We start from the raw sequence: 144,179 nt of genomic DNA on the forward strand, positions 1-144,179 counted from the left end.
TTGTCTCTTAGCTTTGTTGGTGGTTTCTCTTGCAGTGCAGAAGCTTTTTAATAAGATGAGATCCCAGTTGTTGATTCTTTGTGCTAGTTCCCATGCTACTGAGGTTTTGTTCATAAAGTCTTTTTGTATGCCAATGTCTTCAAGAGTTCCACCTGACCTATCTTCCAGCCAGTTTAGTGTTTCTGTTTTAATATTTAGATCGTTGATCTTCTTCAATTTTCATTTAGTGGATGGTGAAAGATATAGGTCTAGTTTTAATCTTTGGCAGGTTGAAACCTAGTTTATTCAGCACCATTTATTAAAGAGGCTGTCTTTCCTCCTGTGAGGATGGTTGGCTCCTTTGTCAAAGATGAGGTGGCTGATTATGTGTGAAGTTGTTTTTGCATCTTCTAATCTATCCTACTGATTCTCAGGTCAATTTCTTTGCCACTACCATGCTGCTTTTATCACAGTGGCTTTTAGTATAGTTTCAAGTTGGGGATTGTGATACCCCCTACCTTGTCTTTCTTGCCTAGAATTGCTTTTGCTATTCAAGGTCTCTTGTGGTTTTAAATGAATTTTTGGATTATTTTCTCTAATTCTGTGAAATATACTGTTGGGATTTCAATTGGGTTTGCATTGAATCAATATAGCAGATTTGGAAGTATGAACTTTTTCACTATATTAGTTCTTCCAACTCAGATACAAGGGATGTCTTTCCATTTTCTTATATTCTCTTCAATCTTTTTTTTCAGAGTTCTGTAGTTTTCAAGGTAGAGAACCTTTACTTCCCTCTAGATTGATTCCAGATATTTCACTTTTTGGATGCTATTGTGAGAGGAATCGTTTTCTCAATTTCTCTCTCAGTGAGTCTGTTACTTGTGTACAAGAAGACTATTGATTTTAAGTGTATCCAGCTACTCTAATGAATCTGTCAATTAAGTCTATACATCTCTTGGCAGAATTGTTGGTGTCTTCTATGTAGAGTATCATATCATCAGCAAATAGTGACAGTTTCACTTCTTCCTTTCCTGTCTGTCTTCCTTTTATTTCTTTCTCTTGTCGAATTGCTGTGGCTAATGTTTCCAGAACTATGTTGAACAGGAGTGGTGATAGTGGACATCCTTATCTTTTTCCTGATTTTATTATGACAATTTATAGTTTTTGGCCATTTTTTAAAAAATTAAATTCTTTTATTGGTGCATTGCAGGCATACAACACAATTACATTTCTCATTGGGAATTGTACCTTTACATAATGCATCTTGGTTCTTATTTTTTCCCCATTCCTAGCCCTCCCTTCACCCCTTCCACCCTTCCCTATTTACAAAGACTTTATTTCCATTTTTTCCATTTCTCATCATTTTTCCTCTCCCTTCTTTCCTTTCCCCTGCCCCTCCCACTACCCCTACCCCTTTGGACCTTTTCTTCCTATTTTTCATTATCTATTATTCATTCTAATCATTGGTGCATTTTAGATATACAATATAATGACATTCATCATTGAAAATTTGCATGCTTACCTAGTCTCTCTTGGTTCTTATTTTTCACCCTTGCCCAGAACTCCTTTCAACCCCTCCATTCCTATTTACAAAGATTTTGTACCTATTTTTGCATATTTTCTCATATTAATCCCATTCCCTTCTATCTTTTCCCCTAGCCCTCCTACTTCCTTCCCCTTTGCCCCTTTTCTTCCTATTTCAGATTACCTATTTTACATTTAGTCCTCATTTACACTTTCAGTTTCTCACACCAGAGAAACTATTTGGTATTTACACATGTGTGTCCTATTTATTTCACTTAAGAGTATTGCCTCAATCTGGATCCACTTAGCTATAAATGTCTCTAATTTCTCTTTTTTTATGGCTGAGTAGTACTCCATTTTATAAGAAAAACATATTTTCTTTATCCAGTCCCCAGTTGATGGGCATTTGGGCTGCTTCCAAGTTTTAGCTATTACAAACTGTGCTGCTATGAACATGGGCGCACATATATCACTGTGGTATGATTCTTTTAATTCTTTGGGGAAGATCCCCAGCAGTGGAATAGCAGGGTCAAATGGGACTTCCAGTCCTAGTTCTTTGAGGTATCTCCATACTGATTTCCACAGTGGTTCCACCAGTCTACACTCCCACCAGCAGTGGAGCAGGGTTCCTCTTTCCCCACAGCCCTGCCAGCATTTCTTATTGGTTGATTTCAGGATAGCAGCCATTCTTTCTGGAGTGAGGTCGAATCTCAGTGTTTTTATTTGCATCTCTCAAATGACCAGTGATGTTGAACATTTTTTTCATGTATTTATTTGCTATTTCTACTTCTTTGTGTGAGAAATGTCTGTTCATTTCAGATGCCCATTTTCAGATTGGGTCTTTAAATTTGGGAGGTCTGATCTTTTTAAGTTCTTTATAGATTTGAGATAGTAGACCTTTGCCTGAGGAAGAGCAGGTGAAGATTTTTTCCTACATTCTGGGTTGTCTCTTCACACTGCTGGTGGTTCTTCTTGCTGTGCAGAAGCCTTTTAATAAAAAGAGATCCCACTTGTTGATTGTTTGTGCTAGTTCACGGGCAACTGAGGTTTTGTTCATAAAATCTTTTCCTACACCGATGTCTTCAAGGGTTCTACCTAACCTCTATTCCAACTGGTTCAGAGTTTCTATTTTGATATTTAGATCTTGAATCCATTTTGATTTTAGTTTAGTGCATGGTGAGAGATACCAGTCTAGTTTTAATCTTTGGCCAAGTTGAAGCCTAATTTTTCCAGCACCATTTCTTAAAGAGGCTATCTTTCCTCCAGTGAGGGTGTTTGGCTCCTTTGTCAAAGATGAGATGGCTGAGTGTGTCTGGTGTTGTTTCTGCATCTTCTAATCTGTTCCACTGGTCCTCAGGTCTGTTTCTTTGCCAGTATCATGCTGTTTTTATCACAGTAGCATTGTAGTATAGTTGCAATTTGGGGATTGTGATACCCCCTGCCATGTCTCTGTTACCTAGAATTGCTTTTGTTATTCTGGGTCACTTCTTGTTCCAAATGAATTTTTGGATTGTTTTCTCAAGGTCCATGAAGTATGCTGCTGGGATCTCAATTGGAATTGCATTAAATCTATATAGCAGTTTTGGAAGTATGGCCATTTTCACTATATTAATTCTTCCTACCCAGGAGCAGGGGATGTTTGTCCATTTTCTGACATTATCTTCAATCTCTCTTTTCAGAGTGCTATCATTTTCAGAGAATAGGTCTTTGATTTCTTTCCTTAGGCTGATTCCTAGGTATTTCAGTTTTTTGGATGCTATTGTGAAAGGAATTATTTGCCCTATTTCTCTCTCAGTGAGTCTCTCATTGGTGTAGAGGAAAGCTATTGATTTTTGTGTGTTGACATTGCAAACAGCTACTTGACTGAATTTGGTTATTAAGTCTAGAAGACTTTTGGTGGAGTTCTTGGGTTCTTCTATATACAGTATCATGTCATCTGCAAATAATGACAATTTGACTTCTTCATACTTATCTTTATTCCTTTTATTTCTTTCTCTTGTCTAATTGCCGTGGATAATGTTTCCAGAACTACATTGAACAAGAGTGATGGTAGTAGACATCCTTGTCTTGTTCCTGATTTTAGTGTGAAGGATTTCAGTTTTTGACCATTTAGTATGATATTGGCTGTTGGTTTTTCATAGATGGCTTCTATCAGTTTGAGGTAGAGACCATCTATTCCAATTTTTTGTAGGGTTTTTATCATAAATGCATGTTGGATTTTGTCAAATGCTTTTTCGGCATCTATGGAGATAATCATATGGTTTTTGTCCTTGGCTCTATTGATATAGTGTATTACATTGATTGATTTTCATATATTGAACCATCCCTGCATCCCTGGGATGAATCCCACTTCATCAGGGTGTATGATCTTCTTGATGATCTTCTGCATTGTTTGCCATTATCTTATTGAGGATTTTTGCATCTATGTTCATTAGTGAGATTGGCCTATAGTTCTCTTTTTTGGTTGGGTCTTTCTCTGCTTTGGGGATCAAAGTGATGCTTGCTTCCAGGAATGAATTTGGGAGTATTGCTTCCCTTTCAATTTCATTGAAGAGTTTAAACAGTAGTGGCAGCAGTTCCTCTCTAAATGGCTTGTAGAATTCAGCAGTGAAGCCATCAGGGCCTGGGCTTTTCTTAGTTGATACGCTTTTAATTACATTTTCAATTTCATTGGTTGATATTGGGTTGTTTAGAATTTTTAGGTCCTCTTTGTTCAACTTTGATAATTCATATGTATCTAGGAATCTGTCCATTTCTTCTGTGTTGTCCATCTTATTGGCATATAGGTTCTGGAAGTAGGTATTGATGATCCTCTGGATTTCTGCTGAGTGTTGTAATTTCACCCTTTTCATTCCTAATTGCATGGATTTGGCCTTTTCTTTCCTTTTTCTGATAAGGTTGGATAAGGGTTTGTCAATTTTGTTGATTCTTTTGAAGAACCAACTCTTGGCTTCATTGATTTTTTGTGTTGTTCTCTTAGTCTCCATTGCATTGATTTCTCCTCTGACCTTTATAATTTCCTCCCTTGTATGAGCTTTGGGGTTGTCCTGCTCTTCTTTTTCTAGAAGCTTGAGGTTCAGCATCAGGTTGTTTAATTCGGCTCATTCTGTTTTCCTAATATGCATATTCACTGCTATGAATTTCCCTCATAAGACTGCTTTCCTTGTGTCCCATAGATTCTGATATGTTGTGTTGTCATTGTCATTTAATTGAAGGAAATGTCATATTTCTTCTTTAATTTCCTCTGTGACCCACTGGTTATTCAGAAGTGTGTTGTTCAATTTGCACCTGTTTATGAAATTTCTTGAGTTTCTTTTGCTATGGATCTCCAATTTCATCACACTATGGTCTCATAATATACAGGGGATAACTTCAATTCCTTTGCACTTACTTAAACATGTTCTATGTGTGAGTATGTGGTCTATTTTTGAGAATGACCCATGTGCAGCTGAGAAGAATGTGTATTCTGATTTTGTGGGGTGGAAGACTCTGTAAACATCTGTTAAGTTCATTTGTTCAAGAATTTGATTGAGCTCTAGTATTTCATTACTTATTTTTTGTCTAGTTGATCTATTTGTGGCAATGGGGTGTTGAGGTCCCCCACTACAACTGTATTAGTGCATATATGACTTTTCATGTCTGTTAATATTTGTTTTATATAGTTGGGTGCACTAGTGTTTGGTGCATAGATATTTATGAGTGTCATCTCTTCCTCTTGGATTCTTCCCTTTACAAGGATGTAGTGTCCTTCGTCATCTCTCTTTATCAGTGTTGGTTTGAAATCTACTTGATCTGCAAAGAGGATAGCTACTCCTGCTTTTTTTCAGGTTCCTGTCACATGGAGTATTGTTTTCCACCCTTTAACTTTGAGTCTATGAGTTTCCTTTTGAATTAAATGTGTTTCTTGTATGCAGCATATTGTTGGATTTTGCTTCTTGACCCATTCTGCCAGTCTATTTCTTTTGATTGGTGAATTGAGACCATTAACATTGATGGTTATAACTGAAACATATTGACTTGTCATTGCCATGACTTTTTCTTTTTGTTGGATTCTCCCCCTTTGCATTTAATTTGTCACATCCAATGGATTCATTCTGCTGGGTTTCCTGGGGTTGTGATCTTCATTGTTTTTTCCTAGGGTATTGTCTAAAATTTTTTTGAGTGACAGTTTCATATTCATGAAGTTCCTGAGGTGCTCTTTGTCATGAAAGTATCTTATTTCTCCATCAATTTTGAAAGAGAGTTTTGTAGGGTAAATCAATCTGGGTTGGAGGCTGTTTTCTTTTAGGGCTTGGAATATGTCACTCCAAGCTCTTCTTGCCATGATGGTTTGTGTTGAGAAGTCTGCTGTGATTCTGATGGGCTTTCCTTTGTATGTGATTTGTTTCTTTTCTCTAACTGCTTGTAGAACTTTGTTCTTCTGTTGAGTTTCTGGAATCTTAACAATTATATGCTTAGGTGTAGATTTTTTTTTGATCAAGGCTAGTTGGAGTCCTATATGCCTCACTTATCTGTATGTCAAGCTCTTTTCCCCTGCTTGGGATGTTTTCTGCCATTATTTCTGTGAAGAGATCTTTTATGTCATCTCCACTCTCTCCTGTTTCTTCATTGAGCACAATCAGTCTTATGTTATTCTTCTTTGCATCATCTAGCAGCTGCTGGATTGATTTCTCATGTTCCTTTATAATTTTGAAGCAATTTTTCTTTTCCTGGTCACTAATTGCAATCTTACCTTCTATATCTGAAATTCTGTCCTCACATTGGCTCATTCTGCTGTGTAGACTTCCAATGCAGTTTTTCATCTCCTGGAAATCCATTTGCATCTGGTTTATGGATTCCATTTGTTTCCTATTTTGGGATTCCATCATGTTCCTCAGCTCCTCTCTAGATTTATTAATCATGTCTTGCACTAGTTGCACAATTTCTCCTGTTATCTTAGAAATTATTTCTGATTTCATTTTTTCCAAATCCCTTTTTGTTGCCAGTTCAGTGGGTCCAGGTGGTTGAGTATCAGAGTGTTCCATCTCATTTCCCTTTGGGGTTGCTGTAGGTGATCTGGGAGTCTGATTTTGAGTCTTATTTACGTGTTTTCACATTTCAACGGGGTGGGGTGGGGGCTGTTGGCGCCTGCACGGATTACCTCCTCTGAGATGGGAGAGGTGGGACAGGAGCCAGGAGCGGCGGTAGGGATGGTGGCCCAAAAGCCTTTTCCTGTGGGCTGGGAGCAACAGGAGGGATGGTGCCGGGGAACCCCCTTCCTCTGGTCCAGGAGCAGTGGGATGGTGGCTCAGAAGCCCCTACCTCTGAGCCAGGAGTGGTGGCAGGAATGGTGGCCTGGAAGCCCCTTCCTCCGGGCCAGGAGTGGTGGGACAGGTGGCCCAAAAGCCCTTTCCTCTGGGCTGGGAGCAGTGGGAGGGATGTTGGCCAAGAAGCCCCTTCCTCTTGACCAGGAGCAGTGGGATGGTGGCTCAGAAGGCCCTACCTCTGGGCCAGGAGCAGCGGGACTCAGTACTGTGGTCTGGTGGTCTGGTGTCCTCTAGTCTTTGTAGTGTGGAACCAGGTGGCTGTTCAGAGGAGCTGTGGGGGGGGGGTCCAGTGGACTGTTGCCAGGGCGCGGGCTGATTTGGCATGTTTCGCATGACTCAGGACCTTGGCAGAGCATGCCCAGACCTGCCTGTCTGCAGCGGATAACATGCTTTTTAACATACTCTCACATTAGTTAATATTTTCTCACTTAGTCTATATTGATACATGAGAAATGCTTTGTCAAAAGAAAATATTTTTCTTTTTATGGAGAAAACTTGTTTTTCTAGTAGTTTTCTTACAAGAATTTCCTTTATTGCAATAACTGATATTTCACTGTATTATTCATTTTAAACTTTTCAAATATTTCTTCCTGAAAAGTTATATATATATATATATATATATATATATATATATTTCTGCTTCAACCTTCATTTATTAAATGAAGTATATATCACATTGTTAATTTTTAAATCAAAAATCTATTTCAATTGTTCCTATTACAGTAATCGTTCTATTTTGTGAACATCGAGTTTAGTAAAATTATCAATTCTCCCTAGGAATCTTTAAATGAATTTTGATTTAGCTCAATAACTAAATGCAGTCTAATTACAGACAGGAAACAAGTATTATTATTGCAGTGTCCTAAACTTTCTTTCACTTCATTGGCTTTAAATTATTTTTTATACTCTATTGCTATTGAGATTTATCTTCTTCATTCTAAATTAAAAAGTAATTAAAATTGTTATCTACCATCAGGACCTTATGTTCTGTGATAAGAAATGTAAAATATATCAGCTAAAATTTTAAGCTAGGAAAAGGCAAGAAGTTAGATACTTCTTTAGTAGGCATGCAAAGAGTTTATAATGGGCTAATTCCAAATACTGCAAGTTATACAGGTTTTAATAGCACATTCAATTTAAGATTCTATCTGGGAGTGTTTTCTTACTAAATTTTAATTCACCTTCTTTTAGACATGTGAATCACTAAAGCTTTTCCTAGGAATTAGGTAAATAGCTAGATATAAAATAGATGCTAGAGATAGATAGATAGATGATAGATAGATAGACAAAATACATGAATACATTTAATCCAAGAAAATTATATATATGACATAAATATTTAATGAAGACAAACATATAAATAATTATATATACTTCTGGATATATATATATGATAAAAATTGTTTTAAAATGTCTCTGAATTAATGCTCATTACATAGTTTTGGAGCTTCAAAGTAGTGGGGTTTTTGTCCACTCAAGCTACTATAACAAAATATCTTAGACTGTGAAAATTATAAATAACAGAAATTTATTTTTCAGTTTTAGAGGGTAGAAAGTCCAGGATAAAGTTGACAGTGGTGTCTGGTGAGGGTCCACTTGATAAATTTAAACTTCTATACCATGAACAGCTCATCTTTATATGATAGAAGAGCCAACAAGCCCCTTGCAGTCCCTTTTATAAGTGCACTTATCACATTCCTTCCGAAGTCCTCTACCTCTTAATACCATCACCTTGAGGGTTAGAATTTGACATATCGATTTTGAGGAAGTACAGACATTCAACGTAGGACACAAGTAAAGAATATTAAATACACAATGTGATAGTTAAGATTAATTCTCAAATTGGTTGACTTGGGAACCATGTAGACCACTAAATCTCCTTCTGGGATGTGTGACCTTGGGGTTTATACCTGTCCTTGGTCCCTTCCTGTCTGGTACTATTCCTGGATGTGCTTCCTGGACACTATGAACTAAGTCCTTCAAAACTTACACCTGAAATTTTACAGGAGAATTAGATTAAAGGTGGTGAGTAATTAATCTGGTGCAAGAAAATTCAAGAGAGCCCAATGTGCAGGCAGTGGTGTGAATGTTGGCTTTTGTTTTCAGGAAAATCACAAGTAAAAACTAGAACCAAAATATAAAAATTGTGCAGCTTAGCCAAAAAGGAAATACCTGCAAAATACCAAGGAGACTCTGGTTATTGAAAATTTAGCACTACAAAGAAGCCAAGTACTTTGCATCAGGACAATAGGAAGTATGCCCTCAGGGAATCTCAGGAAATGAGCATATCCCATCCATTGCAGGCTCAAGAATATAAAAAAGCAAACTCCTTTGAAAGACTTTTTAAAAAGAGCCCCAGCATGTCCTGCACATTCAGAACCACCTAGGGAAGAGTTTCCCTGAGTTTAGTCATCTCAATTCAGGCACAGAGAGTCTACTGCAACTGTGGTTCAAGGAGGCCAGGCTACTACTCATGTCAGCACCAAACCAGGTCATTTCTGTGGTGGTGGTTTTCCAAGTTTACAGAAAGCAAGAGTTATGGGATTATGGAGGCTTATACATAGATTTTAGAAGAAGGCCTAGGAGGCCAGGTAAACATGTGACAGAATCACAGTTCCTGCCAAAAGCCCTTGATAAGACAATACATGAAGCTGTGAGAGTGAAGCCAAAGGTACAGGAGAAACCCCGGGAAGTTGGAGATTCCAGGAATGGTGGAACATCTGCTTAGGAAAACTGCAGAAAGTGAGTAGATCCAGTCCAAGAAAAAGCCCATGTAGACTACAACCAGCAAGGCCACAGGGGTGGGGCTGCACAAGCCATTTGAAGCTTACCTCTCACCACAACCTGACCTATATACTGGCCATGCAGCTACAGGATTTATGTTTTCCCTGCTGGTTTAGTCTTGCTTTCAGCTGATGTCTTTCTGGTCCCCTGGTTTCCTCTCTTTTGGAATGGTAGTGTTTACTCTCTACCATTGTATGTTAGAAGTTTTTAACTATTTGATTTTTATAGGGGCTCCCAGCTAAGACTTTGCTTTGAGTCTCAGGTAAGACTTTGGATTTCAACTTTTTAGAATGATGAACCTTTAAGTTTTGGTTAAGTTTTTAAGTTCATTTTTAAGTTTTGGTGATTCTTTGAAATGGACTAAATGCATTTTGCATAATGATGAGGATATAAAGTCTCATATGTACAGAGGTGGGGACTAGCTGGAAGAGGCAAGTCACTGGGAGTGCAGCACAGAAGAAAATACACTTTTCCATGGCTCCTTCCTTTTCTCTCTGCTTCCTTGCTGCCATGGGTTAAACAACTTTCTTGCACCATGCCCCTCTACCATGCTGTTTGTGCCTTAGAGTTATATGACTGTGGATTGAACCTCTGAAAACTAGGAGCCAAATTATACCTCTCCTCCATTAAATTGTGTGTGTCTGGCATTTTGTCCCATCTGACTAACATAATTCCATTAAAATATTTAAATATTTTTGCATTATTTTCAATTTCCTTGTCTAAGTAGTTATTTTTTTGTGTGTTAGGAAAATCTTCTTTTTACTACCAGCAACTCCAAGGTCAATCCTTCCTTCTGTGACATTTCGCTATCCTTGATGTACATGACAATCTGATCCACAGTCATTCTTTAAAGCATATCAGTTATTTTTCATTATATTAATGTAAAAGTTTGTACATTCACTGACAGATGCTCAAGGATCAACTTGAACTTCCTAAGATGACTAGTAAACAATAAATACATACCACATAAAATAGAATTAACATTAATCTAAAAATGCAATGATTTTGTTTCAGTGAGTTTTAACAAGGAACACTAAGGCCATTCTATGAAGTCTGATATTGAAATCCTCAGAATTGCTTAAAACCTTTTGTGCAACATGTACTTCTAATAAAGCATTTAATTTTAAGTTTTTAGATTATCAAAGATGAGAATTGTTTCAGTACCTATACCTTTTACCTTTAATATAGATTTTTAATATCCTAGTAAGAAACTGTATCTAATTATGTGTTCTCTACAACACTTCTACAGTGCCTTGATAAATGTTAACTGCCTAGAGCAACAAGATATTTGTGATTTCCAGTATCATCTGAGACCCTTGGAATAGCTGTTGTCTACATTTGAGTGAGCCAGGGTTTTTCCACTCACACAAAATGGAAGTAGTACAAAAACAGTTCAATTGTCTTTGATTTGATGTTCCTGTATGCTAGTATAGCAGGTAAATTTTAAATGTTTATTTTCCTTGAAAAGTTAAAATTACATTTATGCTTGTTTTTAATATTTGATATCTCAGGAACAGCTCACTGAACATCTAACTAGAAGAAACCACTGGAATGCAAGCTATTTAATTATATTTGAACTTGTCTTTATTACAGTGGCAGAAAATTATTTTGTGATATTATTTTTACTTAACCCACAAAAATATATAGTTATGAAATTTGGAGTTAAGTGAAATCTGTTATACTTGCTACCTTTGTAAAAGCCAGTAATCAATGAGAGCTTACTGTAAATATATATCTATATGTTTGATGAAGAAAATCAACCAAATGAGTTTTTTCACATGCATTTAGATATATCTATTAACCTAAAAATGCAATTTGAATCATCACACTTTCTATAATGTTGATCTTGAATGTATGTGTCACAAGTGTGTTAAAGGCTTGCTTCCCCACGGTGGGCATTACTGGGAGGTTGTGAAAACTTTAGGATGTAAGGCCTTATAGGAAGTTATAAACTCATTGTGAGCGTGCCATCAAAGGGGATTGCTAGGCTCTGGCCACTTCCTTTTTCCCTTTTGCTCCTTGACATAAGGCACTCCACCATTGCCATCTGCCATCTCCAAAGATGTGAAATCAGTGGGTCCATTCAATCATGGATGGGAACATCAAAAACTGTGAGCCAAAATAAATCTTTCCTCTTTATAACTTATCACAGATATTTTGTTATAATGATGGAAAACTGATTAATACAAGAAATCATTCTTAATAGTTTGCAGTAAAATATAATCAAGCTCCAAGAGCAATAAAACAGAAGAGAGAAGTAGTTTCCAATAAATTACATATGGTAAAAGGGTGAAGAGTTGCAAGATAAAAGGCTTAAAACTGTAACTCATTATGAAAGTATATACTGTTTTTGACACTGAGTTTGTCAGTGCAATTATAGCTCTTCAGAATAGCACATCCTTAATAATTCATGAGAGTAATTTGAGATTTGCAAACTATAATAATTGGCCTCTATTTTACCTATGCAGATAAATTACAGATAATTTAGTGAGTTAAATAAGAAATACTGTTATAAAGCAATCCATGTGTAAATCAGTCTAAAATTCATATTTCTGAATATATGATCTTGTCTGAATGTTATTCAAAATTTTTATGCTTAAATAGCTGATTCAATTTATTTATATAATTTCACTAGCACTTTTATAGAAGTTTAGAGCTAATTCCTAATAGATATTTAACCATGTTATATCCATTTATCAATAAATATTTTACACTATGTCCAAAATATTATCCAAAGTGCTGAGAATGCAGCTGCAAATGAAATGGCCAACAATTTCTGCCTCCGTGGAGCATATTGTTATATTCATTACCCTCTCAAGAGCTAAATATTTCAGATGTTTATTTATATATTATAAAATCCAGAGAAAAATGTAACAATATATCCAATTACAAATAGGAATACTGAGATTGAGATTTGATTACCAGAGAATTTCTGATATAGGGTTCTTAATTTCTAGGCTAGTGCTCTATTTGCTGAATCATGTAGCTTAACTCATGACAAATAAATTTCCAATTATTCTAGCATCTTAATCACTTTCCAGTTCCTGGGACAAAATGCCTACCACCTACAACTTATGGGAGAAGAGGTTTATTCTACCTCACGATTTCAGTTTATAGTCAGCTGGCTACAAGACAAATTAAAAGATGTTCAACCCATGATGGCCAGGAAGCAGAAATGGTCTTATTTTGTACTGGGGATTGAACCCAGGACCTTGTGCATGTGAGGCAGGCAGGGGCACCACTGAGCTAAATCCCTGGCGAGGATGCAGAGAAAAAAAAACAAAAACCTGGAACTAGGGACAAGAATACCTTCCAGGTCATCCCTCCAGTAACCCACCTCCAGTAAGGCCCCACTTCTACCAGCACATTTACCTACTAAACTCATCAATGGATGAATCCACTGATAGCACTCACATGATCCAATCATTTTCCAAACACATGAGACTTTGGGGGGACATTTTAGATATAAACCATAAAATTCCACCCTGGCTTCCAAAAGACACATTTTGCAAAATGCATTTATCGCTTCTCTAAGAGTTAGCAAAACCTTAACAGTTCCAGCACTGCTAAAAAATTCAAGTCAAGATACTCATGGCAATCTCTTATGTGGGAGCCTCAGTAAATATCAAAAAAGAGAGTTAAATACTTTCCAAATACTATGGCACAGGATAAACATCCCCTTTTCAAAAGGGAGAAATGGAAGTATAAAAAAGAATCTACCTAAAGTATGACTAAAATCTAGCAGGACAAACATTAAATCTTAGGATTTGTGTCCAGTACCAGGACAGGTTGTGGTTAGATGTGAATACAAAGGGCTTTGGTAACCTTGCCCCTATGTCCTTGACAGTTGTAGCCCATGCAGCCTCTCCCTTTCTCTGGCTCTTCTTGCACCTGAGATAGTCCCCAGTAGAAGTTCCACATTCATGGTATCTTCAACTTCCTGGGATTTCCACTGCAGACTTCACCCTCAAAGCTATCCTGGGCTTCTGGCAGAGACAATGACCCTGATATGCATTTCTGCCTGGCATCATAGGCCTTTTTCTCAAGTTTAGGTAGAAGCCTCCATGACCCCATAACTCTCACATTCTGCATGCATGGCAAACCAGCACCAGTTGGATGATCCTGAGGATTTTCACCAGCTGAAGCAGTACTAGGTTCCTTTGCCTCATTTCTGCAGAGGCTTCTGAGTGTCTGGATGACTGAGCAATGTGAAATGAATTCCAAGGGCCCATGGGATCCCTGTGCAAATGCAAACTTTATAGTTTTATTTTCTTTTTGTTTTGTTTTTGTTGTTGTTGGTGGTGGTACCTGGGATTGAACTCGGGTCCTTGCGCTTGTGCAGCAGGCAGTGAAACAACTGAGCTAAATCCCTGGGCAAACTTTATAGTTTTATATCCTTAAATCTGGGGCATGTGAGGTCTTGTTGACTGTTGGGATTATCCTTAAGCCATCATTCTTATTGTGCCAGTGTCAAGTTTTTGACTTCTTATTAATGATAGCTTTTTCAGCAACCTTGCTCTCCAAAGCCTCATCATGACAGGCACTTTATTTCTGGCAAAACTGTAGATCTGGCCAAAAGCAAACTGAGGTAGTCATGCCACAGAACTTATCACAGTGCTCTTTGGAAGCACTTATCACAGTGGTCAAAGACAAGACATAACAAACAAAACATTGAGTATGGGAGCTTTGAAAGAGGCCATCCCTGTTACACAATTTCAGGAACACAGACCTGTGTTCACATCTGCTCATACTGAATCTGCATCTCTTAATGCAATACTCAGGGCATAACAGACAGATAAATGAAAGAATGATGCAGTGAGTTTTAAATTTTCCATCCAATACACACACGTGAGGCTATGCACAATTACTGGATAACAATATCAAACACACGCACACTCTCCCCACATTTATCACTTCACCTGCAGAGAATTCCTGACCATAATTAGATTTCTTGTAGATCAGCACTTATTGAAAAAATACTGGTTTGGAACATGTTCTCTTTGCAATTAAAAGAAATATAAAGGTTTTATGCTCATGAAAGATAGTCTTCACATAGCACTTAATGATGAACCTGATCAATATCTTTGCATTTTCAGACAAAAGAGTACATTTTTGCTTTTAACACTATGCCTTTAGTGTACAGTTCATTGAAGCCCCATTAAAGTGGTGTGTCTTTAGAATAAATTAGAGAGTGACTCAAGTTCTATCCTTGATATATTTAATCCACAAACCTTCCAATTCTATTTTCTCCTGAATCAGCTAATTGCATTTGCACTCAGGCTTTTGGGTGACTATGGCTGTAAGCATTCACTGAAATGACCTATCCAGCTCAAAAGGACTGAGAATTTGACTGTGACTTTTTGCCATATTATATTACCAAACAAACTTGTCTTGTGTTGAGGGTAAAATACTAAGCAGGAAAGTTACCTTCATAGACTTTCTGCATTGCTCAAAACATGATAAAATATAGCTATTTACCTCACATTAAGAAAAAAATATATAGTTCCTCTTTTAAGTAATCTTATACTACTTTAGAGAATTAAGAGAAAATTTAATAAGACAGTCTAAAACTCATGCCTCTATTGTAGTGCACAAGAAAATCCTAATACATTTAGATGTTTTATGGTTATCTTGCATTTGGCACACTAATATACTATTATTTTCAAGATTCACAAATAGTGAAATTTTGAGGGAGGAAGACTGGGAATTTTCTATATCTGGGATTGCTACCTTGCCTATTTGTTTAGTTTTACTTGGTACACAGGGGTAAAGCAGAATGGTGGTGAGTAGAGCCCTATATAGTTTTGGTTCTTTCAGTAAAAAAGAAAAAAGTGGGCCGGGGATTTAGCTCAGTGGTTCTGGTGCCTGCCTTGCAAGTGCAAGGTCCCGAGTTTGATCCCCAATACCAAAAAGAAAGGAACAAGTTTTGATAATATTTTTTCCATAACAACTTCACGTTCTATTGTCATCAGAGTGTGAAGGATTCAGTATCAGTGAACATTATGATTTGTTTATTGCATTTCTATGCCAATAATTTATGTACAATAGTCATATTTATCAACAAAATATACTCATTCTAATGTTGAAAAGATTTATAACTAGACATACTCATTTTTGAGCATGTTACACAACCAATCTTTCATTCAAATGCAGATCTAGTATATTCAGTGTCTGCTCTTTTCTTTTTTATGTGTTATCTAATACATAACCAGTGATTTCTAAATGTCAAAAATATTACCAAAATTTGGATTTTTTAATATGAAATTCTACCTAAAATATATTATACAATTTTTCATTCCTGAACAGTTGTTACTAAAGTCAATCTTTTAGATTATGGTTTAATGATCTTCTAAAAACAAAACAACTCTACATTGCATGTTACAACGCAGTGATGTAAAGATGGGCCACTTGGGACTGTTCACACACTTTATGTTCATATACTTTGTTATTTCATACACTCTATGTTCATATACTTTTGAGTCTTGATGTCTAATTCTCATCTGTTTTTCCTTTATCTTTGATTTTGGGCTCCTAGTTATTAATTTGCATCATGTTCTATGTGTCAAACTCTAAGAGGGCATCCTCTGAACCCAGTGTCCCTAGACTTACTCTAACTCATAACAGTAATTAAATATGAGTGGAGTTATGTCAGGCTGTATGTTCTAAGAAGAAGAGTGTGTTGACACAGTTTTCAGGGTATGCCTCTTGTGTTTGTGTCTCTGGTTGTACATATGTTTGATAGGCCTTTGCTGAGTAGGCTCACTTTTAGCTAAGGTCTCAATAATTGAATTTCTAAGATGAGTGACCTACAGATAATAGAGGTAACATCTAATTGAAGGAAATTAGTGTACTAAAATTACATGTGATATTGTTTAAATTTCAAACATCCATATGCTACAATACTGTACAGCAATTGAAAATAATTTCACCAGATTAATGACACTGTAAAATTTTAAAACATATTGCATATTACAAGTCCAGCTACACAATTTTGTAAAACCAAATATAATATGGAGATATGCTAAAGTAGAAACATGTACCATAAAAATACAGATTATTATTGCTTAGTAAGATGAAGAATCACAACTCAATTTTTATCCTAAATGGATAAACCAAGAAGTGTATTATGTGATATACAAACATTTATAAAAATACAAAGGCAAACACATTATAAAAGAGATATAAGTTGCAAATAGCATTATTTTGGGGTTTATAGACGAAGAGTGGAGAAGGGTAAGTTGCCTTTTGTTTTCATTGTTGTAAATCTTATTTAGCTTTGAAACAATGTGGTTTATGACATGACATTGATGAAATTAAATGAAATAAACTAGTATAAAATACATTTCTTCTGAAGTGATAGCCCACTTTAGTTTTTTTTAAAGAGCCTCAAACCTAACACAACTCCTTGAAAGAAAAGGATACATAGTTCTTGTACATAAAACTATAACATTAAAATGAAAATACCTTTCATAAAACTGTATGAACAAATGCATTTTTGAGCTATAAAACTTCACACCAATTATGCACATAAGTACCTGGCACACTTCTTTACCCTAATATAAAGGATCAATAATTTCTAATAATGTTAAATGATAAATGGAGATGGAGCTCTCAATAATTTCCAATAATATTAAATGATAAATGGAAATGGAGCTTTCTTTTTTCCAATGGCATGTAAAAGCTACTCAAATATTTGTGAAATATTTCTTCTGTCAACATTTTTCAAAGATTTTTATTAAGGTGGGATTTATATTTCAATGGATCATCAACATTTTCAAAGAGATTTTTTATTCAGGCAGATGATCTAATTTAGAAATATTCTATCTCCATGCTAATACTAAATTTCTTTGTTTTTCATTTGTTCTGTAAGAGCAATCAAATGAAAACTCATGTGCCTATAGTTTGATGATACTAAATAGCTTAGGATGAGGAGAGAAAAGGAAAATGTGCTTACAGGTTCTCATAAGTATCAGCAACAGAAACTTATTTCTCAAGGCAGAAGGATGAAAGTCTGAGGTCAGAGTGCCAGTTTGTCGGGCTGTGGTCAGGAACTTCTGTGCTGCAGATGTGCTGTCCTTGTCCCTGCAACCTCACATAACAGAAAAAAAGGCTCAGGATCTCTGGAGTCGTTGTTATAGGAGAACTATTTCCGTCCATGGGGACTCCAACTTCATGACTTAAAGGACCACAAAATGTCCATCTCATGACACCTCCCCTTGAAGATTTAGAGTTAAGGTGAAGTTTTAACAGATAAGATAAAAAGATATCAACAGGAAAAGGCTGAATGCTATGTGCCTTCATCTACCTGACTTTTGGAAAAAAGCAAAACTATATAAACAGTAAAAAGATCAGTGGTTTCTAGAATTTCTAATAGTTGGGGAATCATAGGTAAATGATGCTATAATGGCAAATACATGGTGCTGTAGCTTTGTCAAACCCTGTGCAAATAACTGTAAGAATGGGCTATAAACTAAATTATGGTCTATAGTTAATAAATATGTATCAAGATTGGTCATTATGTTGTTACAAATGTACCACACTAATGCAAAACATTACAAATAAATATTTATAATGAGGTTTTTGTAGGGAAATGGAGCATAAAAAATGTCTACATTTTCTTTACTTTCCTTGGAAACAATACTGCTGTAAAAAAATCTGATTTTTAATAAAAAATCATTTCACATAATATATCAAGGCAAAAAATCCTATATAAATATATTTTATATTTAGATGAAATAACACAAATGTGGACTCTTTAAAACAAAATATGATATCAATTAAAATACAGAAAACCTGTATTTGGAGGAACTTTATTGATCAGCAGTTCTTGGGCAAATCATGGTTTTGACTCTGGCTGTATGGTGTAGTATATTAACCAACTGAAACAAAGTACTTTTTTTTTGTTTTATTTGATGTAAAGAACTTTCAACATAAAATTTTATTAAGGAATGTAAACAGCCTAACTCATTTCCCAAATAATCTTTAATTTTATCTTTTGTAATACCTCATTTTTTTCATTCAATTTAAAGTGGCAATGCATTATTAAATCCATGTTTTCCAATCTTGAAAAATTTAAATTCCATTTAATTACTATTGCATGTTCCTTCTAAAGGGTAAAGTTTGAAGAGATAGGCTAACAGAAGAGCTCTGGTCTGTTTACTACCCACTTTGAATTATATTTTGTTATATTGTCTGAAATGTAGCAGTAGTTGGAAAAAGAGAACATGAAGCTTACACATGGAGAAAGGAGTATTTCTAAAGTTTCTAGGAATGAAACATTCTCCCAAATGTGACTATTAAGGTACTGGAACCTATGGTTAGACCACCTAATTTCCAACCCTATTATCATCATGTATTATGTGAACTTCATGTATTATTTACACCCCCTGGTCCTTTGACTCTGTACCTGTAAATATCTCATGAAGACAGCTTGTGTGGAGATATTAACACACTTAAATTATTCACTATGCATAGTTGCATATAAGAAATGATCAATGCATAATTATTCTATTATTTTTCTTGGTGTTTTAGAACTCATAACATCACTTCTAGTGTTTTTCAATCAATATTCAACACTGTATGAAAAACCACTTACTAATTTGCCTTTTAAAATAGTCGGGTCTATAGAAAACTCAGAACTAATGAATGTATGATTCTTATCAGTGGGCTGTTTGGCCTTGATAAATGTCTTTTATCTTTTAAATGAATGGATGAGTGCCTAATTAATTACTTCAGTTCAGAAAATTTTTCATTATATATCTGCTCCTCATTCATGCCAGAGACAGAAGTGGAGATCATGAAGTGGAATAAACAAGCAAAGCTAGCCAGGGCGCCCCGCCCCCACCCCCACCCCCAAGCAAAGCCCTGGTTTGAGAATCCTGGCAAAAACATGTAGCTGGCTTAAATCTTGCTAGAAGATTACCTTCCTGTTGCATAGAAGAATATTAAGTTTGTCCTGTGTAAAAGTTTTAGTTAGTGAATTAAAAGACATTTAGAAGGCTACTCTTTCAAAATAGAATAAATGTATATAGAAAGAATTTATGTAACTGACCTGGTACTACCTGGTAGATCAGTAACTCAGCTAGAAATGTAAAACCTTGTGTGTTCTCAATTCACATGGGTTTGTGAGAATGTTCTTGACTAAATTCAGATAAAATAAAGCCATCAGAGAAAAAAATATTAAGTTCCATAAATGCTGCATAACAAAATTGGAGTGTCAGAATACAGTGAGCACATCAGAAGATACATCAGACCAAAAGAATAGTTATAATAAAAATTTAGGAAATGTTCACTTGGAGACATACAGGAGTTAAAATACTCTAGAGAAAGACTTATAGAATGGCATGCATTTGACAGCCTCCTCTGATAAGTTTATACCAATGGTCTCACATAGATGGCTATGTGTTATGTAAGTTACAGTTTTAACTGTATTTTTATTCTGGGCTTTAAATCAATGATCTTAAAGGCATAAAATGCATGATCCTACATGTTGAATTATCTTAAGTTGGATGAAGTGTCAGGCTTGATATTTCAGAGTGCTTGTTAAGTGACATGCGAATGTGATACATAGAAGATAGCCAGAGCAAGGAGTACTAACTTAATTTGTAGTCCAGGTCAATTGGTTCACGTAGGCAACATCCATAAACAGCCAGATAAGAACCATGATCCAGGAAAAAAATCTTATGTGGGTTGCTGCTACCTAACTTAACAAACTTTCTGGGTCATAGCATGATCATTCATCTTAGCATCAAATCTGGGATTGGCTGATTCTCTTGAAAGATTATATATTTTCTTGTTCTGAAAATACATATCAGGTAATAGAGGTGTACTAAATTATATGCTTTGTTCTTGGGATGCAAAATCTGCCAGCGTTAGATCTTCTCTTTAAGAAATATGAAGTCTCATGGAGGGGCAAACACCTAAAAAAAAAAATACGTTTTGAAATGCAGTATAATAGAGGTTATGTAAAATGAGTTATTGGAGTAATAGAATAAATTAATTTCAGGGAAGAAAATCACAAAAGATAGCATAAATGTTGATGATTGAGTGGGCTTCAAAAAGATAAGCTTACCTAGAACAAAAAGTAAAAAAGATTAAAGAGTGATCATCAAGGCAGAAGAGTGTGTAGCATATGTGAGGAACCAAGTAGTTTTTGTTATTATTATCCTATCATGGATATTAGATATGAACATTGTTATTTGATGAATACATGTTTATTGCTGCTTTTTGATGTAGTCAGTTAAGAAATTCTTTGAGATTTAAAAGGGTACAAACTGAATCTAAAGTAATTTTTTTCTTTTTTTAATTACTATATCCAGAATATTATTTTTGTGTGTGTGTGGTACTAGTGATCCAACCCAAGGCCTTGGATATGCTAAGCAAACACTCTGCTACTGAGATACATCCCTGGTCCATATTCCAGATATATGAGCACTGTTTTTTGTTCTATGATCTAGGCTTTAAGTAGCACATTTATGTTGGGAAAGTAAATTAGAAAGATGTGACAATAAAACAAACACCAACATTTTTAGCATTGTTTAAAAGCTATATTATTCTAATAGTCATTATCAGCCTGAAGTTCTATTTAGACAGAAGAAATTACTTCAAGATTTGCAATATTTTTAACTATACATACCAGAATATCATTTTTACTCTGAGGAGCCATACAATTTTAACTAATGTTTATCTATCCATTATATAAATTTGGCTTTAAAAATCTGTGCACATATTTTTCTGGTTATTAGCATGGTAGGGCTCATTAGAAGGGAATGAGATTAATATGAGAAAATGGAAAAATAGGAACAAAATCTTTGTAAATAGGGAGGACTGGAGGGGTTGAAGGGAGGGCTGGGCAAGGGTGAAAAATAAGAACCAAGAGAGACTATGGAAAGGTGCAAATTTCCAATGATGAATGTCATTATATTGTATACCTAAAATGTACCATTGATTAGAATGAATAATGGGTAATGTAAAATAGGAAGAAAAGGTCCAAAGGGGTAGGGTTAATGGGAGGGCCAGGGGAAAGGAAAGAAGGGAAAGGAAAAATGATGAGAAATGGAAAAAATGGAAATAAAGTCTTTGTAAATAGGGAAAGGTGGAGGGCATGAAGAGAGGGCTAGGAATGGGGAAAAAATAAGACCCAAGATGCATTATGCAAAGGTACAATTCCCCATGAGAAATGTAATTGTGTCGTATACCTACAATGTACCAATAAAAGAATCTAATACAAAAAAAGATAAATAATGCCAATTTATTCAGTAATAAATGATAGACCACCAAAACCTCATTAAAGCTTTAAATATGAGCCTACTATAGGGAAATCTCTAGTATCCTTATTATGAAAAGTAAATAGATGTTGGTTAATGAAACAATTAAATTGGATAACTTCTATTTGGAGGAGAAACAGAACTCAGTACTTCAAATAATTTATGAATATTAGAGTTGTAAGCTTGCACAGAAACATGGTAACTAGTAATATTTTCCTTGCTTCTATTTAACTTATATAAAGTAGTTTCAATTGCTAAAGTAGATGGTATGCTATTTTAATACTAAAATTTATAATGTTGTAGTTTTAAAAATAGAGCCAGGCTTTTTCATAACCTTTCCAACTAAAAGAGAACAATAAATCTCTTATAAAGATGTATAGAACACAATACAGAGCAAAATATACAGAACAAAAATATAGATATATGTACATATAAGTTTAAACCACAGTACAACTTTCAAATGAAGCATTGCGCTTAGAAAATGAAACAACAAAATGTAGCACAGAACTATGCTAAATTCTCCAACTTATCGACATTATTTCATTCTATCAAATGTACCTTTTATTTAGAGGATATCTTTCACCTCATAGGCCTTGTTAACTTAAGAAGTTCCCATCACCTTTATGGGTGATTACTTGAACATTAATTATGTGTTTCGATCAGCAACATTATGACCATCATGATTATCAGTAAATAGTTATGACATTCTTCATAAGTATGTTACTATTACATATATTTATTCAGCCCTTGATATCTACATGAACTTAATTTTATGCAGATTCATGTTTTTCTTTTTGCTTATTTTTTGTTGTTTCAGTGGGCAATCAGCCTTATTTTACAAACCATCTGAGGCAACACCATGGAAAATAAAATGATATCCAAAGGATATTAAGGTATAAAATGTAGCATTCAATTTTAAAATTTTTATATTTATATAATGGTCAAAAACAATATAGCTTAGGGGGCCAGACATTTAACTCAGTGGTTCCATTGCCTGCCTTGAAAGCACAAGGTCCCAAATTCGATCCCCTGTACCAAAAAACAAAACAAATCATATAGCTTGTATTTTTTTTAATTAAACATTTATATAAGTTCTCTTATGTTCTGTTTATGTAGTGAAAACTGACCAATTATAAGAGATATTAAATTGTACAATTTATCTCTCATTCCTCTATTTATGAATGTTTACATTACTGCTACACAAAACTTCAGTATGCAAGTACTGTATGTATTTTCTGCCTGATCTTTGCCCATTTACAATTTTAACTATTGCAATTAACTTTCATAATATGCATTACAATGTGAAATCTTATTCTGAATTAGAAAACCTTTTTCTAATTGTTAAAAAATATTATGAAAATCTCAGGTTTACAACATGACGTTATTATGAGATATATATAGTACAATAGTTACTATAGTGAACTTAATATAGCTCTTAACTCATATACCTTTTTGATAAAAACATTTAAAATCTACTTTAAAAAATTTTAATCCAATACAATTTTAATAACTATAGTTCTTATGTTACACATTTGATCTTTACAACTGTTCGGCCAACATATATGCAACCCCTTTAAATCAAATTGTTTATATGTGTTTTGGGAGATTTTTAATTAAAAAACCATTTTCATATTTTATATCACTTTTTGGAAGAGAAATGAAAAAAAGGAACAAATCATATTTAAAAGTGGGGAAGAAAAACAAATTATATGTAAAAGCTTAAAGACAAAATCCCCTGTGAGGGTAAAGAGAGATACTCTATACGTGACTTAAAATGGAAAGAATTTGTTTTAGAGGAGGAATTACTGATTTGAGAAGGAAAAAGAAAGGGAAGGATTGTTGTACTCATGTTGTAGTCACCTCATAAGATAGCAGACTATGCGTTCCATGCTGAGGAACCTGGTTCTTTCATCTGGTCAGCTTAACAAACGTCTTCTTGAATTCTTCCTGCATTTTCTTTAGGCAAAGCTGTTAAAAGATTTATCATTTGGTTTCCCTCATTTAGGACAATCAGAAAGCCATGGGCATTTTCTGTTGTTGTTGTAGGGTTTTTTTCTTTTCTTTTCTATTCTTCTGCCTTCCTTTCTCTCTCGTTCTTTATTTCTTTAGGCTCTATTTTTTTCACATTGAGATTCTACCTTCCTGAAAATAATAAGTTAAAATACTATTGCCTAACTTTTTAAGAGGACTAGTCTTAAAACCCCTTTATAACTTTTTATAAAACAATATTTAAATAACAAACTAGCAGCATGTATTTTATATGTATATAAATAATTCATGTATGTTAAGTAATGAATGTGCATAAAATTAAGATAATGTCAATGAATTCAACAAAATCACATTCACCAATATTAACATTGTTTGTTAATGCTCTCTTCTAGATTACATACTCATTTGTTTTGCTTTCACAGTGGTCTAAAAAAATCACTGAACATAATGACTTCCTGCTGAATGAATTCTAAATGACCACAAGGTGTCTGCTATTGGCAGACCCCTCCAGGAGTGTAGACCAGACAAGAGATTCCTCCTATGAGTAGTGACTGTAAAGCTTTTTGTCCCTCTCACTTTCTCAGTACTGTGTTTCTTCAGTAGCTATCTTTTCCTTGCAACCAGTGTAGAAGAATCTTTATTTTTCTCTTTTGCTCTTAACTCAATTTTAAACACATTTAAGTGACTATGTTATAATTCATAATCATCAATCTTTCAGTTTCATCTTCCTTAATGAAAGCTAATAGCACATATGAAGGACCAAAATAGATTTTAAAATTTTTCTAAATGTTGAAAAGAGGTAATTTAAGAGATTGCTCGTACTATCACATTGAAATCATACATAGATATTTCTAGGAGGGTAGATCAAACATGGAATGATTCTTTGATTTCATTCTATTATTTTATTTTACTTTTTAATAGTAAATTATGCTTCAATGAAAAATATTTGGGTATTTCAAGTAAGTAAATCTCACAAGTCCCAATATAAAAATCAGTTTAATTAGTGTCAGTTAATGCAGAGTAAAATAAGATAGAGGATATCTAACAAGAATTGAACATTTTTGGCTTTGTGAAGTGAAATAGAAAACATTATCTTGCAGATTCTAATACCTGATAAGCAATCAGGAGCAATATATAGCCATATTTTTCTTATCTGGTTTCTTACTACCATACCAGGATACAGTAGGGGTTAGGTTTGGTTTCATTTTTTGAATCTGAAGTCTTTGTTTTGTTTACTTTCACCAAGTGAGGGAATGCAGGCTGGAGATAATAGGGGGTTCAGTGTAGTCTGTCGTGCTGTCCAAAGCCAAGAAATTAAAGTTATCTTCTTCAAGTCTATGGAGGAATAAGAAAACAAATGACAGAGAAATATTGTGTAATAGTACATTTTAAATTTTATTACTTCAGATCTTAGAGTGTTAGGTATCAAACAAAATATTTCAAATAACATTTTCATTTTAGATAGGGTGAGAATATAAACACTGGAATAATTCTAATATTTTCATTTTGCTAGGGTAAGAAAAATACTAGAATTACAATTCATTTTTGGGATATAGTTGTAAGATGAATAGGCAGAAGAAAATATGCAGCTTTAATGAACACTATCATTTCCAACTCTAATTTTCCAAAGTGACTAAAGAGTACATTAAGTCAGGTATTACAATCTTTGTGTGTGAGTGTAATGCATTTATGTGTGTGTCCTAAAGTGCACTAACACTTAGGACTTTTTAAAGTTTAAATCCCTGTTCTTAAGTGAAAAATAATTTGGAAATTTATGTCTCAAGTTTTTTTTAACCATTTATCCTTTGAGGAAATTTCACAATATGAAGTCTATCCTTTTATTAATAATACATTGCACAAAAGAGAAATTTCGAGTAATATTTTCAAGCCGTATATATTTTTACAATAAAATGTTTACAAACTTTTTTAATAAAGAAAGCTTTTATGGCATACTCAGATCTAATCAGTCTCTTTCCCTAGAATGGTATCCTTTAGCCCAAAATGTCTGCTGTGTTCATTAATTTCTTATGTTTCCAGGAGTAGCTGTAATATTCATCACTCTCTTTGAAGACACTCAGGCAATAACACTGAAATACATCTCAATATAAATATTAATTCACTCAGTGGTAATAAAACAATTTACCTCAAACAAGAATCAGGAGGAATGTGACAGTTTTCTAGATAAGTTATTAAAAATATTCAGATACTTGAGAAAAATTGCCTTGATGAACTAGAATTATTTGTGTAATTTCTAATTCCGTATCACTTTACTATTTCCTATGCAGCTTCAGTGAATAGTACAGACATATTTTCTTAACTCATTTAATATCTTTCATTTAAAAATATGTATTATTTTCTCTGAGGAAAATCTAAATTTATTGTAATATAACAAAATTTTATTAATTTTGCATACTTTCTGAAGAATCAATCTAAAAGTAACTTGATTTTAGAGAGTATGTTCTTCTCTACATGGATAAGGCAGTGTGTGAAAAAAATCAATTGCTACCATAAAAAATAAGTTATTTTGGCACTGCTTGTGTAGATCTATCACGAACCTTAATGGGTAAGTAACTGTCGCTATGAACTACATTTCTGGCCAGCTCCATCTGCTTTCATTTTCTAAGCAGTCTGGTGAAGCAAACAGAGATAAGCAGGTAATAAAATATTTGACTAAATCACTGCCTCTAGGGTACCACCAAAATAAAAGGCTTCATGGTGATGTGTAACTCTAGAGATTGAAATCTAAAATTGTGTATTTTCAGGGGTTAAAGTTTCATTATTTTCTACCAAAATAAGAGACTCAACCAACATACCTGGAAAAAAGATGTGCGGCAGATATCAAAATGGAAATAACAAATCATAAGACTACTCAGATAGGATTACAAATTGAAAGACCATAGTACTTGTCCAGATGGTTCTAATGAGTCAAATAATCATCACAACAGGGAAAGTGTGATTGGAAAAATATTAATATTCAGTAAATTCAGTCATATAGCATAGGTTAATGGTAGCTGTTCTAAGTAGGAAAAGACTATGGGCTCGTATTTACCTACTGAAGCAGAAATAGGGCATTTCTGATAATGAACCAGTTCATAAATTTGTTGATCTGACTTAATATGAAATTCATAGTATGATAGATTATTTGGAAAAAACAGATGCCATTTTTCTTTTCTCTGTATCCAATCTTCTTTACGTCGTAATTCTGCAGCTCTCCCCTATAAAAGTAAACCTAACACATCACTAATTACATCTGGGATGGCCCAGGGTCTTCCTTTGGCCAGTAGAATGTGGCCTCAACCAGGGTTGCTTGCTTTTACTCTCTTCTCTGAATTATTGCCAAACCTACGTATGAAAATTCCCACTTTTGTCTTGGATGAGAAAAGACACCTGGCCCAGTTCCGCATGTTGCCTCAGTCAACAGCTCGTCAAACACAAGACAAGTGAAGCCAGATTAGACAGCTCAGTCAACCTGATCCCAAACACATACAAGAGCCTGAATGAGCCCAACCAAGCATGATCTAGATCAGTAGAGCCATAAATCTGGCCCGTGGACTCATGAATTAAATAGATGATCGTTATTTTAAGCCTTGGAAAACTACACCCCAAGGTTTTGCTCCTTGTTTTTGTAAATGAAGTTTTACTACAACATACCCACATGTTTTTATGTTGTCTACAGCTGCTTCTACACTACAATAATTGAGTGAATTTGTTGCAAGAGAAATATTGTGACTTGGAAAGACTAGAATAATTTCCATCTGGTCACTTAGAGAAAAAATGTGATGGCCCCTCACCTGACGATGCCCTCAGTAAGAAAGCCCTCCTCAGGGTAAAACCCCTGACCCTGAAAACAGCTGCCAGCAACAGCAGCCAAATGAACTTCTATTTCTTATCATTTATCCAGTCTGTTATGTTCTGTTGCTTCATAAAATACACTGAAACACATAAGAATTAGAAAGGGGTAAAAGGATCTCTACCAATTAGTAAAAAAGTAAACAATCATCTCTGTGTGAGAGAAATGCAGTTGATTTACATTTTCTTATTTTACTTTGATTTAAAAAAAATCTCCAATACACATGAATTCATTTTGTCAACCAAAAAAAAAAAAAATACACTATCTATAGAATTTATTTGAAAGGAATATTACCCATCAGAAATACCATTTTCCTAAAATGTTATCCACAGTGAATCAAAATGCATATTAAAATTCAATAGGTAGTTATTGACTTATTTCATATATTTCCTTAACTTGCCTGAGACAGCAGTGAAACAGAACATTTCCCTTCAAAAATGAAAAATAATTGTATATTACAGACTTAAATGAGCTAATACAATATATATTATTATTACATAGAGTTAACTTCTATGATAGAAAACCTCTCATTTGTTAAAGAAACCCATAAAATTTCTTCCCAACAAGCCATTTAAAGAGTAAAAGGTGATTATATATATATATATATATATATATATATATATAGTCTTTGTTCCGGTGATATATGTTCAAATGACACCTTTGTTAAATAATATGAACTTAGAAACATGGAGATATAAAACAGATTATTGAACACTCTAATGGTGTCAGTCTATCTGGCTATGATGATCTTAATAGTCTCATCTGTCAGCAGCTCTTCCATTTTCCAGTGCCACTGAATAAGCAGGATAAAGAGTCAAGCCAAAAACTGAGATGCAATATTAGAGACCATCTGTGTGGCTCATCTGATTTCAATCCAAATTGTTCTCAAGCCAATCATGGAACCAAGTAAAGAATTTCATGGGGATTCAAGTGAGGAATGAAAAAGACCTGAAGCTAGAAGAACTGCACCAAGTTTCCAGGCACAAGGAGCATTTTATTCATTTTCAAATACTACTGTGGAGAAAGATTTGGAGCCCAGAAAATTGTAGAGAGGTGGAAAAAACATAAATGCATGTGCACATTCATGTGTAAAACACACATGCCCTGTAAAAGTGATTTTGCTTTTAAAATTGTCAATTAATTTTTAAAAAAGATTTACCTTATAATTTCTTTAGCAAGATATCTGCTAATTTTAAATAAAAATAAAGAAAAATTGAGTGGATCCTTGGGTGAATTTAACTCTAAAACGCTTGTCAGAATATTTGAAGGCTACAGGTTCAGGACACAAACCTGTGTTCCACTGTAGACATCTTTTTTGTCTATCACTACTATAATCATCCACTTGTAAATTGCATGAATTAACCAGTTGCTTAAGAATAGGCTATAAAGAAATAAGTCACATTACTGTGATTTTTTTTTTGGTCCTTGCTATTTAGGGGGCAAGAGGGTTAATTTGCCATTTTTGTCTACTTCCATGTTTTCCTTTAACAAATTTTGATCAATGTTTTCTTATTTATATTAAGTGCTCAGGGGCAATAGCATGGCATAAAGCAAGATAAATGTTTAACACTAAAATATTACTACTTTTTAAAGTAATTATTTTGTATTTAATAGACGATGTTCCCATGAGACTAGACCACAAAGAAATATTCACTTTTGAATATTAATGACTCATAACTGTAGAGTTTGAAAAATTATTTCTATAGGACTATATTAGCCCATGGAGTAAACTTGATACTTTATACCATTACCAAAAATGAATGCATATAGTTCCACATAATTTCTGACTTGTGAATATAGATTTGTAATAACAAAATACATGTGATTTTATCTAAATATTTTTAAACCAGACATAGTGGCACATGACTGTAATCACAGCTTCTCAGGAGGTTGAGGTGAGAAGATCATAAGTGTGAGCATGACCTTGATTCAAAGAAAACAATAAAACAACAAAATCTAAAACACAGATGAATGTATAATTTCAAATTTACTATCAATTTAATTTAGAAATCACCATGTCTTACCAAAATATATATTACTTTTGAAGTTTGTCAAACAGCTTTTAGCACAATGTGATCATTTGTCCAAAAAGATCAAAAGCAAATGTCCCAGAAGTTATTTTCTGGATTTTAATAGCGGTATTTTCCAGTTGCTCACATACTACCCTTCAGAGAAGTATATAATGTTGAGGGCAAAAATTGATTCTGTCATTTTTCTTCTAAGTCATACATTTGTCTTGTTAGGAAAGTATTTTTAATGAGAACATAGTGTGATAAATTCATTGCCATGAGCTAAATATTAAGGTTTTAACATTGAACAAGATATCATTCTCTTTTGAGACATGGTCTTTCTGCATATGTCAGACTGGCCTTGAACTCAGTATGTAGCCCAGGCTGACCTCAAACTCATGGCAATTCTCCTGCCTGAGCCTCCCAAGTTCTGAGAATGAATACAGGCCCATGCCACCACATCCAGCTGAAAAATCTAGTTTAAATGAAATTATCTGGTACAAACATGACATGTTCAGATAAAAATATATGGGAATTCATGAGAGGATTACTCACTTATTAGTAAATCCATAATTATGATTTTTAAATTGAAATACTGTAACAATGTACACGTTTTGAAATTTAACCTCAAACATGTGAACTCTCAGATCTCCCATCTTTCCTACTTCAATTACAGTGGTCCTATTTTTTCTATAATTTCATGTTCTAAAGTATTAATGGCCCATTTCAATCAGGGTCTGAAAACATTAAATGGAAAATTCTAGATAAGCAATTAAAAATATGGATTTCTAATATGAAATCGTACGGCCTGCCTTTTCCCCATTAATCATCTAGTTGTAGTATTTCTCTCTACAATTATCATGAAACTCCAGTGCTTATATTCAAATAACCCTTATTTTACTTAATAATGGCCCTTTATAAAGCAAAGAATAGTGATTCTAGAAATTGTAATAAGATATATTATCATAATTGTTCTATGCTATTATTAATGCTTCACTGTGCCTAATTTGTAAATTAAACATCATCTAGATATATATGTAAAGAAAGCATGGGGTTTACTGCTTTATTTACTACACATGGCTTCAGGCCTCCACTGGGTGTCTTTGAATGTCTTCAATACACCAAAGGAGAGACTAATGTAGTTTAAATCCCCATAGAAAGCACTCCCCACACTCATGACCCAAAATAGTATTTATTAAATAATGGCTATTTTTTATTTTTATTAGGATATAGTTGGACTATATAAAATTTACATTGTGTGGAGTTGGCACAGGTACATAACGTATCCTAATTTTATGCCCTTCCTTTTTCCCTTCCTTCCCCTCTCTCTCTCTCTTCATCCCCTTCCCATTTCAAAAAGATCTCCCTACTGCTTATTATCTTTTACTTTGCTCTTTAAAATTTGGATTTCTCATAGAATGGAAACCATGATATTTAAGCTTGTATATCTGATTTATTTCACTTAACATTATGGTCTCAAGGTACACCCATTTGCCTAAAACTTAAACTTATCTTTTTTTATGCCAGAGTAATACTCCATTGTGCATAAATACCAGTCTCGTTTCCCATTTTTCTGTTGATAGACATATAGACCACTTCCAAGATTTAGTTATGAATTGTGCTGCTGTAAACATTGGTATACATATTTCACTATAATACGATGTATTTAATTCTTTTGGGAAGATACACAGAAAGGGAATAGTTGAATCAAATGGAATTTATAATTTTAGTTTTTTGAGGAATCTCCATACTGATTTCCATAGTAGTTTTACTCTAGTGTACATTCCCACCAACAATATAGGAGAGTTCCTTTTTCCCTACTGCCTCACCAGCATTAGTTATTATTTGATTTCTTGATGATGCCCATTCCATCTAGGCTAAGACGGAACCTCAGTATTGTTTTTAATTTGCATTTCTCTAATGGCCAGGGAGTTTGAGCATTTCTTCATGTATTTACTGACCACTTATACTTCTTCTGTAAAGTGTCTAGTAATTTCACATGCATTGGGTCTTTATGGAGAGGTTCTGATTTTATTTGAGTTCTTTATATATTCTAGATATGATTCTTCTGTCAGAAATAGCTGGAAATTTTTTCCCCATTTTCTAGCTTATCTTTTTACTTGTTTCTTTTGCTGTAATGAAGCTTTTCAGTTTGATATGATCCTGTGGGTGACCCGGTCTCAGGTTCCTGTTGCGGGTGCCAACTGTTGCCAAGTCTCTGAGCCAGCTGGCCTTGCTCCAGGACCTAGACCCCACTACTTTGTTGCTCTCTGGCTGGGGGGCAAACGAGGATGAAGGACAAAGAGACATGGAGTCAGCTTAAATTGTAGGCAGCCAGGGGGCTGTTCCTCTAGCAGGCTGAGGACCCTGAGCCTTTGGCTCACCTGCTTCACTCACCCAAACATGGGAACGAGCGATCAAACTAACACAAGATTCATCTGGTTTTCAATATCCATTAGTACCTTCTCTGGTAAACAACTTGACCTCAGCTCTCTTAGCTTTGCCCTACTATCCAATCACCCTGAGAGCAGCCTTTCTCTTTTGTGCTCACAGAGGAGGCCAATTTGGCCTCAATTCTCCTCTGGTCCTCAACATGCTCCCATTTCTTGATTCTTAGTACTATTTCCTGTGCAACCAGTGCTCTATTTAGAAAGCCTTTTCCTATGCCCATGACTTCAGTACTCTGAAAAAAGAAATTGAATAGATTATCAGAAAATGGAAAGATATCCTTGTTCCCGGATAAGCAGAACCAATACAGTCAAATTGGCCATACTTTCAAAATTGATATACAGAGTTAATGCAACCGCAATCAAAATACCAACAACGTTCTTCACAGAACTGGATAAAATAATCCTGAAATTCCTACAGAACTAGAAGCAACCCAAAATAGCCAAAGCAATCCTGGGTAACAAGAGAAAAGCAAGAGACATCACCATCCCAGACTTTATGTTATATTACAAAACTACTTTGATAAAAACATCATGGAACCGGCACAAAAATATAGATATGAGGACCAACAGAACTGAATAAAGGATGCAGAAACAACCCCATGCACATTCAACTATTTGATCCTTGACAAAGGGGCCAAAAACACACTGGAGAAAAGATAATCTCTTTAATAAAAAAGTGTTGGGAAAACTGCCTATCCATATGCAGAAGACTGAATCTAGACCCATATCTCACACCATGTACTAAACTAAAACAAATATGTATCAAAGAACTAAATGTTAAGACAGAAACATTTAACCTGCTGGATGACAGAATAGGTAAAATAAAATTCTTGATATATATATATATATATATATATCTTATGATATATAAATTCGTGTGATATATATTTCAAATTCCAAATATTCTAAATTCCATTTTCTTAGGTTATAGATCCCAATATCTTAATAATTAAGAAGGAATTGAAAGTATATTCAGGAACATGTATTAGTTTATTAGCATGAATTCTAACTTCCCCCTGATTTTCCTCATTTTACAAAAAAAAGTAAGTAAGAAAGAAAGAAAAACGTATTTCTACCTCACTGAGAACCTCAAAACTTACTGCTAACATATAGGGTCTATACAAAGTTCTGAAATTGTATGTTATGTATTTATTTGTGTTCTTTCTGATTTCAAATAGGATTTGAAAGTGCATGCAAGAATGCTAACACAAAAATATGTGTAGTACAAAAACTTAAGCTCCAATAATGAATGGCATGAATATGCTAAAATTAAGAATATTCAACATTTATCACTATAATCACAGAAAGTTTTCTCAACTCTCAAACAACATAAATAGTTATGGAACATCGGGACTAGTAGAACATATGGAACTAGTTAGGAACATAACTAATCAGAGTGTCTAAGTAGACATCAAGTAATGTTATTGGATTTAAATTCTTTTATTGGTACATTTTAGGTATACAATACATTTACATTTATCATTGGGTGCTTGTACCTGTACATGATGTATCTTAGTTCTTACTTTTCCCCCATTACCTGTGAGCCCTTATTTTTAAAAGTGTGTTTGGCTGCATATACATATAATTAAAATAACAGCAACTTATTTGATAAGCACTAGAGTCTATCAATCAATAGCCTAATACCAATGGCCATGGAAAAAGCTTGGCCATGAATTTTCCAGCTATTCAAAACAAGAAAACATTCGTGTGTTGTAAAAGAAAAAGCAAGAAAATTTTTGTTTTACTCTGGAAACAAACCAAGAGGCACACCATTTTGATTTTTCAAATATATAGCAACTTTTACTGATAAAAAATAAATAAAACCTAAAATGTGAGTGTAGTCTGGGCAACTAGGTGATTTAGTGAGACTCTGTCTCAAAAATACATACATACAATAACAAAGAGTGGAGGCGGTAGCTCTCAGTCCAATGGCCCTGGGGGGTTCAATCTCCAGTACTGAAATAAAAATAAGACACAATGTTTGTTACATTAGTTTCACTGATGTCCTAAAATTTGCCCAAATGCCTATTACATAATATTTGCAGTGCAGTAGCTCTGATGGTATCATAATCACTATCATAGCATATTATCTGGCCTCAGGGCCAATTGAGGGACAGAAACAGAATGTGTGAGAGAGAAACAGGAAGATTCTAACAACATGACCTGTATAATGCTGGTAGTATGAGAGAAATGTTGAAGAGGCACAGAAAACTACTAGTTCTAACATGAAGGTTTAAAAAAGATCAATAAATATAGTTGCATGTGTTGGGGCTCAAAACTTGAAAAAAGTTTTTACAATTGATATGAAAAGTGATCACATTTAAGTTCTGTGGCAGGTTTATTCATTTTGTAGATGTTATACAAGGTTTATTTATTTTGTAGGTGAAGAAAAGGAATAATAAATATTGCAAAGCCTAGAAGGTAAAGTGCAAAGAAAAGACAATTGCAAAGATTAAATAGAGAACAGAGTGAGTATCAAGTGTAGGGTAATAGAAGTCTCCCACAGTGTAGGCAATGCAATGTTGCAGGATACAGAAACTTAAAAGCAAATGATTGCCAAAATAATTGCTACATAATTGCTACAGTTATTGTTCAGCTTCAAAATATATACAACCTTCAAAATAGCACATTTTTATTACCCATGCTTTAATAAACTTTGTATTATACCTGAAAGAATAAATGCACTCATTAAGATTAAATTCACAGCAGTTCAATCATGTGGGCTTGCTTCAGGCAGTTTGTCTCTCCAGCTCCTGTGGTACTTCATATTCCTCCATTTAAATAACAGATTAGACATCACATGGTGATTATAAAGACATAGAAAAAATGTTACTTAATTTTATACAGAGACCACGTGGAGTTTTCACTTGTGTTTAAATTTAAAGCAGTGATTAGAAACTTTGGGTGAAATTTATTTAATTTTTTGCTAAAGATATCTCAATATTTTAAACACTGAAATTTCTTTTTCTTTATTTGTGCTTGTTAAAGCTAAAAAAAACTACATCAGTGATACAATTTGCTATTTATCTAAATTATATCGTTCATAGATATTCCAGGTTTGTTAAAATTTGGTTTTGTGTTACTCCAAATTATTCCTGATTGTGATAGACCAATTGTAGGTACACCTTTTTCACTAAATTATAAATTGAAGAAGACTTACAGGAAGAGGGCAGAGCAGTAAGCAGCAATGCATCAGCCTCACCAAGATGTGGGATACAGACACCAGAGAACAACTTTGGGAAGAAAAGACAGAGTGAGGTGGCTCCTTGGACCCACCAAAGACCTGAAGGAAAAAATTGGAGCCTACACAGAAACTGAAGAGACAAACTACAATGTGGAAAAAGAAGGGGCAACCTGCACTTTCTCCCTGGCACCTGGCCTATGGCATGAGAAGGGAAGATTGAATCTACAAAGACATAGTCAAAGTAGGTGACCCTGGAGGTCTCTAGGGAGAAATGTACCACTGGAGTGGAGTAGTGGATGTTCTGCTCTACATCTGGTGAGACATTCCAGTCCAAGTGACTGCTGTGTCCCCTGAGAATGTTCCTGGTCAGATGCTATTTTTAGGGAATGGCCAACTAAGCCCAAGACTCAGAGCACCCACAGCTCAGCTCCATCTCAGGGCTTCCAGTAGTAAATTATCGAAGTCACTGGATGAGGGCCAATCACAGGAGATGTCCAGGGTCAGGGAGACATGGTCAGGCCAGCAAGATACACCTAGGGTATTGTTATAATCTAACCCACTCAGGCCCCAACGCCTTTACCAGACATCAGGTTCAGCCTGAATTTCGGTGGATTTGAAAGTTCCAGAACCAACACCATGCCCCAATCCTACTGCCAGCTTGCTGGGATCATCCAGGATGGATCTGGGCTCAGACTGCCTCCTTTGTCTGCCAGTGAGAGCAGCCATGCCTTGAGTTGGACAATGCCACAAAGCTATAGACCCAGAAGAAAACTATAGGCTGGAAGTCACACAGAAACTTTCTTTTGTTTGCTTGTGGTTTTTTAAATATTTTTTTTCTCATTCTTTTTGTTTGTGAGAGTGAATGTCTTCTGTAGTTTTCTTTTGTTTCATCTGTTTTGTTTCATTCTTTCCTTCCCTCTTGTCTTCTTCACCACTTTCCTGAAGCTTGTCTAATCATCTTCTGTCCTTTACCTTGCTTCTAATCTCTTTTTCTTCTTTTATTTATTATTTCCTCTTCTACACTTTGAATTTTCTCCCATTAAGGTAAAATTGCTCTATTGAGTATATATTTCCTGCATATAATTTTCTGATTTGTCTTACATTTTCTTGTATCACAAAAAGTCTTGTACCTATATGTTTTGTTTTGTTTTTTTGGTACTGGGTATCGAACTCGGGACCATGCACTTGAGCAGCAGGCGCCAGAACCACTGAGCTAAATCCCCGGCCCTTTGTACCTATAGTTAAAGGTGACAACTTATTAGTTGTCATATTTTATCATTTTCTAGGCTGCTTGATGCTATTGTTATTGCTTATTGAACTGCTTTAGCCAAGGTGACGTAGGTGCTATGATGAATTGAAAACCCATCAGAATCACAGGAGACTTCCACACATAAACACTTAAGTCAAGGAGACCTTCAAGTGCAGTATTTCAGGCCCTAAAAGAAAACAATCTCCAACACAGATTGATGTATGCTGCAAAATTATTCTTCAAAATTGATAGAGAAATAACATACTTCCATGGTAAAGAACACCTGAAGAAATTCAAGACCATCAAACCAGCACTCCAAAAAGTTCTGAAGGATATTCTATAAAAATACAGTGTAGGAAACAGTTCAAGAATCCCAATAAAATGAATCTACCGGGCAAGGCAAGAAATGAAATAGAAGGGAAAGAAAGGGAGTCAACAAAAGGAAAATAATATGATGATAAGGACAAGTCAATACCTATCAGTTATAACCATTACTTTGAATGGTCTCAATTCACCAATCAAAAGAAACAGATTGGAAAAATGGATCAAAAAATATTCAATAATATGGTGCATAAAACAAACAGATTTTAGTCAAAAAGAAACTCATAGAATGAAAGTCAAAGGACAGAATACAATATTCCATGCAGTAGGAACCCAGAAAAAAGCAGGACTACCTATTGTGTCTATAGACAGATTGGATTTCAAGCCAAGACTAATCAGAAGAGTCAAAGAACATCACTACATATTTGATAGAAGGGAACAATCCAAGAGGAAAATATAACAATCATAAATATACATGTACCAAATGCCAGCACACACAACTATATAAAAGGAACACTAATGGATATGAAAAATCAGATAAGCATTAATACAAATGTAAGGGGGACCTCAATACTCCACTATCACAAATAGATCAATTAGACAAAAAATATCAACAAGGAATATCCGGGCTGAACCAAACCTTTAAACAAATGGACTTAGTAGATATCTAGAGCATTCAACCCAACTACAGAATACACCACATGGGAATTTCTCCAAAAGAGACCACACAAAACCTCATAGAATATGCTTAAGTAAATGCAAAAGAATTGAGACTATTCCATGCATATTATCAGATCATAGTGCAATGAAATTGGAAATCAATCACAAAAGAAACCATGAAAATTACATAAACACATGGAAATTAAATAACTCCCTACTGAAAAACCATTAGGTCACAGGTGAAATTAAAGAATGAATAAGACTGTCTCTACAATTAAATGTCAATGCCAATATGATGGGACACAATAAAAGTAGTCCTACAAGGGAGATTTATAGTGGTGAATTCCCACATCAAAAAACAGAGCAACCTCACGTAATTCACCTAATATCGAACCTCAAGTTTCCAGGAAAAACAAATTAAATCCAAAACTCATACAAGGAAGGGAATTATAAAGATCAGAGCAGAAATTGATACAGTTGAAACTAAAAAAGTTATACAAAGAATCAATGAATTGAAGAGTTGTGAGATTAAATAGACAAACCCTTAGCAAACCGTATCAAAAAAGAAAACACACAAATCCATGCAATTAGGAATGAAAACAGTGAAATCACAACAAATCCTGCAGAAATCCAGAAAATCATCAATACCTACATTGAGACTCTATATTCTAATTAGAAAATTCAGAAAAAATAAGACAGATTCCTGTATACATGTGAATTACCAAAGCTGAATGAGGAAGATATAAAAATTCTAAATAATCCAATATCAAGCAATGAAATTGAAGTAATTAAAAAGCAAACAATAAAGAAAAGCCCAGATCCTGTTGGATCCATTGTTGAATTATTCAAGATTTTTAGAAAGATCTAATGCCATTACTCCTCAAACTCTTTAATGAAATTAAAAAGGAACCAATATTCCCAAAGTCATTCCTGGAAGCAAGCATTACTTTGATATGTTACGTACAGATACAAATTCCCTATGATGAATGTGATTACTATGTATGGCAAATATGTAATAATAAAAATTGTAAATAATACCTATGAAATGAATTAAAAAGAATGCAAGAGTTACTTTTTTTTTTTTGCACTGTATGATTTTATTTTTTTATTTTATGTTTCTAGTGGCATGGGTATAAAAAAAGGTGATAGCTAAAAATTTCCATTAACTGTAGGTCTTTTATGGCTATTATTTTCAGTTCATTTCATAGTTACTACTATCTATAAATTTGCTGTAATAGGAAAAAACAAAAATCAATCCACTGCACTTGTCCAATACATTAGGTATACTCCACAGGGGTTGGCATACCTTTTCTGTTAATGGCCAGATAATAAAATTTTAGGGTCTATAGGCTGTATTGTGTCTGTGACAGCTATTCAATTCTTATGTTGTAGTGTGAATCCAGCCATAGACAATATGTAAACAAAACAGTGTGATTTTTTTTCTCATAAAGCTTCATTTATAAAAACAGGCAGCAAGCTAAATTTTGTCCTTTGGTCCCAGTTTTCTGAATATTGCTCTAGACTATGAGTGACAGAAATGTAGTCATAAGGAGACAGGATGCAAATTTTCTTATAGTAGTTTAATTACCAAAAAAGGGGATGTTGAGAAAAAGATCACTGAATACAGCAGCCTTTTTGCTAGAAAGTGCTTACTTTTTCAGAATGAGAAAACTATGTTAGATTGTCTTCTTAATAGTACAATTCTCAACTTGACTTTCAAGTGCCATGGTAAGAACTATATATTGAAGGAGTAAGCTACCTGAAGTTATATAAAACACATTTATACAAAACCTAATCTTTCAAACAAAATACTTGGTTGGTCAAAATAAATTCACAAAAATATGACAAGAGCTGAATTTATCAATGTAATGTGTCTATTTAAATGTATTTTTCTATTTGCACATACATTATAAAGGACTGAAATTGACATTTTTAAAAATTAATTTTGAAATATCTGGTATTTTATTAGGGTATATTTTGGAAAGGCAAAAATCAACAATATTTTTAGCAACTTTTCCCCCAGATTTTGGAAGAAGTTATTCACCATGAAAATTGTATTCACTTGGAGGATACTGCATTTCAAGTCCAAATATGCTTTCATCACTATCAGTTTCATATAGCAAGTGGCTTGCTACTTCCTTTCCTTACTTGTATATTCTCTGTATTACTTGCTAAATGACCAAAGTAAAATCACCGTCTGGTTAGAACCACTATTAGTTCTATAATTTAAAGAGTATTAGTATAATTAAAGAGTTAAGTTCATTCTTAGATATTTCATCAGAGATTCTGCTATGTTTTTCTCTTTACTGATTTTTTTTATCATACCTACAGTAACCAGTGGATCAAAGCTAAGACTTAAAATATGAAAGACACTGTAGGATAGCGGAAAAAATAGTTCAGTTCATGAATAATTTAAGGGACAGTTTTATTTGAGAAAACTGAAAAAGTTATGTCAGAAATGAGTTTGTTATTCTAATTAGTCCAGGAACAATGGAAGAAATATCATCTGGATTTTGTGTATAACATTATGAATCTGAACAATAACTTACCTCATGTAGGCACGATATTTCTGTATTTCCTATTTCAATATTCAAAATAACAATTTTAAACCATAGATTGACTTTACTATGCAACATAAAAAATAAATTCCCCAAATATAATGTCTTTGTCCAGGAAGTTTTGTCTTTAATTCTAAAGTCCATAGAAAAGATGGGTGGAAAATTTCATATCTTTTATTATTGTCTTCATTTATAAATATAATAAAGGAATAAAAGAATATTAATAGAAAGCATAGTTGATCATTTTTCATCTCACACAAAATAAAGTTTATTACTCTGATTTAACACCACAAAATTACACAATTTTATCATTTCAGTGGTCTTCTTGATTGAGAATAAATGCTTCATTAAATTTAAATATAGCAACCTAATAACAATAGTAAAACCACAGAGAATAATGACTGATATTAAAAAGAGCATACATATCACTCTTTGGAATGTATTGAACTTCTGGATGTAATGCAAAATGTGATATTCACAATTCCATTAAAAAAGCAAGGGGTCCTGGGATGACATGGGGATATAATAATCTTACTTATTGTTTTTGAAATGAGAAGTATAGAAGAAACAACAAATCATTATTATACATACATTAGTGCTTATGGTAGGTAAGTGGATAGTGAAGAACTTCATTGAGAAATAAAGGAAGAGAAAAAGGATGTTTTCTTTGAGGAGAGCACAGACAAAACTCATTTGTTTTTCTTCCTCATCATGGAGTTTGAGGCTCCTTGGAAGCTTCAACTGCAATAGGAAAAACTATTATGCTAGTTGTAAGTTGCAAAGCTATTTCCCAGGCCTCAGACATGAATAGTTAAGGCCTACAGGAGATCTTTTATGGATGTTACAGAAGCATTAATAATTCAGCAAGTACAATGCCTAACCCAAAATATGCCCTTATATAAATCTAATTATCATCCATTTTTTCTTATTTCATTACTAAATGTCATTTCCAAACAGCCAGTTTTATAAACCAGAAACTTAAGCAACTATTTCCTGAAAGCCATTTTTGACATTTAGGGGTTTCAAGAAATGCAAAGGTCATCCTAGAGAAGCACCTCTCTCTTGTGTTGGCATTAGAGACCAACCTGTCAGTTTTGCCATCTAAAACCTTTTGGTTTTCCACCTGCTTTCTCTAACTCAGTGCTCATTTTCTGAATGTAATTTCTTCATAAATGGGCCTACATTTACTTCTGCCTCCATTGAATTTATCTAACAGAATCCAGATCAATTTTAAAAATATGATTGTGATCATGTAACTCGTGTTTAAACATTTTACAATAATTGTTCTCCTGTGATCTTAGAAAGATGCCATAATCCTTAAACTAGACTGAAAATTGGTATGAAATATCCCTTCTGGTGACCTAATTTTATCTTGTTTCACTCCTATCTTCTTTATTTTCACCCACAAAAGACCCTTTTTTTAAATTCAAAAACTCCATGGCCCAAGGTTTTTCAATATGAATAATCCTAACTGAATGGCATTGAAAGGGAAATGATAAAAATTATGTAGAAGAACTTACAGAACTGACAGGAAAAACTGACAGGAAAAACTGACAAACAGGCATAGGAAACATAAGATTTCTCTGGGTTTTAGAGAAGAGGATTAATCCAACAATTTTATATCAATAACTATACAGTAATGAATGAGCTTAAATTTTGTTTCTCTGTTTGTTAAATTTTGTTCAAAATTCACATTTTGAAGAGAAAACATATGGCTGGTTTAACTTGGACAACACAAACATTTCTTGGCAATGGTCTGGCTAAAAATTTGAATCAATATACCTAACAGGGGCCTTCTGGGCCACCATACTACCACCCCCAGCACTCAGGAGGAGATGAGCCTTCCAAGCCTCCATAGCACCACCCCAGCACCAAGGAGCAGAGCCACCCAAGAGCAGGACAAACCCAAAGCTCATACAAAGGAGGAATTTATAAAGATCAAAGCAGAAGTCAAGGCAATGGAGCCTAAGAGAATGATACAAAAAAAATCAATGAAGCAAAGAGTTGGTTCTTTGAAAGAATAAACAAAATTGACAAACACTTATCCAACCTTATCAGAAAAAGGAAAGAAAAGGCCCAAATCCATGCAACTTGGAATGAAAGGATGAAATTACAACAGACACAGCAGAAATGCAGAGGATCATCAATACCTACTTCGAGAACCTATACACCAATAAGGTGGAAAACACAGAAGAAATAGATTTCTAGACATGTATGAATAACCAAAGTTGAACAAAGAAGACCTAAAAATTCTAAACAACCCAATATCAATCAATGAAATTGAAGATGTAATTATGCACTTGCCAACTAAGAAAAGCCCAGGTCCTGATGTTTTCACTGATGAATTCTACCAGACATTTCAGAGGAACTACTGCCATTACTGTTTAAACTCAATGAAATTGAAAGGGAAGCAATACTCCCAAATTCATTCCTGGAGGCAAGCATCACCTTGATTCCCAAAGCAGAGGAAGACCCAACCAAAAAAGAGAACTATAGGCCAATCTCACTAATGAACATAGAAGCAAAAATCCTTAATAAGATAATGGCAAATAGAATGCAGAAGATCATCAAGATGATCATACACCCTGATGAAGTGGGATTCATCCCAGGGATGCAGGGATGGATCAACATATGCAAATCAATCAATGTAACACACTATATCAATAGAGCCAAGGACAAAAACCATATGATTATCTCCATAGATGCAGAAAAAGCATTTGACAAAATCCAACATGCATTTATGATAAAAACCCTACAAAATATTGGAATAGATGGTCTCTACCTCAAACTGATAGAAGCCATCTATGAAAAACCAACTGCCAATATCATACTAAACGGTCCAAAACTGAAATCCTTCACACTAAAATCAGGAACAAGACAAGGATGTCCACTATCACCACTCTTGTTCAATGTAGTTCTGGAAACATTAGCCACAGCAATTAGACGAGAAAAATAAAAGGAATAAAGATAGGAAATGAAGAAGTCAAATTGTCATTATTTGCAGATGACATGATACTCTATATAGAAGACCCCAAGAACTCCACCAAAAGTTTTCTAGACTTAATAACCAAACTCAGTAAAATAGCTGGATACAAGGTCAACACACGAAAATCAATAGGTTTCCTCTACATGAACAATAGACTCACTGAGACAGAAATAGGGCAAACAATCTCTTTCACAATAGCATTCAAAAAACTGAAATACCTAAGAATCAATCTAACAAAAGAAATCAAGCACCTCTTCTCTGAAAACTATGGCACTCTGAAAAGAGAGATTGAAGATGATATCAGAAAATGGACAGACATCCCCTGCTCCTGGGTAGGAAGGATTAATATAGTGAAAATGGCCATACTTCCAAAACTGCTATATAGATTTAATGCAATTCCAATTGAGATCCCAGCAGCATACTCCATGGACCTTGAGAAAACAATCCAAAAATTCATTTGGAACAAGAAGTGACCCAGAATAACAAAAGCAATTCTAGGTAACAGAGACATGGCAGGGGGTATTACAATCCCCAAACTGCAACTATACTACAAAGCTACTGTGATAAAAACAGCATGGTACTGGCAAAGAAACAGACCTGAGGACCAGTGGAACAGATTAGAAGATGCAGAAACAACGCCAGACACACTCAGCCATCTCATCTTCGATAAAGGAGCCAAACACCCTCACTGCAGGAAAGATAGCCTCTTTAATAAATGGTGTTGGAAAAATTGGGCTTCAACTTGCCAAAGATTAAAACTAGACCTGTATCTCTCACCATGCACTAAACTAAAATCAAAATGGATTCAAGATCTAAATATTAAAATAGAAACTCTGAACCAGTTGGAACAGAGGTTAGGTAGAACCCTTGAAGACATCGGTGTAGGAAAAGATTTTATGAACAAAACCTCAGTTGCCTGTGAACTAGCACAAACAATCAACAAGTGGGATCTCTTCTTATTAAAAGGCTTCTGCACAGCAAGAGAAACCACCATCAGTGTGAAGAGACAACCCACAATGTGGGAAAATATCTTCACCTCCTCTTCCTCAGACAAAGGTCTACTATCTCAAATCTATAAAGAACTTAAAAAGATCTGATCTCCCAAATTTAAAGACTCAGTCCAAAAATGGGCATCTGAAATGAACAAACATTTCTCACACAAAGAAGTAGAAAGAGCAAATAAACATATGAAAAAAAATGGTCACCATCACTGGTCAATCAAGAGACGCAAATGAAAACAACACTGAGATTCCAACTTACCCCCAAAAGAATGGCTCCTATCATGAAATTAGCAAATGCTGATGGGGGTGTGGGGAAAGAGGGACCCTGCTCCACTGCTGATGTGAGTGTCAACTGGTGTAAGCACTGTGGAAATCAGTATGGAGATACCTCAAAGAACTAGGACTAGAAGTCCCATTTGACCCAGCTATTCACCTACTGGGTATCTTCCCCAAAGAATTAAAAGAATCATACCACAGCGATTTATGTGCACCGGTGTTCATAGCAGCACAATTTGTAATAGCTAAAACTTGGAAGTAGCCCAATTGCCCATCAACTGCAGGCCGGATAAAGAAAATGTGTGTGTTTTTTTTTTATAAAATGGAGTACTACTCAGCCATAAAAAATTAGAAATTAGAGACATTTACAGCTAAATGGATGCACATTGAAGTGATACTCTTAAGTGAAATAAATAGGAAAAACATGTATAAATACCAAATAGTTTCTCTAGTGTGAGAAATTGAAAGTGTAAATAAGGAATAAAAGGTATAATAGATAATGTGAAATAGGAAGAAAAGGGACAAAAGGGAAGGGGAAGTAGGAGGAGTAGGGCAAAGGAAAGAAGGGAATGGAATATGAGAAAATGAAAAAATGGAAACAAAGTCTTTATAAGTGGGGGAGGGGTGAAGTAGTTAAGGGGGGGGCAGGAGAATAGGGATAAAATAAGAACCAAGAGAGATTATGTAAAGGTGCAAATTTCCAGTGATGAATTTCATTATATTGTATACCTAACGTACCAATAAAATTATTTTTAAAAAAACCAATACTCCTAACACATTCCACTAAAGACACCATTTCACAAAAGCAAATTAAAACATCATCCCAAGTTAATTCAAAAATTATGATAAAGTAGCTAAACATTTAAAAGCCCTGTAATTGCCTCAACATTTTTTTCTCTTGGCCAAACCTGTGATACTTTAATACTTTCAATAAATTAATAAGTTAAATGAATTCCTGTTTCAGTATTTAATTGCAGCTGAAATATAAGGGCCCCAAGGAAAACCTTACCATAGCAGGTCTAAGTTTTTACTTTCCTTGAGTTTTGTGTATTTTTCCCATGTATTACTGATCACAGATTGTACTTAGCAGTATACTTGCATGGCAATTTGATTACAGGTTAACGAATGTCACTTTCACTCTAATTTTATCCCCCTCACTAGACACAATGCCTCTCACAATGTGGCTGTTCAACATGCAATGGCTGTATAAATGAATGAACATATGGATGTTATTTAATATTACGAAGGTAAATAGGGTTGTTAAAAGTAATTTGGGAAAAGTAAACATAGTATTGGAACATTTCGGTACTTTACAATGCAGTAGTCACACAGAGGCACACTTAGTCCAGAAGGTGGAAACCAGAATTCTGCTAACGCACAGACTCCACGGCAGTGTATCAGGAATGAAGTGGCCATAGGAAAGCAACAAAACCAGACTGAGATTGATTTTTTAAAAAATCTATTCAATTTAGGAGGATGAAGTTTATGATCCTGTAAATAAGTTTTAGAGAAGGGGAGAGGTAAGAACTCAAAAAAACACAAGTTGTTCATCATCACTTTAAGAGGATTAGCTCAGAAAAGAGCAAGGGCAGTAGCTGTATAAGAACAGGAGTTTGAATAAGGTTTTATTTGTTGTATTGGTATAATACTTCTGTATCACCTGAGAAAAGACAAACCTGAAAATGTTAAAACATTTGCTTGAAAATTGAAACTGAAGAAAAATTTGAGCACAGGTGAGAAAGGAGTAGTTTGATTGAGGGAGAAGTAGAGAGCTTCAGACCATTACCTTTAGATAGGAAGAGTCTCTTCAGATTTTCAAGGAGGAAATTGGGAAATGGTTTTGGTATAAGACTCCAGGATTACAGGTAGAAATGCGTGGGACATTTTCCGTTTGTCAGGAGAAGGCATGATCATTTGGCTATTAAAGTTATCTAGGCAGAAAGAGAATGAGGAATTGGGATGGTACCACTAGCAATAGGGAGAAATAAGAAGACAGAAGTAATCTGAGAAAATGACAGGCAGCACTGAATACAAACTCTAAGAGGCCTGAAGTTTAGTCATATTCTTCCCTCTTTAAGAATAGAAAATTGCAACACAAAAATGAGCACAAGGCATTATGAGTAGTCTGTATATGTCACAGACTTTAAGCTTTAATTTCATATGCTTCCTGGTAAATCTGCTTTTAATCTCATGAAGTATTGAGGAATTTGGCAGACAGTGGGAGACTAGATTGCTTTTTTTTTTTTTTTCCCTTTGGTACCAGGGATCGAACTCAGGACCTTGTGTGCTTGCGAGGCAGTCCCAGAACCACTGAGCTAAATCCCTGGCCCTAGTTTGGTTTTTTAAAAAAGGACTAGTCCAGCTGTTCCATGGAGAATAGATTGAAAATAAAGTGTGGAAGTCAAGAAATAAGCAAGCTTAAAGAACACAATGAAAAAATTATAACACATGAAAGACAGTGTCTAGATTTTAATTAAGAGTTCAATGTTTAGACCAGTTTTAAGTTCATAATAAAATTACAGGATGATGGCAAGATTTACCAGATATCCATGTCTCCATCCAAGCTTAGCCTCTCTCAAATTCCCCGCCAAAATGGGCCATTTGCTGACAAATCTACATTGAGGAACCTATTAAAAAACCTACACTGATGTATCGCAGTAACACAACATCCATAATTTGTATTAGGCTGTATTTTGAAATTGTATATTCTATGAGTCCATGCAAATTTATCATGTCATGTAACCATTATTATGGTATCATACAGAGTAGATTCATTTTCCTAAAATTATCTGTGTTCTGCCTATTCCTCTCTTTTTGCACCTTCAACCACTGGCAGTTACTTATCTTTTATTGCCTACATATATGTCTTTGTCAGATGCCATATATTTGGAATCATACAAGATGCAGATTTTTCAGCTTAGTTTCTTTCATCCAGTAATATGCATTTAAATTCCCTCCGTATCTATTCATGACTTGATAATTTTGTTGTTTATGTTGTTGTTAATATTAAGCACTGAATAACCTTTCTTTTTCGAATGTACTAGTTTATTTCCCATTCACCTGCTAAAGGACACTTTGACAGCTTTAAGTTTGGACAATTATAAATACAGCTGCAGTAAAAATCTGAGTTTGGGATTTTGTGTAGACATACGGTTTCAAATCTTTTCTGTAAATACCAAAGGATACAAGGCTGAAATCATACATTATAAAAATCTACTAAACTGTATTCCAAAAAATACAGTTGTAGCATTTTTTATTCCCACTTGTAGTAAATGAGAGCTATTTAGTTTCGTTTTCTGAGTTTGGTCTCTAGCCCTGAAAAAACCAAACAAACTGATGGCCTCAATAGTGCTCTACTTTAAGACACTCCAGCCCCTGAGAGTTCGTACTGCTGTTCATTCTCACCACTACTGGTGTCAGGGTTTCAGATTTTGACCTTTTTAATAGGTGTGCAGTGATATCTCATTTAACTTGTATTTCTTACTAATACATGATGGGGAACATCTTTGTATGTGTTTATGTGCCATCTATATAACTTCTCTGGTTATATAATGTCTATATAACTTGTTTTTCTCTTTGTCTCATTTTTAAATTCATTTGTTCATTTGCTCATTTTGAGCTCTTGCTTATCAAGCACAATTAGCTACATAATGAATTCCTTGGTTTCCAATAGCAAATGATCATTTTGATCCTTCCTCAAAATATAATAAAAAACAGTCATGCCTTATTTTAAACAATCAGACATTATATAAATATTTTATGAAATTCATTTGCCTAGAGTTTCATAACAAACTAAATTAGTTTAATAAATTTCCTTGAGATGAACTTCCAAATGATCCAAAATGAATATGCATGTGATGTCAAATTTTTTTCTTTAATTGCATTGAATAGGGACAAGATTATTAAAAAGTAACATAAAATTTGACGTAGGAAAATATTATTAGAACTATAGATTAACATGCAATTTTAAATTATAATACAGAAATATTCCTTCCATAGTTGCCCCATTTCCCTTAATGGTAACATTTTACAATACTATAGTGTAATGAGATGACCAAGATATTGACATCGGTACAGCATTCTGATCTTATTCAGATTTAATCAACCTTAGTTGTACTCACCTGTGTCTCTGTGGGCCTGTTAGTTTCCATAGTTTTGACGCCTGTGTAGATATGTGTAGCTAATCACAGTCAAGATACTAAACAAGTTCAATATGATTTATGTGAGGTATTTTTAAACCTGAAATTGTATGAAGTATTTTATTTTTCTGCCTAAGGAAGTGGATTTTAAAAAGACAATTTTCTCTATTGGCATTATAAAACAACCCAGTCATAAACTGGTGAATTAAATTTTCTGAACTCTACCTAACACTAAAAATATCTGAAAAAGCATCACATTTGACATCTGTATTTCATGTAAAGAGACATAACCATCAACTAGTTGCATACATATCAGGATTGAGAAGACCAGTTTCTAAGGCACTCCCAGTCAGATATCAGAATGATACTAATAGCATGAGACACAACACAATTACGACATTTTGCAGAAACTAATTTCTGGTAATAATCATTTCTATAAGTTCTCTTTACTACCTGAGAAACAAACAAAACCAAGTCAAAACTCATGTATAATTTTAAGAGTATTACACAAATTTTTGTGGAAAAGATGTCTTTTGCAGGAGAAAACAATTACGCAAAGTCCATGCTTAAAGTGTAATTATTCAAGTTATATGATATTTAAAATATATCCTGTATAAATGCATAGTTATAACATGTTTCAGTAAAAATATATTTTACTATTAAAGAATACATTTATATAAAGTATATGTACAAAGTATAATTATTCTTATAACAATATGGTGGGTAAAAATGTAGTTTATTTTGCACTTGTGTTTTTAATAAAAGTTCCCTAAGAATTATTACCTGCATTTGCAAGAGTTTTTGAGTTTATTATGGTAGAATTCAGAGAGACAGAGAATAAAAGTTTGAACACATTAACATACAGTCTTTCACATAAAGCTTTTTCCTATGGTACAAAGTAGAATTACTGAGGAAATTACCTCTCTTACTTTCCTTCTGTAGGCTTGAGCCATGGATTTTGGTTATATGGACATTTATTTAACCTCATAGACATTGTTACAAGAAGTGTGTACCTCCCCAAGGCTGGTGCATTACATAAAGACTGAACTATTATTTCTGTCCAGATGATGATTTGATTTCATTTCAGTCTTGGATAGAGAACTCAGGACCTCTACATGACAGGATAGATTTTTTTGAGGAATGAGTTAGGAGTGGCCATTTTCTGTTTAGAATCAGTGTATCAGCCTGTGTTCTGTTACTATAACAATATGCCCCAAGGCAGGCTAATTTTGTAAAGAAAAGGAGTTTATTCAACGGATAGTTCTGGTGGTTCGAGGGCATGATGCCAGGCAGCATCAGCTTGGCTCTGGTGACATCCTTATGAAGGATGATGTCATAATGGTCATGAGAAGCACACAGGAGCACAAAATATTTCATCGCCAGACAAGAAGCCAGGGAGTGACCCAGAAGTCAAGATCATGAAAACAACTCATTCCCACAAGAACTAACTCAGAGTCCTCCCCAAACTGCCTTAATCTCAGTTACCCAAAGACCTTCCACCAGACTTCATTTCTTTCTTTAGTTTTCATTTTGTTAGTACATGATTGCAGTAGACAATGATGACATTTCGTGTGGAGAACAGGCACATGTACGTCACACACTCCAACTCTTTTCCAGCCCCTTTCCCTCTCCTCCTTCTGCCTCTCTCCTCCATCCATCTCTTCCCATTTGCAAAGGATCCATAGCCCTGTTTCCTATTATCTTTCATTTTGTTTTGCTCATATTTTGAGTTTCTCATATAAGGAATGTGATATTTAAGCTTATAAATCTTATTTACTTCACTTAACATGAGTTAAAGGTATCACATTACAGTGATACACGCATACTCATACAAAGACACTCTTATGAGTATGTGCACACAGGAACACTTGCAATGAAGAAGCGACATGTAGTTGAAAGTGTATTTCAGTGGAAGGCAAAATATCTGGATTATACTTATGACTTTTATTAATTTTAAATTTTGGGAGTATAATCTATTTTTCATTTTGTTCCGTAGTCATGTAGGTTTTCTGAGCTCTAATTATACTAAAGTTAAGCAAATATATATTTAGAGAAATCAAATCTATAAAACAAATTATTTACATGTTGAAATAGGGATAAAAGTTTCTGAGAAAAATACAATTTATGTAAACTTTTAGTTGAAATTTTGATATTCTCTGTTAACTTGAAATATGAAACACTTATATTTGTAAATAAATGATGGAACACTGGAAGTCAAACACTATTAGTTGAATATCTGCAGACAAAACATTAATGCTAATTTTGAGCCATTTTGCAATGTTAATAAATATAGTGCAAATCTATGAAAAGGTAAGCTCTTTATTGATTCTACTAGATTCCACAAGCTTGGGACTTAGTGGAAATATAAGACTATATAAGACTTATAAATCTCAAGGCAAAAACATACTTAGTATCAATGAAAGAAATGATTTAAAATATTTTTTATCATGGAAATTTGCATATTAGAAATGCAGTTCAGTATCTCCAGTGTAACTCTATTTTAAAAAACAGGCCATTTCCAAGATGACTTTGTGCACAGAAAGTGCTTATTATCCCAAGTATGGATGATGCATATTTAAATTTTTCAATTCTTTTGAGTTCTCAGAGAACACAAGCATCCAACACAGAAACTGTAATTATATGGCATTGGCACAATTTTTATAAATTTCCAAGGAAACAAATTGTTAATCTGTGCTTACTACTAGAATATGTATTATACTTACACATGATTTTTTCTTTCACATTGCCTGCCAAAGGCAATGATAATATCCATCATCAACTGTAGAGTATGTAACCTGTTATAGGTTGTATGCATAACATTTAATAAGAATCCTTTTACTTTTCACAGAAGCCCTGTTGAATTATGTACCTTGGGGAAATTTAACTTAAAGAGAGTTAAGGGTCTTGTCAAATATCACAAGCCTAGTAAATGGTAGAAACAGAATTAGATCCAGGTGTTTAACTCCATCACTTTTAGCTCCTTCTCTATGCTCCTGCCTCGGGACAGATAAATACATGTACTGGCAGGCATGAAATCATATATACTATCTCAAAATTCAATAGTGAGTCAAACATTACACTTACATTTAGTACTCATTTCCAACAACTTTGTATATCTAAATGTTAGCTCATATCAGATCAAACAAAATTTTAAATAATTACAATTCTCAAAAAATTTATAGAAGATTAAAAATATTATTTTAGGATCAGGAGAATATATTTAATATTAACATGTAGCAATTTCTTGAAATCTAAGTATGTTTCTCCTATACAATGTTAGTTAATTTACCAATTAATAAATTTAAGATGTTATTTAATACATCTGGATCCAAATATCATTTATAATTCTTGCAACATTTGAAGAAGAGGTATACTTGATTTGGATGAAAATACTCCTTTTTATAGAACAGGGAGCCCTATTTATAAATCTCATCATGGTTCTTTCCTACACAGCTTAATGAATATTATGTAAACTTTTTTTTTCCTGATTTAATACTTTGACCAACATGATTAGACTAAATTTCCCCATCTCTTATCTGTGCCTTTTTCTGCTTTCATAGGCATTCCTTCTATCTCTCCACACTATGGAATTCAAGGAGTTAGGTAAAACTACTCTTAGTTTCCATCTGTTTCATGCCTACTAGTTTGTGAGCTCTGTTGAAACTTGAAAATCACTCTTCCAAAATGCCAGTACATTTAATATACTAGTGTTAATCATAGCTTCATTGTTTATAAAAAGTTAATTACTAAAGGTGTTTAATGGTTAGCTGCAGCATTTTAAAGTGGTATAGTGGTAAGCAGCCCTCATAGGACTGCATCTACCTAAGGTTAGCTGAAAACACAGTAGCCTAATTAGCATCACAAATCACCACCCAACCATCTGTTACCTCTAAACAAAACAGAAGAAAATGTAAATATGTGGGAAACAAGAGCACTCTGTAAGAAGTCCATTTTTTCCCATAGTATTTGTAGTGGTACTGATACTTTTGATGATGAAAGGAAGCTTTTTTTCCTGTCATCCTTTTATTGTTGAGAATTGTATGAGAAAAGGTGTCAGAAATAGTGGAGCTAAGGAATGATAACACATACACAGCACATCACTTTGCTTTTAAAGATCAAAAATAGGATGCAAAGTAGGTGGACAAACAGATCTTCGCACCCTGGAGCTACTCGTCTGACACTTTGTACTGATGTAAGCTCATTATAAAAATGACACGTTTTTCAAATAGGTAGCATATTTTGAGGCCAGATTTAAAAATTACACAGCTATAATCTTACCAGTAGTCACTATATTTATTTTTCACGCAATTTGGTTTATATAAAAACAATCTCTGTTTTGATACAAAACAAGTGAATGGTGTTACTATGTTCTGACCTTTTGAAGAAATTACTTGTTATTTTTTTAACACAACATTGTTCTTTTTCCTGCAGGGTTTTCCTAACATCAAAAACATCTAAACTTCAACATGCTTTAATAATAAGGTGGTGGAAATATAAGTAAAAGAATTGTACATAAAGTGATTTATAATGACAAAAAGATAAAGACTCCTAAACTTCTTTCTGACTTTGTAATTTGCTATCTCACTGAAGCTGCTACTTTGATCCCTAAAACCATTTATGAGCATTCTACGATACTGGTCAAGAGAATATTATCACTCTGTGTAGAAAAGATGGTAATTTCAATTCTGATACCTTTCAGAAACACCAAAAATATAAAAGCAATCAATCAGTTAATAAGTACTTTATCAAATAAATTACACACATATACCACTGGCAATCATGCTATCAAGCAATTTAAAAACAATGTTGATCATATGGATTGTATAACAATGATATGTAATGGTTTAAATGCTAAGCCTAAAACAGAAAGGCTATATTTGAGATTTTAATATGAAAATGATAAAATCATTTGTTAGATTATTACTTTTAATACTATTTGATGTTCACTAGCAAATAGAACATAAGCTTTTAAAAATATTTTCTTTTTGGCACACCCAGGCACCAAAAGATTATTGAGTATCTATTATATCTTAGAGAACATTACATACATAGCCCCATGGTGTGTGAGGGAGGTATTAATCAAATGACATAAAAGGAAAAACACATGACAAAACTACTCATGTAGACACACAATAGAATCTAAGCCAGCCTGGGAGTACATTCATGTGAGAAAACAAGGTTTGACATGAAATTTGAAGAATGAGAGGAGCTAATAGGAAGGAGATGCTTGAGAATATAACTCACACATAAGCTGTTTTACGAAAATGTATGAAATGTTTTTAAAAGAAAATAGCTACAATGACCAGGGAAAAGATATGTGAGTTATACAATATGAAAATTCATAGGTAATCAGGTAACAGCCCATGCTACAGGGCATTATTCTCAGTTCTAAAATATTGGTGAATCACTTCAGAGTTTTAGGTCATAAACATGTAGTCATACTGGTATTCTGAAAAGTACACTGTGACTATACTCTAGAGCATAAATAGAGAATTGCTATAAACCAGATTGTCAAATCTGGTTTAGAGGCTACTGTGCTAGACTACAAAGAGATGATATGCATTTAGACTTAGTTGGAAGCAGTGAAAAGTTAAGCCAAGTGAGTGGGCTTGCCAAGTTATTTGACAGTCCATAATAAACCGTTACCTGCTTCATTACCCTTTCAATTATATGAACTTTGTATTAGTGTCTTTTGCCAAAGTTTCTATGTCTCCAACTTCCACACGTATGACAGTTTGCTATTCACTACCTGTAATGATTTAGAATTACAAATTTGCCCTGAAAATGTCATGTGTTCCAAAAGCAATTGGATCATGGGAAAGCTATACTCATGAGTGGATTAAAAGCTAAATGTGCTCTCAGCAAGTGGGTCCTGGTCAGAGGAGATGGGTCACTGGGCATGCTGCTGGAAGGTATATCTCTAGCTCCAGCTCTTCCCTCTGTCTCTGTTTCCTAGCTGCCATAGGTTGAGCAGCTTTCCTTTATATATGTTTCTGCCTTTGAACCATCCAACCATGAACTGAAAACTCTTTTAAACAAACAAACAAACAAACAAACTCCCTAGCTTCCTTAAAATTGGGTTTATCTGGTTAACCCAGTAATGGAAAAGTGACTGCTACACCATATTATTGAAATTAAGCACGTATGTGTGACTTTCACTAATAATAAGAATATGAAGAAAGATCATGGAAATTATTATTGAATATGTGATAATTGAGATGGATTTTGCAATATGATATAAACTATCTTCAGAAACTTGGAAAAAAGGGCTACATAAAAATGATCCAATTTTTTCATTGTTATAAAGAAAATTTTGCTTTAGAATTTGCATATCAGCTATAAAACGTGTAAAAACAAAAAATCTGTAGAAGGGTTAGACTTAAACTTAAGTAACCAAGAAAGCATAACAATTGTGTAGAATTAAAAATGAATCCTTGCCGTACTATTTTCCTATTGTTGGCTTCCTGATTTTCCCCTCTGTTTAATTGCTTGCCCTGCCTGGTGGATTCTTTCTATCGGTGTTGTTGGAATTGTAGTCTTCATTATTGCTTTCTAAATTATCCCTCAGAAGATTCTGGAGAGCTTGTTTGGTAGTCATGTTATTTATTTGATAATACAGATTTCACACATATACAAATACTACTAAGATACCACAAAAGAGGGCCAAGAGACACCCTGGGAGAAAATAGATATATGTGGAAGAAAAAATGAAGGATGTTAGATTATTTCTTTCAATTAAAAATTAATAGCATAGATCAATAATATAAATAAAATATAAATATACATTAAGTTTAAAGAAAAAAACGATTCTTAGAAGGATATTAGACAAATTTTAACTAATACAATGTGACCCCATTTTGGTCACACATCATAAATCAATTTTCAGAATAATGGAAAGGGATATAATTTTAATTATGATAAAATCATTTCCATTACTACATATGTGGATACTACATATGTGGATATAAATATGTGGATTTTGCTTTTGGTAAAAAAAGGCACCATGGATGGAAACTGTTTTCAGGCAATATTTGTGTAATTATAAATTAAAAATATGGAACTATAATTTAAGAGGCAAATATTTTCTTAATACTGAACAACTGTATAATATTCTTTTGTTGGACAAAATTTTTTACACTTTTGAATATAAACAGTCCCTACTTAATAAAAGGGAAATAAGACATATTTGTTCTATTGAATTAGACAATGGAGAAAAACTATTAAAAATTATAAACCTCAAAAATAGGTTATAATTATTCATCTCAAATTATTTTGTTTAGAGAAGAAATGGTACTATATATGTCTATATACTTATAGTACTTATAATTATTAATTGTAAGTACATACATTGTTTATCAGTTGCTTTAGAATTTACATTAAAGGAAAAATTAGTTTTGGCTTTAAATTTAATTATTTTTATTCTGTTTTGGTTACTCTTTTGTTCCTATTGAGCTGTAATATGCACCAGCTTTGAAAATGAGTTTATATTACCATTGCTTATAGTCAATATGATTGTTAATAAAATGTCAATGAGAAATTATGAATGTCCAGAATTAAATTTTTATTTGAAATAATTCTTAAAATAATAAAGTTCACAAGGACATATAAAATATCGTATTTTAATTCCAAAATTAAGTTAAAATATATTATTCCTCCAAAATTAATGCAAATAATTGTACATATATTTAAAACTGACATCATGTTAAAAGAAGTGTGGAATTGCTAATTTTTTGAAGTCTCGTAAGAGGTAAACACAGGATTTCAATCTGCAATGGACTTTGGCAATTCATTTTCATTGATTACACTATACCAGGTCATAATCTCAATCCTCTCCAAGAATTAAAAATACAAGTAAATGAACAAAGCATCGTGATGTAAAAGGATATAACCATGCAAATATGATGAAATCCTTGGCAGTAAAATTCTGGCTTAATGTCAACGAGAAAAAGGGAAATGATGTTAGCTGCCTATGGGAAACTCTGCTGTTGGCTACCAGGATGGAACAGCTATTACTCAGCTCCTATTAAACTCAAGCATGCTGACCTTCAGACAATTCAAATGATCCCAGGGACATTACTCTTTGTTAATGTTAGCTTAGAAATTCTAATATTATACTATTCAAAATAGTACCTCTCCACCTGTTATACTGGCTATTATGATGATTTTTTTAATTTGGAGTTTGTCATCTGTGGATATTTTAATGTTATGTTAGGAGAGTTTTTTGGTATTTTTGTGACATGGTGTATAATTTAATGTGACTAAACACTAGCTTCCATTTTTCTTTTGGTCTAGAGCTGTCTGCTTCCTAGTTCCCATCAAACTCTCTCACCAATACAATAGTTATGAAAAGTCTAGTTTCCTAGTGAAATGTCAATTTTCTCATGATTTTCTTAAATTATATATCCATTTATATTTTTATAAATGCAAATTTATATTTATATAAAGCAAATTTACATTTATAATGATTGTACATTTTAACGATATGTAATTTTAGTGATTTTTAATGATTATATTCCTATTTTAGAATCCTATGTAATTTTAATCTTCTAAACATTGATACCTATACATAAGTTGTTCATTTTAAATCCCTGGTTCAAGATCTATGGCCATTTCATGAACAGAATATTTAAATATTTATTATATTAAATGTATTTGAATTACAATAAAATGGTGCTATAGTTTGGATGCTGAATGTCCTCCAAAGGCTTATGTTAAAGAAATATAGTACTGAAGGTCTATGCTGTAAAAGGTTTGGTCTCCAGCATGGTCCCACAGGAAGATATTGTGTACCATTAGGAGACTGAGCTTGTGAGAGATGCTTAGGTCACTGGGGATGTGCCCTCCCAGTAATGTGTTTGATGCTGCTTTTTCCTTCTTCTTGTTATTGGTTCTCTATCATACACTCCTGCCATGATATACTGCTTTGTACATGTCCAAAGAAATGGGCCCAGTCAGTCATAAACTGGAACCTCCAAACTATCACCAAAAATAAATAGTTTTCCTTTATATATCAATCTTAAGTATTTCCTTACAGTGACAGGAAAATGACAACATTTAGATTTTTTTAACATTCATTATGCCCATAAACTTATCCTGAACCTACATATCAATAGTTGTATGTGATGCAGATGAACAAAAATAAAACATATTTTCTGACATCCAGAGACAACAAGTTTTAGCAAGCACTAAAATACATAAATTATAATCAGTTATGTAAAGCCTGCTGTGGGGGCATTTTAAAATAAGAATCTTAACATGCCAAGCACTTGTTCTGGACTATGTGGTGTTCTAAATACCATATAGTTATCTAAATAATCATTAAAGCAACACTTTAAAGAAGATATTGGCATGACATATTCCATGGACACAATGAAGAAAGATGCAAAGGTAGTCACAGATTTTGAGCTGATTTTTGAAATGTGAGAGATTGAAAATTCAAGGCAAATGAATAATCTTGAGAAAGTGTTGGGGAAATTTCCAGGTGGGAAAAATTCCTAAATAATAATAATAAAAAAAGGAACCACGGGTCTTATATTGAACATTAAGAGTACAAACATTGAGAATGAGTATGAAAAGGAAACACACCATGAAAGATGAGGCATGAAGAGTCACTGTGAACTTATGCTTTCAAATGTCTTATAATAAAGAAGCTATTTTGCTTGTGAAAGAAAAAAAATGAAAGAAAAATCCTGAGTTTAAAAAAATGAGGCATGTAAACAAAAGAAAAAGTGAAGTTTACAGGCAAGAAGAAATTGCAAGGTTTTGTTCTGATATTTGCTACTGTTAATAAATATCTACATATTCTCTGCATAAGGAAAATGACTTTGCCACAATCCAAATAAAAGGAATATAAACAGAAAACCATTACAAAACTCTTATAAAGCTATTGACTCAATTAACTTTGTTCAGACTGATGGAGTACAAAGAAAAAATATAAAGCATAATCAAGAATCTAAGAAAAAGCACTGCAAAATTACACAGAGCTGGAAAAAACAGTGATTAATTTCCCTGTAAAAGTTTGATTTCAAAAGATACTTGGTGTTGCAAAAATTCTCTCTTCTTTTCGCAAGCAATCACAATACTAAGGTTTTCTTTGGCTTTCATCATTATTGTACTTGGAAATCATTTCCAAGGCATTAATGGTGCTTTTTATTGCTCTGTGGGAAGCCAATGAACAATACCTTTTTTCTGGACTATGTGTTGAACAAATTAAAACACAAAAGAAAAAATAAAAATACAAGGAAGATCAAAATATAACCTGATTAATTATTTTCAAAAAAATATTCTCACAAATGTTCCCATGGTCACAAATAGTCATCGGAATGGTTTCATCAGAACACTTATATACTCTTTCAATATTTCAAGGGAAATGAACTTCAGTGAGCTAAGTTTTACCATCATTCAGAGTTAGATACTACCTTCTGAAAAGTGAACCAATCAGAAACAGACTCACTTCAAATTGATCTCTCTGAAAACCAATCCACATCTGAGTAATCCATCCTAAAAATCCATCCACACCTCAGTAATCCATCCTAAAAATGGCATCAAGCTTTTAAGTCTTTCTAAATTCACTGATCCTGAAATGCTATACTGCCACAAATACCTGTAAAATCAGCAGTCTGCTCTCGGCTCAGGGTTATGCCTGGTCAACATCTCTCACGCTTTAATAACAATATATTCAGCTCTCTGCTTTTTATTTCAGGTATTGAAGGGCAGTTTAATCACCTTTGATTGACCATTAGGATTGAAAAAGTCTATGCCAGAGACAAAAAGAGAATATAAAAGTCAATGTCCTGCTCAGTGAATCCCATAAACAACCAGTCAACCCCTATTTAAACATCAATAGTCTTGGTCAAGCCTTCCTACTTCGTGGAGCACAGGTACCTGTCCAAACACGACTGATAACAAAAGCGAATGCAGAACTAGTGTTCTAAAACTTCTGCAAGCAGTTTGCTTCCAAATAGAAAAACAGAAAAGCTGGTCTGAGCATCCTTAGCTCATTTTTCCTAAATTCACAAATCAGAGACATCACTGTACTTCGGGCAGAATTATTAAAGTGGCATAAAGGGGCTAAGAATGAGTAACTAAACACAAATAACAAACATTTATAGGATTTAGGCAAAGCTTCTATGTTCTTGAAATGCAAGTAAAATTGCAGCAACAGCAACAGCAAAAACAAAGATATGTTATTCTATGGATGTCTATGTGTTAAATGATGTCTTAGTCTACTCGAGTTGTCATAACAAAAATGACAAATTATTTGGGTGAAATGACACAAATTTATTTTCTCACAGTTTAGGAAGGTGGAAATCTAAGATCCAGAACCCAGAAAGATAGGTTTCATTGTAAGATTTTCTTTCTTTTTTAAAATTAATTTTATTGGTACATTTTAGGTATACAATATGATGACATTCATCATTAGAAATTTGCACCTTTACATAATCCATCTTGGTTCTCGTTTTTTCCCCATTCCCCTGCCCTCCCTTCAACCCCTCTATCCCTCCCTATATACAAAGACTTTGTTTCCACTTTTTCTTTTTCTCTTATTAATTCCATTCCCTTTTTTTCCCCTACCCCTCCCACTTCCCCTTCCCCTTTGCCCCTTTGCCCCTTTCCTTTCTATTTCACATCACACCACAGTGATATATGTGCACCCATGTTTATTGCAGCACAATTCATGATAGCTAAAACTTGGAAGAAACCCAATTGCCTATCAACTGGAGACTGGATAAAGAAAATGTGGATTTTTAAAAATAAAATGGAGTACTACTCAGCCATAAAGAACGAGAAACTAGAGACATTTATAGCTAAATGGATGCACATTGAGGCAATAGTCTTAAACGAAATAAATAGGACATACATGCATAAATACTGGATAGTTTCTCTACTGTGAAAAACTGAAAGTGTAAATAAAGACTAAAAGATTTTCTTTCTTGTCCTGTAGGGAGTCAACCATTTTCACCGTATGTTCACATAAACTTTTCTGTGACATGCTCTCTCTCTCTCTTTTTAAAAAGGGACAAATGCTATATGATCAAACTGTACCTTCATGATAATAAAAGTTGTATCTCAAAATTTTATATCATAAAAGTTTTATCTCAAATATAGTCATAATGGTAGTTATGGATTCAATATATGAATATGGAGATGCTATGGATTGGGTGTCTCCCGAAAGTCCATGCAGTGAAATGTTGGTGTTCAAGGTGCCACTATTAAGAGGTGACTGAACCTTTAGAGATGGGAACAGTGGAAGTCCTTAGGCCATTGAGAGCATGCTCTTAAAAGGAAGTGTGGAATCTTAGTCGCTCTTGTTTTCCTGTCTCTGGATATGAGTAATTTATACCACCATAACACCTTCAATGCTATTAGCATCCTCCCTGGGGACACACCCAAAAAATGGAGTCACCTCATCTTGGCCTGCAACTTCCAGAACTGTAAGGTAAAAAAAGCTCTTTTCTCTTTTGAGTTAATTTCCTCAGATATTTCATTATGGAAAGGTCAAGCTGACTAACGCATGGGGTCACAAGTCCATAGAATTCTACCACTGTCCTCTCCCCAATTCTTATCCTTCTCTCTTAAAAAATATATTCATTCCATTTCAATGCCCCAAATTTAACCCAGTGGACATGCTGCGATTGAGATCTTAATGTTAAATGAAATGTATCAGACACAGAGCTTAAATATTATGTTGTTGTTTATGCTTAAATACTATTATTATGTCTCTTATATGAGAAATTAAAAGTATAAATAAATTAAGGACGAAAATAAAAGCTAACAGATAACAGGAAACAGGGAGATAGATCTTTTACAAATGGGAAGAAGACCAAGAGATGAGGGAGGAATGAGAAGGGAAAAGGGAGGGGACATAAAAAGAATTAAGATGTGTTACATACATGTACCAGCTCCCCATAATGTATGCAATTAACATGAAGAGCAAACATATACTAATGAAAATAAAGAAAAACTCCCATTGACAAAAGTTCTGTTAGCCAACAATCTAAAAAGCCAAGGTGCATTAAAAACTGGAATTGAAATAAAACTTTGCCAGATTAAAAATAAAAACAAATTAAAATAAAGTTTGAAATCTAAAATTTCATATCAATATTAATGAGATACTGGTAAGATTTACAGTACATGTCATTCTGTGGTAAAATTCTCTAGCTATGAACCAGTAAAATGAGATAATTTATGTAATCCCAAAAGACAGTGAGTAGAACACAAGTAGGCTTGACATTCCCATTCCAAAAGAGAAAAATCCCAAGGAAATAAAAAACCTAGGAAGGTAAAATCCATTAGTTTTAAGGTTCAAGACGAATCCTCTTTTGTCTGATATTCTATTCTCCATTCCCTCTATAGTAGCAGCATTACTTTCAGTTTTGAGCTGGTTCCACTCTTTTGGGTCATAGAAGCTGAACTACTCCCACAACTATCTGGCTAGCTTCAACTGTGTAGGGAAACCTGCTGTGTGAAACAGGAGAAAACAGCCTTGCCCCTGGGACCTGTGATGAAATCTGCAACTCTGATGGCTAACTCTTCCATTTTGTGAACGGAGAATAAAGCATCTGCGCAGGCAAATGGCTGTTATCCCAACCCATTGAAGCAAGGAACACACCAGCTTTCCTTCATCTATCCTGCTTTTCCGTATACTTTCTTTCAAACTGGAAGTTTATCTGCTGGTATAACCCCATCTCTATTTCTAGCTTCTGTAGAGATGGATAATTACAAAAATGAGTCATAGTTGTGATCTTATATCAAATAGTTATTCAGCCATACTGCTTGAGTGTTTTATTCAGAACAATCTATTTTGGTAATGTGAATAAGCTTAAAATCTTCCAGATCAGATTCTGATTTCTTTTTGCATAATAACTCAATTTGACTCTCTCTTCTCAATTTTACTATCAGCTATAAGAAGAAACCAAGTAACTCCTTTAGCACATTGCTTCAAAAAACTCCTCAGCTATACATCCATTTCAACACATGTAAGTTCTACCTTCCAGAACAAATCAGCCAAATTCTGTTACTTTATAACATGGAAATCTTTTTTACACTATTCCAATACTATTTTATCAAAATGTTCATTAAAGTCTTTTTTCTGCCAAAATTCTATTCATAACTGTAGATATATTCTTCAAAATGAAAGAAACTTTCTCCATAGCTTTCCTCTTTTCTTCTTGAACCTTTGCCAAATTGCCTTTAATACTTATATTTCTACCAATGGTACCTTCATGATAATTAGCTTGCACCTCAAAATTCTTCCAACCTATTACCTAATGCAAATCTATTTCCACATTTTTAGATAGTCATTTTAATGACATCCCACTTTAGAAGTATCCAATTTGTACTAGTTAGCTTGGGCTATCATAGCAAAATATAGACTGGGTAGCTTAACAATGCAAAATTTATTTTCTTACTATTCTAATGAGTAGAAGACCAAGATCATGATTCTGTTCAATGTGGTTACTAAGACTCTTTCTGGCTTGTGGACAACTGCCTTGTATTATGCTCTAAAGATGCTTTCTTTGGGATTCATATGCAGAAAGAGAAAGAATTCAAGCTTTCTGACATCTCATAAGACCAGAGTCCCAGAGCCTTTTCACCCTTTATAACTCCTTTACTCTTTATTACTTTAGAAGTCCCAGCTGTAAATACAGCTTCATAGAAACTCAGAGTTTCAACATATAAACTTTAAGGGAATCAAATTTTCAGTCCTTAATACATGGCCTTATTCTATTTCTTGTTTGATGTTAACAGAGATACCATGAACACAACCACATGAATATCAGTGTGAGTCCTTGTTTTCATTTTTTGACTATATACCCAGAAATAAAATGAGCATACAGTGATATTCATTCATATTTTAAGCACCGTTTAAGTACTTACTACAGGATGAACATTGTGCCATTATCAAGAATAAGCAATGATAGTTTCTTGGATTCTTTTTTCCTCTCTATACTTTTTCAACTTCCAAACTTTATGGCTCATATTACTCATCTGTTAAGATTTATCCTTAAATGACTGCCTTCAAAATTGATCTCTGACTCTCGAAGCTTGCAAGGTCAAGGTAATCCTCTAAAGCAAAGGTAACCAAATATTTCTGTTTCCTCAGTAGAAACTACCCAGATTTAAAATGATAGCGCCTTTCACTCTCAACAACTCAACTCTTTGGATGATAAATTTCACAGTCACATTACCTTAAGCCATTTCTTAAACTCAGGTCCTCAAAACAAAGCCACCTGATATATCAGCTCGAAATTCTTTTTGTTGAATTAAAGATTCCCCCAACAGAGTCATACTCCATTCTTTTAAACAGTCTATTTCTATTCTTTATAGAATTTCAAGGATTTTTTCTATGAATTAAAGACCAATACTATTGATGTGTCAGTGGACAGAAAGTTACAATCCATAAATCTCAGAAAGCATTCAGAGAAAATCATATGTAAGAAACAATAACAATTTAAAATGTATAGAAAAAAAATAAGTGAACAATAAATATACAAAAAAGATCAACACTTGTAAAGTGGAAATCAAAATAATACCAGAAATTAGGAAAGAATTTTAATATTTAAAGATAATATTTAATAGTTAAAGGTAATACCTCCAAAGTAAATAAAAGTGCTACTAACTGTGGGAAAAAAGAAACAATAACTTGTATGATTAAAGATTAAACTACAGTTTTAGCCTTTCTGGCTTCCAAGATGGAACCCCTAGTCTACAGGGGAATTTCCAGGTTCCAGGCCCACCTGAACTGCATGAAAGACCTGGTGGCCTCCGATGACTCCTGGAAGTACATAATTAACGCCTGCGGGCAAGATTTCACTCTGAAGACCAACAGGGAGATCGTTCAGCACCTGAAAATGTTTATAGGGAAGAATTTGACCCCCGGGGTGCTACCCCTAGACCATGCCATCAGGTGGACTAAGTACATCCATCAAAAATTATTAGAAAGCAAAAGTTCCTAAGTGCAGAAAACAGCACAGTTAAAACCCCCTCTTCCTCACGATATGACCATCTACTTTGGCACTGCCTACGTGGCCCTCACCAGGGAATTTGCTAACTTTGTACTGCAAGACTAGCAAGCACTGAACTTACTGTCCTGGTCCAAGGACACCTACTCTCCTGACAAACATTTCTTGGTGACACTCAACAGGATTCCTGGTGTCCCTGGCTCTATGCCCAATGCATCTGGACTGAAAATCTTAGAGCTGTAAAGTGGATTGACATGGAAGATAAACACGGAGACTGCCATGGCCACTATGTACACACCATCTGTATCTATGGAAATGGAGACAAAGTGGCTGATCAATTCTCCCAGCCTGTTTGCTAACAAGTTTGAGCTCAATACTTACCCGCTCACTGCGGAGTGCCTGGGGCTGAGGCTCCGGGAGAGACCTGAGATCAGAGCGCAACTGCCATCCAGCCCAGCTGGTGCTTTTCATCTGGGGAGACCCCAGTTGGCAGGAGGAGCCTGTCTTGGCCGGAGACTTTCACCCTGGCAACGCTAAGGTTTTCAAGACCACAGTGATGGTGTGATGGCTCCAGGACCTAGCGACATAATTAGACCCAAAATACTCACTGGACACTATGAAGGATGCTAAACTAACAGGATAGCTGCATAGCGTGATCCTGGCGCTTTGGCCAGTTTCTGATGCCCACCTCTGTGTTAGGCTGTTGTGCTGATCGGTAACAAATGAAATGTTGCCAGATCCTTGCACAAGATTCTCTCACAGAAAGATTCCTGAGAGAAGAGAGAATGGTAGCTGACACTGTGTGGGAAAATAAGAACTGAGTTCCTCTGCACGAGTAGTCTTTGAGGATACAGCAGCAGCCTCCACTGTGGCTTAGGCACCCACAGCAGAGGCCGATTTCCCTCCCACAGGGCTGATGTTGTTGCCAAGTTCAGCACTCATGCAGCACGAGCCTGTGTCAGAAGTTGTGTGTGCAGGGAAACCACTAACAAGTGTCTGGTGCGACAAGGAAAGGATCCTAGCGATGCAAAACAGTTCTCTGCCAAATGCCACAGAGCTCTGATTCTCTTCCACGCTTCCCATCAAAAAAGCTGAGAAATCCCCACAAGGATGAAGGTGTCCTGTCAGCCGGCGCCACACACAGCCAGCCTGGAGTCAGGGACACCTGGGAGCAAACCACCTCTTCTCTGACTCCTCCCCTCCCCCAATGTTATTCTGCTAGCAAAACAGAGACCAGATTCCACCTGCAGGCCTTTACTGCAGCTCAGGGTTCCTTGAGCAGCTTCTCGGTGCCTGGTGCTGAGGATGCCGCCCTTCCTAAGAGCTTCCAATTATGGGAGGGTGCCACAATGTCACTTGTCCCCCATTCATTCATTCTGCCCATGTCCAGTAAATATGTGCGGGCCTGGGATCCTCTAGATACATGCCAAGACAAGAAGAAAAATAAGATAGAAGCTTTCACTCACAAGCTCTTGGAAATAAAGCTGGGTGAGGGGACACATGCCTGTAATCCTAGCTAGTTGGGAGGCCAAAACAGGAGGATGCCCTAAGTTTGCTCCCCAGGGACACGGACGGACATGGATACACACACACATTAATAGCACAACTCTTGGAAATCATGTTAACACTGGATAACCTGTTGTGGAGAATCTTACGAAGTGTTTGTGTCAAACACATTCCTAAGTGTAATCATATACTGTTATATCAGACAGAGATGGGTTATTTCCTATTGAGAGCTAAATCAGGTGGTTAGAAGGAAGTGGGAGAAATGGGACAGAAGCTCCCTCCAGCCTGCTGCATTCTAGCTGTTCCACTGGCTTCCTCTTCCTCCTTTCATTCAAACCTCTTGTCAGTCTCCCGGGGTTCTCCTGATCCCCCCATTCCACAGATGGAGCCTCTGAGGCTGCATCAGGGAACTAACTCTCTGCCTGAGAATTGGAATTCTCTTACTGGTCTTCTCAGTTCATTTCCTGAGGTGGAGTGTGAGAGAAGGTGAAATAAAGCCATATTTAATACACCAGAAAAGGTAGATTTTTAAGAATGGGCTCAAGGTTAATATTGAGAAAAAGTCCTGTCACCTCAGAAAAATGTGAAGTCTACTGTAGTGCTCCTCTAATCCTGAGTCCTTATTTATTTATTCTAAGGTAACGCACATAGTAAAACTGATGATACATTTAATTAACACAATTTTATTTTTTCTATAATTGTACCTGTTGAATATTAATCATATTTAAAGGGAATGACTTTGATGTAAAGCTTTTTTTTCCTGCTTCTGAAAAAAGTGAAATTACATGGGGCAGGAAAGGGTTGAAGGGTAAGAGAATGTGCTGCAGGCCAGGGGTGAAGTCTGAACAGTTGTTTCAACTAATTATTTGAATAGTGGTGCCTGGGAAGAAGATATGTTTTACACTGGATCTTTCTCATGCAGGATGAGAAATTTTTCTGGAGCAGATGTTTACATGTCTGTCGGTCATCTCTGTGTACGTTAAATCCTTGTCATTTTCGGAAGAGTGCCCTGTTTGGGATGCCCTGAAACTACTGTATTCATCTTTGCTTTGGATGTTCTGTTTCCCCACCCCTTGGAAATAAATTAATACATTTTTTAAAAAACTACAGTTTTAGCATTTATGCTTATATGTCATTTTTAAATCTTTGTTTTACTGAGATTAGATGTGACTGGAAATGTCAGAAAAAATGTTTTTGGAAGTCTAACTTCATCTTTTCATACTGTCAGTTATGAAAAAGAAATAATAACTTCACTTTAGTCCTACAACAAAAGTAATTTCAAATGAGGTTAAACAATGTACCTAAAAATACAATAAGGAAAATTAATGTTATAATTTTCATAAAGAAATACCTCTCTAAGCTAAAAGTCAATTGAAGAAATAACATTAAAGAATGATGATAAATGGCAACATAAAATTAGTTAAGAAGGGGCAAAATTATATTCATCCATGAAACTAGCAATTACTGGGCTCTACTCTTTGTCAACACATCTTCCTTAACATGCTAAAGAAAGGAAGATACAGTATAGTCTTGGTCTCAGCATAAACTAAAGAACAAGAGACATGGATATCATGGATATCTGATATCACGGGATGGGAGAGAAAGATATTTATATCTATACCAATATATTCAGAAATGGTTCGTAGTGTTTATAAATGCAAATTACTCAATTGTTAAAACATAACACTTAACATAATTTTTACAGCTCACATTCAAAAGAAGTGTTACCTAAACAGCCCCTGAGATGTCCCCAGCATTTTTATACATGCCTCACCTGTTCTTGAAGCTGTGCTTACTCCTCAGAACGAAGGTAGATCAAACTGCAAAGCCAGCACACATCAGAAATATCCAAGTTGGCAGTGGGGTAGTCTTCTTCCAGAGTTGGTTTCCAGGTTCTTTCTGTCCTGAGCAAAGAATTGCTCCAGTGCAAAACTTAGCAAGGTTTTATATTAAAGGTAGGAAAAGAAACAGACTCTGCAGAGCAAATTTGGAGCAACCAAAAGTAGGAAAAAGTATGCTCTACACCATGAGACCAGACTACTGTGTAAGAGCAAACACAATAGCAGAGACCTCAATGGAGACTGAACTTTTATATCTCCCACTCCTAAGGCTGATGTCAGCTTTAGGCCATCCAGCTGAAGACTCACTCCAGTTCTCTTGAGAAGAACTGAGCACTGATTGGTTCCACATGCAGGCCTTTGGGAGCTGTTCTGTGCTTGTATCCTGGGACTTTGCAATTAACAGATCACACACACTTCCCAGACTTTTGCTGTTCCCTAATCTTGAGCTTCACAAGTGAATGCAAAAGAAGAGCACCTGTGCATGCTTCCTTTTTCTTCCCCTTTGCCTTGACCCGTGAAGTCTGCTGTGTGCTATAAAAGAAGTCCCTTTTAATAGGACATGGTGGCACATGCTTGTATCCTTAGTACGCCGAGAGACTCAGCTGATCACAAGTGCCAGCCCAACCTGGGCAATTTACTGACTTGGAGAGGCTCTCTGAAAATAAAAAATAAAAAGGAGCTAAGGCTGTAATTTAGCGTGAGGAGTCTAGGTTTAATCACCAATAATGACACAGTCAGGAGACCACCAGAGGGATGGGGAACAGACAGAATCCTGGGACCTTGTCTGCTACTCAGTAAAAGCATGATTTGTGTTTTCTCCTGGAAGAGAGTCAGGGAGACATTCTTTGCTATGAACTATGACGCTTCATTTGGGCTTGCAGATTCCCAATAGATAACAAAAAGCAAAATAAAGCTTGACCTTCATTTTGTATCCTTTTTCGCTCCAAGTCTTGCGGCTAATTTCTTTTCATCTCTCCATCATGTCTGCCAGTTGTTTATATACTCTGTCTAGGAGCTGATCAGAAAGGGTTGATTAGCCCTCAATTTACATGATCTCATCTACTTTCAAAATTGAGAACGCCAAGGTAAGAGGTTTATGGAGACATTCAGCTCTACCCTGAAGTTTCCGGCCATTGCCTTAAACCTGTGATCACCTGGTTTCCAAGAAAGAAGGAGCGCACCATGGGTGAGGCTATTATAGACAAACAGTGCTTTCCTGGGAGCCAAACCATCCCTCAGGCCTAAAGATTCCAGAACTATGACATCAGGGAAGAGAAAATGATCCACCAGACCCCAGCCTACCAGCTAATCCTGGAAAGGGGCCTGACTTTCCAGGTGGGCCAGTTTGAACCCATGAATCACAGTGTGCCCCCTCCAGCTTCTTAAGCTAGAGTCTTTTCCTGTATTCCCTCTAAACTGCTGATTAAAGCTTTTGTTCTTTAAATTTGTGCTTTACTTTTAATTTCCATTTCTCCTAAAGCAACAAACCATGTTAGTCAACAACAGTACCACACACACACACACACACACACACACACACACACACACTAAAGAAACTAGAAATCCCTTCTGGCCTGCTGCTTTGAGGAAGTTTCTTTAAAGAGTGAAATCTCCCTTCTCCATTCTCTGATCAAAGAATAGTTTCTGCTCTGCTTTGACAAATGTACGTTCCTTCAATTGGCCAGAGTGATACAAGGCAGAAAGACACTAAGGGAGAATAAATAACAAAAATGATGTCTCTAATTCTTTAAAATATGTTAATTCCTTCTACCCACCATTTATGAACTAGGTTGATGGTTCACACACACTCATGCCTCTATACATAAAGCCTTTGGTTTCTATTGCTAAAAATCTCTTAACTTTTTCCTTGCTATTCTAGTAATTTAATAAAGATTTCTCTTTTCATTATATACACTGATCTTTTCTATTTAAACCATATTAACGTTTGATTTAAATGTATGAATATATATTTTTTTCTTCTAGTAAATATTGTATATAAGAAAGATCCCATTGATTTTAAGTTACATCCCAAATCAGGGTACACAGTAGACTCCTTTTATATTTAATTGTTTTCTGAGGGGCTACTAGGAAATGAAGGCAGGGGCTAGCACTTGCACTGAGATACATCAGATCTCTTTTTTACTTTAAATTTAAGACCAAATCTTGCATAGTTGCCTTTGGTGGCCCCCAAATTAGGACAGAGCCTCAGCCTCCAGCATAGTTGGGATCACAGACCTGCTCAAACACACCAGGATTGAATTACCTTCTTGAGCATAGTAATGTACACATAAATGGTTAATTTGTACTTTTAGGGTTATCTATATTTTTTGTTTCAGTTTGCTTTTCTCATTTGGAGGAATTTTTCATTTTGTCATTAGGGGCAATTTAATATAGTAAAGCAAACATTGCAAAAATTTCAAGAAACAACATTTTAGTTTTCACTTTATGACTCAATTTTTCTATTTTACCAAAGAGGCTGATCAGTTTTTTTTATATAATAAGGATGAAAACACAGTATGGGTTATTGCCATTATATTATGTCTTTGAAGGAATTACGCCATACAAATTGAAATAATGATATTTTTATGAACTTCTGTTGCTTCCTTGTTTTATAAAACCAAGTCCTACGATTCTGTTCCACGACATGATTTCTCTGGCTATTCCTCCAACTAATGGCTTTTGTTGGCATAATGTTATAATGTGTCTGTGTTTACAAGATCCTATTGCATACTATCCCTCAGGAATATTTTTTGGCATTACTGTTTGTTAAACAATTCTCTTTCATGTAATCTGTTTCAAGATATAATGCCCTAGATATATTAACCTGTATTTATTCAAGTTAAACTAATTCTCTTCCATCTGTCCATATTTTAGATTTCTAGTTTCCTTAGGAGAACCCCCAATGAAATAGCATTGGCAGCAAAATTTAATAAAATATTCAAAGCATCAAACCCAAAGACTTCATGTACAATACTTTCAAATGGAGTTTAGAAACATTTATAAATTAATTTAGGTTATCTCCTTTGATACTTTTATTCCAGTATACCTTAATATATTTAAAACATTATTAAATATTTATAAATTTTAAGGTATTTTCTCCTCTTTGAGTTAGCTACTAAATTTATTTTACCTTGAGACAGTCTTCAAATGAAGGTTTATATAAAATTTTACAATATAATTTTCTAGTTACTTTGTTTGTTTCAATAGAACTTCCTTACTTGAAAACAACACAAACTCATTTTGACAAACTTCTAGAAAAGAATGAACTTTTATTGGAATTTATTAAAGATGGTTCAAAAATATCCAAGAAAAACTTAAAAGTAAACACAGTCAGGGATTATTACATTTGCAACAAGATAGCTTCATCCTTGACTCTAAACTTTTATTAATTTAACTGAGATTCTAATTCCACTTTTCTATCGATGCAAATTTTCAATAAAGAAATTGTTTTACTAAGCCAACTTAATAACTTGATTACATCAAATATGATCAGGATGAACGTGTCATTTGGAAAACAAATGTAGAACCAATAGACTTCTATTCCTTTGAATAAGAGCATAAAGCTCTGAGAGAAGAACTCTTGGCAATATAAAACTAACAGCTGAGCTGGGGATTTAGCTCAGTGGTACCACTACCTGCCTTGCAAGTTCAAGGATCTGAGTTCGATCCCCAGGACCCTGTCCAAAAAATAAATAAAAGTTGGGGAACGTTTAAAAAAAAACTAACAGCCACCTACAACTTGTTTTCTCCTATCCAAACATATATTTTGCAATCTTGAATAATATTGTGCAAATATTTTTCCAACACATAGGAGTTGAATATTTTCTGTGGACTAAACCCTGAGCAAACAGAAATGAACAAACTCTAGTTATCTCAAATTCTATTGGGATGAGCAGACTGACAATGAGTCTTTATAAATAAACAAGAGAATTATTGATTATAGGAAGTGCTGTTAAAAAATAAAATAAAGAGAACTTGGGTTGGAGGTTTACATTTTTTTCAAATAGAGTTGGTAAAAAGAGGTATCTGAGGGATTGTCAGCTATCTTAAAACAGGAAGGATGGGAGTAAGCTAGTCATATGGTGAACAGACTTTACGAAGCACAGTGGCAAGTGAAAAAACCGGAAGGGTCAATAGGGCACTGCCTTTCAGCAGAGGAAGGAGACACTGGCTACAGCAGAATGAACAGAATGAATATCAAGCCCAGAAAAAAAGTTTCATAATATGCATGAAAATATAATATATATATATAATAGAATTTACCTCATAAGCTCTTATAATCTTGTAACTATAAAGTTAAATTTTATATACAGTTTCAATTTGCAGTATGTGTGCTTTGCAATTTTCTGTAATGAAATAAATAAGAGTTCATAAAAAAGAAATAATCACTGAAGCTATGAAATATTTAGAACTAAAAAATATGAAAGTGATTCATTTAATTTCAAATTTTGTGAGAGACAGCTAAATGGTATTTGGAGGCAAATATAAATGTGAAAAATAGCTTTCATTGAGTTTAAAACATTCAATGATTTTCTGCTTATAGAACCATCATATGTATCAACAATTTTTTTCAAAAAAAACTCTATTAATAAATTTCTTGTAGCTTAAAAACAAGAACGATCCTTGGTGCCACCAGTGATTCGTCCTGTACAGATTTCCAAATTGGGGCATTAAGATCCAAAAATGTTTCTCTTTATCTCCTCTCCATAAGTATCTCCTTTTCTACTTTCACACAAAGAGCATAAATGACATGTAGGAGCTCCTCCTTCTCTATCTAAGTGTGCCTTAACTTGCAACCAAATGTCAATCCAAGAAGAAACTACTGATGGCTAGGCAGTGGGTGACCTATGATGAAAGTGTGGCTTAGCATCAGAAACTTGTTCGTGTTTGCAACACTTCATCAATATCATCTGCAAAGCTGGACTTTAGCATATTGCAGTGACAAGATTCTCACAGCTGTGTGAAGCAAAGGAATCACTAGTTCCATTGATTGAATGTGTTTCTCTCATTTAAACTCTTAAATTTTTTCACTTACTTTAGATTACTTGTATTTAAGAAAAGCCTTACATGGTATAGATTACCTGTATATAAATAAAGCCTAAGGTCATGCAGAGCCAAGTGCTAAATCCAATATCTGCACTAAAAAATCATGTCCACATTACCACATACCTTCTTTTTTCAAGACTCAATGGAATAAAATTGCACAACAAATCAAAACAACTCTACTTAGGTGATTAGGCTTTAATAATTTCAGTACTTAACAGAATCAATAAAATGATGACTTTGATATTTTCCCATGGTACAGAAATGAGGTTTTAACTTCTTGCTCCAAGAGTTTCTGCTTAACAAACCTAAAATACTATTGTGGTTAAGTGTCCAGATTCAAGGTATTCTAAATATCCCTCAAAGAATCTGGATAGTTAAAATACCTTAACAGTTATAAAGTTGACAACAATTATAGTTTTATAAATGAAAACTCTCCTCATGCTTCAGTAAATTTTAATAAGTATAATTCGTAATAAGCACAGTACAGTGTGAGATTCTCATAATGCAGATTCATGCTCTCTTGCTTCAGAACATTAAAAGGCCATGAGGCAGTCAAGGGTGATATTTATTAAAATTGGACATAAAATTAGAAATATGAATTTGTGTATATATATATATGTGCATTGCAATGCTGCACGTTAGAAAATGTATCTACCAATAGTGTTCTCTCTATAGCAATGAGAGAGAAGAAAGTTTCCATACAGGAAAGAATGAGTCTCAATTTAAAGTGCCAACATATGAGTTCAAGTAGCAATCCCGTTTCTTACTTATTTTCCAAATTCAAGGTTACTTAATAATAAATTAGTTTTTCCTACCTTACCTATTGCATATTGTTTTATAATGATCAAATAGATTGATTGTGTTTATGACTTCTTAGGTAAAACACAATATATATTAACACATATAAACTGCTGTGGTTCTGACATAATGTAGTTGAACTTAAAAAGAAAAGTGGATCTGTATTTGAAATTTACAAAAACAGTCATCAAAATAGTTCATGGAAGAAAGTAAGAAGTAATCAAGGAAATTGTGAACTGTTTAGTAATCAAAGATATGTAACTAATTCATATTTTGAAGTCAAATGAAATGCAAGTAAGCAATATTTAAATATTTAAAACTTCTAGTGAAAATAGCCCAATACCAGAAAATCTGGAAATTATGAAGCCAGTAATTCAAATCAACCAAAATGTTAAAAACTGTCCAGAAAAAGTGAAATCACAAAGATAAAGCAATATATTTATGAAATAGAAAATGCAAAATTAAGGTAGAGCAATATGGGAATGAAATTCACATATTAGCACTTTATAATACAGAACAAAAACCAAAGTTGATTTTTTTTTTCTTTTTTTGAGATTTAGGTCTTGTTAAGTTGATTAGACTGACCTTGAAATCTAGACTGAAGCAATCCTCCTTCCTCAGTCTCTTAAGTCTCTGGGATTAGAGGTGTGTGCCACCAAACCTAACTCAAATGTTTATTCTTAAAAAATCTTCTGAAAATGACCAATTTTAAATCAAGTCACAATGATAACGTATGGAAAAATAATAGATGTAAACATAAATATACTAAACAAAATACTATTATAATGCATTCAATAATGATCAAGAAAAACAATTCCTTACTGGAAATTATTTCAGATATGATAATTACTTCAGGTATAGATATATTTATTATTCAAATTTATAAATAAATGAAATTAAGCTTATTAATGGACTAAGATACAAAATCATATTTGTCAAAAACATGTTAAAACTTTGAGTAAGTTATAATAAAAGGTTATACATGAATTTTATAAAGGGAATTTGTGAGAAATCTTCCATAAATATCTACTTCTAACATTAAATATCTTTCTTCAAGATGAGAAACATGACAAGTACATGCCAAGTAATTAGTTTTGTGTTATATTGAAGGGAAGATTTTAGCCATTCTTGGAAGTTAGAAATGTAAAGAAGGTATTATAAGAAATGAATTATTAAACTCTACCAACTAGGCTGTAAATTCCATGAGAACACTAATTTGTGTATGCTGAGAACAGTTGTTTGTTAGGTATTTTATAAAGTGTGGCCACATGAATGTGCCATTACATGATGGATTAACTCTAGAAGGGTTGTTTAACACATCACATAAAACAATTCCTGAAACATATAAAATTTTTGTTTTCAGAATAGATGGGTTTGTACTTGGTAAAGTAAAATCAATATTGTTAAAATTTCCTCAAAGTAACCATTTAGGAATAATTTGAATTTAAATTTGTAAAGAATGAATTAAGAAAAACTATAATAGATTATAATAAAATTAAAAATTATTTATATGCTATTTGTTTATAGTTTCCTTTATATTTCCCCAAATAGTAGAAACAATATGGCTTCTTTATGAATATATACAGATACATGTAAATGTTCTGAAGCCATATGTGAAATTGTCTCTCTTGTTAGTTTACTGGTGTTGCTCACACAGAACCAGACAAATAGCCAATATGGATCATTTGTTGACTAACAGGATAAAAAACCGTTAAATCCATCAGTTAATGAGAAATCTCTAGCTCTAGATTTTCTGTCTCCTTAGATTAAACTTGCTGAAACTTATTCTCTCATTTACATGGAATCTCCCAATTTAGGTATTGGGTTACTGAAGCCATTTAAAAATTATTTTAATGTTCATAGATCTAGTTATAATGAGGTAAAACCTAACTATATAATCATGATTTGCTGCACTCATTTGAGCTTATTTTCTGTGTTCCCTTATAAATTGAGTGATTTTTATGCACTTTTCTTTAATGGAATCTAACAAATCAAGGGTATGTTTCTAAATTTTATTATCATTTCCCAAATTTAGTCAGCTTAATAGATGTTTAGGATGTCTGGTGAAATATTTTATTCAAACATTTATGATATGCTCGCAAATGTTTAAAATGTTTACCTATATCACTATTTCTTTAAGAGAAACAGAAAAATAGTATTTCTGCAGACACCAGTTTTATTTTGTAATGCTTTGGTAGTTTTGGGGATGTTTTCCCAAAAGAAAAAGTTAGAATTTAATTGATAAACTTGTGATAGCAAAGAAAAATTCTTGAATAGCATTTTCCCCTTTCATAGTAACCTTATTTAACTACCTAATTTATTCCTCATTATAACCTACAGAGATAGATGAGTAGACATTTAAAAAGGAACGCAAGAATAGAAAGTTTCTGAAGCTCTTCCAGAGGCTGCTTCTGAAGTTCAAGCTAACTTTTAGTAAGTGTGCTGGCAGGTTCTCAGCATTGTAAATAGCCTTCTAGAGACCATGAAGGATCTGTAATGGAGCTAGCTGAAGTGTTGTTATTACTCTCCAGGATTCTATTCCTGACTGTGATGATTGCTGAATAATTTTTGTTCCTCACTGGGCCCACAGTAGTATGTGTTGGTGGTTATCCAAGTCCTTAGGCTTAAGATACTAGAGAGAGACCTGAATTTATTCCTACTTGGCATTTCACCATCTGCTCTCATGCTTCTTGGCTTAGCCTGTCCATAATGACAAACTTTTCAGTAAGAAATTGTAGGGTTTGCCAATGATTCCCTTGTTGTGCTCCTTAATCTCAGAATAATTTCTAGGGGCTAGATCTTGAACATAATTGGTGCTGTATCTACCACAAAGAGCGTTACTGTTTTCATTTCTCCATTGCCTATAATATTCTTATTAAATAAATATTTGTTAAATGAATTATTTGCATAATGATTGTCTAAAGAATACCAGTTTCCCAATAATCATTCTGAAATTTACATACTGAAAAAGATCCAGATGACATCAGAATATCAATTATACAAATATTTTCAAAACTATGTTGCTTCAGAATATGTGGCTATATCAAAGTTTTAATCACTTGTTGATTTTCTGTTTCAAATGCAGTTATCCATTTATTTAATATAAATATATATATGTATATATAGTAAGTTTTTCTACAAACAGTACATTATGCTAAGACTAAAAATATTTTTGTGATAATGTAGATGAAATGAATGGTCGTTGACCTAATTATGTAACTTTGTTATAAATATGAAATAAGATCTCACCATTAACATTATGTTAATATGTCTTTGGTCTATATAGATTTAACATTACAATTTCAGCTTTTTTATTACCATTAAATGGTAAACACAAATGGATTTGAAAATACTGGCAAAAATTTGAAGGCATGGTGTAGAAGAGAATCCATTTTAGAAGTGAAATTTACCATTAGTATTACAAACTTAACCCCTCCACCCATTTTTCTTTGTCTTGATGAGAAAACTGACTTATAGAAAAGTGAAAAAATGTCTAGTGTCCGTGGTAGATTATGGCATAAAATTTGAGTAAGCTAAAGTGAAAGCCAGTGTTTAGTTAAACAAAATTTCCTTCTGCAGCATATATATATACCTGCCATGCTTTTGCTGGACCAAAACACCTTCGCTCGCCCTACTCCCAAGTTTCTGATTCTTACCTCTTCATTTGGAGATGAGTTTTCTTTGTATGATTTTTTTGGTGTAGTAATTCCAGGCACCTTTTTTTCATAGCTTCCTTTAGTGAAAGCTGGAAAGTTTGGGGCATTTTATGGTCTCTTTAACTACTCATGGATAATTTCAGAGAACAGGAATGTGATCAAACCTCTCATAGGATGTATAAGTATTTGTAGTTTGAGTTCCTACCACAAAAATGAGCAACTTTTGGTGGTCACTTTAATGCAATAAAATCAATTGCCTCAAATTCTTTATTGCACTAACAGTCAATACTGGGCAAGATGGCTCCTTTAAACTGATCCATATGTTTAAAAGACTGAAAAACTTTTATTTATATTGGCAAACATTAGAACTACTCTTGATTACTGTTGATATTCTAACAATGAAAAGAAAATAACCTAAGATTGAATATCTATAACCTCAATTTAGTCTTCCTTCTTTCTCTTTCTTTCTTTCTTTCTTTCTTCCTTCCTTCCTTCCTTCTTCCTTCTTTCTTTCTTTCTTATTCTCTCTCTATCTCATAGTATCTGTTACTATCAAATATCTTTCATAGTATCTGTTAGTATCAAATATGTTTTTAAATATGTCTACCATTAGTAGCAAAACAAAGACAAGCAAAAACAGTTCATGTTTATTTGAAACCCCTTCAGCAGTAAATCAGAAAACCAGGAATGCTACTAATTGCTTCTTGGTAGAATAAATACATCTCTGGGTTGAAATTGTTCTTTCTTTCCTGATTTCATTAAAAGCAGAATATTATAATAATCAAGCAATATAAACACTATGTTATAATGATGACAAAATTTATTGATTGCTAATTTTTTCATAATACCATATGTGAACATTTATTTACTTTCCAGTGCACATTGATATTGTTCTAGACATGCAGAAGTGACTATAACTCCTAATTAAATTCCAGTTCTCTTTTTACCAATAAAAAAGACAAATCATTTGAAAATTACACTAATGCATGACAGAGATAATATAGTAAGAATCAACGTGGTTCTTCTCAACAATCAGTATTATCTAGTATGGCTAAGATCATGCTAAATCAAATAGGATGTCTACAATTTCAGTCTACCAGTCAACCCACAAATTTAAAAAGCATGGTGAGGGTAGAGTGACTGGATGATATACAAAGACAAAACTTTCTATTTTACATGCATATTTCTTTTAAAATATATTGCTCTATACAGTACTGATTTTAAAATATATTACAAAATCCATTGGTCTATATATAGATAATAATTATTCTCTTAGGATTGAACATAATAATGGGTCTGGTTTTTTGTCTTCTTAGTACATACGGAAGGTACTTCATATGGATTGGGCACCAATTGTTCACTTACAGACTAGGAATAATCACATTTTTATCCAACTTTATTGATAAATGAACCATTTATAGCTGATTTCACATCTCCATTGTGAGAAAAAGGTGATAATACTGCTATTATCCACAATGACATGACTGCTTGGGGCTTGTTTATATTGAACCCATACAGATTCCCATGTCTCAGCTTTTCCCTAGTGACATGTATTTAATGCTGGCTAAATCTATTTATATAACTGCTTAATTCATTATGCTACCAGGAATAATGGATTCCAATCACTCTCAAAAATAGTAAGTAAGTATGTACCATTAGTGATAACAACAAATGTACTATTCAGCCATAAAGAATGATAAACAACAAATGCAAGACTTACCCAGATATTGTGGGAAATATGAATGATAATTCGTTTTATAATTATGTGAATTATATCAATAAAAATTTGTAGTGTGAACAAAACAACAAATTCTCCAATCATATTTTCTTCTCTAGCATGTTTTAGGCAATAATCATTTAATTCCTGAGATGTAATCTGTAATAATGACTATAGTTCTACTTTCCACAGCCTGACACAAGCAGGATGAATAAGCAAGAAACCTATGAGTGGAACCAGAAGAGCCATCCCATTTGTAAAAGGAAAATATCATCCTTATTTGGCATATTTAATGCCTACCCAGGAGAGCACGTTGTTACCACATAGATGAATAGTAAGAGAAAAATCTGCATGGGAAGGGTCCATTGAGATTATTTTATAAGACATGGGGAGTGTCAAAGCCTCCCAGGCAGAGTGCCTGAATCATGATATAGCATATACAGAGTACATGGAAAGAAAAGCCTGTATGCACACAGGGCAAAGGAATTCTGCCCAGGCATTTCTGTAGAACTAAAGAATCAACACAAACCATGTGCAAGCAAAACTCCAAGTAATTTGGATAATTACTGGCAAATATGGGTAGCTAGACTCACCCTGAATTCAGTGAAAATTAGAGCTACTAAATCAAATCATCAGCACCATTTCAGTAGTGAAAAATGGCAAGAACTGTCTTCAACATGCTGATCCAAGAACCAGGGCTCAGCTTCAGGGTCAGTAAGGTCCCTGGCACAAGACCTGGAGTTCCTTGTTGTTTCAGGGCAAAAAAATAGATGGAGGGCTGATGGAGGAGGCAGATAGTAGATCATAGCATAGAATGATGGGAAGAAATAGGCGCAGGTTAACACAGCTCCTAATTTGTGTTCAAATTGTCTCACCTTGGGTAAGTGGCACAGCTGACCACAAGATTTCTAGACAACTTGTAGAAATTTAAATAATTTCTAAGTAGGCATTTCCATCAACTAAGGCCCAATGATGACCAGGCCTGATCTATAGGCACTTTTTAATACTGAAATTGTTGAAGACGAGACTTTAAAGGAGGGGGAAGAAGTACGTAGTACATAATGTGACTGAGCCTAAGAGCAATGTTACTTTGTTGTGTGTATTATAGATTACCATTTTAGTATCTCAGAAACCATATACATGTACCACCCCTCCTCCCAACAAGAAATGTAATCATTATGCAATAAAAACATGTAGAAATAAAAAAATGAAAACTGAAAAGAAGAATGCACATTTTATTTTCTTATACTTTTGTCTCTTTCTCTCCTTCACTACTTCTGGCCCTTCCTTCCATCCTTTCCTCCATTTTTATCTAGGTAGGACCTAAGACCCAAGCAATCTAACAGTCAAAAGAATATATACTAGAGGAATTAAAAATGATGTTCACATAAACTAAACTCTATGTCAGTAGTAGATAGAGCAGTTCTGAGAAAACAGAAGTTTTAGAAAAAGACAAATATAATTCACAGCCCTAAATTTAAAGGACAAAGGAAATGTATAAGAGGCCCTGACCCAGTCAGGATAGAAGGAAATAGATGCTCATTTCTACCTGAGACAAATAATTTGACTTTGGAAAGATGCAGCAAAAGGAAACAAAATCATAGCACTCTGACACACAATATGTGACAGATGACTGCACACTTCATTTAAAATTAGCACAGAAGAAAAAGAATGAATCAAGAACTTAAGGGGAAGGAAAAACAGAAAGACAAAATAAGGCTGCCATTCAGAAATCAAAGTTTAGCTGAATCATCTACCATTTGAAATTGATTATAGGTTTCAGGTTGTCTCAAAGATTAAATGTGTTTTTCTTTTCAGAGAAAGATACGAAGATTATTAGATGGCTGTAACACTCTGTGAAACTAAATAAGAAAATGTTTCTCAATGGCTATCTCCTAGGAAGAATAAATCTAAGATTACATATATAAAAATACATATACATAGAAAAAGTGTGAAATGTGTGTGAAATGATTCTTTTAGCATGGAACTCTTGCCCTCCAATTTTAAAAATAAAATAAAATCAGTAAATAATTTTGGCATTTACTCAGATGTGGGAGGTTTCCATAAGCAGATACCTAAGTAGGCTTAAAGCAATATGCTGTTTCAACCAACTTTTACAAATCAACACAGAAAAAAGAGAAACATCACATAATGCCATTTTAAGTGGGATTTAATCCATAAGCAGTTTAGAATTTCATGACATCCCCAAATTTGCAGGACTGAACACAAATCATTATGCAAACATTTATATTTCTTTGTGTATATATATATGTATCTGATAATTTAATAGAAATATGTGTCTGATAATTTAGTAAAGAAAGGCCATAATTAAGATACTGTAAATTATTTGTGTTCATTTACAATTTTCTGTCCACATATGAAAAGTGAGTCCGTAGATAACCAACAAGTCATTACAAGGATGTGGACAAAATGTAATCCTAACAAATTGGTGGTGACAATGTAAATTAGTTAGCCATTATGGAAAATATTATGGAATTCTCCTAAAAAATCTAAAGTAGAACTACCATATGGTCCATATGTTGCAATCACACTACTGGGTATATTGCAAAGGAAAAGAATTCAGTATGAAGATGAGACAATTACAGTCCTATGTTCATTGGTGTACTACACACAATAGCCAAGACCTGCAAACAACCAATCTACTGATGAATGGATAAGGAAATCTTGCTATATCTGAATAATATTCAGTAATAAAATATGTCATTTGCACCAACATAGATAGAAATGGATATCATTACATTAAATGAAATAAATAAGACACTGAATCACAAGAACTACATGATCTCACATACTGGAAAGTAAAAAAATAAATCTTATTGAAGTGGAGAATACAACAGTGGCTAACAAAGGCTGAGAAGAACAATGGAAAGGGAAAGATGGGAAATCATCAACTATGCTAAAAACAGCTAAACAGCAGTAAGTTGTGTTGAGCTATTGAACAGTAGGGTGACTACAGATATCAATCATGTACTGTATATTTCAAAAAATGGAGGAAAATATTTTTAAAATTTTTGCATTAAAGAAATGAGAAATGGGGAGAAAAATATGTTTTAACTTACTTAAATATTATAAAGTGTACACATGTCTTGAAGCTCACATGGTACTCCATAAATACATGCAATTTTTATGTTTTCATATATCAGCTAAAATAAATACAATTTTCATTAAAAGCACAAGAGAAAAGGAAAATGAGGCAATAATTATTCATGACTAGGTTCCATTAGCAGAAGAATGTGGAAAGCAATTTTTTATCAGTGTCACTAGCTATTTTAAAGAGACAAATCAGTGAAGTTAATTCAATAAAGCTTTGATTTTTCTTATCTAATTTACAAAAACAAAGCTTCTGAAGTTCAATCTACTAACAATGAAATATTTGACATTCTATGACTGTTCCACATTCTATTTAAAAGGTCAGCATTGAAGATAAATGTATGTGTTTTTCCTCTAATGAATATGTTTTATTGGGGGGTTGTATTGGGAAGTGAACTCTTGGCCTTCACACTCAGCTACATTTCAAGCCCTTTTTATTATATTTGTTTTATTTGGAGAAAAAGTCTCACAAATTTGCCAAGACTGGACATGAACTTGTGATCCACCTGCCTCAGCCTTCTACCTTGTTGTGTTTATGGTGACACTAATGTAGTCTTTTTACTAATTTATAAGCAAATAATTCAGAAATGTACTTGAAATTGGTCATGGTGTACATGCAATCCATGAATGCTACTATCTAAATTTGGACAGTTTGGCAATATTAATAGAAGCTTTTTTTCCTTTTTATCAGTCTTTAAACATCAAAATTTACTTTTCTACAATTTTACAAATTCTTTCTCTGGAATTGAAATACCATGCTCAAAAAGGCACAGTTAAATCTCTATTTCTTGATTTGCACACACTTTGTATCTTTTAATCTATAATGTAATTCTGGTATGATTCTAGAATTGGATAGTTTTATGTTCATCATGCTATAAAAGTTATTTTTAAATTACTTTTTAAAATATAGTTTGGAACTTCTGTACAGTTTGGCATAATAACAGCAATAGTTCTTTTCAGACTCACTTCTCTGTTTAAACTATCACCTTTCATTAATTGGTATAAACTGAGAACTAATTTTATCTGTTCATTAATTAATTAATCACTTCTTTGTTTAGACTATTACTTTTCATTAATTGGTATAAACTGAGAACTAATTTTATCTGTTCAACAACTCATAAGACCATCTACAAGGCTACACAAATAAGATAGAGTTTCTTAATTCCTGAGAACTAGAAACGTGTTGGTCATAAATGCTTCAGAAAATGAGGTCTTATATTCAACTTATATTTGCTTCATGTATGGAGAAAATAACCAACTTGCATCAATTACATATCCTGACTCCATGCTGGCATTTTTTTAAATTGAGGGGGTCATTTTACTGCTATTCAGGGAAGATGTTGTAAAAATGTATTCTGAGTTTGAGGATGCTAGAGTAGAAAATGCATTCATTAAATTACTGACAACATTAATTTGGTAGACATTGTTGGCACCTTGGAGAATAGGATAAAATTTTAATAACCTGACAACTTGAAATGTAGGAGAATTTCAACAAGGTAAGTTTTAGTATTGAGGTCAAAAGAAACTAATTCATCTAAGAGGAAAAACAACTTGTATAAATGCAAGAAGATAAGATAATATTTGCAAAGGTCAAGTGTAATATGTGAAACATTGAATAAACATGTTTAAAATATTTTATAAGAAAAAATTTCTATTTTAATATCTTAAAAATAAATATTTCCTTTCCATTTAACTTTAACATTAAATATCAGAATCATCCCTCCTTTCATCCATCCACATTTTCATGCCTACATGCTTTCATTTAGCCATTTAATGATCACAAAATATTTTCCTTTCACAAGATAGTTTTAGTAAGGAACAGGTAAAATCCAACTTGCTTTTCTAAAAGATTTCCTTTTTGTCTTTCAATGGAAAAAGTAATCAAAGTGAAAACTTGGAAGATTTTTATTCATACTCTGTTACTGACTAAAATTCTTCTAATTATGCTTCAGATGATGTGTTCTCCACAAATTCTTCTGCTGAGACACTAAAATCCAATGTGATAATATTCATAAGGAACAACTGTGTGAAATATATTTAGATGAGTTCAGGAGATAGGGCCCAGAGAATGAAATTAGCATCCTATTAGAAAAGAGAGACAGGAGTTCCCTCTGCCAAACGAGAATAGAATGAAAAAAATGACATTTCCAAACTAGGAAGAAAGCCATCACCAGGAATCAGGCTTGCCTGCATCTTGATATTGAAATTTCCAGCCTCCAAACCTTTAAACATAAATACTCATTATTTAAGATATCGATGTATGCTATTTTGCTATATCAGCCAACTCAAGACACCTTCTCCTAGCCTTGCTTTAAATTGATTAAAGGTACATTCCACCACTTCCAGCCCAGAGGAGGTGAGCCAGGCAGGCACCAATAGTAACCCCTTACCCTGGGGAAATGAGAAGACATGTAAAAAAGTCACAAAACCGAACTTCCAGATCACCTACAGCAACCCAAAAGGGAAATGAGATGGAACACTCTGATACTCAATCACCTGGACTACCTGAACTGGCAACAAAAGAGGATCTGGAAAAAATGAAATCAGAAATAATTACTAGATAACAGCAGAGAATGTGCTTGTGGTGCAAGACATGATTAATAAATCTAGAGAGGAACTGAGGAGCATGATGGAATCCCAACACAGGAAACAAATGGAATCCATAAAACAGATGACAAACAGATTTCCAGGAGATCAAAAACTCCATTGAAAGTCTACACAGCAGAATGAGCCAATGTGAGGATAGAATTTCAGATATAGAAAATAAGATTGCAACTAGTGATCAGGAAAAGAAAAATTGCTTCAAAATTGTAAGGGACCATGAGAAATCAATCCAGCACCTACTAGAAGATGCAAAGAAGAATCATAAAAGACTGATTGGAGCCAATGAAGAAATAGGAGAGCGTGAAGATGACATAAAAAAACTGTTCACAGAAGTAATGGCAGAAAACTACCCAAGCAAGGGAAAAGAACTTGACGTACAGATAAGTGAGGCATATAGGACTCCAACTAGCCTTGATCAAAAAAAAATCTATACATAGGCATATAATTGTTAAGATTCCAGGAACCCAACAGAAGAACAAAGTTCTACAAGCAGTGAGAGAAAAGAAACAAATCACATACAAAGGAAAACCCATCAGAATCACAGCAGACTTCTCAATGCAAACCCTCAAGGCAAGAAAAGCTTGGAGTGATGTATTTCAAGCCCTAAAGGAAAACAGCCTCCAACTCAGACAGATGTACCTTGCTAAACTATCTTTCAAAATTGATGGAGAAATAGGATACTTTCATGACAAAGAGCACCTTAGGAAATTCATGAATACTATACCAGCACTCCAAAAAATTTTAGACAATATCCTTGGAACAGACAACGAGGATCACAACCCCAGGAAGCATAGCAGAATGAACTCATCAGGTGTAACAAGAAATTAAATCTAAAGGGGGAGAATCCAACAAAAAGAAAAAGTCATGACAATGATGAGTCAATACATATCAGTTATAACCATCAATGTTAATGGTCTCAATTCACCTATCAAAAGAAATAGACAGGCAGAAAGGGTCAAGAACCAAAATCCAACAATATGTTGCATACAAGAAACACACTTAATTCAAAAGGAAACTCATAGACTCAAAGTTAAAGGGTGCAAAACAATACTCCATGTGACAGGAACCTGAAAAAAGGCAGGAGTAGCTATCGTCTTTTCAGATCAAGTAGATTTCAAACCAACACTGATTAAGAGAGACAAAGAAGGACACTATATCCTTGTAAAGGGAATGATCTAAGAGGAAGAGATGAGAATTGTAAATATCTATGCATCAAACACTAGTGCTCCCAACTATATAAAAGAAATACTAATGGATATGAAAAGTTATATATGCACAAATAAACAAATGCAGTAGGGGACCTCAATACCCCACTGTCACAAATAGGTAGATCAACTAGACAAAAAATAAACAACAAAATACTAGAACTCAATCAAACTCTTGAACAAATGAACTTAACAGATGTTTACAAAGTGTTCCACCACAATCAGAATGCACATTCTTTTCACCTGCACATGGATCATTCTACAAAATAGACCACAAACTTACTCAAAAAACATGTTTAAGTAAGTGAAAAGGAATTGAAGCTATTCCCTGTACATTATCAGACCATAGTGTGATGAAATTGGAGATCAATAGCAAAAGAAACTGCAAGAATTTCATAACCACATGGAAACTGAACAACACACTTCTGAACAGCCAATGGGCAATAAAAGAAATTAAAGAAGAAATCAGAAAGTTCCTTCAAATAAATGACAATGACAATACAACATATCAGTATCTATGAGACACAATGAAAGCAGTCTTATGAGGGAAACTCATAGCAGTGAATGCTCATAGTAGGAAAACAGAGCATACTCAATTAAACAACCTGATGCTGAACCCTAAGCTTCTAGAAAAAGAAGAGCAGGACAAACACAAAGCTCATACAAGGGAGGAAATTATAAATATCAGAGCAGAAATTAATTCAATGGAGACAAAGAGAACGATACAAAAAAAAATTAATGAAGGCAAGAGTTGGTTCTTCGAAAGAATAAACAAAATTGACAAACCCTTAGCCAACTTTATCAGAAAAAGGAATGAAAAGGCCAAAATCCATGCAATTAGCAATAAAAAGGGTGAAATTATAACAGACCCCTCAGAAATCCAGAGGATCTTCAATATCTACTTCAAGACCCTATATGCCAATAAGATGGAAAACACAGAAGAAATGGACAGATTCCTAGATATGTATAAAATACCAAGGTTGAACAAAGAAGACCTAAAAATTCTAAACAACCCAATATGAATCAATGAAAATGAAAACATAATTAAAAACTTACCAACAAAGAAAAGACCAGGTTCTGATGGCTTCACTGCTGAATTCTACAAGACATTTACAGAGGAACTACTGCCAGTACTGTCTAAACTCTTCAATGAAATTGAAAGGGAAGCAATACTCCCAAATTCATTCCTGGAAGCAAGCATCATCTTGATCCTCAAAACAGAGAAAGACCCAACCGAAAAAGGAAACTATAGGCCAATCTCACTAATGAACATAGATGCAAAAATCCTGAATAAAATACTGGCAAATAGAATGCAGATCATCAAGATCATACACCCTGATCAAGTGGGATTCATCCCAGGGATGTAGGGATGGTTCAACATATGCAAATAAGTCAAAGTAATACACTATATCAATAGAGTCAAGGACAAAAACCGTATGATTATCTCCACAGATGCAGAAAAAGCATTTGACAAAATCCAACATGCATTTATGATGAAAACCCTAGAAAAAATTGGAATAGATGGTCTCTACCTCAAACTGATAAAAGCCATCTATGAAAAACCAACAGCCAGTATCATACTAAATGGGCAAGAACTGAAATCCTTCACATGAAAATCAGGAACACGAAAAGGATGTCCACTATCACCACTCCTGTTCAATATAGCTTTGGAAACACTACCCACAGCAATTAGATATGAGAAAGAAATAAAAGGAATAAAGATAGGAAATGAAGAAGTCAAATTGTCATTATTTGCAGATGACTTGATACTGTATATAGAAGACCCCAAGAACTCCAATAAAGTCTTCTAGACTTAAACAAATTCAGTAAAGTAGCTGGATACAAGGTTAACACAGAAAAATCAATAACTTTCTTCCACATGGACAACAGACTCACTAAGAGAGAAATAAGGCAAATAATGCTTTTCACAATAGCATCCAAAAAATGGAAATACCTAGGAATCAACCTAATGAAAGTAATCAAAGCCCTTTTCTCTGAAAACTATACCACTCTGAAAAGAGAGATTGAAGATTATATCCGAAAATAGAGATTGAGGGTGATATCAGAAAAGACATCCACTGCTCCTGGGTAGGAAGGATCAATATAGTGAAAATGTCCATATTTCCAAAACTGCTATATAGATTCAATGCAATTCCAATTGAAATCCCAGCAGCATACTACATGGACCTTGAAAAAACAATCTAACAGTTCATTTGGAACAAGAAGAGACCTAGAATAGCAAAAGCAATTCTAGGTAACAGAGACATGGCAGGTGGTATCACAATCCCCAACTTGAAACTATAATACAAAGATAAAAACAGCATGGTACTGGCAAAGAAACAGATCTGAGGACCAGTGAAACAGATTAGGAGATGCAGAAACAATTCCAGATATACTCAGCCATCTCATTTTCAATAAAGGAGCCAAACATTCTCACTGGAGGAAAGATAGCCTCTTTAATAAATGGTGCTGGAAAAATTGGGTTTCAACTTGCCAAAGAATAAAACTAGACCTATATCTCTCACCATACACTAAACTATAATTGAAATGGATTAAAGATCTAAATATTAAAATAGAAACACTGAATAGGCTGGAACAGAGTTTAGGAAGAACTCTTGAAGACATTGGTGTAGGAAAAGATTTTATGAACAAAACCTCAGTTGCCCATGAACTAGCACAAAAAATCAACAAGTGGGATTTCCTCTTATTTAAAAGCTTCTTCACAGCCAGAGAAATCACCAGCAGTGTGAAGAGACAACCCACAATGTGGGACAATATTTTCATCAGCAGTCCCTCAGACAGAGGTCTACTATCTAGAATCTATATAGAACATAAAAACATCAGACCTCCCAAATTTAAAGATCCAATCCAAAAATGGGCATCTGAAATGAACGGACATTTCTCAGACAAAGAAGTAGAAATAGCAAATAAACATATGGAAAAATGTTCAACATCACTGGTCATTTGAGAGATGCAAATGAAAACAAGGCTGAGATTCTACCTCACTCCAGAAAGAATGGCTGCTATCATGAAATCAACCAATAACAAATGCTGGTGGAGTTGTGGGGAAAGAGGAACTGTACTCCACTGCTGGTGGGAGTGTCAACTGGTACAACCATGGTGGAAATCAGTATGGAGATCCTCAAAGAACTAGGGCTGGAAGTCCCATTTGACCCAGCTGTTCCACTGCTGGGGATCTTCCCCAAAGAATTAAAAGAATCATACCACAGTGATATATGTGTACCCATGTTCATAGCAGCACAATTTGTAATAGCTAAAACTTGGAAACAGCCCAAATGCCCATCAACTGGAAACTGGATAAAGAAAATGTGTTTTCTAATAAAATGAAGTACTACTCAGCCATAAAAAATTAGAAATGAGTCATTTACAGCTAAATGGATGCACACTGAGGTGATAGTCTTAAGTGAAATAAATGGGAAACACACGTATGTAAATACTGAAGTTGCTCTAGTGTGCGAAACTGAAAGTGTAAATAAGGACTAAAAGTTATAATAGATAATGTGAAATAGGAAGAAAAGGGGCAAAGGGGAAGGGGAAGCAGGAGGGGTAGGGGAAAGGAAAGAAGGGAATGGAATTAATATGAGAAAATGGAAAAATGGAAACAAAGTCTTTGTAAATAGGAAGGGATGGAGGGGTTGGAGGGAAGGCAGGGGAAGGGGAGAAAATAAGAACCAAGTGAGATTATGTAAAGGTGCAACTTTCCAGTGATGTATGTCATTATATCGTATACCTAAAATGTACCAATAATTAAAATGAATAATTGATAATGTGAAATAGGAAGAAAAGATCCAAGGAGTAGGAGAAGTGAGAGGGCTAGGGGAAAGGCAAAAGGGAAAGGAAAAATTATGTGAAATGAAAAAAATGGAAACAACATCTTTGTAAATAGGGAAGGGTGGAGGGGTGAAGGGAGGGCAGGGGAAGGGGAAAAAATAAGAACCAAGATGCATCATGTAAAGGTACAATTTCCCAATGAAAAATGTAAATGTATTGTATACCTAAAATGTACCAATAAAAGAATTTAAAAAAAATATTGATTAAAGGTACATGTTCTTTATTAGGTGATACCTTAGTTCCAAATCTCCAGAGGTTGAATTTTCAACTCCAAGAATAATCCAAGTCAGGATTCTGGCACCTACTTAAGGTAACATTATATAATAATCAGACCTTTATGATTTTATATTTTTAGCAATTAGATCTACTAGTAACAACAGCCTTTCAAAAGCAAAAATATTATATTTTAGACTTTTCAAATGTGACTGAAACAATGCTTAAAAATGTGAAATATGACTGAAACACTGACAAAACCAAAAGCATGAGAGAAGGCGAGCTGGTCTCAGCACCCAGAAGGAAGCTCTCCCTGCTGCCATCCCAAGCACCTAGGGCAGAGAAGGTGAGCCACACAGTCTCCCGAAGCACCCCCACCCCAGGGAAATGAGGAGACATGTAAACAACCCTCAAAAACAGACTTCTGGATCACTTACAGCAACCCCAAAGGGAAATGAGATGGAACAATCTGATACTCAACCACCTGGACTCTCTGAACTGGCAACAGAAGAGGATCTGGGAAAGATGAAATCAGAAATAATTACTCAGATAACAGCAAAGATTGTGCTCATGGTGCAAGATATGATTAATAAATCTAGAAAGGACACAGATAAAAAATAGAGGATCTGAGGAACATGATGGAATCGCAACATAGGAAACAAATGGAATCCATAAAACAGATGCAAACAGATTGCCAGGAGATTAAAAACTCCATCGAACAGCCCAAGTGCCCATCAACTGCTAACTGGGTAAAGAAGATGTACTTTTTAAATAAAATGGAGTACTACTCAGCCATAAAGAAGGAGAAACTAGATTCATTTATAGCTAAAGGGATGCATATTGAGGCCATACTCTTAAGTGAAATAAATAAGACACACATGTGTAAATACCAAATAGTATCTCTAGTGTGAGAAACTGAAAGTGCAAATAAGGATGAAAATGATTAAAATGAATAATTGATAATTTGAAATAAGAAAAGGTCCAAAAGTGGAGGGGTGGTGAGATGGGAAAGGGAAAGGGAAGAAAGGAAAGGAAAAATTATGAGAAAGAAAAAAAAATGGAAACAAAGTCTATGTAAATAGGGAAGGGCGCATAGGTAATGGGGAAAAATAAGAACTAAGATACATCATGTTCAGGTACAAACAACCAATGATGAATGTAAATGTATTGTTTACCTAGAATGTACCAATTAATATACAAAAAATTTTTAAAAAGTGAAAAACTGCATCCAACGTCTGACCAGCAGAATGAACCAATGTGAGGATAGAATTTCAAATTTAGAAGATAAGATTGCAATTAGTGACCAGGAAAAGAAAAATTGCTTCAAAATTGTAAAGGAACACGAGAAATCAATCTAGCAGCTCCTAGACGATGCAAAGAAGAATAACATAAGGCTGATTGGAGTCAGTGAAGAAAGAGGAGAGAATGCAGATGACATAAAAAAACTGTTCACAGAAGTGATGACAGAAAACTTCACAAGGAGGGGAAAACAACTTGACATACAGATAAGTGAGGCATATAGGATTCCAGCTAGCCTTGATCAAAAAAAATTTACACATAGGCATATAATAGTTAGGATTCCAGAAATCCAACAGAAGAACAAAATTCTACAAGCAGTGAGAGAAAAGAAACAAATCACATACAAAGGAAAGCCCATCAGAATCACAGCAGACTTCTCAGTGCAAACCCTCAAGGCAAGAAGAGCTTGGAGTGATGTATTTCAAGCTCTAAAGGAAAACAGCCTACAACCCAGATAGATGTACCTTGCAAAACTATCTTTCAAAATTGATGGAGAAATAAGATACTTTCATGATAAAGAGCACCTCAGGAACTTCATGAATATCAAACTGGCTCTCCAAAAAAATTTTAGACAATACCCTAGGAAAAGACAATGAGGATCACAACCCCAGGAAGCCCAGCAGAATGAATCCATTGAGTGTGACAAATTAAACACAAAGGGGAAGAATCCAACAAAAAGAAAAAATCATGACAAGGCTTTTACAATTTTTAATTTCATCTCCCTAATGAGTGTATAATTCAATCTTGTTATTGTACTGATCAGTATTTTTCTCATTCTAGAGTTGCACACCTTTCCTTGTGCTATACTTGCTATTTATCATATTCTTATGTCTACTTTTTAATTGGGTTGTCCATTAATGAGCTCTAAGAATTCTTTATATATTCTGGTCATAGGTTATATGCATTGTAAATATGGTCTGTTTAAGGACTACTTTTCAATTTTAATGATGTCATTTAAAGTTCTAAATTTTGATGGAATCTCATTTATCAATTTTTTTCTTTTATACATCATGTCTTTTGTATTCTAGGTAGTTCTTGTCTATCCTGAATTCATAAACATTTTCCCTTATAATTTCTTCTTAAAGTTTATACTTTTAGGCTTTCTTATTTAGGTTCATAGATCCCTTCAAGTTATTTTCATGTATGGAAATAAAAGGTTGAGGTTAATTTTTTATATATGGGTACCAGATGTTCTAGTGCCATTTGCTGAAAACACTATCTCTTCCTCGGCTCTTGAATTGAGTTTATATCCTACAAAATGCTAATGTTAAATAAATTTCCCAACCTCAGTGACCCATATATGTGTGCTTCTATTTCTACATTCTTTGTTTTATTCAAATGATCTACATGTCTTTCCTTAAACCAACACTGCCTTAATTACTGTAGCTTTAGAAGAAGTCTTAAAATTAGGTACTAAACATCTTCCAACACTGTTTTTGTTTTTTTGTTTTATAACTTTTGTAGGTCCTTTGTACTCCTACATAACTTTAAATTTCAATATCCAATTCTTCATTTATAGCAAGTATACACAGACCTGAATTTTTATATATACCTTGTGTTTTCTAATCCTGCTAAATTCAAATACAAGTTCTAGGGGCTCCTAGAGATTTCTTAGTATTTTCTCTGTAGATGATCAGTTCATCTACATATAAAGATTTTACTTCTACCTTGCCAATCCTATCCTAATTATGTCATTTTATTGCCAGACTATTTTGATGGGGCCTAGCTCTCAAAGTTTAATGCGCAGATAAAGTGTAGGCATATCTGCCCTTATTCTCCACCTTAAGTAGAAAGCATATTGTATCTTCTCTATTCATATAAGGCATTCTCGCTGGAAATATGGAGTACAAGACTTTTATCTGTTGAGAAGGTTCTGTTCTACTTCTAGTCTCCTAATACCTTTTACCATGAACAACTGTAGAATTTAGTCCAATACTTTTTCTTCAACTAGTGACAGGATTGTGGGAAATTGTAGAATTTAGTTATCTAGTTGTAAGAATAGATCACAAGAAGTTTGTTAACTGAGAAGATTAAGTCATTTCTGGGAAATTCCACAAGTCTGTTTGTTAAAAGAATTCCAGAAAACTTTTAGAGCCATTGTAAAAGTCTCAGGGGAGAAAAACAAGTCTTCCTAGTTTTCTTATTTACCATTTCCTGGGATCAGAGGACTGCGACCCAATGACTCTTTGGGTGCTGAGAGAGATATGACTCACTATGCACATCTGTGATGTTTGTGGTGGGCCGGTGGGCTTGATTTTGGCTGAAATCCTGCTCTCTTGATGCTATCTGATAAGAAGAGGGCTGCGGTGTGCTTTTTGATGTACGAGATTGGTGAATGGAAACGGGGGACTTATGAATTCGCCTGTAGCTTTTATGAGTCACTTAAAGTCACTTGTCACCAGAGGTTAAAATCAGAAAGACGATAGCCAGAATAACTAAGCTGCTTTCCTACATGTATAAAAGCCTACTTCTTCCCTTTGTGATTGTCGAACAGTGTCAGAGGAATTAAACTGCTGTTCGTCCCCCAGGCTGTCTCCTTTTCTCTCTTTAAAAGTCAGTGCTTTCCGGGGTCTCAGGTCTCCCTCTAGAGAGACCACCAACAACAGGATCATATGGCTTTTTCCTTTCCTCTGTTAAAATGATGACTTTTGGGGGTGGATCTTCCAATGCTGAACCAACACTGCCATCCTTATACCAAAACCACTTTCTACATACTGCCAGATCTGACTTCTAATAGTTTGTCTTGTTAAACAAATTTCCACATATGTTCATACTTTTTTCTTCTATTATCTTTATCCAGTTTTAGGATTAGCACAATGTTGAGTTCCTAAAATGAGGGGAGAAGTGTTCCTTCTTTTTTCTGCTTTAATTGTTTGATATAATTTATCAGTTAAAATGTATATGAGCCTGCTGTTGTCATATAGGTAGGTTTTCAAGCTAGGAATATTTTCTTTAACAGGTGCTATTCAAATTTTATATTCCCTGTAGAGTTAGTTTCATTAATTTGTCTTCCAAGGTACTTCTTAGAAGTTGTCAAATTTATTTCAAAACATAGTTTTGAAATATGCTTTCTATATCCTTTTAAATTCTGTAAAATCTGGGTAATGCCTCCTAGATCTTGATACTGTAATTTAAAAAATGTATAATTGATATTGCATAACAGGAAGTAAAGGTCTAAAGGAGCAGGGGAAGTGGTAGGTGTAGGGGAAAGGAAAAAAGGGAAAAGAAAAAAATATGAGAAAAGGGAAAAAATGGAAAGAAAGTCTTTGCAAATAGGGAAGGGTGGAGGGGGTGAAGGGAGGGCAAGGGAAGGGGGAAAAAAAAGAACCAAGATACTCATGTAATGGTACAAGATCTCAATGATGAATGTAACTGTATTTTATACCTAAAATGTACCAATAAACTTAATGGGGAAAAAAAAAACCCAGAAGCATAATATTATTTAAATATTCACATCTTTACAATACAATTCTGCCTTAAGCAATTATTCTCAGAGAGTGAATTGTCCTTTAAATACTTTGAAATTTCATATGAAGCCTTAGCCCAACTATTAAAATAACAAATGCAGATGAAATGAGGCATCTACGAAGAAGTAGTAGACTAGTTGTTTTGGATGCATAAGGATTTTTCCACTTTTAAGTTACTATATATTGGTGAGGAACTCAGCTGTATGGAGCCCCACTCCTTCCAGCCTGCACCCCACCCCACAGCGACCAGCTTAGCTTCAAGGGCTCTACAGCCCCACCCCCCCCAATCCTGCCTCTGGCCTCCTGGCTATGCCTCTACTTGCTTCCAAACTGCAGAGCCAAAGGGGATCCTAAAGGCCATTGTTCTGAGCTCCAGAAGATAGAGCAGAGGTAAACAAAAGAAGGCCTCTCTCAGGCTCCTTGGTGAAAATGAAAGGTCACTGGAAAAGTGAAGAGAATCTCTGCAATAAAGGCACACCAGACCACCGTACTTGGTAAGTTGGAGGGATCATCACCTCCCATCAGTGCCTGGACTATCTTCTGGGGAAGGGCAGCTGGAACCTGCAGTAGAACCTTGCAGAGTCCAACCCTGCAGGAGGACAGGAAGCTCACCTTGGGACTAGCAGCCAGAAATCTGCCTGAATCTCATGGGTCTGCTACTGGCTTGCTGAGACTCATTGACTTGCACACTGCTGCCCATGTTGTCTATTGTGACAGCAGAAACATACCCTGAAGGTATAGAAATTCTAAACACCCCAATTATAATGAATGAAATTGAAAACATAGTTAAAAATTTACCAACAAAGAAAATCTCACGTCCTGATGTCTTCACTGCTGAATTCTACAAGACATTTAAAGAAGAACTATCACCATTACTCTTTAAACTCATCAATGAATTTGAAATGGAAGCAATACTTCCAAATTCAATCCTGGAAGCAAGTGTTACTTTGATTCCAAAATCAGGGAAAGTCCCAATCAAAAAAGAGATGTATAGGCCAATCTCCCTAATGAACATAGATGCAAAATTCCTCAATAAGTTACTGGCAAAAAGAATACAGAAGGTCATCAAGAAGATCATACACCCTGACGAAGTCAGATTTATCCCAGTGATGCAGGGATGGTTCAACATACATAAATCAAAAAATGTAATATACTATATTAACAGAGCCAAGGACAAAAAACATATGATCATCTCAATAGATGCAGAAAAAGCATTCAATAAAATCCAACACCCATTCATGATAAAAACCCTACAGAAAATTGGAATAGAAGGTCCTTTTCTCAACCTGATTAAGGCTATCTATGAAAAACCTACAGCCAACATCATACTAAATGGTCAAAAACTGAAAATTTTCACGCTAAAATCAGGAACAAGACAAGGATGCCCACTATCACCACTCCTGTTCAATATAGTTTTGGAAACATTAGCCACGGCAATTAGAAAAGAAAAAGAAATAAAAGCAATAAAGATAGGAAAGGAAGAAGTTATTTGTCATTATTTGCCAATGATACGATACTTTACATAGAAGACCCAAAAAACTCTTCTAAAAGACTTCTAGACTTAATTAATAGATTCAGTAGAGTAGCTGGATACAAGATCAACACTCAAAAGACAATAGAATTCCTATACACAAATAACAGACTCACTGGGAGAGAAATTGGGGAAATGATTCCTTTTATAATAGTATCCAAAAAAATGAAATACCTAGGAATCAACCTAACAAAGGATGCAAAAGACCTCTACCCTGAAAACTACAGCACTCTGAAAAAAGAGATCGGAGAGGATATAAGCAAATGGAAAGACATCTTTTCTTCCTGGGTAGGAAGAACCAATATAGTGAAAATGGCCATACTTACAAAATAGCTATGTAGTTTCAATGGAATCCTGATTGAAATTCTAACAGCATACTTCACAGACCTTGAGAAAACAATCTAAAAATTCATTTGGAACAAGAAGAGATCTAGAATAGCAAAAGCAATTCTAGGCAACAGAGCCATGGCAGGGGGTACCACAATCCCCAACTTGAAACTATACTATAAAGCTACTGTGGTTAAAAACAGCATGGTACTGTGAAAAAAACAGACGGGAGGATCAGTGGAATAGATTAGAAGATGCAGAAAAAACTCCAGACATACTCAGCCACCTCATCTTGGTCAAAGGAGCCAACCACCCTCACAGGAGGAAAGATAGCTTTTTCTTTTTGCTTATTTAATAAATAGTGTTGGAAAAACTGGATATCAACCTGCCTAAGGTTAAAACTAGACCCATATGTATCACCATGCACTTCACTGAGATCAAAGTGTACTAAAGATCTAAATATTAAAACAGAAACACTAAACTTGCTGGAAGATAAGTTAGGTAGAACTCTTGAAGATATTGGCATAGGAAAAGACTATATGAACAAAACCTCAGAAGCACGAGAACTAGCACAAAGAATCAACAACTGGGATCTCATCTTATTAAAAAGCTTCTGCACTGAAAGGGAAACCACCAACAGAGCTAAGAGACAACCTATAATGTGGGGAAAAAAAATTAGCAGCTGTACATCAGACAAAGAACTACTATCTAGAATATACAAAGAACTGAAAAAAATCAGACCCCCCAAATTCAAAGACCCAATTCAAAAATGGGCATCTGAAATGAACAGACATTTCTCACACAGAGAAGTAAAAGCAGCAAATAAACATATGAAAAAATGTTCAACATCACTGGTCATTTGAGAGATCCAGATGAAAACAACACTGAGATCCCACCTTACTCCAGAAAGAATGGCTGCTATCATGAAATCTACCAATAACAAATGTTCCTGGGGGTGTGGGGAGAAAGGAACCCATCTCCATTGTTGGTGGGAGTGCAGACTGGTGCAACCACTGTGGAAATCAGTATGGCAGTACATCAAAGAACTAGAACTAGAGGTCCCATTTGTCCCAGTTATTCTCCTGTGGTGGTTATCTTCCCAAAAGAATTAAATGAATCATACCACAGCAATATATGTGCACCCATGTTCACAGCAGCAGTTTATAATAGCAAAAGCTTGGAAACAGCCCAAATGCCCATCAACTGGAAACTGGATAAAGAAGATGTGGGTTTTTTTAATAAAATGGAGTATTGCTTGGCCAGGGATTTAGCTCAGTGGTTCCGGCACCTGCCTCGCAAGTGCAAGGTCCCGAGTTCAATCCCAGGTACCAAAAAAAGAAAATGGAGTACTACTCAGCCTTAAATAATGACAAACTAGAGACATTTATAGCTAAATGGGTGCATATTGAGAACATACTCTTAATTGAAATAAATAGGACACGTGTGTAAATACTAAATAGTTTCTCTGGTGTGAGAAATTGAAAGTGTAAATAAGGATTAAAATGATTAAAACAAATAATTGATAATTTGAAATATGAAGAAAAAGTCCAAAGGAGTAGGGAAAGTAGGAGGGAAAGGGAAAAGGAAATAAGGGAAAGGAAAAATTATGAGAAAAGAAAAAAATGGAAACAAAGTCTTTGTAAATAGGGAAGGGAGGACAGGGAATGGGGAAAAATAAGAACCAAGATACATCATGTACAGGTACAAGTACCCAATGATAAATGTAAATGTATTGTATCCCTAAAATATACCAATAAAAGAATTTAAGAAAAAAAGTACTATATGTTTGTGATATATAATAAATACCTTCACTGTAGAGAATCATTACATATACAGATCATAATTTGTTCCGTTTTATTTCCCCTTCCCCTCTTTCCCTCCTTTCTCACTCCATCCTCAGATCTGCTTTCTGTGTCCACAGAATCTCTCTGTTTTCTATCATCTATCTTTTATTTTGCCCCTAAATTCTTTACACTTTGTGCTTCTCATTAAAGACAGATCATGCAATATTTAACATTCTGTGTCTGACTTATTTTACTTAGCATTGTGGTTTCGAGGTGCATCCATTTTCCCACAGTAACTCAACTTTACCCTTCTCTGTGCTGAGCAGCACTCCATTGTATATATATCCTACATTTTCTTTATTCGTTTATCTGTTCATGGGCATATATAGGCTACTTGGAGACATAAACTTTTGACTGTAGTAACTGCATAGATTTTGAAAATTCTCATAAAAGGGATAATCAAATAAACACTTCTCAAGGTTAGAGACCACCAGAGATAGATCTCATAGTATACATAACACAGTTCAGTAACTGGTCAAATAAGATCTTTCATTGGCCCCTTTTCTTTTCTCTCTTCTCTCTTCTTTCCAATACCTCATTTCTACTTACCTCCTTCTTACTTCACATAACCTAATTTTGTTAGAAAAAAGGATTTACAACTAGAGAGGAAAAGATAAGAAAAAAATGGATGTTGAAGAAGCTCTGTGTACCAGCTTCTACCTAAGGCAAACTAAGCCAGAGAGAAGCAGACATCTTAATTTTAAATCTCGACTACTAAAGGAAGTGAATAGTTAAATAATGCCTGGAGAAATATAAGTATAAAATAACCATTCAGTGATGTAAATTGTCTAAATTTCATCAAAAATAAGGAAAAGGGCTGAGTAGCCCAAGAGAAAAAATACTGCTATGCATAGAGAAGAAAAATAAACTATTTCTGATTACAATGTTAGAATAATGGCTGCTTAAAGTAGAATTATAAGAATTCTTTTGTACTCGGTATAATCCAAATATTTCTCTATAGTTGTGATTCTCTGTGTGTCCATGTGTGCCCACTTATGCTTATCTGGTCACTTCTATTCCATTTGGTGTTATTGCTATTTTATTGAAGATGTAATAAATCAGAGTTACAGATATTAGGTAACTTGCCTAAGTCTGGTTTATAATTGCCAGATATATTAAATTAAAAGTACAAAGTGCGGGCTGGGGATTTAGCTCAGTGGTTCTGCTCCCTGCCTCGTAAGCACAAGGATCTGAGTTCAATCCCTGGTACTAAAAAAATAAAAAATAAAAAAAAGTACAAGGTGCTTAATTAAATTTGAGTTTCAGAAATACAGTGAATTATTTTAATATTAAGTATATGTTATGTTATATTTGGAACATTCTCATGCTAACTATTTATTGGGTCTCTGGCCTCAAGACCCAATCTCCTACAAGGAAATATGATGCAAGGCAAAAAGACATGGAAACAAGACTTAAAGAGATAGCAGGAAGCAGGGCTGGGTCATGCTGAACATGTTTCCATGAGGCAAGCATGTAGCAAGGATCAAAAGCAACAAGGTCCATCAGTGTTTATTGATTATACAGGCATGAGTAAGATTAGGATAGAGGGACTCATGTGGCATTCGATGCTATCAGCTGACACAGGCAAGGCTTATAGAAAGGAGGATGAGACATACTCTCGGAATTGAGGAAAGGTTGATTGTGGTTAACTACTAAGTTATGGAAAACAATTAAGGGATGAGCAGCTCTGAGGAAAGAATGTGGATTAGAGAGTGGTCCTAGGCTGCAATGTTATCTCTTGAGGAGCCCTGCAGCTTCACAGATCAGGACTTAGATCTCCACAGCAGCCATTGGCAGGGAAGCTGTACTAGCCCAGTGCTCCATTCAAAATGCTCTTGTGAGTCATGTAGGCTTCAGTACAGATTTGGGTACATTATAGCCAATTATGAGGGGAAAATGCCTGCTGCATATTACAGCCTGCTCTGACTTTGGTCTTAGTCTACCACAACTAATAATCATTAGCTATCTGAAATCCATATTGAACTAGATGTCCTGTATTTTATCTAGCTACCTACCTCAATCACACAGTTGTGAATTGGTGCTTGTTCCCAAGCTTTGAAATGAGATCTATGGGATCTCTACATACTCTTTTACTCATAGATTTATGATCTCTTTTTCAGAAATGTAAAGTGGCAATTTTACCATTTCTTTTAAATCTTGAGGTCTTAATCTGCAGCTTTTGGCTTAATGTATTTCCAGTACCAAAAACTTTCTGTCTCTCTTAATGGACTCTAGAATAACTCATGCCAAAGATATAAAGCCTGTAGTCATCTCAATTTCTATCCTTTTCTTTATTGTACTCCCTATAGTAAGAGCTTCCAAATAATTACAACATTCCTCCTAACTTAAAACTCTGCTTACTCAATTTACATTTTGTCAATGTCTCAGTTTCTACTACCAATCACAAATTCTGGGACAATAGTTTTTCTAACAGCATTTACCAAAAGGATATCCTTGAAAAAGAAAACATTTTATTCATATAATTAAATTTTTGAGCAAGACAAAACTGCACAAAATATTATTACCTTTTATCTCATCATATGTTTTCAAATAAATAAATAATATAAAATATTAATTAGCTGTTCCCTTGGTATCAACTTTGTCTTTTGTGTCTAAATTATCAAAGAATTTAGTTGTCATCTCTCTCATTACTGTGTACTGTAAAAATAAAATTCACAATAAAGAGTTAAGAAAACACAGGCAATTCACAGTTTCAGGAAGTTTAATAATAATAAACTAATAATAATAGAAATAAAATGTTTTCTATATTGATTTTTATGGAATTTAAAGATTACAATAAATAAGTACAGAACTTTAAATGGTTAAGAAGTAGACATTTGGATAATATAGATTATTTAACCTGATAGGGACAAAATGAAAAATATACTTAGAAAAAGTTGGGTCATTACTAAGAATCATTCTGTGTTTATAGTATTGAACATTTTTATGTTTAATAGTATTAAACTATTTGACATGTTCTATTTGAGAAATATTTTCCTTAAGATGTTTTCATCACAGGAGGAAAAAAAACCAGATTAAAGAATACACGTAAAGGTATAATGCATATCATACAAACATAAAACAATTTTACACAAATGCCTCAAACAAAATCAATTGTTGAAATTATACATAATGCACAGTGGAACAAATTTATGAAGATAAACTAGTTTTATTTATATACTGATTTGGTATATATTTTTAAATGATAAGGAAAAATAAGGAATGGATTTCCTGAAATGAGAGTATAGAAAAATGAAATTAGCTACCTGCAACAGTTTTAGGGAAATGCTAAACCTGAAAATGTACTTGAGAGATAAGGAAAGCCATGGATTAAGAAGAAAGAATGACATTTATTGTAGTTTGGACCTTGAATGTCCCCCACAGATCCATGTGTTGAAAGCTTGTTCACTATTTTGTGGTACTATGGGAAGTGTGTAACTCATAGAAGTTGGGAACTACTGGCAGGAAGTTGGGTCATGGGGGTGGGTTGGGCTTGATGAGACTCTGACTCCTTCTGGCTGCCATGAGTGGGCAGACCTTCTCCCCTACATGCTCTTGGTTGATGTAATGTACTAATGCATCCCCAGAGCAATAGAGAAATCAACCATTGACTGATACTTTTGAAACTATGAGCCAAAATAAACCTGTCTTTCTTTAAAATATCATGTCAGACATTTTGTCCTAGGGGCAGGAAGTTCACTGGCACATAAGTGAAGGCATCATAAGTGACAAACAGTGATGGTGGTAAATAAGTTTACTTGGCACAAGTGTTTAAAAACAGTATATCTGGTGAATTATGGAAGGATAATTAGATATTTGATACAAGGAAAATGGTTAGGACCTTTAGAGTGGAGAAAAACATATTCTCTTTCTCCCAAGAACTCTGTAAAAGCAAAAATTAATTTAAATGAAAATAGAAGAAATTTTAGATTAGATGGTAGGAAGCACCATTATAGAACTCTGCTGAGATGGCTATTCAGTTAAACATGCTAATTATAAAATGTGAGTTTTAGGTTTGAATGGTGAGGAAATTTACACAGTGAAAATTAGCAAGTAATAGTTGAAGTATTGCTTTTCTTAATAATAGGTTTATTAATACACAATACAAATTATTCTCATAAAATTAACTTCTAATTTAGGTCATAGAAAATATGTGGGTACCATAAGTATCTCTTTAAATGATTTCTTATATTATTTAATTTGTCAAAAGTAAAAAAAAAAAATCTTCCAATAAAACTGTACCTTTCCTAATACTTGAGGGAGATTTTTGTGAATTTTCTTGCTTTATGATTCATGAAGATCTTTTTTTTTTTTTTTTGGTACCAGGGATCGAACTTGGATCCTTGCTCTTGCGCAGCAGGTGGCAAAACCACTGAGCTAAATCCCTGGCCCCTTATGAAGATATTTTTAAGAGAACAATGAAAGATACTAATATTTCTTAAAGAGAAATTAAGCCAATACTTGTTACTGAAGATTTGTCAAGTGAAATAAAATGTGAGACAGTGAAAATAAAGAAAAAAATGACGGTCAAAAATGTTCTAAATTTCAAAACATGTATCATTTTCCTTTCAGTACATATTTAAGTGTTGATTTATGTAAAACCTAAGAAGCTCATAACTTGTTTACTTTAGTGCTTTAAGTGTTAACTATGTAACTATGTTTTATTGGATTAGAAATAATCAGGTAACAGTACACAGTGTCAGTATCTTAAAATGTACTTGAATTTATAGCCCTCAAAGTTTGAGATGAATAAAAATACAGGACATGAAATGGCTTTTCACAGATAAAGCATTTGCATGCTGCCACTTCCTCAGGATTCACTTGCTTGAAAAAATTTCTCAAATGAAGATACCATATAAAGCAAAATATTGCACTTAGTAAAATAAATACATGTTCACATATGCACAGCTACAAATGGTCATAGCTCTTAGAAAAACAAATAATTCTACAATGAATGTAAGACATTCAAAGAAGCATAAAACAGTTTTACAGAACATGATAAATGAATACTGCCCCATTTAAAACTGATTGACAGGTAATGAACTATAAAATCTATATTGAAATGAAAATGACACAGAGTAAGAATAGCACATGGCCTTACTTCTGTAGTTTTAGAGATGAAAACTGGGAAGTTTTCCAAATCACCAGCTCACAAAAATTAAACAAGTTAAAAACTGATAGCAATAATCTATGTTCAGTGATTGAATTAGCCAGTTGCTGAGAAAGAGAAGTGCAGTGAGCTTTAACTTTGAAGTAACAGAACAATTCCCTACTCATATCAGATTGAAACAGCATTTGAAATTGATATGTATCCTAAATATATGTGTATTTATCTGGGCACCCTTATGTTTCTAGATAATTGTTCATTTACTAATGCATTAAAGAACATGTTAGAAATCCAATGTATATCATAACTATCAGCATAGCCATGTCGATCTTATACTGTTAATATATAATTTAAAAGTGTATAATATATAACTTATAAAATATATAACTTATAAAAGTGTAAATATATAACTTAAAAGTATATAATTTCTGAGATTAGGATGTAAAACAGAACTAGAAACTAGTTCTAGAAAACAGGTTTTATTTCTAGTTTTAATATTCTGCATTAAATTACTGAGTGAGGAGAAAGGTGTCTTTGTACTTACTTTAACTTCATTTTTTTCTTTAATAACGTATCTGACAGGAAACACACACTCACACACATTCATACCACACACAAAATATCTCAAGGCTTTCATGTTCAGCAAAAATGAAGTCATCACCAAACTTTACACTGAGTTCTTATATTAAAATTTAGAGAAATTAATATTAACTTTATAAATGAAAAGCAACATTTGAAAGGTATGGAAATATAAACCTATACCATAAATTTGTTTACCCATGGATAACCTATTATTTCACTGTGCTATGAATTCATTGTTTGTGTCTCCTCCAAGTTCAGATATTGAAACTTTAGCCTCATTGTGATAGTATTAGGAGACAGACAAACAGGTTAATGATCAGATTAGAGGCTGGAACCCTCATGAAAGGGCTTAGTTCCCTTAAATGTGGCTGAAGATATGACAGATCTTATATTTACCATATGAAGACTCAGCTGGAAGGTGTCACCCACAAACCAGGGCATGAGCTCTCACCAGAGACAAATCCTATTGGTGCCTTGTAATCAGACCTATTGACTTCAGAAACTGTGAGAAATAAACTCCTATTGCTTATCAGTTACTCAATATGCTATTTTGTAACAGCAGCTGAAATGGACTCAGATGATGTGCTATTCTAGAAATATTTATACATTAAAATTTTTAATTTCATAATGGTCCCTAATAAATTTGCTATGTTATTTTCCTCAATTTATTGATAACATATTTAGGGTATAGAGACATTAAATTTTCCAAATTTATACAAATAGCAAGGGGACATAGCCATGATTCAAAACTGGTAGGCTTATTCACAGACATGTTTTCTTAGACATTATGCAATAAAGATTTTTGTTGTTGTTTTTGAAGCCCTATATAATCTGTGTCTATCTGGAATTTCATTACTTGAATTCCAGTTAATATCAATTTTTAGCCCAAGGCCTAATTCAACAGATACATAATTAACAGCCAATGATAATCCTTCAATATAAAGGAGTTAGTGCTAGAAATATTACCAAAGGAAATGCCTCAAATAAACCTATTGTGGATAAAAGAGAATGTAACCTATAATGATTATGCACACTGAGAGACTAATGCACCTCAACAAAATTAAATTGATTTTTTATCTTCTCATCTTATAATAAGTCATCAATTTCATTATTTCTGGACATTTTAGTTTTGCCTTTAGTCACTAGAAATCTAGAGGTTCATTTGTAATGTGAAGAAGAGACTCTGAGATTCTTGAACACCTATATTTACACTTATTAGCTTCAAGGGAGATAGAAAACTCTCTGAAAACTGCACATATTTTTGTGTATGTGTATTTGCAGAGGGAACCTGTGACTTTTTTTTTAGATCCCTAAACCAATTCTTTGGAGTTATAACTCAGCTTATCTTCTAAGCTCTTACAATTCTAGTGCTGTCAATAAGATGACAAAGACTAATGGAAAGAGGGGGTGAGTGGAAAATTAGAATGTACAGTAGTTATGAGAACATGTTTGGGAGTGGTGCTACCACATTAAATCTTGGCCACAGCCACTTACTATCTATGTGAATTTGTAGCATTTATGTTAACTAATCTGTGCCATCAGTGCTTTGGGAACATTACAATATCTATCTTATTGGAATTCCATATGAAATTAAATAATTTTAATATTTATGATTGTAGAGTTATGACATCTTAGTTGGTGTTGTTGTTTTGTTTAATTGCTTCTGGGTTTTGAGACAGGCTGTCACTATGCAGTTCAGACTGGCCTTGAACTCATCATGTAGCCTAGGTTAGCCTCAAACTCATGACAATTCTCTTTCCTGAACCTTCCGAGTGCTCAGGTTACAGCCATGTGCCGCCATGTGCAACATGACATCTTAGATTTAGTCTTGTCTTTTGTCAGTTATCACATGGCTGTGGAAAATTCACTTAATTTATTTTTCTATACCTCAGCTTATCTGAGTTGAAATTGGTGAAAATAATGACTCTTCTAGCTATCAATAAAAATGTAACAAGTCTTCTCAAAGTTAGTAGGCTGAAAACAAGCATTTATATTCTTAGTCAGAAGCCAATGTAAAGAGTTCACCTCGGCTCCACAGGACATCAGCTGCGAGAAGTGACTCACTAGTGTGGGCTGAAAACACCAGAAATGTCCTTCCCTCTTGTAGTTAGTGATTCATGTTGATTGTTAGCTGGAATCTCACTGGGCTCTCAGTTGAGATATCTAAATGTAACCTCTTCATGTTAGAGTAAAAGAATGAGCCTCTAAAGAACACTAAGCAGAAGCAATATTCCTTTTATATCCTAACTTCAGAACTCATACAATATGTTGTGTCTTATAATCACAACCATGTTCAACATCAAGAAGGTATAAGGATCTCACTTCTCAGTGAAAGCTATAGTACAAAAAAGAGGATGTTTGGAGCAATATATTGAATTCTTGAAAAATATAATCTACCACAGGTATCCATTACTTCATAATATTACTATAACAAAATGGAACAACATATCTGAAAGCACATTACAATATTATGAGTCTAGTGATCACTTTAAATCATGCATGTGTGGGAATGCACAACTGGAAATCACTATTACATAGTTATATGTGATTAAATCAAAACATGATAAAAAATACTGCAGTTTTATCCAGAGTATAAAACACATTAAATTTTCAGAAATGTTGATATATTTGAAATCTTTACTATAATCTTGAATTTCTCTACAGCTCGGGTTGAAAATATTGTAACATTTTAAAAGAAGGCACAGGTGTAGTAGACTTTAGAATATTAGAAATTCTGAGAATCACAAAATTTGGCACTGATAGAAATATCTTTGGCAAGGAGAGTGGAAACCCAAACACAGAAGAAAAACATTTCCTCACATTGAGTGAAAATAACTTTTGAAAGATATATATATGTATATATATATATATATATATATATATATATATATATTACATATTTGAAGTTTGCAACATGGTGTTATAGAATGTACATGGAGAGCCAAACTTGGTGGTACATGCCTAGAATCTCAGCTTTCAAGAGTTTGAAAAAGGAGAAATGTGGAAGCTGGAGGCCAGTCTGGGCTGCAAAATGAGACCTTGTCTCAAAGAAACAAACAAACAATAAAAGTGGTGAAACTATCACTCACCTAGTTACTGTGTATGTATGACAGGATCAGATAAAATCTACTTACTTGCAGTCTTACACAATACATTTTTATTAACTATAGTTCTCATGTTGAATATTACATGTCTAAATTTACTTATCCTATGTATATGCTACTTTGCATCCTTTGACCCTCATATTCCTATTTTCTTCCTGCATTTAATACCACTAGTATATTCTCTACTCTCTCTCTCTCCTCTCTTCTCCCTCCACCCCCCCGCCCTCCCTCCTTCTTTCCCAAATAAGTGAGATTGTGCAAATTTTGCTTTCTGTCTCTGGCTTACTGTACTCAGCACAATTTTCTCCAGGCACATTCATGTTGTCTCAAACAAAAAGAACTCTTTTTTAGTTTTAATAACATATATATGGCATATATATATATATATATATTTAAACAAATTAATCTATAAAGAGACACCTTGCTATTTCCGTATGGAAATACGGCTGCAATAAGCATGGTAGTGCAGTGATCTTTATAGAGTAATGACTTAAATCTCCTTTGAGTATATTCTCAGAAGTGGTCCTATGATGCTTAATTTCTTTAGGGTCCTCCATATTGTTTCCATAATGGTGGTCAAAGTCTGTATCCCCACCAAGATTTTACATGTAATGCAATCCCTCTCAAAATTCCAATGGCATTCTTCACAGAAACAGGAAAAGCAACTCTACACCACCCCAAAAAACAACTCAAAATGGATAGAAGACCTAAATGTATGACTGGATACCAGAAAACTCCTAGAAGATAATGTAGAGTAGAATCTCCTTGACATTGGCTTTATGATTTTTTGGACATCACATTAAAAACTCAGGCTACAAAAGCAAAAATAAACATGGAACTACATCAAAATAAAAATTTTCTGCGCATCAAGGAGGACAATCAATCAAATGAAAAGGTGGCCAATGGACTGGGAAGAATTATTTTTAGACCACATATCAGACAGATGGTTAATATCCCAAATTTATAAAGAACACACACAATTCAATAGCAGAAAAACAAATATTCCAATTAAAAAATGATCAAAGGACTTGAACAATCTCCAAAAAAGACATTAAAGTGGCTAAGAGGTATATGGGAAGTTGCTCAACTCCTCTAATCATCAGGCAATTGCAAATTAGAGATCAAGAGATGAAGGAGAGAGGAAGGATGGAAAGGGAATGGGAACCAAAATGTACTAAGATGTATCATGTACGTGGACCAACTCTTCATGGTGAATGTACACTCCTAAAACATGTACTAATAAAAATTTAAAATTTTAATTTTTTAAAAGAAATGTCCAGAAGAGACAATCTATAGAGAAAAGACAGAAAGTGATTTAGTGCTTGCTGCTCAGGACTGGAAAGAATGGAGGGCTTGGTGGTAAAAGCTAAGAGGTATGCGGTTTCTATGGTGATAAATAAGTATTCTAAAATTGATTGAATCAAATAGTTGCACAACCTATGGAAATACAAAAATCCATTGAGCTGCACATTGTGGGATGGATTGTATGATGTATACGCTATATCTTAATACAGCTATTAATAACCTGTCTCCTCACACTTGTTAGCATGGCTGCTATTATAAAGAAAAGAGGTAAGGAATGTTGGCAAGAAAGTGTAGAGAAGAGATTTTTCTAAAAAGATGTAGAATAGAGGGCCTGTGGCAAGAGAAGGAGTGACAGCAAAGACACAGAAAACTTATGGCTGTGTCTAATTTTTAAAAATAAACTTGACTAATTAATTTGTATTTAATCTTTGGGTTAACAATTATAGAATTCAAACATTTGAATATAGTAGTATCAAAGTGTTATTTTGGCAAAGAGTGAGTTACTTATATATTGCAAGTAACTATAAATAATTTTTTTTCATTAAGGCACCAGAGAGTAATTCTTCCAAGCTTTTGCAGAAAACAAGAGGCAAAAGAAATAAGAAGAACCTATATAAAAGCAGAGATAACATATTTCCATAAAAGTTTCATTAATGGAGTTTCAAAATAAAATACTGATTCAGAACTTTTCTGTGATACAGGTGTACTAATGAGAAGAATGAACATTTTGGGAGGATAAGATTTTGCTTAATAACAGTTCAAAATTAATGTTCTCTGTTGTCAGAATTGATTGCAAATGTGATGTATGTCTATTAATGCTGATGTGTAATGAGATTTTACATACTCCACACTGAAAAATGTCTTTTCACCCAGATAGGCAGAACTATGTACCACCAATAACAAATGAGCACTTGGAAAGTCATTTGTTGGAGCCTTCTTTTCATGTTATGATGAGATATTCCATTTTAAACTTTTTAATATTTATGACTGTTACCTTAGAGTTAGAGACATGTTGATGATTACTTAGTTTGTGGTGTTATGTATATTTTATTCTTTTAGTATAGCCATAAGGTCATTGAATAATAACACTTTGGCATCTCATTTTATAACAACCAATTTGCATTCTACTGTGTCTGCCTATCAATATACTTGGAGCCTACTTCTCTTTTCCTGATTTGAAGTGGTGGATATTTGCTGGTATTTGAAAATAAAAATTAAAAATCATTATATGCCAATACAGATGGCAATCAAAAAAGCTTTGGGCTAATAACTCCTTCCATGAAATTTACTTTAAACACAAGGATAATCAAATTACAGCCCATAATAATCAATAAAATTTTATTTACAGTAAAAGAAAAAAATAATTTAAAAATTTAGCAAATTCTTTCAAATAATACAAATGAGAAACAGCACATAACTTTTTTGTAAAATTTGCAGAGTTGTTACTCTAAATATTGGATGAGAACTATACCTTGAAAAAAATTAAATAGTTCAAATAAAAATTAAAGCAATAATTTACCACTCCACAACTGCTGAAATGCCTAAAATCTAAAACATGGGTAACATCAAATACTTGGAAGTGTGTGTAGCAAGAACTCCAATGTGCTACGGTTAGGAATGCAAAATTGTATAGCCACTTGGAAGAGAGTTGACAATTTGTTACAAAATTATACATAGTCTTATCATAATATCCAACGACCACTCTTGGTATTTACTGAAATGAATTGAAAGTTCATGTACACAAAAAGCCCATGCATGGATATTTATAATAGCTGTATTTATAGTTGTCCATACTTATAAACAATCAAGATACCCTTTGAAGATTTACACGAGGCACACGATGGAGAGTTGGTTAACAGTCCAGGGTGATCTGCTTCTTGTCCTGGACAGTGGAAGAGGCTTCCCAGGGCTGCTGCAATGTGGAGCCCAGGGTGGGTCAGTCGGCTCCTGGATCTTTGAGCGAGAAGACTGCAAAAACTGTCTACCAGGCAAGAGAAGCTGAGCCAGTCCCAGAACCCAGAAGGAAGCTCCCCCCTGCCATCCCAAGCTCCTAGGGCAAGAAGGTGAGCCGCATGGGTGCCAGAAGCACCCCCCCCGTAGAAATGAGAAGGCATGTAAACAAGCCTCAAAAAGAGATTTATGGATCACCTACAGCAAACCCAAGGGGAAATGAGATGGAACAATCTGCTGGTCAACTACCTGGACTCTCTGAATTGGCAATAAAAGAGCATCTGGGAAAAGTGAAATCAGAAATAATTACTCAGATAACAACAAAGATTGTGCTCATGGTGCAAGACATGATTAATAAATCTAGAGAGGACACAGATTAAAAAAATAGAGGATCTGAGGAACATGATGGAATCCCAACATAGGAAACAAATGGAATCCATAAAACAGATGCAAACAGATTTCCAGGAAATTAAAAACTCCATCAAAAGTCTGTGCAGCAGAATGAACCAATGTGAGGATAAAATTTCAGATATAGAAGAAAAGATTGCAATTAGTGACCAGGAAAAGAAAAATTGCTTTAAAATTGTAAAGGAACATGAGAAATCAGTCCAGCAGCTGCTAGATGATGCAAAGAAGAATAACATAAGACTGACTGGAGTCAATGAAGAAAGAGGAGAGAATGCAGATGACATAAAAAAAACTGTTCACAGAAGTGATGGCAGAAAACTTCCCAAGGAGGGGAAAAGAACTTGACATACAGATAAGTGAGGCATATAGGACTCCAAATAGCCTTGATCAATAAAATCTACACATAGGCATATAATAGTTAGGATTCCAGAAATCCAACAGAAGAACAAAATTCTACAAGCAGTGAGAGAAAAGAAACAAATCACATACAAAGGAAAGCCCATCAGAATCACAGCAGATTTCTCAATGCAAACCCTCAAGGCAAGAAGAGCTTGGAGTGATGTATTTCAAGCCCTAGAGGAAAACAGCTTCCAACCCAGAATGATGTACCCTGCAAAACTATCTTTCAAAATTGATGGAGAAATAAGATACTTTCATGACAAAGAGCACCTCAGGAACTTCATGAATATGAAACTGTCACTCCAAAAAATTTTAGACAATACCGTAGGAAAAAACAATGAAGATCACAACCCCAGGAAACCCAGCAAAATGAATCCATTGGATGTGACAAATTAAATGCAAAGGGGGAGAATCCAACAAAAAGAAAAAGTCATGACAAGGCTTTTAAAACTTTGAATGTCATCTCCCTAATGAGTGTATAATTCAATCTTGTTATTGTACTGATTAGTATTCTTCTGATTCTAGAGTTGCACACCTTTTGCTGTACTGGCTATTTATCATCTTCTTATGTCTACTTTTTAATTGGGCTGTCTATTAATGAGCTCTGAGAATTCTTTATATATTCTGGCCATAGGTTATATGCATTGTAAATATGGTCTGTTCAAGGACTACTTTTCATTTTAATGATGTCATATAAAGTACTAAATTTTGATGGAATCTCATTTTTCAATTTTTTTCTTTTATACATCATGTTTTTTGTATTCTAGGTAGTTCTTGCCTACCCTGAATTCATAAACATTTTCCCTTATACTTTCTTCTTAAAGTTTTATACTTTAGGCTTTCATATTTAGGTTCATAGATCCCTTCAAATTATTTTCTGTTTTTGTTTTTTGGGGGTACCGGGGATTGAACTCAGGACCTTGCGCTTGCAAGGCAGGCGCTGGAACCACTGAGCTAAATCCCCGGCCCCCTTCAAGTTATTTTCATGTACGGAAATAAAGGGTTGAGGTTAATTTTTTATATACAGGTACCAGGTGTTCTAGTGCCATTTGCTAAAAACACTATCTCTTCCTCGGCTCTTGAATTGAGTTTATGCTCTATAAAATGCTAATGTTAAATAATCTTTCAAAACTCAGTGGACCATATATGTGTGGTTCTATTTGTAGAGTCTCTGTTTTATTCAAAGGATCTATATGTCTTTCCTTACACCAACACTGCCTTGATTACTGTAGCTTTAGAAGAAGTCTTAAAATTAGGTACTAAACGTCTTCTAACACTGTTTTTGTTTTTTTTGTTGTTGTTGTTGTTTTTAACTTTTCTAGGTCCTTTGTACTCCTACATAACTTTTAAATTTCAATATCCAATTCTTCATTTATAGCAAGTATACACAGACTTGAATTTTTATATATACCTTGTGTTTTCTAATCCTGCTAAATTCAAATACAACTTCCAGTGGCTCCTAGAGATTTCTATGTATTTTCTCTGTAGATCATAATTTCATCTACATGTAAAGATTTTGCTTCTACCTTGCCAATCTTATCCTAATTGTGTCATTTTATTGCCAGACTATTTTGGTGTGGCCTAGGTTTCAAAGTTTAATGGACAGATAAAGAGGAAGCATATCTGCCCTTGTTCCCCACCTTGAGGAGAAACCCTTGTATCTTCTCCATTCATATAGGCGTTCTCGCTGAAAGTATGGAGTACATGTCTTTAATCTGTTGAGAAGGTTCTGTTCTACTTCTAGTCTCCTGATAGCTTTTACCATGAACAGCTGTAGAATTTAGTCCAATACTTTTTCTCCAACTAGTGACAGGATCATATGGCTTTTTCCTTTCCTCTGTTTAAACGATGACTTTTGGGGGTGAATCTTCCAATGCTGAACCAACACTGCCATCCCTATAACAAAACCACTTTGTATATACTGCCAGATCTGACTTCTAATAGTTTGTTTTTTTAAACAAATTTCTATCTATGTTCATACTTTTTTCTTTTATTATCTTTATCCAGTTTTAGGATTAGCACAATGTTGAGTTCCTAAAATGAGGGGAGAAGTGTTCCTTCTTTTTTCTGCTTTAAATGTTTGATATAATTTATCAGTTAAAATGTTTATGAGCCTGCTGTTGTCATATAGGTAGGTTTTCAAGCTAGGAATATACTTTCTTTAATAGGTGCTTTTCAAATTTTATATTTTCTCCAGAGTTAGTTTCTTTAATTTGTCTTCAAGGTACTTCTTAGAAGTTGTCAAATTTATTTCAAAACAGATTTTTGAAATATGCTTTCTATATCCTTTTAAATTCTGTAAAATCTGTGGTAATGTCTCCTAGATCTTGCTATTGTAATTTTAAAAATGTATAATTGATATTGTGTAACAGGAAGAAAAGGTCTAAAGTTGCAGGTGAAGTGGGAGGGACAGGGGAAAGGAAAAAAGGAAAAAGAAAAAATATGAGAAACAGAAAAAAATGGAAACAGAGTCTTTGCAAATAGTGAAGGGCGGAGGGGGTGAAGGGAGGGCAAGGGAAGGGACAAAAAATAAGAACCAAGATACTCATGTAAAGGTACAAGATCCCAATGATGAATGTAACTATATTTTATATTGAAAATGTACCAATAAACTTAATGGGAAAAAAATGTAAAAAAAAAAAAAAAGATAGCTTTCAACAAATAAATAAATAAACAAAATATATATTGTCTCTACAATGGAATATTATGCATAACTCAAAGGAAATGAACCATCATCTAATGAAAAGACAGGAACAAAATTAAGTGAATACGACTAAATGAAAGAAGCCAATCTGGAAAAGTTACATACTGTGTGAGTCAATATATATGAAATTCTAAAAAGGTAAAGTATGGAGAGAGTAAAAAAATCACTTGTTGCCACCAGTCTGGTGAGGGGAGGAGTACATACATTGAAATTAGAAGATCTTAGGGCACTGAAATCATTCTGTGATTTTTTAATGTCATTATACATTTGTCAAAAGCCCTAAAATATAAAACCAAGAGTGAACCCTAACATAAACTATTGCTTTTAAGCTCATCAATTATAAACAATCCACTGTTTTGAAATGGGATGTTGATGGTAGGGGAAGCTATGCATATATGGATAAGGAATATATGTGAACACTGTATTTCCATTAATTATATTGTTAACCTAAGTGTGCTCTAAGAAATAAAGTCTAAAATAAGTAAATGACAATAGTTCATGTAATTACAAAAATTCTAATAAAAACATAGGTAAGACCACTTCTCTGAAAACTACAGCACTCTGAAAAAAGAGATCCAAGATGATATCAGAAAATGGAAAGACATCCCTTGCTCTTTGGTAAGAAGAATCAACATAGTGAAAATGGCCATACTTCCAAAACTGCTATATAGATTCAATGCAATCCCAATTGAAATTTCAACAGCATACTTCACGGACTTTGAGAAAACAATCCAAAAATTCATTTGGACCAAAGAAGAGACCTAGAATAGCAAAAGCAATTCTAGGCAACAGAGACATAGCAGGGGGTATCACAACCCCCAACTTGAAAATATACTACAAAGCTACTGTGATAAAAATAGCATGGTACTGGCAAAGCAACAGACCTGAGGACCAGTGGAACAGATTAGAAGATGCAGAAACAACTCCAGACACTCAGCCACCTCATCTTCAACAAAGGAGCCAAACACACTCACTGGAGGAAAGATAGCCTCTTTAATAAATGGTGCTGGAAAAACTGGGTTTCAACTTGTCAACTATTAAAGGTAGATGTATTTCTCTCACCATGTATTAAACTAATAAAAATGGATTAAAGATCTAAATATTAAAACAGAAACAGCAAACCAGCTGGAACAGAGGTTAGGGAGAACTCTTGAAGACACTGGTGTAGGAAAAGATTTTATGAACAAAACCTAAATTGCTTGTGAACTAGCACAAACAATCAACAAGTGGGATCTCTTCTTATTAAAAAGCTTCTGCACAGCAAGTGAAACCACCAACAGTGTGAAGAGACAATCCACAATGTGGGAAAAATTTTTCACCAGTTGCTCCTCAGACAAAGGTCTACTATCTGGAATATATAAAGAACACAGAAGAAGTTCAGACCTCGCAAATTTAAAGATGCAATCCAAAAATGGGCATCTGAAATGAATAGACTTTTCTCGGAAAAAGAAGTAGAAACAGCAAATAAACATATGAAAAATGTTCAACATCACTGGTCATTCAAGAGATCCAAATGAAAACAACACTGAGATTCCACCTCACCCCAGAAAGAATGGCTGCTATCATGAAATCAACCAATTACAAATGCTGGCAGGGCTGTGGGGAAAAAGGATCCCTGTTCCACTGCTGGTGGGAGTGTAGACTGGTGCAACTACTGTGGAAATCAGTATGGAGATTCCTCAAAGAACTAGGATTGGAAGTCCCATTTGACCCAGCTATTCCCCTGCTGGGTATCTTCCCCAAAGAATTAAAAGAATCATACTGCAGCTATATATGTGCACCCAAGTTCATAGCGACACAGTTTGTAATAGCTAAAACTTGGAAACAGGGCCAGGGATTTAGCTCAGTGGTTTCACCATCTGCTGCACAAGCCCAAGAACCTGAGTTTGATCCCTGGTACCAAAAACAAACAAACAAACTTTGAAGCAGCCCAATTACCCATCAACTGAAAACTGGATAAAGAAGATGTAGTTTTTTTTAAATAAAATGGACTACTACTCAGCCATAAAGAATGAGAAATTAGAAATATTTATAGCTAAATGGATATACATTTAAGCCATACTCTTAAGTGAAATAAATAGGACACACATGTGTAAATACAGAATAGTTTGTCTGGCATGAGAAACTGAAAGTGTAAATAAGGACTAAAAGTTATAATAGATAATGTGAAATAGGAAGGAAAGGGTCAAAAGGGAAGAGGAAGTGGGAGGGGTAGAGGAAAGGAAAGAAGGGAATGGAATTAATATGAGAAAATGGAAAAATGGAAACAAAGTCTTTGTAAATAGGAAGGGATGGAGGTGTTGAAGGGAGGGCTGGGGAAGGGGGAAAAAAAAAGAACCAAGAGAGATTACGTAAAGGTGCAAATTTCCAGTGATGAATGTCATTATATTATATATCTAAAAAGCACCAATAAAATTTTTAAAAAAGAAGTAATGACAGTAATAATAAACAAAATGTGTTCTGATAAATATGAATTTATCCCAGGAACATAACTATGGTTTAATATTTGAAAATCAATAAATGTAATTCACCATTTTATGGACTAAAAGAGGAAAATTGATTAATTTACCTAATAAACAGAAAAAACTCTTCTAATATTCAATATTTAATTACGATAAAGGGAAGGATGGAAGGAGATTAGAGGAAATGTTGGTCAAGAGATACAAATTTTCAGTTAAGAAAGATAATTCAAGAAATCTGTTGTACAACAGGATGTCTATAGTTCATAGTATAGATGTGAAAACATTCAAAGAGAATGGATAAACATTCTCACCACAAAGATGACTATGTGAAATGGTGTACATGTAGATAAATTTGCTAATTCTACAGTGTACATATATTTCAAAACTTCAAATTGTTCATAGTTAATGTCAGTTTTATTATTAATTTAAAAATAAAAATGAGTTTGTTATAAAAAAGACAGTTAAATATGCAAATCAAAATCATAATTGAAAATTATTTTATCTTTTTCAAATAAATATGAGTTTATAAGGTTAATTATATTATTTAATGATTGAATACTGTATAATGAGGCAATTAATTAATTGTTAGTCAGAGACTACACTGGCTAAACCATTCATTTGTTTTGCAAATTGAAGATATTCAAATATTTTACCAAAGATTTAAAAAAATTTGTGAATCCTATTTGAGGAAATTTGGGGTGAGCCTCTCTATTTGTTTGACAATGGTGAAGCAAGCTGACATGAATATTTCTGTACATGTGATTTGAGGACATGGCCTCCTCTTAGGCTTTTTAGGAATAGACTTACAGGATCATATTAATAAGAGTATGTATGTTCCTTGCAAGTTCAAGGTTCTGAGTTCAATTCCTGGTACCAAAAAAATTAAAAAAAATAAAAATATGTATGTTTAAATTCATAGATAGTGTCAAATGATTTTTCTAATGAATATACCACTTTAAATTCCCAGCAACAATATATGATGAAAAATTCTCTTGAGAACTTAGAGTGGCCTATCATTCAGAAAAAGCATTCCTCTTCAGAAGTAGCCAAAGATACTGTCAGGTCAGGCCTTTCCAGAGAACAAAGCCATCATTTACTGAAAAGAAATAACTAGGCAGTTACTCCTACGAAACTGACTTATTCAGCCAACTTTCCCACATCTGGGTAGAGGATCTGGTTATAACATTTGCCCAGAGAAATTTTAGAACCATTCTGAACCAGTATATCCTGTACCAGGAATATCTTTCCTTTATGAATTGAAGTGTTTGCTGTGATGACCTCATTCTTATTTTATCATTTTGGTCAAATCACTGGAAGAAAATGTCTGGTCATTTTAGTTGAAGCTTTCGGGAACAAGAGGCACTCCATTCAGACTTCAAGCCTCATGCCATGGACAAGCAAGATTCTGAGTTTTTCACATAGAAGGACACTGACTATTTGTGAAAAGAGGTTAAATTGTGATAGCCTATATTATTGTTCAGCAGGTATAATCTGTAAATCATCTCCATCATGGTACAGTACACTTCTCCAACACTGAAATAAGAGGCTTGCAGATTTGTGTTGACTAATAGGGTTCTGTATATTCTCTGCTCAAGTCACAATATACACAGTTTCTTGTTAAACATTCTTGGGCTGTTTGCCTTGCCTTTTTTTACACTCTGACAATCCTCATAGGAAGACCATAACCCAGGTAGCCACTACCTTTTGAGTTTTAATCCCCAAATAACTAAACATAGAAAACTGAATCCAAAATCTAGCCAAGAGCTCAGAGCACAGAATTTGTCCCTCTGTCTAAGCCGCTCAGCTAAGACTCATAACTAAGCTGGAACACAACCATTCTGGGACTCTTGGAAGAATGAATATTACTGTAGTTTACTGGGTTTGGGAGTGGATTATTATATGGTATAATTGTGGCAAATTAAATGATAACAATGGTAGCCTTTGTCCCATATGATAAAGGTACACATAGAGTACCATCGAAACACTAGCACAGAAACTAAAGAAATGACACTAAGTAGGTGTAAGGCCCAGAGAAGGTTTTAGATCAGGCTGGAAATGCAGCATGATTGGTTGATTGCTCAAGAACAAGGGAGGAAATTGAGTAAACCATGAAGCACTTAAGAATATGACACATATGAGGAGCTCCAAGTAGTTCAATTCTGCAGGAATATCAGGGCATCTAAGGGAAAATGAGTGGAAAAAAGATTAGAGAATAAAACAGATACCAGATTATAAAAAGGCCTTACATGACATGAATAGTTTTTATACAAAGTCGGTTTCAACAGTATTACGCTCATTTGTCATTTTTCTGTGAGAGCCTACTCTATAACATAAAAGTTTAATGATAAAATATATTAGTAACAGTCATTTCTAATAAAAAACTTAGTATTTCAATAGCATACTTCTGGATGATTGAGCCAGATATATGAATACAGTATCTGCATCTACCTATCATGCTTTGAGATGTTGAGAATTCTTCAAGTTTCTCATCACCCTGGGAAGATCAGAGACTATTGTCCTCTTAAAATATACCTTACCCAGTTCTGGAAAAATAAGCTGCTTTTGGAAAGCAAATTTTTGAACTTGTCCACAATTATAAAATTAGAGCAATTGCTCAACATATGCTTAGTGATTGAGCTAAAGTAATTTCCTTCTTAGAAAGCACTTCAGATGTATGTGAGTTAAAATCATGGCATTTCCATGTAAGTCTATCTTAGAGTAAGTAAGTCCTATTTTTTTGGCCTTAGTTTCTTTATCTTAAAAAAAATAACAATTATAATTTCTACTTCCAAGAAGTATTGTAAATATTTCATAAAATGATGCCTTAAAATGCCTAGTACAGTACCTGGCATCTGGAAGGTATATAATAAATGGTATCTATTATTATCATTGCTGTTCAAATCCCCCACTCCATTACTCCTGTCCAAGCTTCTGGAAGCTGAAGTCTATGCAACCATAAATACAGGCACATTTGTCACATCTTTTCAGAAAAGTTTTAATGAAATTCTAGGCAAAACCATATGATTAGTTTTCACATAACGTGATTTTTAATATGCTTCAGTTGTGTCACCACTAAGGGGCTCATTAGCAAGACTGCCTCATCAGTTGCTATAGGCATCACAGTAAGAAAGATTATTTTTCATTCTTGCTTCTACTTCAGCTTCTCCTTTGCTCTTTTACACCTTGCACAAAAAAGAAATTTTCTATGCTCTTAAATAATTTTATAATACTCCTCTCCCTCTTTATTCTCACAGTGAAGTGAATTGGCCTTATCTTACAGCAAGATAGTGCTTCAGTCCAATTGCTTAAGCTTAATTCACTCATTATAGAGAAATGCTGTACCTGGACGAAGATAATGGAGATCTAATGCATATGCTATGTGCCTTCCCAATAGAGTATTCTTTTTAAGAGAAATAATGAGATGAATAAATTAGATTTTAAGCACTGATCTACCTATATACTCCAAAGAGTATGTAATTAGAAATTTAAGCAGTGGGTAAGGTATCATTAAGTCATTGGAGACATTTCTATTAGAAGTCAATAGTTTTGTCAAAATGTTAATTGCCTAAAACCATTTTAAAATCCTTAAATGTTACAAAGTGTACATAAGGTTGAATGAGAAACCCAATTTAGATAAATGTATCAGATAAATAATGCTATAGTTATGAAAAATGCATGGTATATTCCAGTTATTCAAGCAACATGATATTAAAAGTCATGGCAAAAGAATAGTGGAAATAGTGTGCCAAGAATCACTTACATTCAAGGAAATTTTTCTCCTCTAAAAATTAACTGATAATCACTCAATGAGGATATTATACTAGGTGGTATAAGAAAATGGGTGATTTCCCTTGTCCAGGACATAGAAGAAATTAGAAAAACAATTAGTTGTTTGTCATGGTATATTTCTCTATTCAGGTTGCCATTGTGGAATGTCGTAGGTTAGATGACTTAAACAATAGAAGTTGACTTTCTCATACTTCTGGAGGATCAGAAGTCCAAGACCAAATTTCCAGCATGTGTGCTTTTCATGAGGCCTCTCTTTCTGGCTTGCAGGTAGATAGTTTCTTACAGTGTCCAGACATGACTTTCCCTGTATATGTCCTGGCTCCTGGTGTCTCTTCCTCTCCTTATAAGGACACAAGTCTTATTGTATTGAGGCTCCATCCTTAGACATTTTTGTTAAATTAATAACTTTCTTTAAAGATTTTCTTTCCAAATACAGTCACATTAAACATTAATACTTCAGTTTAGAAAATGGGACAGAACACAATGCACCCTATGACACATGGATATTCGAAGTAAAATAGTCAAATGGATATAAATAGTTTTAATTTTACTCTCTCAGGAAGTTGTCAAATGAAAATATCAACGGAAAAGCAAGTATATAAATAAGACTGAAATATGTAGAAAAATAGAAATCAACTGCATTTGAAACCAATCTTTTACTTATAGATAATTAGAAGTTTTTGGCAAGCTATTCCTTTTTCTTTCACCTCTAAAATTATATATTCTCTTTCTTTCTCTGACCCTAATATAGTGATAATTCGAGACTGATTCTTAGCTATGTTAACCTTTAGTATACTGATCTGTCTTGACATGTTCACAGACTGGTGGGTGCAATATATAGGAATGGTATTTACATAAGAATATAAAGGGCCTCTTGGGGAAAACCACGTTCAAAGTGTAGAAGAGGCCATGGGTCTAAGCTTAATCTGGCGGGAAAAAATCTTATCTTTGAAGGGGAAGCATTTGGTATGTCAATCAGAATTACCTATCCTGACTTCTAATTTGTAGTATATGGTATATTTAATGAAATAATTTGCAAACGTTGGGACATATACAATACGTCTTTTGTACACATATACTGTATTGAAGTGTTACAGGAATAAGAAAGGCACTTTCATCCCATTTTTAAATGCTTCACCACATAGATTTTAACTATATTAGAAATCCAGAAAATCTGTAATGTGGTGCCCATTACATAGTGGGAATCAGTATTTCTTCAGAAGGAATAGATGAAACAACGGCAGCCTTTTGGAATAGTGAATGACTGTGCATTCTTTAGTAGTACACAGTGGAAACGGAAATTGGTCTTAGCACAAGGGCAAAGAGAGCTTAGGGAACTCTGTTGTTAGTAGATTTGACCTCAAACAGAGGAATCAGAATGTAATCCCAGGTGCCGGTGGTGAATGACTTGAGCCATCTGTAGTTGGAGTAATCAAATGTCACAGTTGGCTGGGGACAGTTCTGATTTACACCTGACTGACAGAGTACTTACTAATGCGCCCCCTTTTACTCACTCACCTAAATTTTGCATTTTGCTTACAAATTATATGGTAACAGGCTTTCTGAATAGGGAAATTTGAAAGCTGAAATAGTACCTCGGTGAGGTAAGGACAGGCTGATTAATTCTGCTAGCATTGTCAAAAATACAAGTGAACAGAAAGTTCTATAGTGACATGATTACTTTATTTACATGTCTATGCTGATATGCCTTCCTATGTTAATTTTAGCTCTAGTACATTTCTCCACTTGTACTATTAGAGAAGGCATTGAGTTTTTCTGAGGTCTAGGAAAGTGGCAATAATTGGAATCAATCTTGTACATTGTAAAAATAAAAGAGGTTGGGGAACATCCAAAAGTTACCTTAACTGCAGAGAAAAGTTGAGAGTTTCAGACACACCAGATAAAATGGGAATTAGAAAAAATATTCCTTTATTATTTTAAATCCATGACAGAAATCTAGGCTCCAGATTGATTTTATTTCTGAGAACTTCTTAGATTAGCTTCCAGAATTAAAGGTACACATAACACCATGTCTGGGAATTCTCCCTATTACAAATGAGGTTTCCCTAGAAAAAGAATTATATGTGGAGGGCCGAGGATTTAGCTCAGTGGTTCTGCCGCCTGGTAAGCACAAGGACCCGAGTTTGATCCCCAGTACCCAAAAAAAAAAAAAAAAAAAAAAAAATTAAATGTGGAATCTACCAGTATTATCAAGCATTCACCTTTTTGTGAATGACAGAAAAATAGTATTTTTTCTGTAAATACCAGAAAAATCCAGGGTTAAATCTTAGATTACTTTCTCAACATCAGTCCTACTTATATTTGAGTCTTGGTAGTTCCTTCTATGATAGAATGTCCTATGCATTTTAAGATTTTTAGCAACAGCCTTAGCTTCTATACATAAGATGCAAATAATATAATCCTTGGGCCACATCACAATATCTCTGAACAGTGTCACAGTTTCCTAAGATAGGAGAGGATGGAGAGGAGAAAATTACCCCCAGGATAAGAATTGGCTCAGATAGAATAACTTTGTGAATTTCTTAAAATGAGATCCAATTTACATGTGCTCAGGGAAGCGGAATTTAGAAATCTCACATACAACCTCACTTGTGTAGACATAGCCTTACTGTCTGGGCTGAAGGCCAGAATTAGAATTAAGTATCTCCCAATTCCCTAAGACAATCAGGAAACACATTTTTCTACCTCCCTTCTCTCTGCCCTGACACCATTTCTTTTGGACAATTAAACTACAGTACTTTAGGGTCCTTAGAGGAAAGCTGCTGCATAAATGCAAAGTAATAATGGGTAGTGGGTGGGCAAATAAAATAAAAGGAACTATACTAAAGAGCTAACTATCTAAATTGAGAAGTCCATGCTCATGAATGAATATTCATGGACATATTTTCATACTAATATACTGAAGTAATATCAGACTCCTGCTAGCAGATTAATTTGAAACCAAAAGAGACATCTATTTTTGAAGCTAGACACTGATCTTTTGATGACTATCCATAATAATAATTGCATTTCTACCATAGAAGGTGAATGCTATAATAATTTTAAAATGATAAATGCCAATGGGGTGGTGAGACGCATGTTTATTAATTTGAATTGTTTTAATGGAATTTTTCCCCTAAGGGTGCTCGTAGTAGGCAGCCAACTTATATAAGAAATGGCTGTTTAACCATTGCTTTTATCACAGAGAACACAACCACTGACTATACTTCAGCACCATCATCAATATTCAAAAACTAATATCGTGTTGCCCAGTGGGAATTTGATTTTGGTAATAAAATGCACATTTTTGAATAAGAAGTTTCATTAATTCAAATGAGAAAGACAAATGCAGTTATGTCTCCCCTGAAAAGAATAATCCTATTTAATTAGTTGTTGAATTGTGGATTTTATTTCACTTTGAAAGGTAATGGGATAAATACTTAATTATATTATAAATTTATCTAGTTAATTTCCTTGATAATCTATCTGAGTTGAATAACTGACTTAAGGCTAATTCATATCCTAGGCTTGCTAAAATTTAATAATAAATAACATTAATTTGGAATAGATAGCTAGGAATGCTCATAAGTGGTTTTATATTTTTGACTCTGAGAGTCTTCTGTCTTCTCATAGCTCACATGTTCTTTGTCTGACTGGATCACATACTGGATTCTTCATTTCTCTATATATGGTTGCTAATCTTTCAATTTGGAAAACCGCAAGGACCCCAATCAATCATGTGTGTGTGTGTGTGTGTGTGCATGTGCATGTTACTGGGGAATAAACCTAGAGCCTCTCATATAATAGGTATCCTGTCTACCACTGAGCTACATTCTTAGCCTTTTTTAAAATTTATTTTTAGACAAAGTCTCACTAGTTTCTCAGGTTGACCTTGAACATGTGATCCTCTTGCCTCCACTTCCTGATGGATTACAAGCATGCACCACCACAGCTGGTATCCCAGTCCATCTGTAATTAAATTTTAGTCAACTTCAAAAATTCAATATCTTCCAGTAGCTTTTACTTTTTTATGAAACCTTGGCTCTTCTTTAAGTAAGTTCAAGCTCTCTGCCACCTCTACTTCAGAAAGAAGCTTGTTGATTTAAATATCTGTTCCCTGGATATCCCAGCTTTTCAAAGAGAGAGTACCTATTCTCACTGATACTTGCTTATTCAACATAATAAACTCATAGAGCAGATGCCATATAGGTATAAGTTGAATGAATGGTGAATTAATTTAAGCTACTCTATAGCAGTTTGTCACTTTCACAGCAAGTATCATACTATCAAATTAACAAAATATGTTTATTTACTTGTTTCTTGCCTCTATTTCCTCTTTCCTACCTGCATCCCTAGATACCTATAACTCTGAGTTTCTGGAAAGGCACAAGATTAAGGTTTATTTAATGTGTGGTTTTATCCCACCCTAATAGTTATACAAAGTATTTATTGAGAAGGGAATCATCCTGTTTGGTCTTGATAAATCTGTGGAGTGGGTAGCTCATTTACAAGTAAGCTGAACCTGTTCTCTCTGAAGATACTTTGGCAACACAGTCAGTACCTGTTACAATACTAGGTACCCTGAAAAGGATTCTCAAGTTAATTATTAGGGTAACTTGGATTGAGGTTTCTTCATGGGTATTTCAGATGTAATTGTTACAGAATTGCACTATAGCAAGGGGAGGGGGGCTGTGTTACATTTCAAGACATTTAGCAATGAAAAGAAAAACAGTTCTTTGTTCTAGACATGTTTGGGGATATTTGGGAGGGGAAGAGTTGAACTGATATTTCAAAGGGGTTTGAAGAAAAGAGTGAAAAAAAGACTGATGATAAGCTCTTGGAAGTGGAGGAGACAATTAGTACAAAAACAAAGGTTAAAGTTTTGAAGTGGAAAAAAAGGTGATGCTTGAATTAAAATAATGCAAATTCCCCTACTTGGCTTTTGTGACATGGCATAGTTCATGGACCAGGTATACATAGCCTTCCATTATCTGACCCCAAAATACTATTTTGTCATTTTCATGTCATGATTTAAAAAAATATTTTAAAAATCTTAAAGTCCAGTCAATATAAACTATTTTACCTATAAGCCAAAGGAATTTTAAAAGTTTGATTAAATCCCCATTTCCTGACTCCATGTTCCATGTCCCATCTTCACTCAATTTTATTACCAGTGCTGTTGGCTTTTGTAAGCTTCTATCAGATTTAAGTAGAAAGCTGTGTAGGAAGCTGATTTTGCCTTTCCTACTTAAAGGAGTTACTTTCTTCTATCCCTATTGCCTTGTAAATAAGACCTCTGGTTCCACAAAATAATCACAGAACTGCAATCAAGAAGAGGCAATAAACATACTACATTTAAAGACCTTCAGAATTATAATGTAGAAGGATAAAAGCAAAGAAATTAAGGCCTGAAGAAAACTGAAATTTCTTTCTTCAATTTCAGAAAGGGGGGAAAACAATTTTCTCTGTTGTTAAAATTACAATTTCTTTCCCAGCTGCTTTTAATTTTAAAATTACCTTACTCATTAGAAATCCATTCAATTAAAAAATGACTTTTGTGTTTGTTTTGTTTTGTTTCTCTTTTTCCTATAAGAATTAATTTATTTGATTATCTCATAAGCATAGCTATACATTCAAAATTATTTGATATATGTTATCCAAATTTTATATTTGTTTTATAGTTAGCATGCTTCTTGAAATATATAGAGAACCAATTTTTAAAAGGGAGGTGATATAACAGCTTTTCATTTCCAAGAAATAGAAGAAATAGTTTCTTCATCTTAAGAAAAGGTAATAAATTGGTTGCTTTGAAGACTTAAAGATCTCAGGATTTTTTAATCATTGTATGGTAATCATTTAAAGTCAATCTGGAGCAGGATGATAATAAGACAGCATAATCAGTTGTTCCAGAAACTGAAAGGTCTACCTGTGTGATAGACATTGTCTTGAGGAGAGGGATAATATTTAGCTTCAGTACCCATGAACACTGGCTAACTGATTGCCTAAAGAAATCACTTTTGCTCATTTCTCTGGGACTGGGTGCTGACAATTATTGTAGAGTGTATCTTAGGAGGTAATAACAGAGAAGAGATTTCCTGTGCTTTTCATTCTATGAACATCTATGACCATCTCCCACTAGAATTTCCCAAATCTTCTTCCTTATCCAGGAATCTATTCACCCAGTTGATTGAGAACATAATCCCATACCTAAATGTCTACTCATACTCTGTCCTTAGGGATCTAACACGGGAGTCCAATGGCCATGGGAGCCAAGAGAACTGTTGCCAGGAGACAATTTCACCCTACCATTAACTCCCATTGACTCTACTGCCACAAATCCAAGCATTTGGTATTTAAAAACTTCCATTATAGGAAGGTTCCGCATTGCCTGCTGGGGAAAAACTTTCACAAAATCTGTAAGAAAATTAATTTGTCTGGGACAACAATATTATGAGACCCTAGGAAAATGGTGGGGAAAATAAAATTGATTTTACCCATCACTCTCAAATCCATTTTCTTGTTTTTCCTTCTTGAACTACTCTTGGTACCAATTAGAGGCCCCAAATGACAGGAAAGCACCCCTCAGCCTGTACTGGATTTGTGGGTCATAAGCCTATAGACAATTGCCAGCCAGGTGGACAGTGGCATTCATACTGGGGACAATTAGACCATCCTTCTTCTTAATCTATTTAAGACAAGGACCATCTTTGGGGTACCCCGTTTATGGAGAAACTGATAGAAGGCCAAAAGGGCAGTAAAAAAAAGAGACTGGAAAGACAATGAGTGGAGCCTCAAAGGGATCATTCACTATTATGGGCAGCTTCTTGGGCAAAGTATGGCATGTGGGGGATACTGGACCCCAACTTACATGTTCAATTGCATTATAAGGTTACAAGCTGTATTTGGGCTTATCAGCAATGACACAGCAAGGGTCTTAAACCTGCTTGCTCAGGAACCCTGTAAAATGAGAAATACCGTCTATCAGAATAGACTGACCTTAGACTACCTCGTAGCCCAGGAAGGAAGAATATATGGAAAATTCAATCAGATCAACTGTTGCCTAGAGATAGATGATAATGCCAAGGTCATCGAAGACATAAATGCCAGGATCCCAAAACTAGCTCGTATCCCAGTTAAAATTTGGGAAGGGTGGTCACCTGACACCCCCTTTGATGTTGGTTTTAGTCTTTTGGAGGGCTGAAAGCTTTAATAGGAATGGTCTTCAGTATTCTGGAAATACTCCTCATTTTCCCCTGCCTTTTGCCCTTGCTAGTCAAAAACATTTGGTCAGCTATGCAGGCCCTGGTGGACAGACACATCATTACCTGTCTAATGGCCTTAACTAAATATCGGCCTCTACCTGATGGAGAACTGCCCCCTAACAAAATAAATATAGGTGATAATGATGCTCTCTAAAAAAATCAAAGGGGAGAATAAAGCAGAATTTAAAAGAAATTCAGTTTTCCTTTTGGAAAGCATTCTCCTAGATTCCTGTAGCTCCCCACCCTCTCATGTAACTGTTGACCTCCACTCTGCTACAGAAAAGGGAAACAGCAAGATTCTTCCTAACAGAGTTCTGTGATGACCTGACTTCTCAGGAATCTGCCTTCCTGCAAAGCTGTCCTTCCCTGGATCTAATAGGACAAACAGTTTTATTTCTGTAAATGAAGTCTTGTAACCTTTAAGGAATTACATGCCTTCAAAAGACACCAACCATGTCCTGTAGACAAAGTTCAATCTTCTCACGAGATTCACAAGGAACAAACCTCTTATTAGACCTGACTAACTTGCTTTTTGTTTGATTTTGTAACCCCACTTGTCCACCCTAGTTTCACGTCACTAAAAAGACCACCTCCCTTCAACAATTGCATAAAACCCGAAACATTTCTCTGTCCAGCGCTCAGTGTTTTTAGACAGGAGTCCAACTGAGTCAAGGTGCACCAGTCAATGCTCCTGTACCTCAGTGGTCTCTCCTGGTTTTTTTATTCTGCAACAATATCACCCACAAAAGCAGAGATGCTAGTGTAAAGGATGGACTCTCTGGAAAAAGAGAAAATAAGGGAGACATTAAAAGGCATATATAGGGAGGGGTGGAGGGGGTAAAGGGAGGGCAGGGGAATGGGGAAAAATATAAGAACCAAGATACATCATGTAAAGGTACCAGGTTCCAATGATGAATGTAACTGTATTGTATACCTAAAATGTACCAATAAACTTACTGGGGAAAAAAAGGCATTCAGGGCTGGGCATTTAGCTCAGTGGCAACGCACCTACCTTGCAAGTGTAAGGTCCTGAGTTCGATCCCCAGTACCAAAAAAAAAAAAAAAAAAAAAGGCATTCAGTCAGCAAGATGTGGTGGTGCATTCCTTAAATCCAGCACTCTTAGAGACTGAAGAAGGAGGATTGCAAGTTGAAGGCCAAATGAGCAATTTAATGACTTAAGGATGCCATGTCTCAAAATAAAAACATATATAAAATAAAAAGGATGTAGAATATTGCTTAGTGTGAAGGCCCTAGATTCAATTATCAGTAACACACACACATACATGTAGACACACACACATGCACACACAAACACACACACATACACACAAAGATACTCAGTAAACTTTGATTAACTTGCACTATATACTAACCAAGCAAGAGACTAATTTCATTTCAATACCAGATAAATACACACAATGGGTTGGCAAACTAATGGAGTATAAATTCCATAGCCCCTCAGTTTCTTTGTTAATATTTGATATGATCATATACTACTCTTCTGTGGTATGGGATCTCTCTACTTCAACTCTCCATATTATACAGACTTTAGTCATCTTCAACTTCCCGGGGGCACACTCTGTGGCACTGTTAATTAAGAGTACTGCTTTTGTCTGTTTTAGGAAAAAGAATATAAGCTTCATGTTCTTACAAGATTCAGCCTCTTATCTCTTTGGAGCTTAAGGTTTTCTTTGCAACTATGAACACTTTGACAAAGCAAAAAGATAACAAAGATGTAATCATTGTCTCACCATTGAGAATATACTCTGGACACAGACTGTTGCAAGCTTTTGCCCTTTGTCTTCCCCTAGGAACAATGGGCTTCACTGGACAGAATGGACCTACCATATTCCATAACTTGATGATGGAGAAAATAATTTTGGAGGGCAGAGAAGACTCATATAGGTCCCATTTAATTTATGCCAGTGGAGTTAATTTGTTCATAGTTATCTGCTGCAGAACTTTACATGACAAGAGTAATGAATGGGGTAGAAGTTTTAACTGGTTCTTTGAGGAACTAGATAGAGAAAGATACTCTACCAGAAGCACAATGAACAAGCCAATGACAACATGGTCACCAAGGACATGTTTTTCTTCCCTGGAGTCTCTTTGTCCTACAACATTGAATAAAATTCATAAACCTGTTTTCTTCTCTACCTGTCAGTTTAGCTACTGTAACTCCCACCTGTGACTCTATTACCTTATATAGTAAAAATGGTTCTCTAGATGAGATGGAGTAAAGGACATCAAGATAGAGAGAGAGATTACACTGCAAAATCTAGGTGGGCTGGAAGCAAATCACAAGGATTTTTAGAAGGGGAAATGGGAGTCAGAGTCAGAGAAGAAGATGTGACAGAGGAGCAGAAGTTAGCCAAGAAATGGAACCAATCAGAAAAATAGATTTCCCCCCAGTCTTCAGAAGGAATGAAGTTTGAAAACATCTTGACATTAGTGCCATATGACTTATTTAAGACTTTGCAATTCCAGAGCTGAAAGGCAAATTTATGTTGTTTCAAGCCAGTGCAATTGTAGTAATTTATTCCAGGTGTAATTGAGCACTAATACAATGGCCACCCAACCCACAATTACCATTGCCTTAAGTACTAGGCTTTCAATCTCATACCAAGGTTTTATTTCATGTTTATTTAAATATTTTGTTTATCAAGTGGATTTTTATAGTTTGAAGAAATAACATTTAGCCATTTTCTGATTCATTTGATACATTCTTTTTAAAGACTTCTGTTTGCCAGTCTTTGTGTCAGTGATGGAGGAAGAGCAGTGAAGAAAATTATCAAGACTCTTTCTCATAAAGCTAAAGTCAAATGCAGTGTAGAAAACTGCAGCATTTAGTGAGTTTTCTATATAAATCGGTTTGCACTTTCTACTTTTGGCATGTTTCTGGGCATAAAGAATACATTTATAACTAGCATATACATTTTCATTTAAGTTGTAGATTTGGGGGCTAAAATAATCAGGATTAACTTAGGAATTTAGTTAGCAGGCTTTAAAAAATTACATGGTTCTTGTTCTTAAATATGTACTAAAACTAGTAGTCGAGACATTTTCCTGACATGTACAACTGAATGTAAGAGAAGCTGGAGAATATTCCATTCATTACATTTTTAAATTTTGTTTAGAGGATGAGGTTCTTTGGTTCCTTTTCTTCCATCATGATCATTAAAAACATGAAAGAGATTTTAGAGGCATGGTGAAATCGAAAGGTAAATAATTTGTGGATTCTTATGTCTTCTAGCCTGGTATAACAAGTACATTGAAGGAAAGTTACTACTTTGAATTTCATGAAATATTTTGTCAATGTACACTATCAAATAATAACATGTTGTGAGTCTATCAAATGACAATGAATAAATAAATCACCTAATACCTTTAATGAAACAAAGAAATTAAATTTAAAAACATAATTAGCCACCATGAGAATGTATATGGACTAGGAAAATTCTCCTAAATTTAATTGCAATTATATTTTAATAATTGTAGCTAATAGTTAAAACTAACTGAATTAATAAAAAAAATTGACTAATGTGAATTTCATATACTCTGAAAAACTGAAAAGAACTTTTAAATTTTTTAAAATAAAATAAAATTGAACATGTATGCCTAATTAACACAGTGTGACATTTAATTAAAAATCAGAACAGTATAATCCCACCATATAAATTTATATTAATATAATGAGTAACATAATTATGCAATTGACTCATTGTTTTGCCAAATATTAATGATTAATTCTAGAAGTTAAAATAAGAAAAGAGAATCAGAGAAACAAAAAAGGTTTTGCAAAAGGGCAGAAGAGCAAGAGATGAAGTGCAGGGGGAGGTGGGGATAAAAAGAACTAAGATATGTTATGTACCATTCTTAAAAAGAACACTTTTAAACATTTAAATCATTCTGCACAGACTCATAACAATATGAACACACAAATCAACACACATATATATGTCTAGAACTAATACAGAAACCAAATAGAAAAAACACCCTAATAAAACTACAGTAATCTCCAGAATCAAGGAAGTCCCTATATTGATGAAAACAATAGTGGATTGTGGTAGAATTTAAAGGTAGGTTCTTGATTTCCTGTGCTCTAATACTTTTTGTCTTTAGAAACTTGAGAAAGAAATGTATGTTTGAGAACAAAAGGATTATTTTAATAACAGGCATCACTCATGCCTGTTATTCCAGCACTCTGGAAGACTTGGGCATGAGGATGCCAAATTCAAACCCAGCCTGCTCAATCAAAAGATGTAGGCATTTCCTGTCTCAAAATAAAATTTAAAGAGAAGGGCTGGGAATGGAGGTTAATGTGGAGAACCTGTATTTGATCCCCAGTACTGAAGGAAAAGAAAACTGATTGTTTGAACTTCAGAATAAAAAATGTAATGGAGTGGTTCTCCTTAATTTACTGTGGACACAAAGATACACAGTTTTCTCAAGAAGTAGCAACATAAACAGGCACAATAAATAAATTTCCAGAAGAGAGGACAGAAAGTGATTCAGTGTCCCTTCTCACACAGGATTCACAGATGTGCTATTTAAAATGATGTTCATTTGTATAAGGAGCCAGTTTTAAACTCAGACATGATATTAACTACTAATTGCCTTAATCTGACATTTTTAGTCAGTTTATAACATCAGTTCAATTGGGCCTTTCTTTATTGACATTTTTAAGATTTATCAAATTTTTTAAAGGTGCAGAGGCAAATATTCAGGCTAAATTTTGCTAATCTCACCTATTGGCATCTTGAAGCTATTTTCTTCCTCCAAAATTATTTTATTCTGCTATTAATTCTAAGTATTGAGCCAAGACATCAACTTTGGTAGGTACTTCAATTATATCATGACTTAATTTTAATCTTGCCTATAAAATTCAAAGGTCTATGGGAGCTTTTCTCATTCTTAGCATGGGGTTTAAGCTTCCTTAGATATTCCATCAAGAATAATAGCATTAAAAATCCTAAATTGATTACTTCTAACTAAGAACATTCTCTTTTAACGCAATGTGTTTTGTATTCCTTGATATTGTGGAAAATTAACAAAATCTTCAACATGTAATCTGATCATCATGATCTCTACATTAAATAGATTTTCCTCTTGCAGACAACAGATGGAATAAATTGACTGGGACTGTCGTTCTTCAGCAACACACTCCAAAATATCTGCCAGTTCTAGAAATTGGCTCACATCTACAAGCAATACCTACAAATCCTTTCCTTAAATCCTTTTGCCTAGAAGCCATGTTGGTTTTGTTTCATTTCTATTTTACTTTTACAAGTAAGAGAGGATTTGTTCATCACCATGCCAAGCAGTAGTATAGCAGAAGACCACCACAAGGTTAATATTTCTACCAAGGAAAAGTTATAAAAAGTGTCCAGATAGCAAATTAATCCCACACTCTGGACCCTCCCTCCCCCAGCCACTATCCTCCACACAAATATTCACACAATACACTTTCAGATAGGTTACAGATGTGTCTGCTGAGGTTCTGTCAGAGATAACATATATTTTCTGACACTTTAGTACTTTTCAAAATACATAATAACAGCATGGTGGAGCATGCCTGTAATTCCAGCACTCAGGAGGCTGAGTCAGGAAGATTTCCTTGAGTTCCAGGCCTACCTGGGCTGCAGAGTGATTTCAAGGCCGGCTTGAACTGCACAGCAAGATTAGCTCTAAAAAATAAAAATGTAAAAATCAAAAAAATACATAATAGGACCGGGGATTTAGCTCAGTGGTGCTGCTGCCTGCCTCGCAAGCACAAGGTCCTGAGTTCAATCCCTGGTACCACAAAAAGTAATAATTAATAATAATAATAATAATAATAATATAGGTCTTTACACATACCAGGTAGTCAAAATATTTACTGTGCAAAACCATTTGGGAAAAATATTAAGTATGCCAATGAAGTAATAACAATGATTTTTTTATAGTATTCTTCTTGATTGAAAAAGAAAAATAGTTCTTTTTTATGGGAGTGAAAACACAGAAAAGGTATCACAAGTCTAAAAGAAAATTGCCAAGTTCAAGTTTTCGGAATGATCATGCCAAATGTTAAAAAGGACAAATCACTGGTAAAAATAAGACAAATAAATTTAGTTAACAGCAACAAAGTTTACCATGATGGTTGCTATGGCTCAAGTGCTCTCACGTTCATGGGGATACAGAGAGAAGTCTGCCCAATGAAGAATCACGCATTGTGGAAGCAGAGTCAGGCTCTAATAAACGACGTAACAGGCAGATACACAAAGCGCTAGGGGAACCACTGCTAGAAAATCCAGTAAGCATTCAACTAATTAAATGCAACTTAGAAAAATCTATTTGTGAAATGCTATTTGGTAATGTATTATATTAAAATAATAGAATATCTTCAGAATTTAACTGTCCTTGAATGGATGCCATTTTTATTAGATAGCATTAACTAAACTGACCTCCTGGACACTTAGAAGAATAAAGCTATTCTATGTGATGACCAATACTGTAACACTTACTTACTAGTTTAGTTATTTTTCAACAAATAGTTACAGAGGATCATCTATATGCCAAGGACTACTATAAGTTGCTGTCTTTTCAATAAACAAAATTAGTTCCTACAGTCATGCAGCTTACATGCTAGGAGCAAGAGAAAAGTGGAGAGATGATATCTTATAGATAAATTAGAGTAGAGAAAAGGGCATGGAAAACTGGCAGAGAAGTGAAATATGGTCATTATCTTGGAAAGAGATGATGGAAGTTTGAACCATTGGAGAGCCTTGGAGCTAAGGAAAGGTGTCCAAATCTATAACAATATTTAATGTCAATCCAATTAATAGTGTAATTGTACCTTAATGAGTACCAAGGAAAGGACAAAAATCAAGAATAATGACTATATATTGCACCAAACTACCTGAAGAATGGTATTTCCCTTCAGCAAGAAAGTAAAAAATCTAGAAGTAGCATAAATGAATGAATGAGAAGTTTAAGATTATTTATGTTACTTACGTGATATCCCTTAGACATTCAAGAAATATTTTTCTAGGATGCTCAGTTTCACAAAACCATGGGGTTGCTGGACAAAGACATTCTTCTTATAAGAGCTAAGGCAAGTAAGAAATTTAAGAGTAGAAGAAAAAGTGTAGGAAGATGTAAACTGGATGCTGGAAGACAAAGAATCAAGATGTTCCAATAGCTGGCAAATTAGCTACTGGAATTAAAATTTGTGGAGTGAGAAAAATATTTAAAAACAATACTAGAGTTATACAGCAATGTGGGAACTCAGATTTCTAGTGTACCAAAATCATCTGACAGGTTGCTCATTTTTGCATAACAGAGGAAATACATAAAAAATACAAAAGAGAAATTTTAAAAAGGATTTAATAATAACATGGTAGGCTTTTTCATGGGTATGGAGAATAATAATGATTATCTTATGAACTATGAATCTAAAAATATTAAAGCACACTAAAAGTTCTAGAAAAATTCACACATTTACATATACTTATAAACCACTGTATTTCATTTTTAATTATTTTCTCATTTAAATCTCTACATTATTTTCTCAGTTGAGTATCACATTCAAATAACTTGTTTATGAGATCAATTACATTAAACAAAATATTTTGCAAACTGGTTAATGAGATTTGCAAGGGATGAAAAGTAATTACCTAACTAGAAATTTGTAAGTGTAGAATTTCAATAATATTGAGTAGGAAATCTTTTCTCTGTGAGTGACACATTGTACTTGTTATGAAGTATCATATTTCTAGGAACTTTCAAAATCCTTCTTCCAAGAATATTACAATGACACTTGATCATTGTTATCTTCCATTAAATACATTTTTGTAGTATACCTTGGATGACTAGAATATTAGATATAAGAAGGTTATGTCGACTTAGCTTCCTCTTTGTGACAGATGGCTTCAATAGAGGAAAATCCAGACATTTCTCTGTGTGCACCTCTTACACCTGCAATAAAAACAAGTTTGTGTTTAATCTGTTCTTTCATTTACTATACTCATATATACAAAATAGTTATTTCAATGTGTACTATGAGTGGGAAAATGTTTCGTGAGTTTTCCACAACTATATGAAAGCTAAATTAATCATTTTTAACCAAAGTCTCTGGAAAAATTATTAATAATTAAAATTGGACAAAATAATTTTACTGTGTCTTAATTTGAGAATGTCTGTTAGAGCTGAAAGAGAATAAAGGGCAACAAAATATTCTTTTCTATATGTTTAATTTTTCTATATGTTGCTTTTATATGTTTTGTTTACAAAATTGTATTTCATAAAGAAAACTTAAAAATTGGGTCTTTATGTTCAAGCCACTGTCAAAGTCTTCTTGATTTCAAAGAACATTAAGCAAAAGTTCTTCAACTGGTCAAAAAGATAACAAGATTCCAGTTTCAACTGACAAATGCTGTTATTCTACTCTTAGGTTCAATTTTCTGAATGATTCAGAGAATAATAATATTATTATTTTATAATTCTCTATCCATATACCTAAGAAGCTTTTTGCTTTTGAGACTCTGCTGGGATGTATAAAGTGGTAAACAAATGAGAAATATGTGCTTAAAGGAAAAGAATGACTTTGAAAACAATAATTTTTTCCAAGCAGAAAAGTTTTCTGACAAAGTAATACTCCAGCACTATATTACATTATAAAAAATTATTGTACTGAACTATCTCATTTAGTAAACAGTTTTAATATTGGACATACTTCAAGATCCATAAGTACTATTTCATTTTTTCAAACAGGAGGCATTATATGGTACAAAATTGTACAGAACACTGATATTGAAGAACAGTCGCAAGAATACAAACAAGGTAATAAAACAGTATTTGCTACTGAAGTGATACAAATCAATACAGAACTCTCCTGAATATACTTACTGTTCTTTACAATCAAGGGCATATGGTAAATTTCAAAGAAATGCTTATTAAGTTATAATAATCAATCATTTAAATTTTAAAATATAAATTATCTCTCCAGCAAGCTTTATTAGATGATACTATCTGATATTTTCTCAGCAGGTTTACTTACAAAGGAAGGAAGAACACATTTTTAAGAAGTGGATGTAAATATGACTAAAACTCTTGTCTTTATTGAATACAAGATATTTTAGAAGTTTCATAGAAATATATTGTGGAGAAATATTGTAAAAGAAATTAATATTGTAAGTGGAGTTTGTCTTATAGTTATTCTATAATATAGAGACACCAGGATATAGAAGCAACATAGAATTTAGAAATTATAAAATATAATCATGAGTTTGTTTTTGTTTGGTTGTTAAATAGAGGCATGTATAATTAAGTAGAGGAAAATGAGTGAGCTTATTGAAGAGAAAAAACACATTTTACATTCTATTGGCTCACTGGTTGATTGTATTGATACATTCAGTTAATGGCTTGACAATAGCTAACAACTTTCTCCATGTGATATTTGAGTCCTCTCTCCCATCTACTCTGGTATGCTTTGTGTGTTGGCTTACCCAGAACATTCTAGTGTGAACCTGTGAAAGGAATGTTGTGGTAGCTCTGAGTTTTCACACTTCCATTCACTCTCCTGAACTTTGAATTCACCATGAGAACAAGCCCAGGTCTAAACTGCTGGGAGCAAAATGACTATGTATAACAGGGAAAAATCATCTCAACTGAGTTATTTTAGATCATCCCACTACCAGCCAATCTGCTAGCTAACTATGGAATCATAAGTAAGCCCATACACGATCATCTACACTGATTACATCAACAGATCAAACTAATCCAACTGTTACCCTATTCAGCAAAAGGTAATCATTGGTTGTACTTTTAATTCACTAAGTTTGTAGGCGGTATATGACCCAACCATATTGTAATCATAGATAATATACAATGGCTATGTAATTTTTATCTAAATCAGGAGTTTTGAGAATGCAAAATACAAACTGGGAAAGCAAGCATAAAATGGCCCTGCCAAAGTAAAACCAGCTTAACTAAATTGTTTTTTCTTTTCTATCTAATGATGTTTATATTTTCTGTATTTGGATAAGAAATATAAAGAATGTAGAAAAAAGGCAAAATATCACCACTTTTAATTATATGTACATTATTTCAACTGTAAATAATAGAAGGCCTCAAAATTATTTATGAAATAAATATATTTATAATCTCACTTAAAGGGAAGATTGACTGGTTTAGTTGTTCATTATAGAGCCAAAAAAAAAAAAAAATCAGGCTCTTTTCCACAGTTCTCCTTTGGTTGTCCACTAGAGTTTTTCTTTTCTTTTTCTCATGAAATGTAAGTAATTTCAACATCATGAAAACAGAAAATGTATGAGATTATTATAAGTATAATAAAGAGATATAATATTTATAAGGAGAGAATTCTTTAGTATCTCCACACTAAAATAGAAGAGTAGAAATCTGTTTTCTCAAAGAAAGGAATGGAAATTCAGTAAGCCACTTTGTAGGATTCAAATGGAAATTCGGAAGAATCCATTTTTCTACAACCTTCTATCTGGTGCAATACTTTTATGGTGCAGTTCTTTGTAAATATGCTATTATGTCTTACTGATTTCTAATGAGGCAAGACCAACACAAAGAATCTTTTTGTGATTGTTTTAGAATAACTTTCTCTGAATTCCCCCTGCTTTAATACATGTTTTAAGATCTTCAATATATACAAATGAGTGGATTTAAAGGTTTTAATATTTAAATACATTATGATTATTTTTATATTTCTGTAACAAAACACCAAGGAAACCCTCCTCCTTATGAAACATTGGTGTGAGAAGGGAGTAGACCAGTTATAGTTTTATTTACAGTTTGGATTTCACTGTGGGAGATGAATATAATTGTTTAGTTTCCAGAGTGCCACAGAGTAATAGGAAATTTTCAGAGATAATAAATAGAAGCTAGCCTTACCTCCTGCTTCTGAATCACTCGTCAGATCAGATGTGCATGGGAAGTCATACAAAATGAATCCAACTTTAACTCTGAAATTGAAATGAAAATATTTCATGTGCTAACATAATTTCGAAATGACTTTTCAAAGGGATGCTTTGCATTTTTTGAACCTTTTCACTGTGCATTATGGAAATTTCTCTTTTTTGACAAGATTTTCTGTCAATATTTTTTTCAAGGCTTAAACTTTGGCTAAATGAGCTTGTTTTAATTTACATTTTCAATAACATTTTATTGAAGTGTAAGTGGTTCATGAAATCTTAAAAATAAACTTTATTGCTGACAGAGGAGTGGTTCAAAATTCCCATTTGTTATTTAAGCATACGTGATTGGAAAGTTGCTGAATATACTTAATTTCCTGGGTTACATTTCAATTAAGATTTATTGACTCTCATATACTTTGATTTGAGCTTAGGTTCAAACTTTTACTTTCTCTGAGATTATATAAAGTTACTTTCAGGTCCGGGGATTTAGCTCAGTGGTTCTGCCACCTGCCTTGCAAACACAAGGTCCTAAGTTCGATCCCCAGTACCAAAAAAAAACAAAAACAAAAACAATAAAGTTGCTCTCTACTGAATGTACAAACGTACTATCATAGGGCTATTGTGAAAATTAAATGAGATCCCAAGTAAAATTCCCTCAATGGCCCCAAACTCATATTCAATGACCGATAAACAACAGTTACTACTATTATTGACAAGTGATTTGAAAGAGAATGAAAATAACCCTGTCCAAGAAATGATGAACTCTAGTCAAAATACTACTTAATAACTATGTAACTTTGGGGAAAATACATGAAACTTCTCTGAACTCATTTTAATATTCATAAAATGAATGATTTCATAAATACTCTGTATATATACATGATAGTGGCATATAATCCCATGCTGCTTTAGTTAAGAGTTTATTCCTGTCTGCTTTTACATAAAAATTTTATTTAAAAACATGAATTAGTAAACAATTTCCACATAGGTCCATATTTGAAATAAGTAGTATCTCAGATCAAATTGCTAATCATTTCATGTAATATTTGGGTTAATATAATCCCATGATATGGCTTTTTTTTTTTAAAGTGCTTTTTAATACTGTATTACCACATCCATAATAGCTATGTATCAACAATGCATTCATAATAATTCATTACTCAAAGTATTCACTATGAGAGTCATATGTATTTTATACCTTGGAAATAACTTGGGTATAAATTTAGCATATGAAAAAATGAAATTGGATATTTACCTCAAATAAGCTCTTGGTCACCATATCGCCTGGGAACAGCTTGCTATGGATTTATAATCAGCCTTTAAAACTGATGAATCTTATCCAGTCTCCAGTTGATGGGCATTTGGGCTGCTTCCAAGTTTTAGCTATTACAAATTGTGCTCTTACGAACATGGATGCACATGTATCACTGTGGTATGATTCTTTTAATTCTTTGGGGAAGATACCCAGCAAGGGAAAGCTGGGTCAAATGGGACTTCCAGTCCTAGTTCTTTGATGAATCTCCATACTGATTTCCACAGTGGTTGCACTAGTCTACACTCCCACCAGCAGTGGAGTAGGGTTCCTCTTTCCCCACAGCCCTGCCAGCATTTGTTATTGGTTGATTTCATGACAGAAGCCATTCTTTCTGGGGTGAGGTGGAATCTCAGTGTTCTTTTCATTTGCATCTCTCGAATGACCAGTGATGTTGAACATTTTTTCATATGTTTACTTGCTATTTCTACTTCTTTGTCTGAGAAATGTCTGTTCATTTCAGATGCCCATTTTTGGATTGGGTCTTTAAATTTGGGAGGTTTGATTTTTAAAAGTACTTTATAGATTCTAAATAGTAGACCTTTTTCTGAGGAACAGCAGGTGAAAATTTTTGTGGTTTTTTTAGAAACTGGAGTACTATTCAGCCATAAAGAACAACAAGCTAAAGACATTTATAGCTAAATGGATGCACATTGAGGCGATACTCTTAAGTGAAATAAATAGGACACACATGTGTAAATACTGAATAGTTTCTCTAGTGTGAGAGACTGAAAGTGTAAATAAGGACTAAAGGGTATAACATAATGTGAAATAGGAAAATTGATGAACCTTAAGGATGGAATAGAAATGAAATATTCAGACACTCAAACTTTAACGTGACTTAAATACTGAAGTAGAATTTAGAGGACTAGCTCAAAGAAAATAATGAAATGGAAAGAAGAAAAAGAAAGACATGAATTGGTTCTCTGTCTGATTTGTATTACTGCAAAGAAATTTAAAAGTTTGCATACTGGACCAAAATAGGCATATTAATGCCAATTTCTGTCAGTATTACTAGGAATATAGCAGAATAATTCAGCTAGATAAGTCTTTTGCATACTACCAAATGCTAAAATTACTGCCACAGAGTACTGTTTATGTGTGTATGTTTAAATTTAAGAGATAGCTGGCAGTTCAAATATATCCATGGAGATTAACAGTACATGATTTGCACAATGTTTTTAAAGTGGGATAATGTGCCAGATTAAATAGTATTGCTGCTACTCTAACATGAATAATAAAGTTCTTTGTTTCTGTCCCAGAGGTCAAGAGCTTTTGCCATCAACTATAAAGCAAAAGTAGGGTACATGTAAGCTTAGAATTAGGGTAAAATCGCTCAGTTGCTTCATCATTTTGACAGACTTACAGGTCATGGTACTAAATACTGCATGGCTAGAAATGCAAAAGGATAATGTGGACCACATCCTAAAGATTCTTGACAAAAGAGACTATATAGTCAATATTTTTCAAGTGTAAACATCACTTTAAAATGTAAAATTTAAATCAACAAACATGCTGTTAAACAAGAATAGAGATATATTGAAATTCTGAATTCATATTCTGCATATTTATATAAAAAGGACCTTTTTGTTTTAGGAGAAAAGGCTTATTTTGGCTCACAGTTTGAAGAGGTTTTAGTTCATAGTTGGCTGGCAACAAGTCAGGGTGGCAGGGTAGAGGGTCATCGCAGAGGAGAAATAGTCTATGGCATAGTAGAGCAAGCAGAAGGCAGCCAGCCATGAAGCACCAAGCAGCAAGCAACAGGCAACTAGAGACCCTCTTTGTGTCCCTTATATCTTATGCGGGCCACCCGCCCTTATGGTGGATAGCACTTACACACAGGGTGAGACACCCTTAATCCTACCCAGAACTATGCCCAACCAATCAGTGAACTAATTTAGTAATCACACACCCTTGATCCCAGCATCACAAACTCTAAATGCAGCCACCTCTGAAAAGCTTCACCTATGACCACATTAGGCTTTGGGGGAAGATCTAGACACAAGACATAATAGGGTCTATAATTTGTGTTCTCTCTGACTTATCAGAGGCCTTTTCTGGTCCTCTATTTCTAACTTTTTGGGAAGTGTTAAAGGCCAAAGACATATTTACATGCAACCAAAGACATAAAAAGAGTTCCTGGAACTGTTTTTGCACAGCACTGAAAAACGATAGCTTTTCCCCAAATATCCTACCTTAATAAAGTTGCTTTCAGCACAGACTTTGCTACCTGCAAAGAAAGGAACATCCATAATTACCTCATGACTTTAGTGAGTTCTGTGCTTGTTTTTCTAACTTTAAAATGAGTTAGTAAGCTCCTAAATTTACTTTGGAGTACTGTTGGGGAAAAGATCCTGGTGTTTTCTGTAGAATGCCACCTACAATAAAAGTGAAGACATAAACCTTGTACCAAATTCATATGAGTGTGATTGTAATGTATGGCAAGCATGCACCAATAATTGTTTTTACTTTATTTTTTAATTTTATTTTTTAAAAGGGCAATTTTTATAGGAATACCTGATTGTTTTTATTAGACTGTAGGTCAGAGAAGAATAGAAAGGTGTGGAAACAATTAGACATATTGGAAGAGAAATCTCTGAAGAAAAGTATTCAGAAAATTTTTGATAGCACAGAATTCTGCAACACTTTGCATTAATGATTATATAAAGCTGCATATTCCCCGTGCCCTTGTTGCCTTTGGAGAGCATTTTTTCTCAGTTTCTAACCAGGAAATTATCAATCATTCCTAAATTTATTATATTTTTAATTTCAAGTACCACATTTGGAAATGAACAATGTCAGTTTCAATGACTCTATCTTTTCACAATTATAGTTTTTCTCAAGAAGCTTAGTACTGATTACACACAAGCTATGTTTTCCATTTAACTCAGTACTTTATCTGTGGGAGAACCTTACAAATTACAGTACTGGCACTTAATTGTAAGAAAGATGCAGTGAAGTTCATCTCCATTAGCCTGAGGCAGATGGTCATATGGTCTGGATCATTCAGAAACCAAGTTTTTATGCAGGACCATTTCGCTGTCCTAAGGATGAAGCACGAGAGACTTAAAGTGATATGTCAGCAGGTAAAAAAAAAAGTGTAAAAATGGCAAAAGCCTTCAGAAGTTTCTTGTTGTTGTTGTTAATTTCAGTTTATTTTAAATGAGAGCAACTTCTTTTGCTGAATCAAAAAATTGAGTGTTAAGACACTGCACAAGTTTTACTGAATTTAATTCCATTTTCCCTCAGTCTAAAATGGAGAAAGCATTAATAAATACTGAACTCCTTGTCTCAGACCTGCCTGGAAAAGATTTTAATAAATTACATTTTATGCTACAATCCAAGGCCCGAGCTGCCACAGTTATGATTAATAGGGCGGCATTTAAAATAACTGTTTTATAAGAAACGAATTTTGTCATACTTTCCTATCACATTGCCATTGAAAAGAGGTACAAATATTGCTATAATAAATGCAGTAAAATAACTCAATAGAAAAATAATAAATTTTCTTGAATTATGCTTTAATTCTATTCTGTACTAGATAGTAGAATATAATGGCAATAATCTCCACTAAAATTTTGAAAATAATTTATTGGAAAAAGGGAGTTCAATCACTATTGGTTTGGTGAAAGACTTTGAAAGAATATTCCTAAAACTTCATGAAGCAAGTTTCTAAATGTAAAGTTTTATTAGTACATATTTGTGGTACACAATATTTACATTCCTTATGGGAAGTAGGTACATGTGTATAATACATTTTAATTCCTGTTTTCATCCCATTTCCATCCCCTCCCTGCCCCTTCCCTCTGTCTCTTGATCCCCTCTTTCTCTGAGGGAGATGTATCTGCCTACTTCATATTGACTATCTTTTACTTTGCTTTTTATTTATAATTTCATCTCTCATATAAGAGAAATCTTTTATGTCTGATTTATTTCACTTAACATTACAGTCTCAATGTACATCCATTTTCCTACAAATGATACGTTTATCTTTATTTATGAAACTACTCCACTGTGTATAAATACCACATTTTCTTTATCTATTCAGCTGTTGATGGACATTTAGGCTACTTCCAAGATTTAGCTATTATGAATTCTGCTGCTAAAAATATGGGTATGCGTGTGTGTCACTGTAATATGATCTTTTTAATTGTTTGGGGAAGATATCTAGAAGATATCGAATTTCTTGTTTTAATTTTTTTAGGAATTTCATGAAGGCCAAAATGAATGGACATGAAAAATCATGAAAGTTAGTAGTAATTTTAAAATTCTTAATAAATATTGTTGACATTTAAGCAAACATTTAATTTTTGTTTTTAATTTTTAAGAACTCAATTGTTACTGAAATTATTTTCTAGG

General features: G+C 34.2%; 1 long non-coding RNA gene and 1 pseudogene across 3 annotated transcripts; one reads left to right on the forward strand and one right to left on the reverse strand.

Moving 5' to 3' along the window:
* Nucleotides 1–21,362: 21,362 nt before the first annotated feature.
* LOC147823554 (uncharacterized) lies at nucleotides 21,363–68,163 on the reverse strand. 3 transcript variants are annotated; one of them, XR_015443505.1, is made up of 4 exons: nucleotides 67,777–68,163; nucleotides 34,051–34,113; nucleotides 23,720–25,183; nucleotides 21,363–22,888 (listed from the first exon to the last, which is right to left on the reverse strand). It is a non-coding gene; the product is annotated as an uncharacterized LOC147823554 (long non-coding RNA). The 3 variants fall into 3 exon arrangements; XR_015443506.1 differs by having other exon boundaries at nucleotides 21,363–25,183; nucleotides 34,047–34,113; nucleotides 67,777–68,141; XR_015443504.1 differs by having other exon boundaries at nucleotides 21,363–25,183; nucleotides 67,777–68,140.
* On the forward strand, nucleotides 35,345–65,053 carry LOC101700278 (N-acetyllactosaminide beta-1,6-N-acetylglucosaminyl-transferase pseudogene; annotated as a pseudogene).
* Nucleotides 68,164–144,179: the final 76,016 nt, after the last annotated feature.

The sequence above is a fragment of the Heterocephalus glaber genome, unplaced genomic scaffold (assembly GCF_053883595.1).
Source record: "Heterocephalus glaber isolate CG9 unplaced genomic scaffold, H.glaber_assembly_v1.0 deba00001572, whole genome shotgun sequence".
NCBI classification, from domain to species: Eukaryota; Metazoa; Chordata; class Mammalia; order Rodentia; family Bathyergidae; genus Heterocephalus; species Heterocephalus glaber.